We start from the raw sequence: 110,401 nt of genomic DNA, 5'->3' as shown, positions 1-110,401 counted from the left end.
AAAAAGAACCCGCTCCTAGTGGGTTCTTCTTAGGGTGCATACGCGGTGCCATTGGCGCCTTCACATGCACTGATGGCATCCATGCAGTGCAGTGCCATTTGGATGCTGCGCTGCACATACATCATCATAGTGGCCCCTGTGTGGATGGGGGCAAGCCATTATGATGTGGTAGGGCTCGGGAGCATGAGGACGCTCCACTCTTCTGAGCCCTAAAATTGGCCCCAGGCTTTGCGCCTCCAGTCTGTACCAGGCCAAAGTCTTCCAAGTTCTGAAATTATTACATTCAGTACCAGGGCTTATCTCCTTTATTACAGAAAGCAAGTAAGCAAGCAGACAAATTTTCCTATACAGTTCTACGGTTTATATTAAGTCCTAAAATATAGCATCAGAGAGAACTATGCATGTAAGTATGCATGAATGTGCCAGATTTTACTATGTGGCAATTTAAATCATCTTTAGGCCATCAGTTGCAGCATCTTTTAAATGATACCCAACTTAAAGTGTAATTTTATTAACTATTTTAGGCAACATCCTATCCTGGTCTTTCAAAAGTAAGTCCCATTCAACTCAAAGAAGCAGACAGCGTTCATGTGGAAAAGATCTCTCCATGTATATCACATAGGCTGGAATCCTTTTGGCAGTTGTGTGTGTGTATGGTCGTGTCCAATTGTGTTTATGCAGCAAGAAGCACAGTGAAGATTTCAGCCACCCAGGCCTCTGAGAAGATGAGGTAGTCTCTGTGCCTCTGGTTACAGAAACACAACCTAACACTTCCTGGACATAACCCTTCTGTATCCACTAATTTCCTGTTGGGGCACACTCCTGCATATGTTGGTGGGAGGATGGGAAAGGGACAGAAAGGAGTCAGAATATGTGTAGGCAGCGACATCCTAGGGTTAGTGTCACACCAGTGTGGCTCACGATTTCACCCCAATGGCTGCATCTTTTGCCTGCCAGAAAGTTGTGGGGGGCACTGACATGGGAATTGGAGAAGCTATAAGCAAGCATGCAAGGGCACACAACCCCACCACCACCAATGGTAAGCTACTCCATTCAAATGAGTGTGTGTTGGGCTTCAGAGAAGCTCTCCTAAAAAAAAAAAAAAATCCCTTGTCCCAATTTTCGGGTTGCCAGGGTGCCACTCTTCACCAGGTGCTGCCCTTGGGGACGTATGGCTGGCTCAGCCAGAGTGAGGAGGGTGGGTGCATGTTATGCCCTGTTTCCAGGACATGGACATGGACTCAAAGGCTGAAACAGGGGCCCCGCTGCGATGTGCTTCTGAACCACACCAAGAGGAGGCTCCAGAGTCACACGTGTCAAAAACAGAACAGAGTGCAGTACCAGCTATGGCAGAGAATCCTGGTCAATAGAAGACCACTTAGCTTTACTTACCTTCACTGAGCGGAGACAATAAAGGGAGGGCTTTGGGAGGTCTCAGAGGATTGATAGGAAGCAGAAATTAATTAAGCAGCAGTAGTGTTGAGCTGCTGATCTATAAATTCCCAGCCCTGCCTTCCAGGAGTTCTTGGAGGTTTTCTGACCTATCTGGCTGTCTGTTGTGCTCCTGAATTTTGTGCTTAATCTGAACTGTGATTATTGACTCTGGGCTTGAACTGGACTTGAACATTGCTGAACTCTGTTTGGGACTTAAGGCTTGTATTTGCTAAAGTAAACTAAGTGCTGAGCTGTAAGCTACTCTATGACTGTGCTTGCTCATTAGCTGCTGGCTTTCACTGGTTGCCCAGGCTGTGTTTGGGACAACATGTCAGATCCTCCTCCTCTTCTTCCTCCTCTCAAGGAAGAGCAGCAGTGGGGGGACCTGGCAGTACAAAGGAAGTTCCTCAGCACTCACCATCAACCCAGCTGTCACTGCCCCCAATGACCAGGATGAGCTTTCCTGGGGGGAATCGAGTGTGCCACTGACTCCACCTTCCTAGTGGTGTTAATCTGATGGATGTCACCTGAAATGCTGTACAGTTCCTGCATTCCACTAGTGATATCACTGCATGTAGGATCACTGCTGTAAAGTCGTTACTTACATGCTGGCTGAATGTGCAGATGATCAGGGTTGTGGAAGCTGCATGTGTTGGAGTTGTGGCTAACTGCATGATTCCCTCCCTCAAGAAAAAATGTTTCACCATATGGGATCCTCTGAAACCCCTTATAGTCTACAGGCATAAAGCTACCAGAGTTAACCTTTCATATTGCACTGGATACACTTATAAGATCAGCTCTGAAGTAGAAATAACATATTCCTAATTCACCTATTTTACAGAATTGCATCTCTGAAGCCTGGACAATTCCTGTTTGTTATTTTTGCTGTTGTTGTTGTTAAACAAAATGCTCACTTTTTGTAACTTTTTGTGTTGTAGGTACAGCTGGCCATTCTTCTCCCTTTGAAGGAGCCTCTGCACCTCCTTATGAGCTAATGGAAAAAACGCTTGCAGATGAAAAGAAAAGTACAGAAGATTCTGGTATGTAGAAGTTCTGTCTTTCACATCCACTTACCCTCTGATTATTAGGCAGAATGAACCTCAGTGAAAATCATACAAACACTAGTAACTCTTTTCTTTTTTGGTCCAAATTTGAATTTATCCTTTGTTAGATCATTCCCCCCAGCATTTCTACCAGTGACAGCATTTAAAAACCTAGTAATCCCATGTAAGGTTTGCTTTTGGTTTGCTATAAATTGGAAATTACTTGAGGGCTCCCAACAGCAACAAACAACAACTCTATGAGGAAGTGACCTGTACGTGACTATTTACATACAATTTGTGTTAATCACCAATAAAATTTGTGTTAATCTCTAATAAAAACGTGAATTCAGGTGTAGTCTTTCTAGATATGTGGTATAAAATAGGTGATTGGCACAGAGAAAATGAAGAGTATGGCCTGCTGAGTATGTGGCATGGCACAAACAATCTTCCCAGTTTTTCCTGCCACAATGTCTTTGCTTTCAGCACTCCTGAGAGCAAGGCATTAAAAAAAATAGCCAGCTACCAAATGTCTTTTCTTTTGGCAGCATATACAGTTGGCCCTCCTTATCCATGGATTTTTTTATACACGGATTCAAGCATTCACGGCTTTAAAATATTTTTAAAAAGGTATAAATTTCAAGTATCAAATCTTAATTTCCCCATTTTATATAAGGGACACCATTTCGTTATGCCATTGTATTTAATGAGACTTGCACATACACGGATTTTGTTATCCACGGGGGTTCCTGGAACCAAACCACGGTGGATAACAAGGGTCTATTATAAAAGACGCTGAAATTGCCACTGGCAGTACCTTCTTTCCCTCCTCCATCTTCATCCTGTTAGTGAAGATCCAGAGATGGGGCTGAGCAGGAAGCTTGTGGGGAGCTTTGCAGAGGCTGCTTAACAGCATGGATCCTCTAAGAGAGATGCCAATGGGAGAGGGCATTGTGTATTCGCCACCCCTTGAGTTGTGCCACCTGAGACACCTAAGGCAATGCTAGACCTGTTACATATTAAGTTTTAGGTTTAGCATGACCCTTACATGTATTATAGCTTTCTGTGGGTTTTCCAGGCTATGTGGCCATGTTCTGGAATAATTTATTCCTGATGTTCCACCTGCATCTGTGGCTGACATCTTCAGAGGGTGGTAGCATAGAAGTATGTGTGACCCTTTGTTGGGAGGAGTGATTTCCATGTTAATCTCTATGTTGGTCTGTTGTTGAATGGCAAGCCCTCATGGTGGGAGGACATGTGAGAGGGTATGTGTATGTATTTAATTAGCAATCCATTGTCTACAGGGGAAACCCCTGACCCTAGGTGGTATTCATTTGCATGTACTGGGTCTTAATTTTGGTGTTCTTCAAGACTGGTAGCCCAACTTTGTTTACTTTCAATGATTTCTCTTTCCTATTGAAGTTGTCCAGGTGTCTGTGGATTTCAATGGCCTCTCTGTGCATTATGACCTGGTAGTTGCTGGCATGGTCCAGAATGTCAGTGTTTTCAAATAGCATTCTATGCCTAGGTTGGTTTATGACGTGTTCTGCTACTGCTGGTTTTTCTGGCTGACTTAGTCTGCATGTAAATCACTTTCTTCCAACCAAGGGTCACACAAGTATATATAGCCCACATATCTCCATGCACCACCCTCTGAAGATGCTAGACACAGACGCAGGCAAATTACTAAGAATAAATTCTTCTAGAACATAGCCACATAGCCCAAACAAACCCACAGAACACTATGGATATTGGCTGTGAAAGCCTTCGACTTCACCTTACATGCATGATTTAAAATTAGATTACAAGATTATTATTGAACAGTTGCCTGGAAAGAATCTCCATGGACCACTGCTCTCCTGCCTCTAGCTTCCCAGGTCTAATCAGCAGCTTTACTAAGGAGACCAAGCTAGGGTAAATTAAGCACTCACCTCTTCCAGTTCTTGCCTGAGCAGGGCTAAATACAACAAGTATACCTACCAATATTTCACAGATGAATACCACAATGTGTTTTAATCGAACAACATCAGAGTATCATCAAAATGGCAAAATAAATCAATGAGGAAGCACGCACAAGCTAGTAGAGGCTGCAACAGTCTGCTTTTGTTTAAGATTACTGGGAAGAAAAAAAATCTGCCCCCTCTTTTCTTTCCTCCACTGCTTTATTAATTAGGGGCAAACTACTTTTGCACTTGGAACTCAGTTTGCAACAACGGAAGCAAGCTGAACACAAAGGTAGAATGAGAGGAGGAAAGAGAAAAAGGGACATTTTAGAAGATGCTGAAAAAGTGGGATGAAGAAGCAATAATTGAGATTATCTCTGTCAAACTGGGACAGTTGGAGGGTATGAAAGATGTGGTCAGATTGCTTCAGTAAAAGCTTCTCTATTTACCAAGTAGGACATCAGCAGAAGCCCTCTAAGGCATCTGGCAAAGAGAAGAATGAGAAACTCCTTTAAAGGGAGAAAGATCAAAGAGAAAGTCTTCAAATGCCTTGCTGTCCTTCCTCTGTCATTGCATGAGTTGATTCAACCACACTGTCTCCCTTTGCTCCACAAACTTAAAATTGAGATCTTGCCTTTCCTTACCCCTTTGACCTATTCACCATCACATGACCTCCTTCTCCACTGCAGGGGTGTCACTAGGGTAGTGCAGGGGCTGCAGACATACCCAACCCCACTGGGTGACATCCTGAGGTGGGGGGTGACTCCATTGCTCTGCAAACATCTGCCTTTGGCATTCACTTGCATCCCATTAAAATGCTGAACTGATGATGTGAGTGGGATGAGGCTCAGTGGGAGGAGAAAGATGATGCTTGAAGTTTTAAAAAATTACAATTTAAAATGTAGGATTTAAATTTTTGATTTTAAAAAAACTTTTAAACTTATTCTTGTTAATCATGACATCTTACCATATGTTCACTTTAACCACATGAAACTATGTACATGTAAATACATTTAGACTGTGTGTATGATACTGAATTTAAAGGTATAATTTTAATTTTGCTAGTTTTCATGTCACAACTATTTCCATTACATTCAGTTCAATATGGGAATTACAATTTACGAATAACATCAGTACAAAAAACTTTACAAAGTGTTCTGTATGATGCGGTCAATGTGGGGGGAGTGTCACCATGAATTACCACACTGGGTGTTGTCAGCCCTAGTCACACCACCGCTTGACTGTGTTCAGCTATGTCATGGTGTTCATTTCTTACATATTCAGTATGTGAAGACATTTCCTAACTGTATAATATGCAGTGGCCTAAGCTCATCACCTGGAGAAAAGCTACTCATATAAAAGTGTCATACTTTGTTTCTTCTTGCAATGCAGAACATGTATCTTTGCCTGGTTCACATGATCCACTGCCAAGTGAAGAACATGAGGAAATCCCTCCTCATCTAAAAGACTGGAAGTAAGATAGTCCTTTCCTAATTTATTCTGCTTTTTGTACCCAGTTGAACAGGGTAATCATACTTGTCAGAAGTAAACATTGGGTTAAACCTTCAACTGAGATTATCTCCATAGCCCTAATCAGGCATTCTAAGTGGCGATTAACTAAAAACATGAGAAAGAGTGCATGCTAGTTGTCACTTTGCTTAAGTGTTGTTGTTATGTAGCTTCAAGCCAACACTGACTTATGGCAACCCTATCCTAGAACATTTTTGGCAAGATTTATTCAGAAGAGTGGGGTTGTTATTGCCTTCCTCATAGACTGAGAAAGTATGATTTGTCCATTACCAACCAATAGGTTTCCATGGCTGAATGGGGATTTTAACCCTGGACTTCTAGAGTCCTAGTCCAACACTCAGTCCACTACACCAAACTGGTTAGGCTATTTAGCCTGCCTAAATACCCTAAAGGCACCAGATCCTGTCTGATCTTGCATAGTAAGTAGGGTGCATTTGGATAGCAGATGCACTGATGAATGCTGTAGGCTATATTTTAGAGGAAATAATTGGCAAAAGCACCTATGAGTATTCCTTGACTAAGGAAACCCTATGAAATTCATGAGGTCACCATAAATCAACAAGTAACTTGAAAGTGTGTACAGGTGCAAAAAGTAGCTTATATTTATTGTATCCATAATTATTCTCAGCTAACAATTTATATTTCTCAGTCTCTTAATTGTCAGTTAACTCTCATTTTCTATTTTTCTTTATTTGTGATATTGGCTTAGTTTTAACCTCACTTCTTTTTGTACAGCCTCTGACATCTTCCTCAATAGCAAGAGTATCTTCTTGTACATCTTGTACAAGACGTGGTGCTCTGGATGTTGTTGGACTTCAGCTCCCATCAGGCCTAGCCAGCATGATAAATTATCAGGTATGATGGGAGATGCAGTTCAGCAGTATCTGGAAAACAACAGGCTTCCCACCCTTGCTCCTTGAAGACAGTACTATAAAATGCACATGAAGAATTATATGTATTTATGGCACTATTTTTACAAGATGGTTTTCCACAGTTGGTTGAAGCTTCTCATGGTTTAGTGTACATTTTGTGTAGTGAAACAGTTAATCTTGAAGTGTGATATGCTTCTATTTTATTGAAAGTATTTCTATTACATTTATTTAACATACTAATGTATGAGGAGTAAAATTAAAACAGTTAAAAGAATAGTAGCATTTTAAAAGTAAAAAACAAACAAAACAATGGCAGAGTAAAAACAAAACCCAGAAGCAGCAGAACAATACATTAAAAGCTAGGGAGAATAACAGTGTTTTCATCTTCTTTCTTTCTAAAAGTTATCAGGAAAAGGCAAACAGGCAAGGTATTAGGGCATTAAAATGCCTCCTAGCAGTCCTTGGCATGTCCAGATAGGCTGAAAAAGACATCTCTCAGAAAACCCAGAGACTTGTTACCAGTTGGTACCGAGAGTACTGAGCTAGCTCAGCCAATAGTCTCACATGGTATAAAGCATCACTGTATGCTCTAAAGCAGTGGTTCCCAAACTTTGGTCCTCCAGGTATTTTAGACTTCAACTTGCAAAAGTCGCAGCGAGCTTGGCCAGCTGTCAGGAATTCTGGGAAATGAAGTCCAAAACATCGCGAAGACCAAAGCTATCTCAGTTGGGGAAAAGCCTATTCCTTTATTGTTACTTCTGACATTCATTCAGAAGATGAAGTCATTAACATTCCTTCATGACATCCCTCATGTTTAGAAATCACTCTTGCCAGGCTTTGGTAGATTATACCAGAGTGGTTTGAGTGCTGGACTACAACTTTGGAGACCAGGGTTCGATTTCCACTTGGCAATGAAACCCACTGGGTGACCTTGGGCAAGTCACATTCTCTTGGTCCCAGGGGAAGGCAATGGCAAATCTTCTCCGAACAAATCTTGCCAATAAAACCTCATAATAGGTACACTTTAAGGTCACAATAAGCCAGAAATTATTTGAAGGCACACAACACTGGTCAGCAGCCTTGTCTATAGGATAATTTCAAGTTTTTTCTCCCTATAGAGGAAATATTGTGAGGAAAATCAGATACAGGGAATTTAAAGGCTCAAAATAGCAGGGATATAAACTACAATAATTATTGTAGATACTAATGAGCAATGTCTCCATTTCCTTTCCCAGCAGCCTCTCTGCTTCTGAACAAGACATTAAAGAAGCCTTTCGGCGGTATGCATCCAGTAAGTGTTGCTATAGGAGTGCCCCTGCAAAGCATATGAAAGTCCGGAATCTCACTCCTCTCAACACATTCAGAGTATGTACTAAAGTAGCTTTTTAAAATGAACAGATAAATTCCTAATTGGCAGTTGGAGAAGACCAGTGATGGCAAAACTTTTAGAGACAGAGTGCCCAAATTCAAAGGTGTTCCTGCACCGGCTGTCACCTGGTGCCGGGAGTGGGACTTCTGGGGGATGGACATCAGAGGCAGGACATCCACCTTCTGGGAGCAGGACTTCTGTCTTTTGGGGGTGGGACTTCCCCGGAGACAGCTGAAGGCCCAGGACATGCCTGTTTCTCCTCTTTCCCACCCTCCGTGTGCCCTCAAAATGGCTTTGTATGCCATCTCTGACATGCTTGCCATAGGTTTGCCACCACAGGAGTAGACCACAGGGGCCAAATAAACAGTACTCAGTAGTGTTGCCAAGTTTTCAAAACAGCAATAAAGTGTAGTCAAAATTCATGACATGCAGGATTAATCAGCAAATAGCTGTAGCTAAGGGTCTTTATTAACAAATTTGCATTCTACATAAAAAACAGATAATAGAATCAAAGATTGGAAGGGACCCTAAGGATAATCTAGTCTAACCTCTGTGATGGAGGACAAACTACTACCAAGAGATTAAAGATCCTCAGAGAATGAGAATCCACCACCATCCAGAACAGTCTATTGCACTGTGGAACTAGCTCTTAATATCAGGAAGTTCATCCTAATATTTAGGTGGCATCTACTTTCTTCCAATGTGAATCCATTGATTCATGATCAAAAATCTGGAGCAGCTGGAAAATAAACTTTCTCCATCTTCAACATGGCATGACTTTAAATATTTTAAAATAACTACCATATCTCCTCCCAGTCTCTTCTTCTCTAAGCTAAGCATCCCCAGGACCCTAAGCCATTCTTCATCGGACTTTGTTTCCAGAACTCAAGATCTTGGTTGCCAGCCTCTGAACATGTTCCAGCTTGTCAATATTCTCTTTGAACTATAGTGCCCAGAACCAGGCATAATACTCCAGGTGAACTCAGACCAAAGCTGGTTAGAGGTACTTTTACATCCCTTGATATGGACACAATTGCATTGGCTTTTTTTTTTTTTTGGACAACTGTGTCACATGTTGACTCATGTTAAACTTGTGGTGTACCAAGACCTCTATATCATTTGCATATGTACTGTTGTCAAGCCACGTGTCACATTTTATTTTTCCTGCCTAAGTTTAATACCTTACATTTATCCTTGTTTAAATTCATTCTGTTAGTTTTTGTCCAGATCTCCAGCCTATTAAGGTCATTTTGAATTATGTTCCTGTCCTCTAGGGTATTAGCTACCCTCTCCTCATTTGGAAGCTTCTGAAAATTTAATAAGTATGCCCTCTATTCCATTGTCCCAGGCATTCATAAATATATTGAACAACAATTGGCCCATGACTTTGCTCTGGGCCTCACTAGTAACTTTTATCCAGGATGAAGAGGAGCCATTGAGGGGTACTCTTTGAGTTTGGTCATTCAACCAATTACAAATATACCTAACAGCAGCACTGTCTTGCCACATTGGACAAGCTTGTCTGTTAGAGGATCGTGATGAAACTTTGTCAAATGCTTTACTGAAATCTAGATATACAACATCACAGCATTCCTCTGATCAACCAAGCTTGTAACTCTAGCAAAAGGAGATACCATTAGTCTGGCATGACTTGTTTTGGAGAAACCCATGATGATTTTTAGTGATCAGTAAGTGCTCACTGACTGTTTAATTATCTGCTCAATAATCTTTCTCAGTATTGACATCAGGTTGACTGGGTAATAGTTGTTTAAGTCCTCTTCCCTCCCGCTGCCTTTTGAACATGTGGACAACATGTGCCCTCCTCCAGTGTGCTGGGACCTTTCCTGCTGTCCAAGAATTTTCAGTGATTATTTCCAGTGGTTCTGAGATTACATCTTCATGATCCTTAAGTACCTTTGGATGAAATGCATCTGGCCCTGAGGACTTGAATTCAAGCAGAGTAGCTATGATGTATTCCTTTACTACCTCATTACTTATGCTAGGCTGCAGTTCCCTTGCTGCATCATTTACTCTGTTTTTCACTAGGTTGAGCACTGTTGTTGTTTTTTGGCAGGGGGAGAAGACTTGAGAGAAAGATGCTGAGAAATTCTGCTTTTTCGTTGTCTTCTCTATCTTCTCCTTTTTCTGAATTTTTTACATTCTCCCTACACCTACTGGCTACACATTTGTATTCCTCTGATGATTTTCCACTTCTTCCATTTCTTCAATTGTGCCATCAATATCTTGTCTTCAAGATGCTCCTATCCATTTTAGTATTTCTTACCAAGAGATCTCGCACAATACTCCTCTTAGCTTACTGAAGTCAGCTCTCCTAAGGTCTAGAGTGCATGTTTGCCCACCTTTGGTTTCCGCTTTCCTCTGTATAACAAATCCCAGGAGAATGTGGTCACTCTTCTTCCCACTGCACAATTGGTTGGTTAGGATAAAGTCCAAATCAGCTGATATCCTCATTGACTCCTCCAACTTCTGGACAATTAAATTAATTTTCTCTTTGAAATCCCTCCTGATCCGGTTTGCAAGTCTCTTAGCAAATATGTTCTTGCCAACAGCCATGAGATACAGCCCATCTCTTGCCAGAAATCTTTCCTCATGAAAGCACAGACCATGGTCCCAGAATGATTGAATCAAAGAGCTGGAAAAGACCACAAAGACCATACAGTCCAAGCCCCTGCCAAGCGCAATCAAAGCAGGTCCGACAGATGGCCATCCAGCTTCTGTTTAAAACCTCTAAAACATGACTCCATCACACTCCAAGGCAGCATATTCCACACTTTGAGACAGCCAAACCTTTCTCAGTGACACCATCTCAGTCCTCATTGTTCATTTCCAGTATAATTCCCTCTCTTCCTGGTCCATGTAAGGAGTGATGAAATCACAACTTGAACCCCAAAATGAAACCATATATGATGACAACTAATGTTGATCAGAGACCTTAACAACTGGAAGTGACATTAAGATTACTCCATAGCATTGTTCATGATTGGAAACCTATCTTGCCTGTTTTTGGTAAATTTCAGCTAGAGGAAGCAGCAGAGAAACAGCTTGTACCAATTTGAATTAAGAGACAGAAGAGTGAGAAACTCTCTATACCAGCTTTAAATTAAGTGAGGTGGATTGAAGGCAGCCCAGGTGGCTAGGAGAGTCCACCACTGTTTTCTGGAAATTGATGTAGGACTTCTGTTTTTTTCTGTTTTTCTATACTTTTAGTGAAAACATGTCAAAGATGATATAAATCTCCCATGCACTTTCTGCCTCTCATCCAAATGAAATGAAACTAACCATAGTAGTGATGCCCTTGGTCTTTTTTCTACTTAGGGAAGTAGGAAGCACTTACAAATATAAGAAAATGTTGTTATGTTGGATTTAAGCCACTTGTTTCTTTAAAGAAATATTACAGCTAAAACAGTCATTGTTAAAAAGGAGCAGGTAGGCCTACAGAGTTAGGATAAGCATTATCTGCAAGGTCATCCTTTCAACATAATGCTGGCATTATCCATTCAAGACGTCTGAAAGGATATTGGTCTTAATAATGGAGGAAAATAATACAAACTGGTTCACAAATATTATGTCATTGCCTAAATTCACATGATTTAGGACTGAGTTTTGAAACGGGTGAACCAATTCCGTTATGAACAAATTTTGCAACATTTGGTGGTATATAAACTTAGAAAAAAGTGCAAGCAAGAATTGTTTAAAATTATGCATGTTGTGGAGAAACAGCTAGAATCTTATGTCATCCGCTGAAGCTGAAGGGTAAGAAATCCAGGACAAATGAAAATAAGTCTTTCTTCACATAGTACAATATTAAATTGTGGCTTCTGTGACCACAAGATGTGCAGACCAGCAACTCTGAGCATTTGATGAGGTGTTTAGATAATCACATGGAGGATAAGCTTTCTAGTGGTTACTAGTCATGTGCATTAAGTATTCATTCCTTAACAGAGACAAAATCCCTCTCTATACCAGCTATCAGGAACTATGAGCAGGACATTCTTGCTTGCTGGGTTCCCTTCAGCTTTCGGTTGGCCACCATGGGACTCAAGAAGCCTTTGATTTGATGGTTCAAAGAATCACTTCAGTTTTATATCACCTTATGTTATGTTTATATATATTTTATTCCTGCTTTCAGTATCGTCTGGAAACTTTCACTGAAACAAGAGAGACATGTGTGGCCAGTGAGTTTTATAATGGTGAGTTATTTGTGAAAAAGAAGAAAAAAGTGGTTCAAGCCTTCTCATCGCATCTCTATGCCCAACTTTGCAAAGAGTTATGTGGTGCTTTGAGTATTCCAGGTGACTTGGGTTTGAATCCCTGCTCAGCCATGGAACCCAACTGACATTGGGCAAGTTATAGCCTCTCAGCCTCAGAGGAAGGCAATGGAAAACTCATTTTGAACAATTTTTGCCAAGAAAACTCTATGTTAGGGTCATCATAAATCAGAATTGACTTTGAGGAACATAACAACAAAACCTTTCTGTTTACCAAATCAAGTTGTTCTGCATATACTGTCCTAATGTCCTTGAAGGAAGGGTAGGCTAAAATGCATGTAAATTAAGCTAACATAATTATTACAGATCTTCCCATTGAGAAAGGAGTAGAGCCTGTTCCCGGCAGCAGCAACAGGAATGGCTATGAACTTGTGAACAGCTGCTGACAGGAATTGTACTTCCTAATATAGAACTAGCTACAATGAAATTTGTTTACTTGGAGTTCAGAGTGTGAGAGAGTAGGCCATCCTTTCTCTCAGGAACAGGACAAAAAATTATTTATATCCCTCTATGGAAGGGAGTGAATTATTTCATACTGCAGATCATGCATTTTAAAAATTGTTCTGTGTCACACAGTTCGAAGGAAGCTGAAAATTGCAGGCTCTTCATAAAAATTCTTAAGGTACTACAGAACATCTTGTTGCTCTTATTTCAAAAAACTGCACACTTGTGAAAATTCATCTCACTACACAGTTTCCACAGCATGGGAATTATATGCAGGCCTTTCTCTCTCAGGAAGGGCAAAGAAGGGGGGAATGATACTGAACAGAATGGACAAAACCCACCATGCACTTCTGAGAAAAAAGTTGGACCCTGATTTTTTTTTTTTTTTTTTTTGCTGAAGTCACTGTTGTTTGTTGTTCTTATTTTAAGTTATATTTTATATTGTAAATTGTTTAATTGTATTTTAAGGGGGGGGTGGGATTGGGGGATTTGGACTGTATATTTTAATGTTGTAAGCCGCCCTGGTTGCATTGCATAGAAGGTCGGGATATAATAAATATTATTTATTTATTTATTTATTTATTTATTTATTTATTTATTTATTGTTTTAATGTATATCCTGCCTTTCTATGTACAGCAAAAAATAGTTAATAGTAGTGAGGTTAAAATTGTAATAGAATCAGACCAAAAGGTAGTCGGTGTACTCCTACGTAAGATAGGGTAGAGTGAGATGTTCAGGGAAGGGGAGTGAAGTGGTGGGTCAGATGCTGCTTCATTTAAAAAATTTTTTTAAACAATTTAACTAGAATCTATGACTCAGGAGAAACTGATATTGCAATTGAAGAAATCCTGAGACATTTTCCTACTTTGAGGAAGAAAATGTGTAATGGTGGGCAATCTGTAAATGTGTGTTCTCCTGTCATGTAACTTGGAACAGATTCATTTCCTGACTATTATTTTTTTTGTGGGTATTTATTTTTCTAGGTGGATTTGTGGACTCTTCAGCTGTTGCACCACCACCCGCTCCATGGGAAATTATGGTGGATCCCCCTCCTCTGTTTACAGACTGTGAAATGCATCTCCCAATACCACACTCCTATTCAGTAGAGGTAAAACCAAAACCAAACGGGAAACTGCTTGTGCTCTGGTTTGGATTTTAATAGAGGGTTAAAGACATTTGCTCTTCATTTCCCCACCATTCAAGTTTTTCAAGGCCAGAGCTATATATAAATTCATTGTATGGAAAAAGGTCTAATTTTCTTAGTCTATGGATTTTTAGCTGGTGGGTTGGTACGCACTTGTGGATCTTAGCCTGACCCAAGGAGAATTCCAACACTAGCACTACTACTGTGCAGATATAGGGGGAAGAGTGAAGAAGCACTCCTCAACAAAAGCACTCCTGAGAAATTGCCTTCCAACTTTCATTTAAAAACATCCAAACCTTCTATTCTACTGTCAAACAGCTCTGACCAACAGGAAGTTCTTCCTAATGTTTGGGCACCTCTTTTCTTGTAATTTGAATCCACTGGTTCATGTTTTAGTTTCTGGAGCAGCAGAAAACACGTTTGCTTCATTTTGTACATTATGTCTCTTTTGAATATAATATATAGAAACAGTGCTTATTTTACAGCAGGTATTGGGAATCTTTGGCTTTCCAGATGCTTTGGCTTACAACATCCATCTGCCTCAGCAAGCATAGCCGAGGATGAGAGCTTATGAAATGTATAGCCCAAAACATCTAGATCTTCAAAGTTCCTCACCACACCTCTACACAATGACACCTCCATCTTTGCAAGAAAACAGTTTTATAATCAGTTAAGCAGTAGGGATGGAGAATAAATGTGCATTAACAGAATATGTACACATTTATTGAATTTGTGGGCTGCAGAATTATTAATGAAAGGTTATGTGTCTCTTTCACCAACTCATTATTTCAGTAAAAATGGCACCTGTCAGGTTATTCACCTTTTTAGTTTTTAAAAATTATGTTCAGCTAAATGAACAAGACTAAAAAGTCAGCCCACCATACCCATGGATTCTTTAGCAACAGATTCAGCCACCCACAGCTTGAGAATGATAGCATCATAGAGTTGGAAGAGACCACAAGGGTCATCCAGTCCAACCTTCTGCCATGCAAGAAATCGCAACAAAGCATCCCCGACAGATGGCCGACTAGCCTCTGCTTAAAGACCTCCAAAGAAGGAGACTTCACCACTCTCCAAGAGAGTGTGTTCCACTGTCAAACATCCCTTACTGTCCTACAAGAGAGGCCCCCTCCCCACCATCTTTCCCTTCTCCTTTTGTGTCATGTCTTTTTAGATTGTAAGCCCGAGGGCAGGGAACCGTCCAATTAAAAAGATTGTATGTACAGCGCTGTGTAAATTTACAGCGCTTTATAAATAAAGCTTAATAATAATAATAATAATAATAATAATAATAATAATAATAAGGAAGTTCTCCTAATGTTGAGGAAAAAATAGTGTTACACCGGAATGGGATACTCAGAGGAACAGCCCAGGTATTGATCAGAATCTCATTATCTCACTTGCAAATTTTCCATATTATTTGGGATTATTTGGGATGTAATTTTTTGTTTTAAGATGCCTAGTAATGTTAAATATTACTTGTCTCCATGTCAAGGGCTATAAACATGGTATAATGGAGATTAGAATCCTGAGTTTTGTAATTGGTCACTGTTTGCATCCGAATAATTTTCACCCATCTGACTTTGTGACTGTGCTTCATTGTTTGCTTTCATTTCAGAACTGCCCAAACTGCAAAGGACGTGGCGCAATTAGGTGCCAGTCTTGTGAGGGCACTGGCAAGGTTGGTAGAGACATTACATAATTCTTATCCATGTTTCCTTTTCTGCATACTGTCATGTAGAAAACAGACACAGAAAGTCAGCCACCGATGCTGGCAAAATATCAGGAAGAAACTCTGCTAGAACATGGCCACATAGCCCGAAAAATCCACAAAAAACTAGACGCAGAAAGTGTTCTTATAAAAACGTATATGACATAGAGATACCTAGTTCCCAGTGAATAAGAAACAAAACAACAACAAATGTATATTTTAAAGGACAATTTTAAAAACAGACATGGACATTTCAAAACATTGTTGCTGAGCTAACTGTTTCTTTTCAACAGCAATGTTCTCCTTGGATATTCTGTTCTTTTGTGGGTGTGTATGTGCACATCACCAGCCTACTTCTGGCAATCCTATGAATTTCATAGGCTTTTCTTAAACAAGAAATACTCAGAGGTGGTTTTGGCAGTTTCTTCCTTTGAAATACAGCACCTTGTATTTGTTGGTGGTCTCCTATCCAAGTACTAATCAGGGCTAACTCTGCTTAGCTTCTCAGATCAGACGAAATATGGTGCCTTTAGGGTATTTAGGCATTCTCTCCAATGTCTGCCTTCATCCTGTTAATGTAGACATTGAAGCATTCAATTCAATATGAAAAACCTTCAATTTGAAAAACAATTGTTATTATCATGCACCTTCAAGTTGTTTCTAACTTATAGTGACCCTATCCTAGGATTTTCTTGCAAGATCTATCCAGAAGAGCTTGCCATTGCCTTCCATGGCTGAGTGGAAACACAACAATTAGAGGAAACACTGGTGCTTTAGAGGAGAATTAAATTGTTGAATTAGGTCTTATTTCCTTACCAAAATCTCAATCTCATATCTCTCATATCACTCTCATAGCTCAGATTATCTGTTCAGGTACTAAGGAGTGGTTATCTTTTATACCAACTACCTTCTACATTATTAACTAATCTTGGGTCCATTTTAGTCTCTCATATCAATACATATTAATCCAAGAAATACCAAAGCCTTCTGCCACTTTTTGTGTTCAGCTTCCTTCTCTTCTCTTTTCATAGCCTGCTATGATAAACCTTAACTACCGTAATTTATCATAATTTTCCTGTTTCTCCAACCCAAGTTAAGCCTTGGATAGTTTTGAAGCTGGTAAACATATTAATTTCCTAGTTTGGTTGAAACTATGTTTTTAATTCAAACAAGTGCAATTCCAAATCAATTATTTTTTAAATATTAGTTGTCTCCTTACCTGCATTCGTGTTTCCTTGATGAAGAACTCCATATACAGTACTTGCTCTTTTGTTTCTACTAATGCATTTCTCTATTTTTTTAAAAAAATAACCTTTGGCAAGATAAATTTAATGTATGCAATTCTTATAGAAGTTGGAGAATATCCAGAAATGTAAGCATACCAATGTGCCTCTAATTTACTTTGGCAAAATTATCATCAGTACCCTTAAAGAATGTATACTTACAATAATGCCTTTGAAGTGTCAGAATATTATGCTTTGCTATTCTACCCATGGAATAAAGAGACCAGACACAAATGTATGGGTTAAAGCAGGGCCATTTATTGACCTATTTAATGATTTCTTAACGGAACTGCCACTAATATCAAAACCAAACAGATGTGGGAGACAGGGAAAGCTGCATACCGGTGTCTTACTGCAGACTACTTTTGCAGCTTATTAAAGACGATAACACCTGGGCCCTCAACGACAGTCCATAAGTTGGGTTGCCATTGGACAGCCTGCATAAGGAAGCCCAGCAAGAAGTCCCCCTTCTCAATCTGCAAATATTAAAGTCGGGGTATACCTTCAAGCCAGACCCAAGGTCCATTTCTTTCAGCCACCCCCCAGGTCGCAAGGCCTGTAGAAATGTTTCAAGAAATTTTCCTAACACCCAGTAGAGTGTCCAAGGTGCTCGCCGAGATATGGGAATTATGATTTATGTGTAACATAAGTGAAAAAAACATTACTAAGGATTTTGTAGGGTGTGGTATGGGAGGAGAGCAATGGCAGGGTCTTGGTGACACCATGAGTTGCCGCACTGGGTGACACCAACATTAGTGATGCCACTGGCATGGGCTAGTACCAGACAGTGGAACATCCTGCTGCTTGGCTGGAACTCTTGAGAATCCACTGCATCATTTTGTTGCAGATACTACTTGTAAGACTGTAAGAAAAAGGAATTTTTACCACCTTTCTCATTGGAAAGAATGACTTTTAATGACAAGTTTTAAAAAAGCAAAGCAAAACATTTTCTTTAGATTGTATTTTGTTTCTTCGAATATAGAAAAAATGTTCGGCATGTGGTGGTAGTGGAACCAATACAATGGAAGGCGACAACATCTGCTCGTGGTGTTCAGGAACAGGAGACAGTCAGTAAGTGAATATACACTTGGCTAAGTTGCCACCCAAAAATTTGTGGTGTGGTAATACAGCAGAAGGCAAATGTGGAGTTCTGAGTGCCATTTTTTTTTTTTTTTTGCCTCTTGGTTCCAACAGCCTGTCCAGAAAGCTAAAGAATAGCCAGAATTGGACAGGTGTCCACTGCTAGTTTTGAAAAACTGGAACTATGTGTTATTAAACTGTGTAGTTACCTTTGTCAATCTATTTCAATCAAGAATTGCTGCTCCTGGAATCATCCAGTAGTGGTAATTCACCCTTTCTTTGGGCTTGAAAAAGAATGATCAAATCTGGAGGGGCCTGGGGCCATCAGACAGCCCTGGGGGCCACACCGGGACCCTTGGCTGTTTCTTGCCCTACCTTAATGTGGCAGTTTTCAGGACAGGAACTTTCTTTCTAAACATTTCTGGGGTTTTCAGCAATGGCAAATGGTCCTTCAGAAGTTATGAAGAATGAAGTCAGCACTGGACACCCTGTGCCACCTCATCAGACATGTTGGTGGGGGCTAAATCTGGTAAAAGCTGGGTTTGGGGGGGAGTTTGATGTTGCAGAAGGTTGATAGCAAATTCTTACCTTCACAATGACCAAAGAAAGAGAGAGAGCGAGAGAGAGAGAATTACTTAGACAAAAGTTGGATTTATGGGTAGTGGTTCAAGTATTGGATTATGACTCTGGAGACCAGGGTTTGATTCCCTGCATGGCCATGGAAATCAACTGGGTGATTTTGGGTGAGACACATGTTCTCAGCCTCAGAAAACTCTATGATAGGTTGCCTTAGGGTTGCATGTTCCATTGCATTAATGATGTTAAAAATCATGTTTTTTTAAAAAAAAATTGTAAATCTGATTACTTGTACACTAAAGAAAGATGTTGACTCTGCATTCTAGGATTTATATAAATTTATTTGGTATTGTTTCTTTTCATATCCCCCCAGCTGCTTCAGTTGTCGTAGCAATGGGTGGCTGAAGTGTTACCGTTGCAGTGGGAATGGTGCCTTGTTGTTTCATACTGAACTTACAATCACTTGGTAAGTTGAAAAGCAAAGAAAGCTAACTAGAATTCTTTAGTCATTTTCCTTGAAATGTAGCATTTGAGTTCTCTGAGAGAAAATTATTTTATTTAACTACAAATTGCAGGATTACATAGGACAGATTTATGGTGATTAAAGTGATAAACAACCACTTTAACAATGTAATGTGAATGCAACAGAAGATGGTTATAAGCTCTGTGTCCATGTTATTTACATGAAGGGAAACAGTATATTCCAGAGCACTGCAGGACACACTCCTCCTCCTTTTGGCCACATACTCTGTACATATATTTGCCAATACATTTAAGGAAGATCGACTCAGATACTTACAGTCCCAATCACATGGGATTCCAGTAGTATGTGTAGGCCTCATAAATGCATGGATGGCATAAGAGGACAAGTGTGTCATTGGAGGTTAGTCCTGCAACTGCTGGTGTGACCCGGTGTACATAATTCCCCCACTCACCCAGTAATAAGAGTATGCTTTTGGAATAACTGTTGAACACTCTCAACATATGTTTGGACATGCTATTGACAGAGATTACCCCTGAATACTACAGCTATAATATGACATAGTGGCATCCTTGGCATACCTAGGCAATTGTATCAGCCAGGAGAGAATTTCCTTGCAGTTTAGGCCACAGTTCTATAGGAGTCAGTCTCACTGAAATCAGTGTTCCCTTCTTGTCAAGAAACATGTTAAACATTGAAATGGCAATGTATCTTTTTAGTTCTCTCCAAAGGCGGATATGAGTTGTATGATGTTAATATTTGCTCAGTGCTTCAGGCCTCAAGATGCATGTTAAAATGAAAACAACCCTCATTTTTTTCTCCTCATCAGGAAGAACAATATCTTAGAGCACCTGGCAGACAAGGATTCCAATTTTCCAATTTACCTTTTACAGGAAGCAACTGGGGAAGAAATACTTTGTGATGAAAATTTTTCGGTAATGCATTTGCAACCCAATAGCCTGTATTTTGTATTTTGGTTTGTGTGTGTCTTATGGTGCATGTCTGTGGTCTGTGATTGAGTATGCAAAGTTTGTGGAAGGTAGCATATATACCATGCATACTGTCATTTATACATGCTAAGCTTGTATGTAGACATGAGTATAACTACATTTTCTATGCAGTTGGACTTGGAGGCACTTAGTCATTCTCAGGTAATTAGCAGCAACAGTTGGAAACCAACATAGATATGGTCCCTTGCAGAAGTATTCAGCCTCCTATGACTCCTTTTCCATCTTTTCTTTGTTACAACCTGGAACTGAAATTAATTTAGTTGAAATTCTTGTATCTTTATGTACACATGATATGCAACACTGTGAAGGTGCAAAATATTTCCATTGTAAAGTATAATTACCACTTAGGGAAGGCTTTAAAGGGGGTTTATCTGCACACTTTTGCAAAAGTATATGTGGAGTTTCCTATGTTGGTGGACTCATTTATGCTTGCTGCTATGTCACATAAAGACAACTTGGCCTTGGATTTTTAGGAGAGCTACACTTTACCAGAGGGGAGGGAAACTGATTCATGTGCCTAATGTAGCCCATTATTAAGGTCCCTGCATGAAAAAGGCAAGAAGAAAATCTGACTTCCTCAATGAAATGCAAACTAGTAAAGCACCAGCTATGCACCTTGTTGTTGTTGTTGTTGTTGTTGTTGTTGTTGTTGCTGCTGCTGCTGCTGCTGCTGCTGTGTGCCTTCAAGTTGTTTCTGACTTATGGCGACCCTAAGGCAACCCTATCATGGGGTTTTCTTGACAACATTCGTTCAGAGGAGGTTTAGCATTGCTTTCCTCTGAGGTTGAGAGCATGTGATTTGCTCAAGGTCACCCAGTGGAAAAACAACAACAACAACAACAACCCTCTCCCCATGGATCAAGGCAGGGAACAACAACAGATTAGCAAATACACAACATTTGTTAAAAATATTTATCAATTTAAAAGAACTAATAAGACACGTACATATTTTTAAAAATCCATTTAAACATTCACCATAAAAGACAGGTTTTTAATGCTGTTTTATATTTGGACAGTGTAATCAGCTGTTGAAATGTTGGAACACATCCTGATCAGCACCATAGTTGTGTCTCCTGACATCAACCAGCCCATGGGGGATTAGTGGCATTTGAGATCTGGTTCACTATTCCAAACTGGTTTCCCACTCCTGTTCTGATGGACAAGACACCATACCTTTGAGTCCTGTATAGAAAGGAAATTTCAGTACACCCCAAAATGCCTCATTCTTGAAGCAGGAGAAGCAGCATCTGCCAAAATTCCCTCTTCAGCACAAATATTTATGACACAGAAAGCTCATCCTCTGTTCTGTACAGTAATTTATAAACAATTATGCCATCACATCTGGGTGCTTAAGTACTTCTGAATCACAGGTTCAGTCTCCCTTATCTGAACTGCTTGGGACCAGAAGTGGCTTTGATTTTGGATTATTATTGTTATTGTTAGTATTGGCTTTTGGACTACCTGTATTTGCATGTACATACATAATGGGATATCTTGGGGATGGGACCCAAATGGAAACATAAAACTTATTTATACTTTATATACACCTTATACACATAGCTCAAATGTAATTTTATACAATCTTTTAAACAGTTGTGTGCATGAAACAAAGCCTGTGTACATTGAACCATAAAGAAGCAAATGTGTCACTATCTCAACCAACTTGAAAAAAGTTTTGGTTTTTGGAGTATTTCAGATTTCAAAATTCTGGATTAGGGAGACTCAACCTGTCCTTAAAAATATACCTTACAAATGGATTTGTAAGAATGTCCCTGTTTGTACTCCAGGTATTTCCCATTATTGATTTCCCAGAGTCATCCATTGAAGACTATTCACGAGCATGTATTGAACAACATAGAATGCAGTTAGCCTTAGGAAGTGTTCATCATATCCTGAAACAGGTGGGTGGAATGGAGTGAATGATTTTTTAAAATGCTTGTTCTTTGAGCCTTCCATGGAAACTTGTTTCTGATGTGTGTCTGGGTGTGTATGACAACTTCATGAATTTTGTAGGATTTTCTTAGGCAAGAACTACTTGGAATCTTGAACTCTTCGATTGACAGAAAAATATGTACATTTGACAAAGAAGCTTATTAAAGGAAAGAAAATATGCTAACAGTGCCAGTATACATAACTGCAAACTCTGTTTTAGTCCCAACTAGGTGAGATACACTGAATCAATTAAATATTGGTAAATCAATACTTATGTAAGCTCTACCTCATCAGTGAGTCTCTTCCAGTTGGGACTACATGCTGTGTCACTCCCCCCCCCCAACACACACACATTATGAAATGTTAGACCAAATCTCCACATTGCTTTTTTATTCCCTTGAAAGACATGTAAAACAACTTCTAAAAGAGTTTAGAGGCTTTCTGACTTCTCAAAAATATCTTTCTTCTCTAAATTCTCAAAAATCCCTGTATCTTAGCCAAAGACCTTTGATAAGAGATGGAGAAATTTTAGGGTTGTTAAGCGAATAGTGCATGGAGATAGAGAGGGAACTGTTTGTTTTTGGATTTTAAACTTTTGTTTTACTCTCTCTTTATAAAACAAAAATAGAAAGGAAAGGAATGGGCCTGTCAGAATTAACAGGAAGATGTTCTGAAACAAAATGATAGTTTTTCACATACAGTGGACCCTTGTTATACTCTGGGGTTTGGTTTCAAGATACCTCATGTATAACAAAATACATAATCCTAAATATAATGACATAGCAAAATGGTGTCCCTTATAAAAATGGAAAATCAAAGTTTGATATTTGAAATTTATACTTTTTTTGAACATTTTCAAATGGTGTATGCTTGAATCCGTGTATAAAAAATCCATGTATAAGAAGGGCCGACTGTGTGATATATGCCAGGTGATGCGTGTTGCAAAGGTTAAATATTCAAAAGACAATAATGTTAAATTTGTGGATGTTACACCCATTTCCAGATACACAATGGGCTGTTTGGGAATGTAACATCACTCTTCATCACTGCATGAGTTATGGCTGATCTGCATAAGCTGGGGAATGAACAATGAAGAACTGCTTCCTGGTACTTTTACTACTGGAGACCTGCACAAATTGTGATCTACCAAGCTAAATTTAGGCATGGTACAGACCTCCCAAAAAGGGAAGCCTGCTGGCGGTTGGTTTTCCTCCACAGGGAGGCTGCAGCCGCCAAACCATGCGGCTTCCCTGCGGAGGAAAAGGAACCTGTGAAAAGCGGGTTCCTTTTACCCCATGGTGGCGGCATACCGAGTGCGCCACTGGTGCACTCAGTATGTACGTGCCGCACAGTGCCGCGCATGTATATAGGGCACTGCCATTGTTACGCCCTTGTCACATGCGAGGGTTGGGGAGTGTGTGGGTGCTCCGCTCCCAGGCAACCATAGCACATGACGAGGGCATCACAAAAGGCCCATCTGTACTGGGCCTTAGTTTACTATCCATAGCAAATATCTCACCATTCACGTGATAAACTTTCTGGATTTGCTGCCTGTCTCAGATTTCAAACTCATCAGGGATTTGGTTCAGTGGGTTGCATTCAGGTTGCACTACTGGTTGTTGTGCAGACATTAATTGGATTTAGATGAGGCAAAAAAAAATTGTTCTTTCATGTATCAAAGGGGATGGTATAGTTTGTGGGGCACAATGTTCACAAAAGGGTTAAAAACAAGATATCTGAAATGCCCTCACAAAGCCATATACAGAAAGGGACAAGACAAGTTTGAAAAAAGTGTATTACCCAGAAGAAAAGATAAACAAAAGCACTTCTAAATGCACAAGTTGTTAAAGGTTCTCGAAGAGGAAGGTTTTCATGGTCTATCTAAACATTTGTACTGAAAACAAATGCAACAGGAAGAGACTTTCATACTTGGCTACCACCATTGAAAAAGTCCTATTTTACACCTGCCAAACTAGCCAGTCTTAACAACCAGATCATAATATTTAATTTTGATATTTAATTTAATATTAATAGGTTCTGGCCCTAGACTTGTGGGCTTTAAAAATCCCAGAAAACTAGGGAATAAAAATGCTTAAGGATATAAATACAACTGTTCTGTGGGCCAGAAATACAATGCACAATTTAGACTATGTTGTTTCAGCATCTAGACCCAATCTTCCAGGTGGTGGGAACACCAGAGATACAATTGTTTGGTTGCATTCTTGCCTTCTTTGGAAGGATGTCAGTGGAAGCATCTGAAATATTGTGATATAATTAAGCTCAAACCTACAAAGGTTGAGAACAAGACCTCTAGCATGCTAACAAACATGTGTCCCATCGGATGTGTAGGGAAAAATCTGCACAATTCTCCCATACAGCAACTCAGATTTCTCTCTTGCCTTAGGTGTCCCAGAACTGTCCCAAATTACATATGGTTATGGATGAGAAATGATTTCTTGACATGTTGAGATGCTCTGTTCCAGCATTGTCAACTACATTGAAATTTATCACACTTTGGGACTTTTTGTTTGGTAATATGTTCATGAAGATATTTGTGTGTGTTTAAAACATTGCATTTTGTAAAACAAAACAAAAACATTTTTGCAGAAAAAATTGCATCTTGGGCAAAATATATTTTTGTGTGTGCAAAACATTCTGTGTGAAAGTTTTACACAAATTTGACTTGCAAACAAACAAATAGGAAAAAACTTTTATAATCTTGCTCAGTGGTGAGAACCTTTAATTTTTTTTTCATTCTTGCGAACTTCTCTGCCTACCTGAGATGAAAGACAAAAGCATGAATCATCTTTTTGATTTCTTGGTCCATTCATAGATGCAGAAGTTGCTATCCTGTGATCAACAAGAAGCATGCCTAGCAACATTTGGCTAAATTAGCATGCATAGGGAGTGGAGGAGAAGGTGCCCTCTAGGTTTTAATGTTTCTCAAGCATAGAACAACTTTCTGCAACTTTCCCCTCACTCCATTTGTTGGATTACAATTCTGATTGCCCATAGCAATATCATCTAAGGATTGTATTGCTTGTAGTCTGCTAGATCTGGAAGGTGTTGGACTGGTGACATTTGCATTTGGATGCAACTGATTCCCCAATGGTAATTTATATTAATTCCAAATCTGATTATAATATTGTTTTTTTTTTCTTTTTGCAGAAACAAACCATTGAATTGGTGCCACTCACAAAGGTGGAATATGAATGGAAAGGGAAACTCTATTCCTTCTATGTTTTTGGTAAAGAGAATAAGGTGTACACCAAAGACTATCCAGCAAAATGCTGCTGTTCTGTCATGTGACACAGGTCAACCAATAGGACATTCTGCTATCAAGTGACACTGCCAACCACCCTTATTTGTTTTTCACATCATCTTGCAGGATTCCACCATGCTGAGAGTTTTTTTCTCACGATGATACATTATTGACGTATCCCTCCACAGGAGTACATAGCTGAAATTATGTTGGGATGCTCTTCACACAACTGTTTGCTTGGATGCAAACTGAGACACTGCATTATTACATTATTCCACATAATATTCTTAAGTCAACTATTTAGTTTCTTCTATGCAGTACATTAGAGTACGCCTTGGTAACAATACCATAGACATCTTGTTGACAAGCAAGCAGGACATAATGTTGTACAGAACTCTGCAGTAATTTTAATTCCTCTTGTTAAAATGTTTAAATGGCTTCCATCTCAACAACAGTGACAGAAGTACCTTCTTAGGAGCAGGAGTTGAAAGACAGGTCCCCCCCCCATGTTTCACTTACTAGATTTTCCTGACATTTCAGTGCCTTATTTGTAAGACATGCCAATCTTTGAGCAACTTTTGTCAAGATCCTGTTAAGTGCCAACAGAGTACAAAACATATGTACTGGTGATGTTCAACTTACATATTGGTGACCATTCCAGGTCAGGGAAAAAGAGCAGCAAAGCCTTAAGACATCTGTCTGCACTATAGGTTGAAGAGGACCTACTTGTTTGAAGACGTACTAAATACCTTCTTATACAAGTATGTTAAAAGTATAACCTCTAGTACAGTCTGAATTTATGTTAGCATAGTGTCCCAAGAAAATTCTATCCAATAGAATTCAGGGAGCCCTTTTATGAAATATGTGTTTTTCGCAAATAAAACATAATTTAGCAGGGGGAAAGAATGGATTTTACACAAAATGCAATCTCTCTTTATGGAAGCAAATGTTTACAAATAATCCTTAAATGAAAGAACTCTTTGCAAAATGGGTTGAGACATATAAAGGCACTTTACTTTGGGTTGAGGATGAGAAAAAGTGTGAATATTCTTTAAATCTCAGTTTGAGATTTTAGAGGATCTTACTGCATCTGTCATGTTGCCTTGCCTAAGATTATGTAATGGAAGAATTCAAGGAATAGTTGTGCTGAAAATTGAATCTGAAAGTGCAGCCAAAATTGAGGTCCAAACATGGTCAGCTTGTACTAGGGTGGACGCTTTTTCTCCCAGTTTTTCCTCAATAGTACAAGCTCCCCACTTCTTTTGGTAATGAGAAAGGTTCTCTATGCCCCAGGGAAACAGAGGTCCTGTTGAGTTGGTGGATCCAAGAATATTCATGCCTTCTTCACAGAAAGCCTATAGGGCATGTGTGAGGTTCTTATATCAACTACTGCTTACAGGAGCACTGCCAATGATGACAGAAGTCCTGTTGGTAGGTCCCAATTTGAGCAGATTCCATGAATCAATTCTTGAATGATGAGTCCATAAACAAATAAATCGTGTTGATTCATTGGGTTTACTGTAGTCAGGCCACATAATTCAGATGAATATATTTTTGTATGTGGAACTTTCTATAAACAGAGAGGCATGCCCCCTCACTAGAGAAGACCAGTGGAAGGACCTTTGCCTAATTCTAGACACCTCCAACAAAGTGGATCTAGGATTAGGATTATTCTGACAGCTACCTAATTTTGTGATGAGACACCCAAACAATAAAGTCTCAACATACTCCATGTTAACCAAAAGAATTATCTGGACCTGAAGAATTATCTGAAGAATTCAGGCCATTCTGTAGGACAAGTTTATTTCCATGCAGTAAAATAGTGTTCTGCATAACTGCAAAACCTCACCACCACAAAAATGGAAGCCTCTGAAGCCCTTGCTCCTCTAATGTTGGAGTTCCAAGGTTACTAGAGACAAGAAGGGGTAGACTGTGCGGCCTGATGTGGGATTTAAAGTCTTTCAGTCCACTGAATGTCCCCCAAACAGAGGGATTTCCTATGCCAATCCTGGAACTGGTGTGTATGTATTTCTTCCCAGTGGTTGAAAAAAGTAGAGCGGAGAGGAAATCAATGAGTGGTTCACCCAAGGTTCCATGCTTAATGGGTTTTTTAAAGTTATGGTGCCCAAATTGTGCTATAGCTTCTTCAGGGAGACACACCAAACCTTAAAACTGCCTGCCTTCTGGTGAGCAGGGACAATTGCTTTATTTCATGATACTTTCAGAGGAATGCTACTTTTTATTTGAACTGTTGATATTTAAATACTTTTATAGTGTGCTTTCACTCATCATGCAGTGTTAATGTTTAAATTGTAAACTGCTCTGGATACAATTCCTGAATAATATATATATATATATATATATATATATATATAGTTATAAATAAATTAACAAATAAAAATCTCACCTCGTCAATATTTTAATTTTACTGCTATTAATGGCATAGGTTTGAACAACAGCAACAACAACAACAATTTAATTGCTTTGCCAGGTCTGGGGTCCAGTTCCCTTTCAAAGCCTGTTGTGGACTTTGCTGCCCCTGGCATGCCACTGAGATTTACTAGCAAATTTGCCTTTCAATGTTTGGTGACTAAATGGGGGGAGGGGGGCACTTTTTTGAAAGGTTTTGCCCAGTTTGCCACTTAATGATCGAAGTGTGATTTGCTGCTGAATTTTAGTGGGGCTGTTTGGGGATGGATGGGTGCCAAAAGAACCATGGGGGCTAAAAGCAGGCTGAGTTGTACATGCTGCCCCCTTCCCTGCCCTAAGATTTGGTGGTACACTTCAGTGCTGATAAAATGTTTCGGTGTAGCCAAAAGTCTTTCTGGGAGAACTTTATTTAGCTCCATTGATTGAGTCAGCTACAAGGACCCTCAAAACCGTTTCTCTTACCAAGAGAAAAGGGATCAAAGGAATACTGCACAGGCAGAATTCTCTGAATGAAGTGTTTCTTTTATTAAGGGGGGAAAACCACAATCCACACTCACTCACACATACAAGCCAGGACTAACGAAATCAGGAGTTAGCTTTGAATAGCTGGAGGCTGAACTAATGACTATACATACACAAGATGAGGCTTAATTCTGGATCCAATTGTGGGAGGGATAGCATAGGATACGGCCATTCAGGAGAGCAGAAGGAGAACCAGTCAGACTTCAGCATGACAGAGTGTCCCTGTGTCTTCTAACTAGCCCACTGATGAAGGATTTTTTGAGGATAGGCAAAAACCTGAAGGCAAAGGTGTTTGTCCTACATCAAAGGGAAATCAAATCTACATTGTAAAGGATTGCTTGGTCTGGCAATGTCCTGGTTGAGAATTAAGTTGTAAATCAGCTTTATTAGGCTTGTCTGGCAAAACATCCTCCTAGAATCATAGAATCATAAAATCATCCAGTCCAACCCCCTGCCATGCAGGAAATCTAAATCAAAACATCCCCGACAGATGTCAATCCAGCCTCTGTTTAAAGAGCCTCTAAAGAAGGAGACTCCACTGCACTTCAAGGGAGTTTGTCCCATTGTCAAACAGCCCTTACTGTCAGGAAGTTCCTCCTAGTGTTGAGGTGGAATCTCTTTTCCTGTAGCTTGTATCCATTGCTCTGGGTCCTAGTCTCTGGAGCAGCAGTAAACATGTTAGTTCCCTCCTCAACATGATATCATTTCAAGTATTTAAACAGGGCTATCATATCACCTCTTAACCTTTTCTTCTCCAGGCTAAACATTCCCAGCTCCCTAAGTCGTTCCTCATAGGGCATGGTTTCCAGACCCTTCACCATTTTAGTTGCCCTCCTTTGGACATGCTCCAGTTTCTCAACATCTTTTTTAAATTGTGGTGCCCAGAAGTGGACACAATATTCCAGGTGAGGCCTGACCAGAACAGAATATAGTGGCACTATTACTTTCCTTGATCTAGACACTATACTTCTATTGATGCAGCCTAAAATCGCATTGGCCTTTTTAGCTGCCGCATCACATTGTTGACTCATGTTCAATTTGTGGTCTACTTGGACTCCCAGATCCTGCCTCAATTGCCTGTCTTCCTGACTTTGGAGGTGTTAAAGGTTCTCATTTGCAGCTCCCAAACTATTCTGTTTGATGTGCATATGGGGTAGTGTGGATGTACTCCCACACTTTGGGGATCATGGCTGTCCAGAGTACAGCATCTGTTTGGGGTCACAGGGAAAACACACACACCAAAATTCAGAATTTGGTTTAGTGTAGCAGCTATATGTAGGACTCACTACTGTCTTAAAGGGGGGAAAGCATGCATACATGTATGCATGCAATCTGCCCCATAGTGTTTCTTTTACAGTGAGAAAATACAGAGAACTCACAGTACACTTCAGGGGAATGAAAAAAACAGGAGGCACAACAAATTTATGTAAGTCATATATTCTCAAGAGCTGAGTCTTTCAGTTTGTCTGCCATAGTTAATAAAACATTGACTTTGCATGCTTATAACATATTGCCGCTGTTCTGTGCCTTAAGTTGTTTCTGACTTATTGTGACCTTAACAAAGGGATTTATTGGCAAGATTTGTTCAGAGGAGGTTTGCCATTGCCTTCTCCTGAGGCTGAGAGCATGTGACTTGCCCAAGGTTACCCGGGAGGTTTCATGGCTGAGCTGGAAATTGAACCCTGGTTTCCAGAGCTAACATTACTTTGATAGTTAATGAGCAGATGGGAAAAGGAGGAGTTTCAAGGTCAGTTCAATGAGAACAGATGGTACAGGGTGAAAGGAGAAGCCAACATAGGAAATAGGGGGAAATGACCTTGTTTGATTTAATGGCAAAATGGGATGCCAGCCCACTCAAAATTTGAATTATTGTATGCTTTAATTATACTGTGTTAATGCTGGCCTCTCAGTCCTGACAACATGCATCTATAGAGAACATCTGTAGTTTCTCAATAAAGGTTTTCTGTTTTTCACTATTGAAGCCTGGATTTCTGAACAGAAGTGTTCCTGTACATGATATATCTAGTGGTCCAGCAACATGTCTAGCGTGCACATCAATATCTGTCAAGAGTAAGTGGAGGTGGAAATGGGAGAATTCTGAACTAGTGGACAAAATTATATGGTCACACTGGCCATGCTAACAACTGGCTGTATGTATGTAGAACATGACTAAATAAGAATAATGTGCAAGTACATGCTTGTACACTTGTAGGTAGAGACACACATCACAAGGTTAACCACGCTTAACTTAATGTTATGGGAGTTTAGGTGCTATGCCAAATACTGCAAGGAATTTTGCCTAGTCAAAATTACAGAAAATGGACATCTTCTAATACATTTCACTCACATCCCTAACCAATAAGTATGAAATCCTGTGTATTATTTTGAAGTCAGCTTCCTTGAAACACATGTGATAATGGGACTGTGAGAAATCTTTTAACACATGGCTTTCAGTTCTCCTTCCTGTACAAGTAATAGACTGAGAGGTATGATGGACAAATGCCAGTAGTAAAGGTCAGTAGATCTGTAACAAAGATAATTCTACCAAGACATTGTAGTCTGGAGGATTGCCTTATATAATTGGCACAATACAGTTACGAGAGCAAGCAGCAGATGTAAACAACTCCATCCACTATTTGGACTAAAAATAATACTGTCCACTTTTGCTGTAGAGGTAGTGTGTCTTGATTTCAGTAAAAACTTTGACAAGTTTCCCCTGATATCCTTGCAAAAAAGCTAGTAAAATGTGAACTGGACAATAACTGTTAGGTGGATTGGTAGCTGGTTGACTGACTGAACACAAAGGGTGCTCGCCAATAGTTCCTTTTTATCCTAGAGAAAAGTGACTAGTGGAGTGTCACAGGGTACAGTCCTGGCTCTAGTGCTCTCTGAAGATGGACCTCTTTCTATGTCCCTCCTGCAGGAGATGGAGGGAGGGATCCAAAAAAGATATGTGTCTAAGACATCATCCTAGGAGCCATAGGATTTCAGCTCCTGTCTGCTCCAGTATCTTAAGATATTGTGTAGCCTTCATGCCAAAGGTCTTTCTATAACTAGTATTTTTAAAGTACTATAGTAGTCTGGCATTTGTCCCTATTTATTTGTTATCTTTGTTGCAGTACTGTTTTGATAAAAATCTGATTCCAGCATTTCCAAGAAATGTCATTACACTGGTTACTATTATTTAAACTTATTATCTTACTGTACCACTATAGTGGTTCCTTTTGCAAGTATAAAAGCTTGCAAAATGTTATTCCCCTTTAGGAATCAATAACAATGTTATCAGAATGTAACAGCCTATTTTGTTTTGTTCTGTTTATATGGAACTGTTAGTGCATGTTTAAGGGTGCGAGCTGAACTGGATGATCAGACTTTCAAATAAGAGTAAAATTAAAAGAACAGGTAGTACAAAAACTCGTATAAAGAAAGCCTTTGTGAAAAGCCTACTCCACCTTGTATGAAGTGTTTAGTAGCATAGGGCCTGTCTGTCGTTGCTACTGCTGTTGTTAACTGCCCTTGAACTGATCTTGACTCATGGAGTCCCTGTGGATGAGACATCTCCAAGCCCCCCATCCTCTACCTCTCTACCTTTCTGCTCAGGTTCAGTAGGCTCAGGCCCATGACCTCCCTAATTGAGTCTATCCATTGAGCATGCAATCTCTCTCTCTACCTCTACCTTCCACAGCACCACTGACTTTTCTAATGAGTTGTGCCTGCTTATGATGTGGCCAAAGTATGACAGCCTCATGTTGGTTTCCAGGGAGAGTTCAGGCTTGATTTGTTCAAGGACCTATTTGTTTGTCTTTTTGACCACCCACAGTATCCTCAACAGTATCCTTCCCCAGCACCGCATCTCAAATGAGTTGATTTTTCTTTTTATTCGTTTCTTTCACTGTCCAGCTCTCACATCCATACATAGTAATTGGATATACCATGGCTTGGATGATTCTAACTTTAGGGCTTGTCTACATTAAGCTATATACCCTGAATGGTTGCATGTTGTTTACACTACACAGCCCCAAAACTCTGGAAGGCATGTGCCCCTTGTTGCTGTGTTTGGCTGCAGAGTGAGGAATTCAGGGTAATTTGAGGCCAGAATACTCTGGGGGCATTCCGGAGTATTCTGGCAAATGTAGAAGCATCCTTAAATCACTCTCCTAAAGAACTACACATGTAGTGTATGATCTCTCTGTGATTGAATATTTTACAACATTTCTATATGGATGAATCTTTGATAAACATGCAGAGATTTTAAAAAAACCAACAGCACTTAATTTATACATTCTAATATGTGCTAAACAGTACTGGACAAGATACAACAGCTCCAGTGTGGCATTTGTCAACATATGAATATGAAATGTAATGGCTGCATCTGCACTGCAGAAAAACAAACAGTTTGACACCATTTTAACAGCCGTGGTTGAATGCTGTGGAATCTTAAGATTTGTAGTTTGTTGTGGCACCAGAGCTCTCTGATAGAGAAGGCTAACTCTTTCACAAAACTACAAATCCCATTAAAGTGATGTCAAACTGCATTATTTTTGCAGTGTGGATATGATTATTTCAAAACATGTGTACCTTATCTTTTCTGGCAAAAGCTCAGCATGGCAGTAATCCATATTTTACATTATTTCATAACATTCATTTATAAATGTACTAATAAATATTTATTTTAATAATTATCATTTTAACAGATAAATAAATTGTAGAAGAGGGAACCAGGTAAAAAACTGTGCTGCCGTTTCCCCTTCTACACAACCACTACAGGGACAGGAACTATCTTCATTTTTTACTCTGCCAACCCTACTGGAGATGTTAATTTATGCAGTCGTCTCTAACACACGTAAATCATAGATATGGCAAGAGAAGGGAGAGGAGGAATTTATGCAAAAAGGATTTTCATGGGCACATGCCTGATAAACACCAGGATGAATTGTAATATCAAATAACTCCCCTGTAAGCACTGTATTAGTCATGCATATTAACAGTGACAAATAGTTGAGGGTCCACTAATGCAAAGCACAACTGTATCAAGGACCAGGTGCTGTTATTAGCTGCAATACTGGAGGCTGCTGCGATTCTTTTGGTGCAATGAGAAGTCCCTTCTCACTTGCCAGTGAAAATTTACCGACATTACAAACCAGATAGTAATTTCACCTCATTTTACATGTAATTGTGGTGATGTTTAATTTCTTAATTATTTTAATGGTATTTTTTGACCTTATGGATTTTGGTAAAATATGCTTCCAGCAAGCAAGCAAGCAAGCAAGCAAGCAAGCAAAATCGAAGCCCCCCCCCCCCAAAAAAAAAAATCAAAGACAAAACATCCTGGCCAGGATTCCAACATGGAAAAGCTTAAACAGGAATGGATGTAATTCCATGGTCACCCATAGGAGGATAACTGTGATGATAAAGGGTCTGCAAACTAAGTGCTCTGAGGAAGAATTGAGAGAGATGGGTAGATTTAGCCTGAGAGATTACTGAAAGGTGATATATGCTAAGGGATCTTGTAGACACTTAGAGACTAAATGAGTGCTCATCTGCACAATGGGAGGGGAAAAAACTCATCTTGAACCCAGTGCAATCAGTTCAGATAGTGTGTGGCTAGTTCTGCAGCAAACTACTTCCTTTAATCCAATTTAAGGAAACTTGCAGGTAACTTCAGAGCTTCCAAGAAGCTCCAGTGTGACCTTGGTGTTTTTGAAGTGTGCATAGCTGGATCAGGTTGGATTTGGGCAATCCAGTTGTCCACATGTCACAAACACCCACCAGGACAGATTGGTGCTGCCAGGTGTTGCCATTTCCTGCCCCCTCATTGATCAGTGCTGGAAAACCTCTCCAGGGCTGTGGCTGCCTCTGTCCCACTAAGCCAAGCTTCTCCCTGGCAGAGCCTTGCTGGTGATGCTACTTCTGGTGAGGTCAGAATGTGATGCCCAGCCATGTGATCTATGAGAAGAGGGTAGAGCAACCCCCCTTCATGTTGACCACATGGCTGGTTGCCCTATTCTGACATCAACAGAAGCAACATTGCTAGCAAGGTTCTGATAGGGAGATGCCTAACCATTGGGGCAGTGGATGTGGCAGCAATGAGGAGGACAGGGCACCAGTGCTGATGCATTGTCAGCCCAGTCTTTCATGCCAGCACTTGCAGTACTCACATAATGAATCCAGGGCAGCTCCTGTGAATTGCACTTGGATTATTTTGGCTGGTGTAAATGCACCATCAGAGAAAGAAAGTTGGTAGCATACGCTTTCATAGGCCTCATTCACACTACAGTTTAACCCAGTGTGGAAACAGGGTTGAAGGAGGGTTGTTCATACTTGCATCAATTAAACCAATTGCAATTTGGTGGGGAGGGGGGGCAGAGGCTCAAAGCCCATTTAAACTGAGATGAACTCCATTATGAGCTCCTTTATGGCAGAAAGAGGTGAATGAATCAACCTATTAACACTCTATTTCAATTTTGTGTTCATTCTGTTATGTTAGTTCCTTTCCATTTCCATGAGAGTCTGCATTCTTTTTTTTTAAGAATGAAAAATTATTTCTTTCATCTGCTCTCTCCCCTAACTTTGTTTACAAATGTGTATGCACTTTCCCTTAAAATATGCATTTTTTAAAATTTTTTTTTACATTTTTATTACTTAAAAACAAAACAAACAAAACAGAAAAAAGGCAACATCAAATACACATAAATACAAAAACAATAGAAAATAGACAATACATAAACAAAAACGAAAACAAAATGCATATTGATATCCCTACACCTAGTGCCCTACACACTAAACTAAAACTAAATAACAACAAACATTTAAAATCCCTTCCCTTCCTTCAAGTTGAAGACAGCTGATTGTTATGAACTTTCTCTGTTAATCTTTTCCCTTACTTTGTTACATTTGTTCAAACTATACCTTACATGTTACTTCCTGCATTATCAAAGAGTATCCCTTATCATTTCTCAATACATTTGTAAATTAATGCAATACTTAATAACCACCTTATATTCATCATTTTTCCTGTTTGAATCATCTCTTTTTCCATTTTTTTCCATACTTTACACCCCTACATTTCCTTATTGTTACTGTTTCCTTTATGTATCTACAGCTATATCTTCTTGATGTTACTTATGACTCTTATTTCAATATTATTGAACACTATGTTGTATAAAATGAAATAAACTGATTTTTAGTTCCTAACATATTTTCCCTTCTGAGTTCTATTTCGGTGTTTTCTTTATTTGTCCTTTACAATGTTCTATGATAGGTGCCCATATGCCTTCCCACCTAGATTCTTCTCCGTTTCTCAATAAATTTGTAAGCCTATCAGATTCTATCATGTCCAATATTTTCATATACCAATCTTCTATCTGCAGATTATCTTTACTCTTCCATTTTCTTGCTATCATCATTCTTGCGGCGGTTATCATATAGAATATAATTTTCCCATAGTCTTTTTCTAGTTCTTTATTTTCTGTCATACCCAATAAAAAGAATTTTGGTTCGAATTTAATTTTTATATTTAATATATTCTCTATCTCCTTATGAATTTGACTCCAGAAGTTTTTAATTTTCTTACATTCCCACCACATGTGTATATAATTTGCTTTTTTTACATTTACAATTCCAACAATCTTTTTTATTATGTTTGCCCATCTTACCCAATATTTCCGGGGTTAAATACCACCTGTACTGCATTTTTAGATAGTTTTCTTTCACATCCATACTTAACGTATACTTCAGCCTAATTTTCCAATTTCTTTCCCATTCTTCCAATAGTATTGGCGTTTTTAAATCCTGTGCCCATCTTACCATATATTGTTTAACTGTTTCTTCTTCCATCTCTATTTTTAATAGTAGTTTATATAATTTGGCAATAATGTGTTCTGTGTCCTCAGTCATTAAGCGTCCAAATGTTGATTCTTCTTTTTCTATTTGGTGTTCTTTATTGTCCAATTTAAATCTTTCTATTATTTGTCTGTATAAGAACCAGTTAATGCTGAATCCTTCTTCTATCAGTTCTTCCATTGTTTTAATTTTAAAGATTCCTTCTTCTAATTTTAACAAATCTTTATACCTTACCCATTCCGTTTCCTTCATCCTCTCTCTCCTGAAAAAGGCTTCATTTATCGAAGCCCACACGGGGATTTTAGTTATGAAAAAGGGTTTATATTTTTGCCAAATTCTTAAGAGGGATCTCCTTAAAAAGTGATTGTTGAAATTTTTATTTATCCTAATTTGATCATATAATAAATATCCATGCCAACCTACTACATTATCAAATCCTTCCAATTTTAGAATTTTTTCATTTTTAATTTGTACCCAGTCTCTAATCCAGGCCAGACAGCATGTGTGGTAATATAGTTTGTAATTAGGCAATCCTACCCCCCCCCCCACCATTCTCTTTGTTATCCTGTAGTACTTTAAATTTAATTCTTGCTTTCTTTTTGTTCCATATAAATTTGGATAATTCTTTGTCCCACTCTCTAAAAGGTTTATCATTATTTATAATTGGGAGGTTTTGAAATAAAAATAGTAATTTGGGGGTAACACACATTTGAATTGCTGCAATTTTCCCCAACCAAGAAATTTGAAGACCCCCCCCCCCCAGCTCTTTAAATCTTTCTTTATATTGTTCCATAATGGTATGTAATTCTTTTTGAATAGGTCTGAATTTTTTCTTGTAATGTTTATTCCCAAATATTTTACTTTATTTTTGATTTCAAATTTAGAGAGGGTTTTAATCTTTTCACAGTCTTTCTGATTTATATTAAGAGGTAAGATAGTTGACTTTTCCCTATTCAATTTCAAACCTGCATGCTTCCCATATTCCTCTATTGTTTTAAGTAAATATGCTATATCTTCTACTGGTTTGGATAATATAATTGCCAAATCATCCGCATATGCTAATATTTTATATTCAAAATTTCTTATTTTTATACCCGCAATTTTCCTGTCACGTCTAATTTTATTATTTAGTATTTCTAGAGCGGTGATGAAGAGTAGAGGAGATAAGGGGCAGCCCTGCCTCGTGCCTTTACTGACCTTAATATTTTTAGTTGTTTCTCCATTAATCAACAATTTTGAATTTTGCTCTTTATAAATTTCTTTTATCCATTTTATATAATTTTCGCCTAATTCCATTTTCATTAATACAGCAAACATAAATTCCCAGTTTAAATTGTCAAATGCTTTTTGGGCATCTAAGAATATTACAGCAACTTGTTTGTCTGGTCTCTTTTCACAATACTCAATCACATTTATAATAGTTCTTATGTTATCTTTAATTTGTCTTTTCGGTAAAAAGCCACATTGATCCCTATCTATCCAATTACTTAAGATTCCTTTTAGTCTTGATGCTAATATTGTTGTGAAGATTTTATACATTTTATTCACCCTACATTTAGTAGAGTGATTGGTCTATAATTTTTGGGGTCGTCCAATTGCTTGTCTTGTTTGGGGATCAGTGTTATAAATGATGAGTTCCAAGTATCCGGTAATTTTCCATCTAATATCTTATTCATAACTCTTTGTAGGGGGACCGTTAATTTAGAGGTTAATTTTTGATAATATATCGCCGTAAAGCCGTCTGGTAAATATGCATTTTGACAATTATAAAAGTAGCATTTGGGACAACCGTACCTAATACATTCAGTTTTGTATGTAACTCTCCACAACACACACATGTTATCGACACAATCTTTGAGCCAAGAACCACATCACAAAATGTAGAGACGTGCTATTTCAATGATACCTGTGTTATCACCCACATATTAGTTGGAGAAGTATGAACTGAGTTACTGATGTGATTGCTAATGGCAACTATGGATATTTACAAAAAGTTTCTTGCACAATCAAATGTTATTTGGATAGAATGAATAGGAGCAAGTCATAAAGATCACATGCCCAGTCACAGCAGAGATGAGGAAATAATGTCTATGTGGAATCTGAAGTAGAGGCCAGTACAGCCCTTAGTTTGCATAATATACCTTGGTCTCTCTTAGTGACTGATGATGAATTGCTGGACTTCCCATTGTTCTGTGAGTTGGGAGTGGTGGTAGGGGCTGGCCTACAGGGATTTCTAAGTGTTCCTAACATAGAATTCTTTGTAAACAATACATGTGCCAATTGTTGCAGGGAGACTTTTCTTGGACATACTTGCCTCATCCTGCACCATGAGGCTGGATCCAGAGAAGACTGGGGACAAAGACAGTAAGTAAAGCTGAAAGTGACATACAATGTTCACTCAGTGTGCTTGGCAAAGCAGACAGATCTCCAACAGTATGTTTTAGTGAATTAGTTACATGCTGCTTTAGAGTTTGTATGAGACGCTGTGTCTGGCTTTCGGTTTTCTATCATCCGTGCTATATGATGAAATTTAACACCAACATTTTGCTATCAGGAATCAGAGAACAGTTAGAAGAGTACTGAAATGTGACAGAAAGTCCAATGCTGGATTGCTGTGGAAGGCCATATTTGTTGGATCCATTCATTCGGCTTTTACTATCTTTGTCACTCTGAACTTCTGACAGCACAACAATATACTGAGAAAGAGATTAGGGTCTAGCAACCAGGTCTCTAACTGATAAGGAAGCAATGTGGATTTGACACAAGCATCTTAAAAAGCTAAAAGCAGTACATGTTTATAAACATTTTGTAGAACATTATCAGTTACATGGGGCGATCAGGTTTGACACTTCAGTAGAAAGGGAATACAATGGGATTTTATCTCAGGTAAACATATACAGGACTGCAGATTGAATCCTGATACAAGTAAGTTTACATTTTGATTATTTTGATTACAGACAAAAGGACTGGAGCATTTAGTTAACCCAGGAATATCACAACCTTGATAAGAATTGAGTTCAAAAGTTACATTTTCTTTTACAGTCTCGAATCTGTATGAAAGACAAAATAATATTCTGGTTTACTAAAAAAGATATAGCATGTTTTATTTTATTCAGTGTACAACTAATCTTCCTTTGTAAGAAAATTTGTATGTCTTTTTGTGTGATTACACATGTAGGCACACATGAGGGACAATGTCATACATAAAGTATGACATAAAGTCCCTATTTACATGATGTATTATTTTATTTGCTTGTGTACCTTTCCTTAGTAAAAACACTACCTTTGTTTGGAGCTTAGAAAAATTACTTCTTAGACTACTATCCCCAGAACCCCAAGACAACATAGTCAACACTTGCTGCCTTGTGGGTTCTGGGACATGTTGTCCCCAACATCTTTTGCTGCTTTTGAAATGTTTTGCCTCTTGGGAGATGGTAAAAGTTGATCTATATAGAATCATAGAATTAAAGTGCCTGAAGGAGTCCTGAAAGTTCTCCATCCAGCCATCTGGTATGATACAAGATGCAACTTCATCAACTCCATCATAGGTCGGTCCAGCCTCTGCTCAGATACCTCCAAGGATGGAGTTCCACCACCTCCTATCACAGCTTGCACTCTCAGGAAGTTTTTTCTAATGTCAAAATAAGGTTGTTTCCCTCCATTTTCCATCTATTATTACTATTCTGTTTTCTTTATGGATGGACTCTATTAAGGAAGTCATGGGTATGAATTTGCAGGACCTGAGCAGATCAGTGGAGCATAGGGAGTCTTGGAGATGTCTCATTTACAGGGTCACCATGGGTCAGGATTGACATGAGGATGGATAACAACAACAAATTCTCTACATGATAGCTGTTCAGATATTTGAAGTGTATCATGTCACCCATTTGGTTGAAAAAAGAAAAATTAACCTTCCAACACTTTGTAATTTGCTAATACAGTACAGGCTGAGTATTCCTATCCAAAATGTTTGGGAACAGAAGTTTTCTGTATTTTGGATTTTTTGGATTTTGGAATGCTTTTATTTACATAGACATAATGAGGTCAGAGGGAGACTGAGGACCTGTGAAATGGTAGGAGGCATGGATTCCCACCATTTTACAGATCCTCACACCTTTCTCCAGCTGTGAACCTGAATAGGTGAAACGGTTAGTTCCCGCTAGAGTATACACATTGGGTATCTGGGTATACATAGAGTATACTCATTGGTTAGTTCCAGCAGGTGTATATCCATTGAACCAATTGTTGAACTGTGAATCAACACATAGGTATATATCTTATTTGGTTGAGACTAACGATAGAAATTAGTCTTTTCCTCACAGGGTTGTCAATGTGGGGAATACTATGAAGAAAGACCATAATGCCACCCCCTGAATTTGTTGGAGAAAAGGTGGTTTATAAATGTAATGAAGAAATAAAAATATGTTTGAATTGCACTAATGCTTTAGTAAGAGCAAGTAAATCCAATTGTGCCTTTGAGAGTTTTGTATAAAGTATATATTTTTAAATAAAGCATTCTGTTATATTGACAAACAAAGCCTACTTTAAAAGCCTGTGCAGAGCAAGTACAGCACACAAAAGTGTTTCCCTATTTTTATATCTGAACTGTTAGAAATATGAAAAAGGCTTGCAATTTTGGACTGTGATGTATTTGTCAAAGATGATCTATCACAGCCACAGAAAAGCTATTGCAAGATTACAGTTATTATCACAGATGAAATCAATGGTCCTAAGTGGAAAATGGCAAGGTGATTTTCTTGCTGCGTGTGACATGGATGATTGAGGCAATGTATGGACTGTTCTATTTGTGTATTTACCTTATATCCTATGGGGCTGCAAAAAATAAAACCTAGTGACTTTAATCACAGCGGCAGTGGGCAAGATTGCAGGGGATCTCAGATACAGCAGGCACAGTCTTGCTTCTTCATGTTCTGTTTTTCCCATCAGCATAGGGTTGCCATAATTGTCAACTTTTACCAGGGACAAAATGTGGAACAAATTCAAGACCAAACTGTAGGACAACTGCAGGACAAAACTCAGCCCAAAATGTAGGACATTGAAGAAAAATGGTGGACCTTAAATGTCCTACATTTTGAGCTGAGTTTTGTCCTGCAGTTGCCCTACAGTTTGGTCTTGAATTTGTCCTACATTTTGTCCCTGGTAAAAGTGGACAATTATGGCAGCCCTACTGTTCAGCAGCAAGCTGTTTTTAATGAGGTTCTAAGAGTTTAGGGGCAGGGATGGAGATAAGCAGGATGAAAAAGAAAAGTATGCTTGATGTACTTGATGTTTACCAGCAGAAAAGTTTTATTTATGAATTAGTTTTCCATTTATAGTTCTAATTCACCCCATTCCACATAAATTTAAAGAGTTTAAGGGTGGATATGTAGCTCTGTCCCATACAGTTCTTACTTTTTTTGCTATGGATGTTTTAGTGGACACAACACGGGATGAGTCCTTCCTGAATCTTCATTCGCTAAGAAAAGCCAGAGAGAGAGAGATGCTGGCTTGAATCTCAAACTAGGAAAAGGCTAGAATATAAAAAAATATAATGCCCAGAATCCTCTGTCATGGTTTATGTTACATAACTTTATACTTAGCTACATTGTAGAGGTACTAAACAATTCTGTTAGTGAACTGGGAAAATGTGTAATGAAGTGCTGGCAAGAGTGTCCCAATGTGCATCAGCACTCTCTAGCTGGTGTCCCAATGTGCATCAGCACTCTCTAGCTGGTGTCCCAATGTGCATTGGTCCCTACTCCCCTAGGTTGTAATGTAACAGCAGCCATTTACTAGATATGAACATTACAGAATTGTCCAGTTCTAATTCCTGCTAACGCTAAGTCCGTTTATGAAGATGTGAGTCCCCAAGAGATTCTGACTGATAACGACAACAACAGTGACCCTTGACCCTTGAAGCTTTCTGCCACAATCTTCTGTGTTGCAACTGCACATATGTACCAGCCAGCCATAAGTCTTTTGAGTGAGATCTACAGGTATGGCTGCTGTTGTTAATTGCAGTCAAGTCAGTTTCAATATATGGCTATCCTATGAATGAAAGACTTCCTATTCCCTTTGTGTTGTGTCTTTTTAGATTGTAAGCCTGAGGGCAGGGAAACGTCCAATTAAAAAGATTGTATGTACAGCGCTGTGTAAATTTACAGTGCTTTATAAATAAAGGTTAATAATAATAATAATAATAATAATAATAATAATAATAATATTCTCAGCAGTCCTGCTCAGGCATACATTTCTTAAATACCTTGAGTGAAATGTGCTTCCCAGAAGAATTAGCATTTGTATTGAAAACTCCTTGCCATAATCTTTGGCTCTGGTTGTGCAGCAGTAATGACAGCATTGGCTAAATTCATTTCTCATGCGTCTAGAGCAGTGGTGGAGTGGGAAATGTTGAGGTGTACGCCCTCACCAGGATAGTGCCTATAGCAGGGGTATTTAACCTGAGATCTGTGTACTACTTGGGCATCCATGAATTGCCTTTGACTGGGTGCAAAAATTATTTTTCTCATTTATTTCTTTTCTTACATTGGATTTTTCCTGTCACTGTGAATTTTAAGGTAAAAACTAACTCTCTCTGAGAATCTGCTGCATACTTTTTCATTCCTAACTAGATTTCAAATGAAACAATGTGGATTGCAAGCAAATTTTTGTGTGCATATGTTTATATGTATATTTCTGGGGCAAGGATGTTCCCTGACACCCAAAAGGTTAAGAATTATTGGTCTATGGCAACACATCCACTAGTGCAGGTGGCAGTGTTGATATGAAACACAGGCTAGCATTTTTAAAATACAGTTGTCCCTCCATATTCACTAGGGTTAGGGGAACAAGACCCCCGTGAATATGGAAAAACCGCAAATAAAAACACTGTTTTTACCTGAGAGGACACCTCTCTAGGAATCTCTAGGTCTTCCAGTGCAACTCTGTGGTCAATGTCCAACATACACTGACCATAGAATGGCACTGGAGTAGCTACAAATGGTCTTTCAGTGCAACTTTTAGTTAAAGTTGACCACAGAGTTTCACTGGAGGACCTAGACAGTCCTAGAGAGAACATATTAATGAAAACCGTGAATAATCAAATCCGCAAATATCAAAGCCGCAAATATGGAGGGATGACTGTAGTGACCATAAGCCGAGAGTGCAATCTTGTATGATCTTTATGTACATGTAAGCACCATACTTTTGGACCTACACACTGAATTGTGGTGCAAACCCTCAATCTCCACTTACCAAAAAGAAGTCACTGTAATCAATGGGGGTCTGTTCCCATGTCAGTCGGGAAGCAACCTGCTGTATTTCTGCCCCTCCTGTGAAGGATCCCCATTGTAACAGGAAGAAATAGAATCCCTGTCACAATTCTTCCTTATGCTGAAGATTGCTCACACAAAGGGGGATGGGAGTGGAAATGGTAGCCAGTTGCTTCCCAAGTGACAGGAGAACTTTACCCAACTGATCACAGTGGCTGCTGTCCAGTATGTGGAGACTGGAGGACTTTTATGTTCCCTTGTTATATGCCTTCTAAACATTTTTGACATATGAAACTGAGTCAAGGTCTTCTTGGTGGCTGTCCTTAGTCTCTGGAACTCCCTTCACAGGGAGACTAGAATGGCTCCCTACTTATTGGCCTCCCACTGGCAGGCTAAGTCCTACCTGTTTAGACAGGCTTTTAAATCAGAATAGTTGTAAACGGCCTGGAATATTGTTTCATTTTAAAGTATTTTATACAGTTTTATCTTTTAAAAATGCATTTTATTCTTTTAATAGTTATCTATTTTAAGCAATTTTAAGGAATATCAAGGAATGATAAACCAGTTTCAATGGAAATTTATTGAAATTTTCTTGTTAGTTTTATTTGTGAAATGAACACTCTGTAAATAATGACATAGGCCTGGGACAGACCGCCCGAAAAGGGTGGCCTGCTGGCAGCCTACCTTCGTCCGAAGGGAAGCTGCAGCCGCCAAACCACGTGGCTTCCCTCTGGAGGAAAAAGAATCCGGGAAAAGCCGGTTCTTTTTCTGCCGCAGGGCGGCTGTAACGAGTGCACAAATGTTGTGCAATTTAGCCTTCTCTGTCAGAGAGTTTTGGTGCCACAACAAAGTACAATTCCCAGAATCCCAGAGCATTGACCCATGGCAGTTAAAATGGTGTCAAACTGGATTATTTCTGCAGTGTGGGTGCAGCTGTATAGAAGGTTGCTAAATTCAGAGGGGAGAGGAGAATCCAAGGGGATGGCATCACTGCCCCTGCTAATCAAAAGGTCCTGAAGCCTCAGCCCTGGAAGGACTGACTGCACTACACCAATAGATAAGATAGAAATGGGATTGCTAGACAGCTTACATACTTGACGGGACTACAAAAACTGGAACCAATAATGAGTTCACATTTTATTTTATTATGTTATTTTAGAAAATACCAGATTGATTTCAGATTTGGAGACAGATTCAGCCATCAGAAATCTCATGCAGACTATGTGTAGTCTACTTTTGTATTCTTCTTTAGCTGGTGAGATCATGCCTAACCAAGTCATTTAATCTTAGCTTATGTCATGATCAAAGAATTGTTTTTGGCCTCTACATTCCTACCACAAAAATAAAAGCAGCCTCCATGAGAAATGGACTAATGTGTAAGGTTTTCTCCCTCTTAGGTAGAAGAATAGAGCAATTATTTTTGCCTTCATGAAGAATTGTGACTGTTTTCAGCAGAAAGGTCTGCTTTATCAAATTGATGAATGATGGCATCAAGTCCCTTTTACTAATATTAGGATTGTACATTTTTAGACAATGGCATTTCCTGGGGCTTCCACGTGTAGTTATTTTTCTTCTATGGACTTTCAAAAGCACATAAAACACTGTGGTGTGATGGTTCAGAAGAAATGCATTGTTCCTGCATTAACCATCAGGAGTACTTATTGTTGTAGCCCAGCAGGAACATATTTTTAGAAAAGGCGCATAATGAAAGGAACATCTGCTGTCCTAAGATTAGTTTGGGACTACTTTTAAACCACAAGTTATAAAGTTTCACATATATAAGACAATGTTAATTACCACAATGGTTGCAACTAAAAATAAACCCTGAGACTGTATAATTCAAAACTTAAAAGACATATTAGTTTTCAAGTTTATAAATCCACAGCACCATGTTGTACCCTGTGTATAGGGTAAAGTGGCAGCAGAGATGTGGGCACACATTTAAGACTTCTGCTTGAACCTTCCCATACACTGAGCTGTTCCCAGACCTTCATTCATTGAGCATGGCAGTCTATATAGTGTTCTCACTACATTACATTAAATGTGGTTACAGAGCTCCCATGGCTGGGAATGCGGATAAAGTTGGATCTTCAGTCGTGGAAGCTCTGCAACCACAACATGGGCGGGATACATACCGCCATTTAGTACGTATAGAATACGTACTAGGGTTAGGAAGGGGCGGTGCTTCCGCACCCCCCTAACCCTAGTACGTATCCTATACGTACAAGATGGCGGCGCCCCTTCCACATGGGCGCCGCCATCTTTGCGTATCGGATGCTGAGCGTCCGTACGCGTCGCGCCGCTTGTGACGTAGCGAGCGCACCCCTGGCGCCTCGCTACGTCGCAAACGCGACGGTAAAAGAAGCTCCATTTTGGAACTTCTTTTTCGGTCCGCGCGGGAGTCGGGCCGTCTGAAGGCTCCGGCTCACCCGCGGACCTACTGGCGGCGGTGGCAGTGAACATGATTACAGAGTGAACATGATTACAGAGCCTCATATAATCTTCATTCTGCCTGATACATGGCAATGTTCAGAGTCATGTCTTGAGTACTGCCCCCCCCCCCGACCATTCCTACTTTAATTCTTTGTGTGACCAGTGAACATCTCAATAGGGGTACTGTACATTTGCTATAACTAAATGCAGACATTTGCTATAACTAAACATCACAGACTGGTAACAATTATTGAGGAAAGTCAAAGTAGAAAGTACAAAGGCAGGCTTACTGGTGAACATAAAGGAAACAAAATTAATGACCACATGAGATTTACATAAATTCCACTTAGACAATGAGGAAATTGAAATAGTTAAAGAGTTCCCATACCTCGGATCAAACATTGGAGACTGCAGCCAAGAAATCAGAAGAAGACTCGGAATAGGAAGGGCAGCTATGAAAGAACTAGGCAAGATTCTAAGGTGTAAAAATATACAACTGAGCACTAAAGTTAGAATAGATGTGAGAGCAAGACAGTGAAAAAACTGGATAAGAAGAAAAACAACTCATTTGAGATGTGGTGCTGGAGAAGAGAGCCATGGATGGTCAAAAAGACAAACAAATGGGTCCATGAACAGATCAGGCCTGAAATCTCACTGAAAGCCAAGATGATTAAATTGAAGCTGTCATACTTTGTTCACATCATGAGAAGGCATGATTCATTAGAAAAGACAATAATGCACTTCTGGTGGTATGGGGGCGCTTTGATCCTCTCCATGGAGAAGCTCTGGAGAGCGATTGGGGCTTGGTGGTGACGGGGGCAAGAGGGATAAGGTACCTCACACCCAAAAGTATTCCCTTGGCAAAGGGGAGGCAGAGGGGCTTTCTTGAAGGTCCGATGCTCCAGGTTTCAATGCATTTACAGCTCTATTGGCTAGAAAAGAAACTGAGGAGCGTTCAGGACTGAAAGCTTCCACGACCGCGAAGAGCAGGCACGGGCTGCTGCTTGGCGTCAATTGCTCTGCCACCACTTTTTTAAAATTTAAATCAAGATCTTTGGACTATCTTAGTGGATCCTATCAGAAAAAAGGCTTCTGAACTTATAGAACTACCATCTAAAAGCAGACAAAGAGCATTGGGGAGAAGGACAGAGTCACAGCTGAGGAGGAGGGGAGAGAGAAACGGGAGAAACGAGGAGAAGAAGAGAAATTTGGAGTTGCCCCGAAGAGGAACTGAAAGGAAGTGTTTGGGGGGGGGGCCTGGCGGGGTTAGGAGAGGCCCTTGGCAGGATTCGTAAGGGCAGGGGAGACCCATGACAATCTGCTGTCCTGGAAGGGGGAAGAAGAACCGGAGACGGAGTCACATTCTGGAGGAGAGTGGTGGAGACAGAACGGAGGATCTGCATCCCAGAGGTGACCGTTTGCGGGGAGATGACCCTTTCTTCCTGTTTGGGGGAACAACGATAAACCCAATACCCACCTTGTTGACTGGTCAAGTTAACCTTTGTTGTCTTCAACTTATTTGACAGTATTTGTGCTTTTTTATTCCTTTTATTTTACAATTTGAACAGATTTGGGAGTGAATCCACTTGCTTTTTTCCTTCCCCCCCCCTAAGTTTGCAGAACCTAATCATATAAGTGGAGGACAAGGGGGTCTTGGAGATGTCTCATCCACAGGATCACCATGAGTTGGTATCAACTTGAGGGCAGTTAAAAACAACAAATAACAAAATATTTGAAACTTAGGCCCGATACAGACTGGCACAAAGTGCTGGCCTGGGGCCATTTTTAGGGCTCAGGATAGCGGAGCATCCACATGCTCCCAAGCCCTACTGTGACACAATGGTTCACCCCCATCCACACAACATGATGATGTACACGCGGCACCACGTCCAAATGGCACAGTGCTGCATGGACATCATCATTGGGAGCAGGTTCTTTTTAGGGCTCCTAGAGGCCACACTGTTTGGTTGCTGTGGCCTCAGTGTGGGGCAGAAAGGAGCAGCATCTTGGCACTCTTTTCTCCCCATCTGCATCCCCTCTTAGTTTGGAGGACTGTGCTTTATAATAAAACATAAATTGTCTATGGCCCCGACCGGGCATGCATCTTTTGCCTACAGAAACACAGTATAAAATGGAGCATGTCACCTTGGCACTTTCCCCTCATGGCTTTTAGTATATCACCATCACAAATTTTCTTCATTGTTTCACTGATATAATAAACCAATGGCCTGTGAACTAGAAACCGTACATGTATGGTGCATTGGAGGACAATCTGCCATAGACAGGAGGTCTGCTAAAGGCAGCAAGGGTAGGGGCTGAGAGAAGTAGGCAAGTACATGACACAGCAGTCCCCCACACCTGATTCTCAAATCCAGACTGCAGAAATATAAATTGTACTCCTTGGCTGTCGCTGCATCTTCTTCATAAATTATTCTGTTGCCCATAGGTCCCTTTGCCCATTGGTCATTTCACTGGCTCCTCTATGTAGGAATGACATAGTAGACCCTTGCTGAATATGAACACTGGTATTTTTTTAAAAAAAATATTCTTAGTATTTAATGTTTACTGATGATTGTATTTCAGTTAAGGGATGAGGGATGGAATTTTAGTTGTATATATTATGTTTCGTTTAGGTAATTTTGTTAATTGTTTAATGATGGTTGTATTTTAGTTAAAGGATGAGGGATGGGTGAAGGCTTTCATGGCCAGCATCCATAGTTTTTTGTGGGCTTTTTTGGGCTATGTGGCCATGTTCTAGAAGAGTTTCTTCCTGATGTTTCGCCAGCATCTGGCTGGCATCTTCAGAGAACTCTTCTAGAACATGGCCACATAGCCCGAAAAAGCCTACAAAAAACAATGAAGGATGGAATTTTAGTTTGTATACGTTATGTACTGTTTAGTTATTTTATTTGCTTATGTAGATCGTTTATGTATTTTATGTGTTTTTATGTAATTTTGTAAACCACTTTTATCTTTTTGGAAAGGTGGTAAATAAATTTATTATTATTATTATTATTATTGTTGTTGTTATTAACTGCTCAATTCTCTTTCTTGCAGGCAAGAGTCCATTTACTAAGACACACATCCATTACTGAATTCTGGTCATGTATATTTGCAAGCTAAAGATGATGGAAAATTGTTCCCCATGAAAGTTAAAAAGATTCTCCAAAATATTGTTGTTTTAATCTAAGGCCAGGGAGGTTCTCTTTAATTTAAGGGCCAAATTAAATTTCAAGGAATTCTTTAATTTAAGAGCAACATTCCAGTGATAAGGGGCTAACAGCAAGTAGGTGATACCAAAAATATCAGCATATGTTGTTCCTGCCAGTAACTAAGCTTTAGCAGAGATCTTTCAGCCTTTTAGAACTACCCTACACAAAAGCTAGGAAACCACTAAACAATGGCATGGGCATCTAAGGAAACATAGGCCCGATTTAGATGGGCCTTTGGGCTGCCCCCGTCACGTGCTAGGGGTTGGCCGAGGACGCACCATCCATACCAGCCTCACCCCTAGCACGTGACGGGGGCATCAAAATGGCGGCGCCCTGTACACATGGGCGCCCCCATTTTAACGCAACGGACACGTAGCGTCCACACATCCTGTCGTGCTTGCGACGTCATGAGTGCACCATTTGCGCACTCGGGTGTAGCAAGCGCGACGCAAAAGAACCCGCTTTTTGCGGGTTTTTTTCCACTGCCGGGAAGCCTTGCTGTTTGGCAGCTGAGGCTTCCCGCCAGCAGAAATGGAGCCGGCGGCAGACTGCCCTTTTTGGGAGGTCTGTATCCCACCTTAGAGAGGTGGATTGGGAGACTAGGAGGCCTAGATTGATCCCAGTGCTTGAAGTCTATTTCCTCTATTTTAGTAGGTATCTCTATAGCCAGGAAAAGGCTTTCCAAATGAAAAGCATAATTTTTTAAATTGAAAGTTAGGATATTTTATTTATTTCACAGTGCAATACCATACATGGCTACTTGATGAGTTACATTGGGCTGGTACATACCGGCAGGAAGTGGCATGGTGGTGGTGATACTAGGGCTCAGGAGCGTGCAGCAACCGCATGATCCCGAGCCCTATTATGGGCGGACAGCATCATCATGACACCCTCCTGTCCATATGGGGGCCACTTCCTGCCGGTATGTACCAGCCCAATGTGGAATGCCACTTCCAGGAAGTGATGTCATGGCAGCACTGCTTCACCTTTATGATGCCGCAAACAGGAAGCCACTTAGAGTGGCTTATTTTTGGCAGTGTGTCGGTGCTGTGTGGTGAGGCTGCTGTGGCACCAACAAGCGGGAAAGACGGGCGCCATTGATTTCCAAATATGCATTAGGACAGGATGAATTCTGAGGGTGTTTATTAGCAACTCTTCAAGTCACTCCTTTCCACCCAATTACAAGGAAGCTGTTTCTGTCCTAAACCAGTGACTTGCTTCTGTAATGGACTGGATGAGAGCAAACAAATTGAAACTTAATCCAGACAAGATAGAGATTCTTCCCTGGTCAGTCGAAAGACAGATCCGGGAGTAGGGTTTCAGCCTGTGTTAGATGGCATTATACTTCCCCTGAAAACTCAGGTTCATAGTTTGGGGGTATTTCTGAATTCAGTGCTGAGTCTGGAAGCCCAGGTATCAGCGGTGACCAGGTGTTTCTGACAGCTAAAACTTGTGTGCCAACAGCGCCTGTCCCTGGAGAAGTCAAACCTCGCCACGGCGGTACATGCCTTGGTTACATCTTTTCTGGATTTCTGTAATGCGCTCTATGGGAGCGAAAGGACAGGCCCAATGCCATCGGGCCTGAAGAGGAAGAGCCCTCCCCTCCCTCCTTCCAACTGTCATCTTCTGGCTTGGGAGAGAGTGAAAGGACAGGCCCAACGGCCTCGATTAAGAAAAAGAGCCCTCCCTCCAGTCCATCTGCCTTGGTCCAGGACTCAGAGGGAGAGAAGAATGCTGGACCTGATCCCCTCTCCCCCCACCATTCCCTTCTCCTTTTGTGTCGTGTCTTTTTAGATTGTAAGCCTGAGGGCAGGGAACTGTCTATTATCCCCTCTGTTGTAAGCCTCCCGGATTCCCAGTGATTGGGCGGCATATAAATAAATCCTGTTGTTGTTGTTGTTGTTGTTGTTGTTATTATTATTATTACATGGGGCTGCCATTGAAAAGTGCTCCGAAACTTCAACTGGCCCAAAGAGCTGCAGGCAGACTGTTAACTGGAGCTGGCTACAGGGAGCATACAATTCCCTTGTTGCAACAGCTCCATTGGCTGCCAATCTGTTTTTGGGCACAATTCAGAGTGCTGGTTTTGATCTATAAAACCCTATACTACTTGGGTCCAGGCTATTTGAAAGACCATATCTCCCTGTACAAGCCCACCAGAGTATTGAGATCATCAGGAGAGGCTCTTCTCTCTGTCTCACTACCTTCTCAGGCATGTTTAGTAGAAAGAAGAGAGAGGAGCTTCTCAGTGGTTGCTCCCAAGTTTTGGAACTCCCTCCCGATGGAGGCCAGGATGGCTCCATCCCTGCTGTCCTTCTGGCGGCAGATAAAGACATTCTTGTGTTGGCAGGCCTTTGCAAACTGATAAGAGCTAGGAATGTTGTGCAATGTAAATTTTAAGGTTTGTATTATTAATATATTCTTTTAACTCATAACTGTTTTAACTTTTATAATGGTTTAATTGTTTTTTTTTTAACTTTTATATTTATACATTTTAATGTTGTATTGTTTTAAAATTATATTGTTTTAAATCTGCTGTTCACTGCCTTGAGTTCCTATATAGGGAGAGGCAGGATGTAAGAAAATAATAATAATAATAATAATAATAATAATAATAATAATAATTCTTTAGGCATTTGTAGGCCCTCCAGTGCAATTTTATGGACAATTTGTGACAGATGTTGATCAATGAGTTGCATCGGAGAACCTACAAATGTCTAGAGAAGTGTTCTCTCAGGTGAAAAACTTAGAAGTTTATCACACCAGGGTTAAAACGTTCCCCGGTGCGTTCTAACGTGCACACGCGGGAGTGCACACGGAACGTGACGGGAACGCGATGGGGCCCAGAACCCCATTTTACCGCACACAGGAATGCCGCCTTTGCTGGCGGGCATTCCTGTTGCGTTCCCGTTGCGTTCCCGTTGCGTTCCAGAGGGCGCCATTTCTGGGGGCGCTTTGAAACAGTTCCCAGAAATGGTGCCCTCTGGAACTCAATGGGAACGTGATGGGAACGCCCGCCAGCAAAGGCGGTGTTCCTGTGTGCGGTAAAATGGGGTTCTGGGCCCCATTGCGTTCCCATCGCGTTCCCATCACGTTCCGTGCACGCCCCCACGCATGCACGTTAGAACGCACCAGGAAACGTTTTAACCCCGGTGCGATAAACTTCATTGTGTTTTTTTAATTTGTGTTTTTTTTCACTTTCATGGAGGTTTTGTATCCCTAACAACAGTGAATATGGAGGGCCCACTGTACATGATTCAATATTCTGCTTATCTGGTTATGTCTCCAACAGCTAGCCTGGATCTAGAATCAGAGCCTGAAAGTCCTTTCTTACCCTCTGCAGATTTGCTTGAACCACTTGGTCATTATGAGTGGACTTTTCGTGAGCATGGTAAGAGTGCATCTTCATCATGAACCTCACAGTTTTTGAAGGCAGAGAATATTGATCTACTGCTGCCAAAGAAATAATATGATGTAATATGAGCCTACTCAGCTTTGAGATCATCAGGCAAGAGCCTTCTCTCAGTTCTATCAACCTCAGAGGCACACAATTGGGTTATAAGTGTGACAGTATCTATAGGCAGTATCAAGGAGGTGGAGTTTGAAGAAAGATCAGGAACAATGAATGTAGAAAGAGCCATTCATAAGGATGAATCCTGTTGGTTAGTCCCAAATAGAATAGGCCAACTGACTTAATAGTTGAATGGTGAATCAACACGTAGTTAGATCTCATGAAATTTATGGGTGTACTCTGTCTGGGGCCACCAATAGGATTCAGGCTGGCAAGGGTTAGCCAAGTAGAGAATAGTAGGCCCACTCACTCCCGCAAGTAACTCGGGCCCAAACCATGTAGGGCTTCAAAGGTAATAACCAACACCTTGTATTGCACCCAGAAGCTAATTGGCAGCCAGTGAAGAGATTTCAGTATTGGTGTTATATGGTCAAACCTAGATGTTCTGGTGACCAATCTGGCTGCTGCATTTTGAACCAATTGAAGCTTCCAAATTTGGTACAAGGGTAGCCCCAAGTAGAGGGCATTGAAGAAATTTAACTGAGAGATTACCAGTGCAAGTACTACTGCCTCAAGGTCCTTTCGGTCCAGGTAGGGACGCAGTTGGCATATCAACCAAAGCTGATACCAAGCACTCCTGGCCGTCACATCTATTTGGGATGTCAATTGTAAGGACGGATCCAACAGTACTCCCAAACTGTGAACCTCACCACTGCTGAGCATCCCCATCCCGTTCCAGATGTGTTCCCCAGGGGGCGATTTCCGGGAAAGCTTCCCCATGTGGCCTCACGGAGAACTAGTAACAACAAACTGTTAGATGATTTTCTTAGCAAGATTTGTTCAGAGAGAGGGTTGCCATTGCCTTCTGAGGCTGAGAGAATGTGATTTGCCCAAGGTGGGTGTCTATGGCTTTATAGGGAATTGAACTCTGCTCTCCCAGAGAAGTAGTCACAACAAAATGTTCCACAATTTTCTTAGCAAGATTTGTTCATAGGGGGTTGCCACTGCCCAAGGTTACCCGGTGGATTTCTATGGCTTCATGGGGAATTGAACCCTGAACTTTTAGAGAAGTAGTCACAACAAACTGTTACACAATTTTCTTAGCAAGATTTATTCATAGGGGGTTGCCACTAACATCTCCTGAGGCTGAGAGAGTATGACTTGCCCAGAGTCACCCAGTGAGTTTCTTGCCCAAGCAGGGAATCAAACACTGATCTCCTTAGCCACTATACCACACTGGCTCTTGTTCGCCATATAACAAAGTACAGTAACATCTCAAACCCACAACATAGTGATATTCAGCCTTTGGTGTTAGGGCTGCATCTGCACTTTAGATATAATCCAGTTGTCACTGCTTTAACTGCCAGGGCTGAATACTATAGGATCCTGGGATTTGTAGGTTGGTGAGATATTTAGTCAGAGAGCTCTGGTGCCACAATAAACTACAATTCCAGGATTCCCTAGCACTGAGCCAGGGCACTTAAAGTCTTCTCAGATTTGATTATTTCTGCAGGGTGTTTTTCAGATTTCTTACTTCTTCTGTGTTCCCGCCCCTGGAAATGCCACCCCTAAAACCCAGTGACACCTGGTGAGGAAATTCTACTGAGTTTGGGCACTGGGTCTCTAAAAGGTTCACCATCACTGGATATGCTTTTAAAATTGGTTTTAATTCAGCTGTGTTTTAATAACATAATTTGTCTGTGTGTTTTTTTTTAAATTTTTTTAACCATTTTGAGTTTTGGAAGAAAGCTGAGTTATACATTAGTGAAATACTTGAATAAATAATATGAAATATAACATAACATAATGTAATATAATTTATCTACACATCATATTTTTCCTCAAGCCACCATGCTATCATCTATAGGTCTTTTTACAAATCTCAGTTTGAAATGTTTTAGAGAGGAACACAGAATTCAGATGTTATTTCCCTCAATGTGTATTTCCCAGCTTGTATGTTAACAGTGAAATGGTAGACACAGTGTTGTCCAGTTGAGAGACAGAAATGCATTATTAATATAGGTTATTAAAGACAGTTGTTGCGTGGCTGTGTGCCTTCGGGTTTTTTTTTGAGTTATGACAACCTTAAGGAAATGCTGTCATGGGGTTTTCTGGGCTGAGAGTGTGTGACTCGCCCAAGGTCAACCAGTCGTTTCCCATGGCTGAGCAGGGAAATGAGCCCTGATCTTCAGAGTCGTAGTCCAGCAAAGAACTAAGCATACTAAAAAGCATTGTGCAGACAGATTGATCAATGGCTGTTGTGATGATGACTAAATAAATGTGGAATAATTTTCAGACACTGTTCACCTTCAAATTCAAGATATTAATAACTGTGGTTACAGAAATCTATCATGTCCTGCTCATAAATCTTCCATTTACCTGTCAAATGCCGGAAGACAGAATGTATAATGACAACACTTCTTGTTTTGAAACAAGCATCACTATTATAAGACATTTTCCACTAGTTTCCAAGTCTCCTTTGTTATTCTGCTTGCTTGCTGGTATCAGGAAATCCTTGAAAAGCAATACTAATTCTTCTTTAAATGCTCCAATTAGGCAGGAAAAAAATAGTTCCACCTCCAGAGATGACGCAAAAGTTTAGTATACAGAGAAACAACTCAGTGTTTATGGAATGCAGGTAAGACATCTCTGTTTATTTGTAATCCTGAAAATTTGCTTTGAGCATAACCTAGCACTGGCATGAACTGACTCCAAATAAGGTGCTGGTACCCACAAACTAAATCTTAAAAGCTATTGTCTCTGTTCAATAGGACTAGCTCAAGTCAAAAACCCCTTCATTCTTCTTACCTGGAAATATTTTATTTCACTTGATATCAAGAGAACCAAACTGGCTGACACTATGGAATAAAAAGACTTGCTGTAAGATTTTATGACAAAATTATAGATGTATAACTGGCGTTCTGTATTGCAGTTATGGATTTGTAATCTAGTTATAGATCCTTAATTGCTCTGTTTGTAATTATATTCTACACTCATGATCAACATTGCTACGGCTATAAATATCCGCAAATCCCACTTGAAAGTTTTGTGAAATATTCAGCCTTCTCTATCAGAGAGCTCTGGTGCCACACTAAACTACAAAACCCAAAATCCCATAGTATCATGAATATCATGAAATCATGATATTAAGCCAGTTAAAGCAATGTCAAACAGCATTATTTCTGCAGTGCAGAAGCAGCCTCAGTCACACGTTTGTAACAATGATGTCAAAGCAAGGACAGTGCTTGAATTTTCATATTTAAAAATGTTTAATTAAACAGCCACAGGGACACAGGAAGCTGCCTCACAGTGAGTTAGACCTTTGGTCCAGCTGTCCCAACATTTTCATCTCTGGCTGGAAGGGTTTCTCCATGGTTTTGGGCAGTTTCCTTTTCTAGCTATACCTGAAGATTTCTGATATACCAAAGTAGTATCTCATCCAAATATTAACTGAGACCAACCCTGGTTAGCTTCTAAAATCAGATGGGTTGGGTTATGTTCAAGATGATAAGCACCAACACTGCTATTTTTCTGCTGCAATACTTCCTTGATTGGACTATTCACACACTAAGTATACAGAATGTGTGCATTTCCAAGGGAAGGTGCACTTTGTCTTACAACTAGCTCAATGGTATAACATGGATACTTTCACTGAGTTCAGTTCCAGTCAAGTTCTTTTCTGTCCCTATTATGCCCTGAAATATAGACCAAACCTGATTTCTCTAGGGTTTTTTTTAAAGAAAGTGACACAACACCTGTCCAGTTCCAAAAAAGTTGTACAAATGTTAAGCTGATTTTGCAATTTGTTTACTTAGCTTTCATTTTCTTTGAAACTGTGCTTTGAAATTGTATGAGCTTGTTCACTGAAATATGAATTAATTGTGTTTTGAAATGAGTGTGCTTTGAAACTGCAAGTTAATTTAAGCTAGGCCCAGTTGAGATGAGAACCAGAGCTTGGAAAGGTTCTTCACTGCAGTACAGTTATGAGAGTCCATGAGTCAGTATGGCTACTATCTTTCGACACAACCTTCTGTGTTGTCAAGAACTCCTTCAAAAGTAGTACTTAAACTCAAGCACTCAAGAATTCACTCTGAGAGTAGAGTGAAGAGTTTTCAAGTCAAAGGCTGGTTCTTTCTTTCTTTTTAAAGAAGTTAAATATAGTGCTGAATTTCAAGCACAGCCTGGTGTGATAAAAGGTGAATGTAACACTCCAGTCCAGACATATTTAAGCAAGCTTGAATATTAAGGAGCCCTGGTGGTGCAGTAGTTAAATGCTGGCACCGCAGCCACAATGTAGAGAGTTTGATTCTACAGGGCTCCAGGTTGACTCAGCCTTCCATCCTTTAGTAGTTGAGTAATATGAATACCCAGCTTGTTGGGGGCAATTGGCAAACACATTGTAAACCGCTTAGAGAGTGCTTAGTTCACTATGAGGTGGTATAGAAATGTGAAGTGCTATTGCAATTGTAAACTCATCTTTATAGAGGAGAACATCCTAAACAGCTCAGCAGGTAAAAAGGTAGCCCCATTGTAAAGAGAAATCTGGCAAAACTGTGCTGTGTTGAGTCTTTTCCTTTTCAAGTTTTCTAAGGGCCAGGAGCATAATAATAACAATGAATAAAAACAATGTTTCTTCATTAACAGAAAAGGCCAATTCAACTGTGTTTCACATGAACAGACTGAGGGAAACCACGGTAGTTGCAAGAAAAGGACATAAAAGAAAGCCTTTTGGGGAGAGGCAAAAGGAATTATGTGAATTCCACTTGGCTGTGAGCGCTACTTTTCAACAGGCCAGACTATATATAAATTAGGTCTGTTGACTGTTCTGCGAACCTCCAATGTTTCTGGCTATAACACAAATACCATATATTTTGTTTTTGTCATACAAAATGCATATTAGGTTTACTGATTCCATTATTAATGTACAGTATCTACTACAGGTATATGTTTATGTACGCGTGTTTTAGAAATGACTGTGTGTTGTCTCTTTAATCCTCAGGATCCCCCAAATGACAGAAGACATGGCCAGGAATGCACTCCTTAGCTTTGTCAATTCCAAATGTTGCTATGGCAGCAGAGCAGCGGGAGAGTTAGTCATTCAGGAGCTGAAGCGGCAGACATTGTACAGAGTGAGTCTCCCCAGATGGCTTCCCTACAGGTGCAGATTAGACCAAGTTAGCCATGTGAAATCAGTGGCTTTGAAAAGACTTATTCACTTGACTGGTCTCAGTAACACTTTGCAATACTTCAAGGCTCAAAAGGAGTTCTTGAACTCAAACATGTTTGAAAGGTACATACTGTCTTATGAAGCGTCTCCTCTCACATCTTCAGTGTGTGGTGACAGGTCATGGTCACCTAGTACTAGAGGCTACTCAGTCTACGTTCATTCAGAGGCATCCGCTTCACATATCCAAGGACTACATCCCAGTAATAAAAATACTCTACAGTAGCACCATGAACATGTTGAATTCTTGGTTGTTTTCTTTGTGCTCAGACTCAGCAGAAGGATTTAAAAGGGGGCAGTTATGGATAAAAGTATATCAAATACAAATAACAGCAAAATCATGAAAAAGTCCAGCAAGGCTGCATCCACACTGCGGAAATAAGGAGAAGCCCTGGTGGTGCAGTAGTTAAATACTTTTACTGTGGCCATTCACTCACAAACCACAAGGTTTGTGAATTCAATACCAGTCAGGGGCTCAGGGTCGACTCAGTCTAGCATCCTCCCATACGTTGGTGAAATGAGTACCCAGGTTGTTGGGGGCAATTAGCTTACCCATTGTAAACAGTTTAGGGAGTGCTTAAGTGCACAGATAAGCAGTATAGAAATGTACTTGCTATTGCTAAATGAACCAATTTGAAACAATTTTAACTGGCATAGCCCAGTGCTATGGAGTTCTGCGAACTGTAGTTTTGTGACAGGTTAAGGAGCTTATTGCATGAAGAAATAATCCATTTTACCTCTTCTGCCTTCAGTTCAGGACCCGGGATGCCCCGGGATGCCCCAGGATGTTTTCAGACCTAAAATACCACTGATCTAGCTGCGATGCCACCACCCAGATGCATCCCGGGTTGAAGCCTCGCTCAGCTTTCGAAGTCAGAGAATTTTTGACTTCAAAAAATGGCTGGCTGAGCAAGGCTTCGACCATCATTGCTTTTCTTGTATTATTGTATGGTTTTGTTGTACACCGCCCTGATTTCAAGAAGGGCGGTATATAAATAAAGTTTTATTATTATATTATTATAATGCATCCACGTGGAGGCATCGCAGCTAGATCGGTGGTGATTTAGGTTGGATAACATCTGGAAGCATCCTGGATCCAGAACTGAAGACAGAAGAGGTAAAACAGATTATTTCTTCATGTGATAGGTTCCTTAGCTTTCTCTTCAGAGAGCTCTGGTGCCACAACAATTTATGATTTCCAGAATTCCATAGCATTGAGCATGGCAGTTAAACTGGTGTCAGATTGAATTCGTTCGGCAGTGTGGATGCAGCCCTATTGGAAATAATTTTCAAACAAATTGCAGTTTATGTGGATACATTCAGGGTTTTTTGTTGTTGTTGTTGTTTAAAAAACACTACCAGTTTAACATACTATGCCTTAACAAGTCAGGGTTGGAGAAAGTGCATCTCATGAGCTGACTGTGATACTCAGATTCTTCGTGTGTCTCTTAAACTCCTCTTGACCCCCCAAAGACCCCAATCCCATGTAAAATTTCCAAAATATTTTAGGTTAAAAAAAATTAAGCCAAAACATCTGTTTTGCAAATTGTATCCTTCACCCCACTTCAAATGAGGTGGCAAAGCCCTGGGGAAAACCTGAATATACAAACTGACTTCCAAATCAGATTAACAGCTGATTTGGGGGCCAAATTTGGGGCACTGAGGTCTGCCATGTGTGCATGTTGCAAAACCTTTCCCACCCTTACCACAGTTGCTCATTCCTTTAAAGGGGCTTTTACCTATTCACTCAAGCTTAAAAATGCAGCTGTCTACAGGCTCAGTCTTAAGAGATATGTTATTTATACTATATAAATATGGTATATTATCTCTGTTATGGTTAATTCAAGCTTCACCACAGGCTCGGAACTTGATGGCTTTCACTGGCAAAATGGTGGACTTGATTTCCAGATTTGTCTCTTCCCTGGAATAGACACAGAGAGTCTATGCAACTGAAGAATGGTTTGAAAATGTATTTTAAAAAAGAATTAATATAATTACACACTGATCTCATTCATTACTGAGCAGTAATAAGGCATCGTCCTACCACAACTCAGTTATGAATGACTTCATCCTGTCATTATAATAATAATAATTTGTTTTATTTATATACCGCTATTCCAAAGATCATAGCGGTGAACAGCAAGTAAGCTAATTAGCAAGTAAGCTAATTTGCCCCCAACAGTCTGGGTACTCATTTTAGCGACCCCGGAAGGATGCAAGCCTGAGTCGAGCTTGGGCCCTTTTGCTGGTCTTGAACTCGCAACCTTGTGGCTTTGAGTGAATGGCTGCAGTTACAGGCATTTAACCACTGCGCCACCAGGGCTCCTATTCTTTATGTGTATTTTTGAGAGAAATGTCCAAGCTCTGAACTAAGCTATCATGCAGCTAAAGCTACCATTCCACCCTAGCAAATGATCCGCATGAGTATGGTAAAAGGACTGGGTTCTTCTTACCCAGTCACTTTCACAAAATCTGGGATTAGTTTGGATTAGTTTGGTCCCCATATTTGTAACATGCTACCTTTTGAAAACAGCCCCTTGATAAGTGACGTTTAAAATGAAAGAATATATCTTATCTTCATCAATAATATCATGCTCTCAAAATAACATTTGATAATGAGATTTGTTTCTCCACAGTATCGACTTGAGACCTTTAATGAAACAAGATTATGTGAATGGACTTTTGAACCTTATACCAGTAAGTAGGTCAGTGGGTATGAAACTTCGATTGCAGTTGCATCTGCACTGCAGAAAAAAATGCAATTTGAAACCACTTTAACTGCCATGGCTTCATGCTATGGAATTCTGAGATTTATAGCTTTGTGAGATGTTGAGCCTTCTCTGTCAGGCAGCTCTGGTGCCACAACAAGCTACAAATCCCAGGATTCAATATGATGGAGCCATGGCAGCTATAACAGTGTCAAACTGCATTAATTCCATAGTGTGGAAACAACTTTATGATTATTATTATTAACCTTTATTTATAAAGCGCTGTAAATTTACACAGCGCTGTACATAAATTTTTTAGTCAGATGGTTCCCTGCCCTCAGGCTTACAATCTAAAAGACACGACACAAAAGGAGAAGGGAGTGGTGGTGGGGAATAGGAGTTTACACTATGATTAATTTTATATTCATGCAAGCTACAATACAATGATTGTTGGGTGTTTTCTATGGCTGGCACATTTACATATGTGTGGAACTTTTCATCAAATGTCTTACATAGTGACACTTGGTCACTTAGAATTCTAGCTTTTATTTACAGACAACAATTTACCACAGTTATTTATGACAGTGGAGGTACAGCTACACAGAGAATGGATTGTATGTAGCATCAGTCCAAATACATACCTGAATGCTGAACTTTTTAATGACAGGCCAATGCATGTCAGAATAATTTTAACAATTCAATTACAGGAAACTCAGCAAGCTTGGCATCTGCTTTGAACATTAATGTATGCAATTCATGCAATCTAACTTTATTTAACTTGGTGCCTCCTTCAACTCACGTTAGCCTTAGAAAGCATAGTTAATCACAAGGAATTATGGGAGATGTAGTTGAAAATATCTGAGGGGCATCAAGTTGATGAAGGCTTATTGTCTCAAACTGCCAATGTACTGTATTGAAAAAAGTTCTTGACTGTAGTGTAAGCCTTTAACAAATACATGAAAACACCTAAGATATAGGAGCATGCAATCCCACCACCACAGAAAGGTACTGTCATTGGTGGGAGTCTCCATATTACAATTCTATGTATCACTGCATATTTTAGAAGAAAAGGAATAAATTGCTTACATGCCACAACATATGAAATATAGAGGTTTTTTTTTTAAAGGTTGGGAAACAGGCAGGTCTCCAGATGTTGTAGATGACCCAACATTTCTCACCACTGGGCTCCCTGGCTAGGGTCATTGGGAAGTGCAGTTCAAAAACCTCTGCCCGAGTCTAAAATGACATTTATTTATATTCTGCTTTTCTTCCAGTGAGCTCTAGGTGAGGTATATGGCTCTTTTGTCCCCAATTTATCCTAATTAATTGTGAAGCAGGTTAGACTGAGGGAAAGAGAAAAAGAGTGGGAGAGAAGGAGAGAGATTGGCCCAAGATCAGCCAGAGTTTTATGGTTACATGGGAGCTTCAATGTGGCTCTCTCAAGACTCAGACTTTCATTCTGACCAGGTTCCATTTTTGTTCCATTTATGAGTAATATGTTCTTTCAAATGTTCACAGAATTATCAGGCTGGGCTTTGTATTTTGAGCCAAGAAAGAAAAATCCCCAGCTACTTTGGCAAGGGAGAGGCCATTCCTTAAGCTACTCTCAGCATAAACACAAAAGAACCTAAAATATATGAAAGGTGTTGGTTGGATTATCTATTTTGTAGATTTGAAGTGCATTAGTTTCCCCAGATTTGTAATAAACTAATACAGTAATATCAAAGTTGTTGGGATGACCTTATTGTATGACGCAACTGAGAATTCTTGAAGACAGCATCATGGTTGAAACATTCTCTTTTATAGTATGAGGTTCACACTCCCCCTGCCCTGCCATCCTGCAGTTTTGTGAATACTTTTGTGTTGTGTTTTGGTAACTAGAGACAGTCATTATTACTTTTCAAAAAAAAAAAAAAAAAAAAAAAAGCAACCCTCCTCTAGCATAAGAACTTCTTGCACCATGTGAAATACTTCAGTGGCTGTCAGAGATGTCAGACTGACAGCCCTGAAAAGAATGAATTCACCTATTGATCCAAGGAAGAGGAACAGTGTGTGCCAAATAACTCGATAATCTCTGCACAACTTGACATCTTCCTATACGACTTGAATATTATGTCTGAATCTTGATTTCAGTGGTCAGCTATACACATCTAACCACAATGAAAAAAGAAGCATGTTAACTAACAGGATGCATAATTTAATTTAGGGTTCATAAAGGTAAATTAAATAGATTAATGAATGCAACAATCAAGGATCAGAAATGTGGATGCGTCTGCGCACATAGTGCTAAATCTTGTGATACCTTTTTTGGAGGTGCATTAACTGATCACCCCATTGCCCCTTTAGATCACTTTGTCTCTCTCACACAGAATTTATCTTGCTCACTACCTGCTGGCAAAGATCATTCCTTTCTGTCCTCCTTTTCTAACCCAAATCAGTCAGAAATTGATAGTGAATGATACTGTAATATAAAAGTATAATTTTAATTGTGCTAGTTGTTTATGTCACAGCTATTACCATTACATCCAATAGTATATGACTTATGAGTAACATTATTACAAAAACATTAGTAAGGATTCTATTTGGTGTGGTATGGGAGTAAATAAATAATAAATAAAAACTTTAATTTATATCCCGCTTTTTGTTACCACAATCAAAGCAGCGTACAGCCTTTAAAAAAAACAAAACAATATATACAATCCCCCCTTAAAAAAGAATTAAACAATTCTATGCATTAAAATTACAAATGATAAAATCTAAAAAGAGTACGATAATAAAATCATGGTGGGTCGAGTCTGCGCTTATATATGTCTGTGGGGGGAGTGTTACATGGCCAGGTTCTATTCCAAGGAGGAGGTCAGGGGGGTGGGACACTAGTGATGCCACCAGGTGGGAGGCAATGTTCAGACTTCCAGGAAAGCTGGTGCAAGATTCTCTTGGAAGAGAGATGTTATCACTCACATTCTGCTGGTGATAACAAAACATGTGGAAGGGAAGGGCCAGGGGATGTGGAGGGGGGAGGACACTGGAGGTAGATGGGGCAAAGAACCCAGGCTTTGACATCTTTGTCCTACAGTGGCAATAAATTCTTTCTCCCCACACCCCTTGGTGAAGGTACCCAAAATGAAGTCATGTTGAAGGACATAAGAGAGTTTTATTATAGAGGAATTTATGAAAGTGGTTTCTAAGATCATTGAGTGTGATCTACACCTAGTTTGATTTCAGTGGCCTAGCGGGTGTTTCACTCTGAGTCATTTGTTACTCTTTGAAACAAAATATCATATTAATGCTGTTTGCTTCCCTTAGATACTTTGGTAGATGGACCTCAAAATGGTACATCCCCTCAACCATGGGATATTAAAGTCCAAGTACCAAAGATGTTTCAGGAAGACACAAAAAAGTTTCGTGTACCTCATTCTTCTTTAGTCAAGGTAATTCATTTCTTGTTGGTTTGAAATCGAACTATCCTTCATCTTAGTTTTCAGATGGCTTTGAGTAAGGAGCTTATCACTTGGCATTTTAAATTGGCTCCAGCCTCCCAGGATGAAGCGGGGATGTGGGATAGAGGTGGGGATTATTGCACACTAAATCACCACCAAATCACTGGCTTTCATTAGCCCGGTTCCCAGCCAGGTCAAAGTTGTGCTACGCCAGCACTTTTTAGAAGTCGGAAAGCTTTCTGACTTCTAAAAAGTGCTGGCGGCGTATGGCTTGGACCCGAATTGAGGGCAACCAGCGATTCGGCAGTGATTTAGTGTGTGATAATCCTACCTCCATCCCACATCCCGGCTACAGCCCTGGAGGCTGGAGCTGATTTTAAACACCAAGCAATAAGCTCCTTCTGAAAGTTGTTCAGTGATATTGAAATTAGTTACAATTGTGGAGGAAAAGTTATGAATTTCTTTCTATTCTCCATGCCTCCTGTGTACCTGAGATATAAAGTGCTTTCTATGTTTGCCCTCTGTGGCATCAGGGGATTGTTACTACAAACTGTGTGTATGTCACCCGCATGATTCCAAGGGCTTGCACAGTGATTAGTACAGTGGTTAATGCTAGACAGCAAAGCCACTTTTTCTATTTTGTTGGCCTTGCTTCGCACTGGGGATTTACTGATCAGGGGTGATGAGGTGTGGGGAAGTTCCATGAGATCATCTCATTTGGTTTGCTGAAATGAATTATCTTTTACTCAAATATACCTTGAATTATACTGGCCTTTCAGAAATACTGCTCTCTAGACTACTGAACTATTGATATAACATGATCTATCCAGAGTGATATGAGGAGGATGAGAAGTGAAAGTAGTGGACCACAAAGTTTTTATACTTCTATTGCATACATTTCTTAATCTGCTGCATTAAGCCTCTCTGTTGCTGTAAAATCTCATGACTGGCTTTCATACTTTTATTTCATTTGCCTCAACAAACACTTAGCTTGGAATCCTGTGGGTAAAATACACACAGTTTGTAAAAACTCCTTGTACAACACCTCTCTCCTGACTCATAGCCTGCTGCAAATGGCAAGGTGCTCTCATTTCACTATTTCGTTACTGGGGGAGGAAGGAGAGCATCGGAAACCATGCAACTGCCACAAGAAAGAAGAGCAGCCATCTCTCTCTGGGAAGTCCAGTGTTAGCACACCCTTCATATCCTACATTGTATTATGGGGTTCCCCTTATTTTACATCTCACATCTGGAGACAGCGTATTCTGGAGAGATCAATGATCTTTCAGGAACACTAGGTCAGATACCCAGGAGACAAGGAGCAAGACCCTAGGCACGTGCACAACAAGGTAATAATGGTTTTGTTCTAATTGGGACTAAAAATTGGATTTAATTTCTGAGCAGTAAACTGAAGGTCACCTAGTCACATTCTTCCTGTTACAGCAAGATGCATTTGCCTCAGATGTTGCTGTCAAATAACCACAATACAACAGGTTGGAAGTAAGGCCACAACTTTATTTGCAAACAATTGGTAGGGTTGGCACAAAGCATAAGGTCAGGATCTGTGAAATCAAACAACCCGATGTTGTCTGATTATCCAAACCTGGCACCCCCCCAGGTGCTTGGGATGACCTAGGGGCTAAGGAACACAACTTGACCGCAAACATTGTCTTGTGTTCACAAATTCACTAAGCCCCTAGTCACCGGGAGGCGCTCCCGCATTCTGGCCCCCGCAATGGCCAAACGCCTGCCCTATTCGCCCCCGGGTACCTATTGACTCCCAAACCAGAGCTCCATAGCCCTGGTACAATAACGTGCAGATCCTGGCCAAAGTTGTGACGAAAAAACACCCACAAAACAGTGGTGGGCGGGTAAGCGGGAGAAGCTCAAAGTCTTTCTCCCTTCCTCAGCTTGGCTCTGCTCTGCTCGAAGCCAAGCGCCAACTGAGGGCTGGGGCCGGCAACGTGGCCTAAAATAGGCCTAGGCCCCGCCCATATTGCATGCTGTGCAGAGCCCCTCCTCCAAGGCCACCCAACCAATGGGCAGCCCTGGAGGACCGGAAGCTCTTCACCAACGAGCCCGGCTCCCAGAGCATCATGGAGCGATGGGACCGCCCCATCTGCTCCGCACACCAATAGGGAGCCGGAGCAAGCCCTAGTGCACACTGGGGCTTGTAGTTCCAGCTGCTTCTAGCAGCAAAACGGTCTGCCCGCCGAGTCGGGTGACCGTTTTTATATTTTCATTCAAATTATGCCAGTCATTACTAAATTTGCATTTCGGTCTATGCATTTCTTTGGTTCTGTTCTTGCATATGGATTTCCTTTTTAAGCAATACATTGGGACAAGACTATCATTAGCAGCTACATATTCTTTCATAATTAAGGTATTAACATAAATTTATTCTGTTTCAAAATACAACATGCAGTTTTTGAAAATACTGGGAAGGGATTTATAGATGTGCACCTTTTTTATTATTATTTCAGGAATGTCACAAATGCCATGGACGTGGTCGATACAAGTGTAGTGGATGCCACGGTGCAGGCAGAGTGAGTGTTGTTGTTGTTGTTGCTGCTCTTATTGTTATTTCACTTTTCACTTATGTCACCTTTTCACAGAAAGTCTACTGAGGGAGTAAGTTTCAAAGCCTGGGAAGAATCACTGAGAAGGCCTGCCATGTTTGCACTAGATAACCTTGTGAAGGGACTGAGAGAAGAGCTTCCCTGAAAGCTATCAGAAATCAGGCTCACACAGGAAGATACTGTCCTTTAGATAGCCTGATCCCAAGCTGTATTAGCATTAGCTAAGCCTTCTTCAGATCGTTGCCTTCTCTCATTCATGCTGATAGTGGTATCACACGTTCATTGTTCACCAGTATTGTTAAGCAGTTTGGGGGTGGGGAATAGAAAACCTTTGTTTAGGAGAGGGATGGAGAAACTGTGGTCCTCCAACTGTTGTTGGACCAAAGGTCCTGAAGTTTCTCAGAACTGCCTGTAGGCTAATGCAATGGACAATCCAATTATAGTTGGAAGATTATATATTCCTTACCCCTAATCTAAGATTTCTTTCTCATTGATGCATACACTGGAGTCAGGATCAAATTATAGAGAATTGTTTAATCTGGAGAAGAGAAGGTTAAGGGTGACATGACAACTATGCTTAAATATCCTCCCCACAAATCATCAAGAGTTCTATATGTAGAAATTGTTGAAGGAAGAGGCTAACCAAAACCAATCTTCCTGACATTTAGATAAAGGAATGTAACAGTTCAATTTTATTCTGATTTGGTCTGACCTCACCTGGAATGCTGTGTCCAATTCTGGTCACCACAGTTCATGAAGAATGTTGACAAGCTGGAGAATGTCCAGAGGAGGGTGACCAAAATGGTGAATGGTCTGGAAACATGCCGTGTGAGTAGTGGTTATTGAGCTGGGCATGTTTAACCTGGAGAGGAGAAGGTAAAGGGTGACATGACAACTATGCTTAAATATCTGAAGGAAATATATCATAGTGGACCTTATCATACAGGGAAAATTGAGGGTTTAAACAATGATTATCCTGTGAAAATCATGCCATTGTGATTATGATTTTTACACGATGTCGCAATTAAAGAGCCATTATGAATTAAATGGCTTTCAGATCTTTTTCTCCCCTGAATCATTCCAGAAGATCCAAATAGGAATCCTGATGGCATTAAACAAGCTGGGGAAGCTCCCCTTTCCATGAATAGTTTGTCAGCCACATGTGCTTTTGGGGATTCCACAGTTTTTTATAGCATGGGTTTCCCTATAGCACAGGTGAGGAAAGGGTCCAGAAAATCACACAGAAAGCCTACCAAATACATGAAACCCCCCACTTACCCTCTAGAACATGCCATCATCCTCAGTTACCTTTATTTTCATTAGAGTTCTTTTCAAACCGAGGAGTAATATTGACACAATGTCTCACATTTGCCATTTTGAGAGACACTTTGCTGGAAAAAAATATGCATTTTGACATACTGGAGGGTGGGGGTGATGCAGCCTGTAAGGAGAATTGGCTCCCAGCACCCACACACTTGCACATACACACATTGCCCATAGTTCCTCAGGCACCTGGTTCAGCAAGAAGTCTTCTATCAACTATTTGCCTGGAAAGTTTGGTGGGACTGGAATAAATGTGGGTAACTGTGACTTATCTGATGTTTTTGCACGGTATTTCCTATAATCCCTCACTTTTCACCTTGCTGGCTGGGGACATTTGAATAGCCACATTTGCCCACCCTGACCTACAGGATACTCATATCCCAGACAAATATTTCAGGATACTAAGGTCCTCCTTCTCACTGGGATGTGTCTGAACGCTCACCACTCCAACTAGATGGACCAGTGGTTCTTAACCTGTGGGTTGCAACCCCTTTGGGGGTTGAATTACCCTTCCACAGGGGTTGCCCAAGACACAGGAAAAACACATATTTCTGATGGTCTTAGGAACCAAGACACCACAATTTTATAGTTGAGGGTCACAACCCCCGGCCACCCTGAACCCCTTATTAGAGCCAACTATAGCCTGTTGTGATGCGTTTAATGACTTTTTTGCCGATAAAATCTCTCAGATAAGGGCTGATCTTGATGCCAGTCTTTTGACAGAACCTATAGCAGAGGCTTCCAGTGACTCTGGAAACAAGGTTATTCTGGATAGTTTTGAGTTTGCTAATACCGAGGATGTGGACGAGCTCCTTGGTCAGGTGAAAAGGACGACTTGTCCCTTCAACTCTTGCCCTTCTTGGTTGACTGTTCAGGGAGGAGATGCTATTAGAACTGCTTTACGTCTCATAGTAAATGCATCTCTTCAGGAAGGTACATTTCCGTTGCCTTTAAAACAGGCAATAGTAAAACCTCTTTTGAAGAAACCTTCCCTTGATCCCCTGGTAATGAGTAATTATAGAACGGTCTCCCTACTACCATTCTTGGGCAAGGTGATTGAGAGGGCAGTCGCCTTTCAACTCTAAGCAGTCTTGGATGAAACCGATTATCTGGACCCATTTCAAACTTGCTTCAGACTGGGACACGGAGTTGTGATTGCCATGGTCGCCTTAGTTGACGACCTCCGTCTGGCATTGACAGGGGAAATGTGACCCTGTTAGTGCTTTTGGACATCTCAGCGGCCTTCGATACCATTGACCGTAAAAGAGAGTTGACATCTGGCGTTCCTCAGGGTGCCATCCTGTCCCCCATGCTGTTTAACATTTACATGAAGCCGCTGGGAGAGATCATCCGGAAGCATGGAGCACGGTGTTATCAGTACGCTGATGACACCCAGATCTATCTCTCCATGTCTCCGACTGATACAGCGACTAAGGATGGCACCTCTCCTCTGGATGCCTGCCTGGGGTCAGTAATGGGCTGGATGAGGGAAAACAAACTCAAGCTGAATCCAGAGAAAACAGAGATACTTGTGATAGGCACCCCAAGTCCAGACAGGGAAATTTGTCACCCTATCCTTGACGGGATTACGCTTCCCCTAAAGGATAAAGTTCGCTGCTTGGGAGTACTCCTGGACTCATCTCTACAGTTATCATCTCAAGTAGATGCGATGGCCAGGAGTGCTTGGTACCACCTTTGGCTGATACGTCCCTGTCTGGACCGAAAGGACCTTGAAACTGTAGTACATGCACTGGTAACCTCTCGCTTGGATTTCTGTAATGCGCTCTACATGGGGCTATCTTTGTACCAGGTCCGGAAGCTTCAGCTAGTTCAGAATGCTGCAGCCAGATTGGTCACGGGTACTTCAAGATCGGTCCATATAACACCTATATTAAAATTTCTCCACTGGCTGCCTATTAGCTTCCAGGCGCAATACAAAGTGTTGGTCATTACCTATAAAGCCCTATATGACTTGGGCCCGAGTTACTTGAGGGAGCGCCTCTCCCTACATAATCCACCCCGCACCCTCAGAACAACGGGGAAATACTTACTTAAATACCCCAAGGTAAAAATATCAGCACCTCATCATAGAGCCTATATGGTGACAGCCCCTACCCACTGGAATGCATTTCCAGAAAAGATCCAACTCTGCCCCACATTAGAAGCCTTCAAAAAGGCATTGAAAACCTACCTCTTTCAGGTAGCATACCCCCCCCCCCGACTCTCTTTAGATTATGATGTCCAACCACAACCAATAGTTTTAACTGCTTTGTATATGGTTTTTAGGTTTTTATTGAATTGTATGTAATTGTTAATGTAATTACTGAGGTACTATATTGCTTTGTACTGTGACATGTGTCACATAATTGGTATACTGTGAACCGCTTTGAACTGGAGGAAAAGCGGTATACAAATAAAAGTTGTTGTTGTTATTATTATTATTATTATTAACATGAGGATTTGTATTAAGGGGCCACAGCATTAGGAAAGTTAAGAACCACTGATATAGACAAAGATGTCCCTTCACATGGTAAACAAGATGTAGAATCATAGAATCTCAGAGACCACAATGGCCATCCAGTCCCTCTCTCTGCCATGCAGGAATATACAATTAAACACTTCCAACAGGTGGGGCTGTTTCTGCCATTGCACTCTCCATCACACTCCCCCTTAACCCTACCTCCCTTTCCTATGCCATACCCAGAGAGACTTTTGGTTTATTCATGTATTTTTATCATTACTTTTTAATGCAATTCCAGAGTTATGCTAATGTGATTTAAAGAAAAGAAAAGAAATTGATTTAAAATAAAAAAGGAAATCAGCTTGCTTGGGAATAGCGAGAGGGATGGAGGACAGGGGAAGAGGAGACACTGACCCCATGCGGCTGCCAATATTGGATCTGCCATGGCAGTGATATTTTGCACCTGAGGACTAATGGGACTGCAGCATGATTGGGAGATTACTGATGGATTTCCTCCATCAATGAAAAAAGATGCCCTAACTATGCTTCAGAGACAGCAATTATTTGGCAGAGGTGAAGCTGTGTGATAGGTAACCCTAGAGCCTCTATTTTCCAACTGTCATTGCAGTTTAAAGGCCATGTGTAGTAATCGCCCTAGTTTTACTTGTCTAAGGATGCTAGCCAGTCAACAGTTGTGCCCTGGCAGGGCAATGAGTGATCCCGCCTCTGCCTTTAGTGTCACTTCCACCACCTGACACTTTCCAGTATAATTTTCTCCTAAACAAACAATTTTCCTCAGCAAAACCTCCACCATTCCCAATAATAAATGCAAACTCAGACATCTTCTTTGGCTGATTTCCTTACTATTCTAACTGAATCCACATGCATGTGAAAATAAGATAAATGATTTCTATAACAATAGCACCCTAATACTATTGGGAAACAGCATGTTCAGAAAAGGTTTTAAAAACTTTGAAAAAATGGTTGCTTCTCAAAGTAGTCTCTTTATTTTGTGTCCCTCAGATGAGGTGTGTTACATGCAGTGGAGCCAGGCATAAAGCAAAAGCAAAATATCTGCAACATCCGAAGAGGTGCCAGATGTGTTCAGGCACTGGTCGTAAGAGGTATGCTTTTTGATGGATGTTTCTTTACTAGAAAAATATTGAGATCATCTCTGCCAGCACCAAAGGGAATATGTTTATATAGAGAGAGCATGTTACTGTGAAATAATACTGATTTCTTATACATCTCAAATTATAGTCCATATACCACAGGAAAGATATGCACAAATTTATCTGTTTTTTTATATTAAAAATGTATCATAGGTACACTTGGAGCTCTGGACACCATGAGGAATGGCTTAGGGATCTGGATTTGTTTAGTCTGAAGAAGGTGGCATGATAGCCATGTTTGAATATTTTAAGTGGTGTCATATTGAGGATGGAGCAAGCTTGTTTTCTGCTGTTCCAGAGACTAGGACACAGAACAATACACTCAAGTTTTAGGAAAAGAGATTATACTTAAACATTTGGAAGAAATTCCACTGTTAAGAGCTGTTTAACAGAGGAATATACTGCTTCAGAGTGTGGTGGAGTTTCTTTCTTTGGACGTTTTTAAGTAGAGGTTGGATTTCCATCTGTCAGGAGTGTTTTGATTGTGTGTTCCTGCATGGCAGGAGGTTGGACTGGATGGCTTTGGTGGTCTCTTCCAGCTCTATGATTTAATTATTCTATTCTATGAGTTTTTTGTGGGTTTTTCGGGCTATATGGCCATGTTCTAGAAGATTTTCTTCCTGACATTTCATTGCAATGATTATTTCAAAAAAAATTTGTATCACAGGGATTGCTGCCTGTGGGATTTTCTGCTTCATGGTCCAAAATTTAAGTTGGCTGCATTGTTTAACATGCATCTTGATCTAGGAGGGGGGAAGGACCATTTGCTGTTCAGCCTTAGGCAGAAAACTGCTCTAGTGCCCTTTTCCCCATCAGATGCATTGTGAAAAACTAGACATGGTTTATAGTGGAAGGAGTCTTGGCATTTCATGACTCCAGCAAGTCCACTTCTCCCAACGACTACCAGTACAGCCATTTTATGCCACAAACCATTGTGGTTTGAACACCTAGGGAGTAGCAAGATGGCTACTTTGTTGAATGGAAATCATGCACAAACCTATCCTTCCACATAATAGTCATGAACATTGTAGTGCATCTTATAGGTTCTATGGGCAACCAGTGGAGGAAGAGGGGAAATTAATGGCCTTCACTGAGCACTACAGATCATCTTTCTATATTGAGGAACATGAAGAAGGCAAATGGGGGAGAGGTGGGAAAATATACACTCACTTCATTTCTTTCCACCAGATCCCTCTTTTGGGGGCTTTTGCCATTTTGAGCTTTGATCACAACACAACCATTTACCTAGCCCAACACAAAATATTTGGCAGTTAACAAATTAACAAATTTCCCCTTAACATTTCAGACATAAATGGGTTCTGAGCTTCAAAAATCACATTTATAGAGTCATAAAACTGTGGGGTAAGCCCAGGTAAAATGCTGGTAAAATGTTTCGGAAGCATGTGTGTGTGAAAGCCTGACATGCTTCCTAAACATCAGGTAATCGTCCCCTCACCTCCAGTGTCCCTGAATCGTTAGGAGAGCAGACATTTCCTATGAATGCAAAGTTTCAGTTCATAGGAAATTGCTGCTCCCCAAACAATTCAGGGATGCTCGAGGCAAGGGATTCTCTCACACTTAAGAAGCATGTCAGGCTTTCACATGCACGTGTTTCCTAAATGTTTTACCGGTAAAGCTCTGGTAGGAAAATCTTCATAGTCATTATCAGTTTCCTTGTTTAAAAAGTAAACATTGAGTTCTTGTCCATGGCACAGTGCTGCTTCTGAAGGTTTCTCCCTAGACACTATTATTCAGATGAGCACAACAAGAAGCTGTCAACAAGCATCTGGTATATGTGAAGGTGATCCCACTCTCCTCAATGCCAATGGAATGACTTCAGTTTTACCTTTCCTATTTTTTGTATCTAGAGAGTGTTCTTTTCATATGACATTTTTATGCAAGGTTGCGTGCACCTTATAAAATGACTGTCCGATTTCTTAACAAATTGGCTTTGTAATGATGTTTAAGTGACATGAGATTCCTCCCTATTCTAGTAAACCCTTTTATTAGGCTCCATTAAGCTTAAAATAATAGAGATAGCATTATGGGAGAATCATAGCAATAATTTAAAAGTGGGGATCCATTGGGGCTTGCAATGTCCTAAAGTGCTTTAATAAATCAGCAGTTAACTGCTGCTAATCTGTGTCATGTTGATGCTCCTAAATTTGCCAAGAATAAACATCTGCTATCTACATCTGTTGTAGGCACAATTGTACATTCCTTGTAAGGGTCACCTAGCCTTCTATAGCTGTATAGGGAAAATAGCCATTATGTACATATGTGCATTTAATTTCCTTCATTGACATCTTTGTTTCCAAATGATCTTTATGCTGCTGTCACGAATCATGCACTTCAGCTGAGTCAGAGATAATTAAGTTGTAAACACACTTTCACTCCTTTAGTTCCTGAACATTTAGTTTGGTAGCTATGGCAATATGGAAAAGAAATATATCAAAATCTTACTGGTAGTACTCTTTATCCTTTCCATCATTTTGCTTTTGAATAGTTTGCTCTCTCTCTGATTAAGGCCCGATACAGACACCTTTTTGTCCCTTTTTGCCCCACACAGAGCCTGTAGCAACCAAACACTGCAGCCTTCGGGAACCCTAAAAAGAACCCACACCTGGCAGGTTCTTTTTAGGGTGCGCTCATTGTGCTATTGGCACCCTCGTGTACACTGATGATGTCCGTGTGCCATGGCGCCATTTGGACGCTGTGCTGCACATACATCATCATGGCAGCCTCCATGTAGATGGGGGCACACCATTATGGCACGATATGGCTTGGGAGCATGCAGCCCCAGGATGGCACTTATTGCCCGTTTGTGTTGGGCCCAAATGTCCTTGACTTCCAAAGGATATTAAGTTGGCATAGTTGAGATCACTAATCTCAATGAAAGATTCCCAGCCAAAATTCAAGACTCGACACAAGAAATCAGAAGACTGGGACTTGGAAGGGCAGCTATGAAGGAACTAGTCAAGATCCTCAAGTATAAAGACATACTGTATAATTGCATACCAAAGTCAGGACTGTCTGAGTACTATGCTTACCAGGAACTGTCAAAATAAAAGGGTTTGAGAAAAAGTCAAACCTGAACTCTTCCTAGAGGCCAAAATGATTAAACAAGGGCTGCCATACATGGAAGACATCATGAGACAAATCATTGGAAAAGATTATAATGCTTGGTGAAGACAAAAGAGGAAAACTGCAATACAGGTGGATAAACTCGGTCAAGAAAACTACAGTCCCGAGTTTGCAAGAACTGAGTTGGTTAGGGGTCAAACAGACCGGCAACTTGGAGCCGCCTCCAGCTTTGGTCGCTTCCCATTCAGTGCACAACTGTGATGACCAAACGCTGTGGTCTTGACACCAGCTGCTGCAGCAATCCACCATAGACCACTGGCAAGGAACACTGTTTTTGTGCTCCTTTTGCAGCTGAGTTGTGGGTTGCCTAAGGCAGCTGCGGCATGACTTGAGCCTGATCCGGGGGTGTACATCATCTGAAAGCCATGCCCCTGGATTGGCCTGAAACGGTGCTTTTGGCCCATCTGTTTTGGGCCTCAGTTAATAATGATGTTTCTAATTCATAGGATTGACATCAGTTGAAGCCAACTGGATGGCAATTAACAATCATGGGTAACTGAGATAGATTGGAATTGTTTACAGCAAATCTGTGTCCATGGATTTTGCATCTACAGGTTCACTCATCCATGGCTTGAAAATATTTGTAAAAGAAGTTCTAAAAAGCAAACCTTGATTTTGCTATTTTATATAAGGGGACACCATTTTACTATGATGTTGTATACAATTAGATTTGAGGATCCATGGATTTTGCTAACCCCAGTGGCTACCAAGGCCCTACTGTATTAAACATTGAGACTGAAATCCAGTTGATGCAATATGCTTGTGTAATAATACCAGCATAGAGGATGACAATAGGAGGGGAAAGACTTGTGAAAGAACTAATGCACTGGAGAAATAATTTGCTGGGAGTTGAATGAGTTGGTTTGCCTTCTGTCATCATCGTTTGTGCATATGGTAACTCCCTTTGCCAGGATCAGTGCTTTACAGCTTTTTAAAATGGACTCTGTATCACTTTTTATTTTTATTTAAAAAATTGGAGGAGATAAACAGAAATATCCTATATCAGTGATTGTCAGTTTATCTGGTGTGGCAGGTAGACATTTTTTTCTAATGGGACCACACTCATGTCCATTAGCTTTCTTTCCTGGAAACATGCTGTGGACTGGCAACCAATAACTTGTGGGCCAATACTGGTCCAGAGGCCACCACTTTTGGTAGCACTATCCTACACTTTATTCTCCTCAGTTCTTATTCAAATTCTTCTAATTTAATTCAAATTTTATTGGACATTTCACCAAAAGTATAGATGAATTTAGCATTGATTCAAGCTGCAACAATATCTATGTGCTTAAAGAATGAATCCTACATTTTGTTGTTAGCTTTCCAGACCCCCACTCCTAATCTTCCCATTTAGGATGATGTGGGCTGCCTTTAGAACAAATCAATAAATGATGTTTTTAATTTTACACCTGAAAGGTGCAGCACTTGTTCTGGAAGAGGAAATAAGACATGTACAACCTGCCAAGGAGAGAAAAAGTTGCTACACTTCATCCAGCTGATAATAACTTGGTATGTTGTATCACTCTTGCTGTCAATGTCTGAAATAAATTGCCACATGAACAAAAAAAAAAAAAAAAAAGGCATGTAAAAGTAACAGGGAGGTTCAAGAGTGGTTTGTGGATGAAACTGGGGGAGCTTCAAGGATTTCCAACTCGTGTTCAGAAAGTGTGGCAAGATGTCTCTCCACAGCAAGCAATTGGTAGGCATCTTTCTAGAACAAGGATGTGTTACAGACCAGATGAGTTTTAGTTGGCAGTTCCTCACTCTGTGCACATACTACTGAAATGTTTACCTATCAATGCAGAGGGACTATAATCTATAGAGGGTAGAATATAGAGTTTAATGTTCATACCAAAGAAAGCACATCTTTACTATCCATAGCAATTAAAGTAGAATCCTTCCATGTATCTACACTGTAGAAATAATGCAGTTTGACACCACTTTAACTTCCATGGTGTCACCCTACAGAATCCTGGGAATTTTAGTTTTGTGAGGCTCTTTGACATAGAAGGCTAAAGACCATGTAAAACCACATATCCCAGGATTCCATATGATGCAGATACAGCACTTCAAGTGGTGTTAAACTGCATTATTTCTACAGTGTAGAGGCACTCATAGTGTTATAATTGTTTAGTGTGAGGTCTGCAACCTCATTTACTCTTTGATAAATGTTCTGATTTTGTGTTCTGGACTTTTCTCTCTTTACAGGAAAAACAACGTATATGAATTCATTTCTGAACATGAGTTGAACTTTCCAAGGGAACTGCTCAACAAAGCCATGGGAGAGAACATTTTAAAAAATGAAAACACTCTGGTGAGTATCTTGCATCCCCTGTGGACAGGACCTGTGCAGTCCTCCACATGATACTTCCAAGTCCTTACCATCTTTCTTTATCTTTAGTAATAAAATATTTAGTGAGAAAATGTTAAAAGCAGTTTAGCCTTCTTCATTCCTGCTGTCTTAATGAACTTGTACTCAGACATCCCATGAGATGCCAAACTACTTTCACAGACTGGAACAGTAGATAGGATCCAGCGACCTTACTTTATGCTTCCAACTATTATAGTTTTAAATTCCACCTTAACTTCCATGGCAACATCCTATGGAGTTCTGGGATTTGCAGTTTAGTGAAGGGCTTTTAGAATTCTTAGGCAGAGAGGTCTTGGGCCTCACTAAACTATACACCTCAGAATTCCACAGGATGTTGCCATGGCAGTTAAAGTAGAATATAGCACTATAACAGTGTGGTGTGATAAGGATATTAGATGTAGATATATTATTACAGCCAGCCCTCCATATCAATGGATTTTTACATCTATAAAGTCAACCAGTCACAGCTTGAAAATATTTTTAAAAAACCACATATAAATTCCAAAAGCAACCCTTGGTTTTGCCATTTTATATAAGAAACACCATTTTACTATGCCATTGTATTTAATGGGACTTGAGCATCCACAGATTTTGATATCCTCAGGGTGTCCTGCAACCAAACCCCAGTGGATATCAAGAGCCCACTGCATGCAATACCAGGTAAAGAAAAAATGAATGGGCAACAACTTTTCCTATTTATGAAAGCGAAATCTAAAAAGGAAAATTGTATGTTGGGAAGAAGAAATGTTATGGTATCTCTGTGACTAATTGGTTTATTTCAACATGAACTTTCATGGATAATATAGATGTGAAAGTGAATGCTGAAATAAACCAGCTGGTCTCAGAAGTGCCAGAAGATTTCTTCTTCCCACTGTCCTCATTTTTTGTTTTTATGTTATGATTGATCAACACAGCTACTACAAAGGGAAATCTGTATGGCAGAGCATATACTGCTTCTCCAGTTACCTCTCTCTCCTTAATGAATGCTTCTACCAAGTGGAAGAAGGGGAAATGTTTCTTTTCATTTGGCTCATTGAGTGAGCTATCACAGTCAGAAACTTGCCTTAAATCTTTGAAAACCTCTTGACTTAAATCTTTAAGTGCCAAGAATATATGCATCATATTCATCATATGTAAAGGGGATCTCAGGGGCACCCAGAGTGATAGTTCATTTCCTGTTCCCTATAAACATATAGCCCTAGAAAATCAGATATAAAGTAACTTCCTTCCTTCAGCATAAAGATATCCCAGGAAAGCAAAATCTAGAACGTGCCCAAGAAATCCTACACTCTGTTCCACTCTGTTGCCACAGTCCAACCACTTCTGGTTGGACAGGGAGGAAAATTTGTTTTTTTAAGAAGTTTAACAATCTAGGGTGGCAAATTACCCTTCTTGCCTGGAGAAAAGGGCAGTACAGGGAATCTGAAAGGATTGAGGCCCACAAACAAAGCCTTTGGGGAAGCCAAATGCAGACCGAGGGTGGAGTTTTATCCTATGTAGGTGATAAAATACCTTAGTTATAGCCTGCCCTGAAGCACCTTCCAACATTTTGGTGGCAGTATGTGCCCATTTTAAAATGATATGTTTCTATACATTAAAGACTCAGACATCAGAAAAGTAAAGCTCAACCATTATGTGCTCATTTATTATGGTTTCTCTGTCTGGGTTCTGGGAATTGCTGATGTAGTGTTATATTAACTATCTGAATTATATAAAAATGCACCATGCCCAGCAGTTATGCAACCACCATGTTCATATGATTTTGGGTCACATTATGCACATTATAAGAAACTGGAGTATGCAGACTCACTTGGGCTTTGCAGCCCCAGATCTGCTTCTCTCATAACTTTTGTACTTGGAAAAAAACACAAAAAAACAAAACTACATCACATGAACTTAAAGAAGCGAGGGACAGGCCTAGAATGGGAAAGTGAATGTAATAATGGCATGCTAGTTCTGATTCTGTCTTGCTGGACAATGCATTATGCACAATGCCTTGGCAGATTAAGGAAAATAACCATTACTTTAACTCATGTGACAAGTGTGTTAATAAAACCAGGGCTGGATAGATGTGTGGTCATGACTGGAAAGGTGAGGTGGAGAAAGGATGGAAATGACTATGGACCGGAGCTGATTGCCTTTCAAGTTCTTCTTTTTTTAATTTTCAGGTATATCCCCTTGTTGACTTTCCATACGCTCAGATCTCACTGGCCTCACAAAAGGCTATTGCAGAACATAATGCCATATTCTCTGGCACATCTCGCATTCTACAGCAGGTATATCAAACTGCCATTTATTGAATGTATTACTGAAGGCACTTTAACCTAGCAAATACTAGGACTTCTGAAACTGTCATGGGAGATGAGAGAAAAGGATTTTTGGGAAACTGGTAGAAGTGACAGCTGGAAGAGTGGAGTGGTGAATCCACTCTGAGTTTCCATCTGAAGTTTTTGAACTTATTTCAGGGGTAGCTCTTTTAAAGTTCAGAGTGAAAGCTATAGCAGATTCACTGCCCCCCTAACATGGAAGCAACTTAACCCTGGGATGGGGTGGGTCTCAAGAAGATCTATTTTGGGTAAGCAAGCTGTGGAAGTCTGTAGAGAGACTGAAAGCCAAATGAAGTAGCTGGGCTAATAAAGGAAAGTACTGTACTGGGAAAGGGGGACACTTTTCTCTGAGTTTATTTTCAAACAGAAATATTGCTGTCCCTACCGTTAAGCAATGTGATGGAACTGACTTAGCTGGAAGATTTTGAAAGAGCAGCAAATTGTTAGTTATTTTGTTGCTACCATTTTATTTTATTGCTGTGAGAGATAAGTAGAGCTGTTTGGTGGGTATTCTTTCTCTCTTTTTTCTATTTTTTTCTGCCAAAATAACTTGAAAGTCATCATAGTGTACTAGTTCTGAGTCTTGGATTGAGACTTTCAGAGACCTGGATTCAAATCTCCACTCAGCCATGGATGACTTTGGGTCAAGCCACAGCATTATGCTCTAGAACTGGCTCCAGATTGGCCATGATAGAGGCTACATGTACTGGGCCAATCCTGATGTGGTAGTGCTCCATTGTTTGCATTGTCCAGCCTGGCTGAAACCATATTGGAACAAATGGCCTGTCTTCTGTTCCCAGAGCCAGAGACACCTCTTCTTCACCTGCAGGACCTCTGTAGACAGGCTGCTCTGTAAGCTGTCACTTCTCTTGAACGTGGGCTTGTCCATGTAACTCATTGGAATAGTTGGTAGAGGGGCTGGGACTTTACAAATCACATGGCTGGGGTCTCCATGAGATTGATGGGATCCCTCTACCCCCTTATCTGATGGGTTGCATGGGCTCAGCACATGGTATGGAGATCGTGAAGTGCCTGGTGTGCAAACAGTGGGCTGGCCTGATTTTCACTTCATCCAGCTGTTTGCATGCCACAAAACCCTGCATTAACCCCATGACTTTGCCAACTCTAGGGCAAAGTTGGGTTAATGGGGAAAATCATGGTATTTTACTGGAAATTTCCATGCATATTGTGATCAGGTAGCACGTTGGGGTAAGAATGGGGGAGAAGACAAGGCTGTTGTCACATGTCATTATTCTTTCATCCTTAGACTAAGGCAATGGCAACCTCATTTGATTAAATTTTGCTGAGAAAACCATACAATAGAGTTACCACAAATCAGAAGAAACTCTACGTCATATAGCAATAACAATGAGTAAACTCTTAAGCACATAGCAATAAGAATGAAACATTTACAATATTCCAATATTATGTTATAAATGTGATACAATAATTATTTTAATTTCCAAATTAACATTAATTTTAATTAATTTAAAAAACTTTTATATTATATAAGCCTCATTACTGTTATTTATAAGCTAGTGAACTGTGAAATTTCACATTAAGATACCAATGCCTATATACTAGTTTATCTAAGACCAATTATGGCAGGGTTGGATAACTATGGAGGACGGGGTGGGCAGAAGTGTCTGTACAAGCCCCATCTGATTTATCCAAAATCTAGGGCCTCTTCTATCTCTTCCCACTGAGTCTTGCCCCACTCAGACCATCTCTTTGGCATTTCAAAGGTACATAGATGAATGTCACAGTCAATTTCCATCAAAAGGCAGTTGTTTGGGGAAAAGTGGTGTCACCTCTCCTTTGAGGGTCACCTGGTACAGTCCACACTCCCTGCACCCTCTAATGACATCCCTGAGTGTGTGTCTTATTTTAGGCACTATTATGATGGTTGGCCTCTGGGAGCTCCAATAAAGGTGTTGGCAGGTCATCTGTTGCTCATAAGCAATTTCTTCCCACCATTAAGTAGTCCTGCTTTGGTGGATAATTATACTTTGTAATCAAAGTGGCATAATACACACACACGCACACACACGTACATGCTATTCACCACCCTGAGTTCTGCAGTGCTGCTGGCCAGGAAAGGTGCTGCAGCCTGCTAATCCACTGATACTAAAATGATCCACAGAGTCCATGGAGTTTTTACTGGCCTTATAAATCGTCAGGTCCTAGCCTGTCTCCTCAGTTTAAGAAATTTGTTTCTATGTAGAACACTAAGCTGTTGACAAACTAAACCACCAGTTTGCTGGTTGGCCTTGTTTTGTCTCTTCAGGACTACTTTCTTTGATGCTAATAGCTTTTTGTGTAGCACAATGCCATTCCTAGTTGATAGTCATTTATAGGCTAGACTTCTGCTGGAACAGTTGTGCTTTCTGTCAGCGCAACTACTGGGGTCCAACAACCACTGTCAGCAACTCAAACGAGTCCTGGGGTTAAATCAGACCCTTGTAGCAGAGCTGGCAATTTCCAGAAGCCGAAGCGTGGCTCCAAAGTCCAATTGGGATGACAGCAACTGGATGTCTTCCGGAACTGAAGCAGTGCAGGAACCTCCGGGGACACACAGCAAACCGATGCTGTAGCTTCTTCTGATAAACCACCAGAGAAACAAAAGTCCCCAAAGTGCTCTTTATTCACAGTGCTATTATACAAAACTAGATCTCTAAAACTCCAAACCATACCAATCCAACTCCTACTTCACACCCACACCACACTCTTGCAACCCCTGGGCTTATATAGCCTCCAGACCATGTGGTCTCCCAAACCCAGTGAGTTCAGGTGTGTAACCATGTCATGTGTCTCCTGTGCAATCTAGACACATGGTTTCATCATCCATGGCTACGTGCACTTGGGCACTGAAGTGTCCTTGAGCCAATGAGCTTCAGCTGTGCTGATCAGCCTTGCCACTCTGCTGAATGCTCATGGCCAAACACACACACATCAAGCATTTCCCTGTGTGCTGTGTTTTAACCCTTCAAATCCACTTTCTTAGAGGTTGTATAAGTGTGAGCAGTTAAACATTCCACAAGTGTGCACATGCACACACACAACCACACAATGCCCTTCTCACTTTTGACTTGGTGAGTAGGAAGCAAATAGACACTTGTACAGTGTATGAGTTCAAGATCTTGGCACCTGTTAAACAATTAGGGATCTGGTGTACAGCCAAAAGTATGTAAGTTGTTTGCCATTTTATCCTACTCTTCCTCTTCTTCATCCTCTTCCTCTGTCTCCACACTTTTAAAAAAAACTAAGCATGGTTTACTCAGGTTGTTCTCAGGTTTGAAAGGATTTTTGTTTAAATTATAGTGCTATAGTGTAAAAGTGCCATTGCACAGAGGCACTATTAACTCTTATAGTGAAGTGAAGAAGAGTTTTTTCCCCCAACATGCCTTAGAACTAAAAAGAAGCCAATTCAAGTGTGGGAATTATAGAATCCTAAAACTGTAAGGGGGCCCATGGACCACTGAGTCCCACCTCCTGCTCAATGCAAGATCTCCAGCTGGAGCATTCCCAGCAGGTAGCTGTCCAGACTCTTTTTGAAGATGTCCGGAGAAGGAGATGCCACCTAGTCTCAAGGCAAAATTGAACAAAATCTTGTAGTTGGTGCCTGGAATTGCAAGAAAATAATCTGGGAAAACAGAAACATTGGATTAAAAAAAACACCCCAAGAATTACAGCAACAAAAACTGCAGTCTTTTGACAAATTTGCTCCATCTGGAGGAGCCCATAGATCTTTTAGTGGTGCTGACAGAGGCTTTCTGTAAAAAAGGATTGGTGTGTGAAAAAAGATAAAAGTAGTTTGTACTGTAAGAACAAGGGCCTAAATACCCTAAAGGCACCAAATCCCATCTGATCTTGAAAGCTAGTCAGGGTTAGTCCTGTTTAGTACTTAGATGGGAGCCAATGAATACCAGGTGCTGGAGATGATGATGATGATGATGATGATGATGATGATGATGATGATGGTGATGACGACGATAACAAGAACAATAATAATTTCTTACCCTCCTCTCCCCAGGGCTTGAGGTGGGGTACAACATAGTTTAAAACACATACGACCATTTAAACGCATAGGTTAAAACACATAAACATAGGACATATATGACACATTAAAATCATCATATATTTCATGCACACAGACACACACAAATGTATTTCAGAGGAAGGAACTGGCAAACCACCTCTGATTACTCCTTGCCTAAGAAAATCCTATGAAATTCATGGAGTCACCATAAGCCAATAGGCGACTTGAAGGCACACATTATAAAAACATACTGCAACATCTTCGTTTTAACACCAGGTGGCAGAATGTCAATGCATTTTTCATGCAGCTGGTTCACTTCTGTATCCCCCATATACTCTTTGTGTTAAAAGAGTTATACTGTATAGTCAAATATTTAGACTCAACACTTGTTTTTTTAAAATTTCATCTGGCAAATCAATACGTTGTTTCTGACATTCTGCTGTTGCTAAAATACATTCAGTATTCTATATATCAGGGCTTAAATTAACTGTCATTATCATTGCTTATTATATAGTCAAGAACTTGACATCCATTTACTAGTAAACCTTGCCATAACGCTATGATATAGGGCAGCAAGAACACAGGGTTTTAGACACAAATATTTTAGTCATCATGAAAAGGTACATCATCAGTTTGTCAGACTGTGGACAATGCAGATCTAATTTGGACAAGAAGAGTAGGGTTTTGTAGTCTCATAGGATAAGACTGGAATAAATAGATGCCATATTATTTTGATAACATTATAACTGCAAAAGTAACATTGCCATAAAGAAGCTAAAAGGAGTACCACCCCTTCACCCAGATATTTTAATTTTAATTCTAGACTGACAAAATTCTAGCAAGTGAAATTACTGGCAAACTGAGAAAAATAAGATCAAGTGACTCCATAGTATAATACAAAGTCAAAATATAATACAGTTGCAGTACAAAATTGGACTACTGCAACTATAGTACAATAGCACTTCCAGTAGCTTTAGAGTTGCTTGGTGTCCCTTATTATAAGGGATATCCCCTATCTGAGGATTTGAAAGTTTTTCCATTTCTACTTAACAAAATGCCCCAAAGTCCTGTATTTGGAGGTTTGGTATTCATTTAGTATTTAGATGGAACACAAACTTGCTAATCGTTACTTTCTGGTTGTCAATTTATTTCATGAATTTTACTATTTTGAAAACATGGCAACATGATGTACCTTCTACTTTTGCTTCTTCTCCAGGAGTTCTGCCTCTCACACTTGCCATGGTTACTGTATCTCACACTGCATCTCCTCTTTACATGGTCACTCAGAAGTAGGAGTATATGTTGCTGGTCCTGGGTGTTACTGTTGAATCCTTAGGTCTAAGTGGAAATGTTAGTCCAAAACAGAGTGGGCCCACTGAATCAATAGGAATTTGATAAGTTAACTATATGTCCTGAGAGCCAGCATGGTGTAGTGGTTTGTGTCTTGCACTAGGGTTGCATCTGCACTAAGGAGAAAAATTCTGTCCTCCCTGACCAGAGCTCATAAACTTATTTTAGAAATAACTACACTTCTGAGGTGACAAAACAAGCCGATTGACATTATAGTTACAGTTTTCAAAAACAACTTTTTGTACTTTCCCCAGTTCTCATGAAACAACTGAAATAGTGAATTGGTCTGTTACAGACTGCCAAAATAAAGCTGCTTCGGGTCCTAAGAGTCCGGAGGTCGCACCAAAGCCACACTCCATTCTTAAGCACTGGAGTGCAGCTTTGGTGCAGCTTCTGGATTCTTAGGATGCCTGCATCATTTAAACAGCATACCTCCAAAGAGACCCGAAGCAGCTTTATTTTGGCAGTCTGTAACAGGCCTCAGTTACATAAAAAAAAAAAAAAAAAAAACCCTGAATGCCAGTACACGCTGCCTTATAGTTACAAACATGTACACCCACCTTGTATTATCCACCAAGCCAGCGCTTGCCCCTATAACTATGATGGTAACTAAAGGCTTACATTTATACCACAGTGAGAGTAAAATATCCCTCATTAAGTTAAAATAAAAATGAATTGTAGTTATTCCTTCATTATTGGAGGAAAGGAATGCATTATAACTAATTAATAATTTGTAATTAGTTACTCTCAAGCGGTGTTCCTGACCAAAAAAATAAAAAAAAATCAAAAAAAAATCAAGGATTTATTTCAATGATTTGTATACTTCCTTTCTCCCACAATGGGATTCAAGGTGGGTAGATATCCTGAAGAACTTTTCTCGTGTGTATATGTATAAATGGAGCTTGTAGTACAGCATCACAATCCAGGGTATCATGTTCCTGTATGCAAAAACAGCACACTCCAGGGGGTCTCCCTCCCATTCACCTGGAAGGCAAGCAAGGTATTTCTTGTGGGTTTGTACTGAGTTTCTCACTTGCAAGAACAATTTTTGTACAACTGGGCAGCTAAACTACAATAACTACTCCTGGCTTGCTGCAATGATTTTTAACCATTAGTAACATCCAATGGGTTATCTGCAACATTGTGATCAACCAGCTAGTCTCTCTGTGCTTGTGGCATGATTTGCTTCACAAAGGCAAAAAGCATTCGTTTTGCATAGGAACATTTTGTACAAATTGTGGGAACCTCAGTGGGGAAAAAGTGTTCAATGGTATTCTAGGGATTAGAATTTTATAGTGCTCTGGTGTTCTGGCTACATTGTCTGTACTGGGAGCTCCAGTTCTTATCCTACAGCTTTTCACAGAATAAAACCAGATCATGTTTAGCCAAGTGTAGTCCAGATGGCAAAATATATTAATGATGAACACACAAAGCTAGGAGAGGCTAAAGCAGTTGCTTTTGCTTGAGCCTAATGGGAAGGTCAATATTCTGGTTCTCCTGTCCTCCCCCCGAGTTAACTGAGTACAATTATCATTTCCATTTTGAACTCAATTTGTGCTAATGAATGAAAGGAGAAAGTGGGATGAAGAGGGTGAAACATTTTAAAAGCAGTTGAAAAAGTTAAAAAGATTTACAGAGGATTTAGGGATAGTTGGAGCATGTGAGTTCTGGATCTGGATGGATGTACAATTTCTACCCCTGGCCTAAATCCAATTGCTACCGGATCTAGAGCACACTCAGTGAATCCATTGCTAAATGGAAAATTGTTGTTCCATTGATTCAATCAGGGACGTAGCCAAGATACAATGAATGGTGCGTGCTGCTGCACCATCATGCCCAAGCCCCATTATAATTAGTCTGCCCCCCCCCCCCTCCTCAAAATCCTGACTACATCCCTGATTCAATGGGCCCACACTTGAAAGAGTTAGGAATTGGGTTTACGTCATTGTCTTGTCCTTGTCCTGGATTTACTCTCAGCAGTCTGTTTCAACATGTAGAGACAGCCTATGTTCTTGAGAATGAAAAATTTAGAAAAATTGCTTCCCATTCCCATTGCAAGAGCAGCTCACTGTCAAGAGATGTAGCCTCCGTGTGTCCAGTGTTCACCTAATCACTGACATGTACCCAACATGACTTCATCTTGCTAGATCAAAGGAACATACAGCTCAATTCTTCTGCAAGCAGCCCATTTTCAAGTTAATTAAAAGACTGTTACTAATTCTGAAGTGATAGCTTCAGCCCAAGGTCATGCAAGCTGACAGTGTTAGATTGGAAAAGTCTCAACTATTTAGCTGCTGGGTGTTGGGGGGGAAAACTTAATTAGCTTCATCTAGCATGCTGGACTCTGGACTCATACGTAGTCAAATATGCTGTACAGTGGAATAATGCTTCAGCCTTTAATCACGTCAATGTGGCATATATCAGTGATATTATATTTAATGCTTAATAATGCTATTAGGAATGGGATCCAAGTGGACACAGAGATTAAACATTTTATCCTGATCCTCTTGGCTTTAATCCATTCTGTGTCAAACAGTGTGGGCTGGAGGTGGATACTTCAAAACAAGAGAAAGAAATTCAATTCTATTCCTCTTTTTTTAATTTTTTTTGTTTTAATAGAGAACGTACACATCTATGCCTATGCACCTGTCTAGTGCATAAACAAATCACTCACATCTATCATACAGTATAGACAAACAAAACATTATCATACAATACCAACAATACTATACAGACCAATACAAACATTAAATTAACACCTTTACAAACAAACTAAAACCAGCCTCACACTTTCCTAATCAAATACCAAAATATTTCTAAAAATTACACCTGTTTCTTCATTTTTACTTTATTTTCACTTCTGCCAAATTCTTCTTCCTATAAACCGCAATAATACTCCTCTTTAGATCTGCAAAGGCCTAATGATATTTCTTGTTCTCTGATGGGTGAAGTAGAGATGCAGGACTCTTCCTCTCCATCGTATTTATAGGTAAATGGAGGGGACAGATAAGGGTTTCCTGCATATTGTTTAAGAGTCAGCTTGTTGAACTACACTGCCAAACACAGGACTGCAATTGCCACAGATTCCTTGGAGAAAATATCTGGTTATCTTGCAATTAGTCTTAGAATTTTAAAAAGTCATAGCTTAGACTTGAAAACTTGAAGCTTGACATAAATGACTCTCTTCTGCCTGAGGATTAAGATTAGTTGGAGGTGCCCTCCTTTGTCTCCCATCAGTAAAAGAAACATGGAAGAGCGCTTTCCTATTGAGCACTCCCATAGTAGAATTCCTTCTGCTTACATGCCCAACTGGGGCCAACACTTGTGTCTTGCTGGCACCATATAAAAACACAGCTTGGCTCTCCACTAACCATTTGAGGCCTCATTGATTTCTTGCACATCTACACATGTGATTGGTTTTAAGTTGTTTTATAACTATTTTGACTGGCTTTTAAATATCCTCTGTTGAATGCCAAGTGTTTTAACATGGCTTTTGTTTTCTAAAATTATTTTTTATTATTTTAAATGGTTCAAACTGGTTTTACTGTTCATCACTCTCAGATCCTTGGATACAGGGTGGGATAGAAACATTTTAATAAATGAAATAAAATAAATAAAATAGACATGTTTGTGGCATGGAAGGAGACTGAAAATAGAGTTGTGAAGGCTCCAGTCTTAGGCACACTTTCCACTTCAAAATGTGTAGGTGCCAAGTACCACGCACAGGAGATTATCATGTGGAGTACAGGACTTCATTGTCCCATCCCTGGTCCTGTCTGAGTGTGATAATCTCCACATTCTTGCCTTGCCTACAAATTTTGGGATTTGGCTTAAAAGAAGTAGGGTGGAGCACAGGGGTGGGGCAAAATCCCTTAAATTTGTCATAAACTATCTGTAGAACCCCAATAAGAGAAGATGTATAACTGTCTCGAGAGATTACCACACTACACTGTTATAGTGCTGCTATTCCACTTTTACTTCTCCGGCTGCTCCTGTTGCATTCTGGGATTTGGAGTTCAGTGAGGCCTAAGAGCTCTCTGGCTGAGAATTTTAAATGCCCCTCCTTAAACTGCAAATCTCAGAATACAACAGGAGGCAGCCAGAGCAGTTAAAGTGGAATAGCAGCACTATAAGAGTATATGGTTAAAAATAACATAAATATATAATTATTTTATTCGGGATCTATTTGCTTTTGCTCTTTTCTTGGCAAAGCAAATATTTACTGCAGAAAAATGCAGTGGGACTGTGTTTTCAGGTATACATTCATTTCGCACTTAGCACAAAGGCTTTGCCCACATCACAGATGACATGAATAAAGGAAAAGAGCTTTAGAACAACCTCCAATATCAGCCTTTCAAGTGAGGAGAGCACGCTGTGTGTTAACCACATTGCATTTCCCTTGTGTTTATAGGAATATTTTACAAAGTGAAACAAAACCAATATGGATTATTTTATGTAGAGAAAACCAAGCTGAAAGGAATGTGTGGCTTTTGGCTTCCCCATCTAAATACAACAGGGACCAGTTGCTGAACTTAAACAGAAATCTCCTTGCCTTGTAAATGGCAAAGGAAAATTCTTCATTGTGCACCAAGACTCTAGCCTAGTGCCCCAACTTGTTAACTTTTGCTTTAGAGATGAGATATGAACTTTAAAAAACAAAAGGGCTCCATGTTCTTGTTTTTTTTAAAAATACCGTTATTCCAGAACAATAAGGCTATCTTATTTTACCTGTTCTGTTAAAATAGAAACAAGATATTTATGCATTTCTTTGTTTTTAAAAGAGAGTGTTGCCCTATATGGTGCCTTTATACCGAGGTGAAGAAGAGATAGTCCATCAGAAGTTGAACTGTAGCAACCCGCAGGCAAAGCCAATGCAATCAACAGAGAGGGGTGATGGCAGCTGTCATCCAGCAACATCTAGAAGGCCACACATTTCACATTCCTACTTTATACATGAAAATACTGTTATACACATTAAACTGCATGAATGAATAACACATGTAAGAAAAGAGGAACTGCAATGCCCCTTGATGTCCAATATTTCTCCAGTATTGGGAATATCATACTGTCAAATTTGTGAAGGTTCTTATGAGAATTTCTTTATTATGGAAGCCTTACCTGAGAGGCACTGAGATTGAGAAGAATTGCAGCAGGGACTCTCTACATGTGCCTTAAATACTCCTGACATGATTAAAGCTACCCTAGGAGGACACATCCAGCCATAATGCCTTGACTGTGCCAGGCCAAAAGGGAGACTGGATGCTGTTGCATTGGTGGTAATAATAATAATAATAATAATAATAATAATAATAATAATTTATTTTTATACCAATTTTCCAAAAGATCAAAGTGGTGTACACAAAATTTAAAACCAGTTACAAACACATCATAAAATAGATAAAACCAATAACACAATACAATATACAAATCTAAAACAATCATTCAAAAGGGTGAGCCAGGAAGTTGATGGCCACAACTTTAATGCATGTACAGGGGTCATAAATCAATCACAACACAACCATGAATCAATCATAAGCATGATGTCATCCCTCAGTCATAATGCAATCATAAATCACTCATAATATTTTACTAATCAATCATAATGCTGTCTTAAATCATAGAATCATAGAGTTGGAAGAGCCCACAAGGGCCATCCAATCCAACCCCCTGCCATGCAGGAAATCTAAATCAAAGCATACCTGAAAGATGGCCATTCAGCCTCTGTTTAAAGACCTCCAAGGAGGGAGATTCCACTACACTCTGAGGGAGTTTGTTCCACTGTCGAACAGCCCTTACTGTCAGGAAGTTCCTCCTAATGTTGAAGTGGAATCCCTTTTCCTGTAGCTTGCATCCATTGCTCTGGGTCCTGTTCTCTGGAGCAGCAGAAAACAAGCTTGCTCCCTCCTCAATATGACATCCCTTCAAATATTTAAACAGGGCTATCATATCACCTCTTAACCATCTCTTCATCAGGCTGAACATCCCCAGCTCCCTAAGTCATTCTTCATAGGGCATGGTTTCCAGACACTTCACCATTTTAGTCGCTCTCCTTTGGACATGCTCCAGTTTTTCCACATCCTTTTTGAATTGTGGTGCCCAGAACTGGACACAATATTCCAAGTGAGGCCTGGCCAGAGCAGAATATAGTGGCACTATTACTCCCCTTGAGCTAGACACTATACTTCTATTGATGCAGCCTAAAATTGCATTGGCCTTTTTAGCTGCCGCATCACACTGTCGACTCATGTTCAATTTGTGGTCTACTTGGACTACAAGTAGAAGAAGCAAGAGACTTATCTCAAGATACTCAAAAGAATGGTAATTTATTGGTAGAAAGGTACAACATGTTTTACCTTTTGTGTGGCCTTCAGGGCTTCTTAAGGGGGCTGCCTAGAATCAAAATTCAGAAAGTTCTGAACAAAGAATTCCTAAATCATTTACTGGATAAATGAAGTCTGAAGTTTGAATCTAAATAGAAGTATTGGCATGTTCTGCTAAAAAAAACCTACCATGTTGAATCATGTGTAACATGTGGTCTAATAGGACTCTTAGATCACTTTCACATGTACTGTTGTCAAGCCAGGTGTCCTTCATCCTGTATCTGTGCATTTCATTTTTTATGCCTAAATGTAGTGCCTTACATTTATCCCTGTTCACATTCATTTTGTTAGTTCTCGCCCAGCTTTCTAATCTCTTAAGGTCATTTTGAATTTTGATACTGTGCATAAGGCTACAGTCTTACATTATTTTATGTTGCCAGCTTGTACTATTTTGGGCTACAGGTGAGGGAATCACATATTTGTGATGTACCATTAGATATAATAAACAGATGCACAGACACCCAGGATTGCCAAAATGAAAACTGGAGACTGAATCTGTAACTAATGGTTGTGCAGAAGAGGGAACACTTGCTGAAGTAACATCTGCTCCAATTCCATCTTCTATTCAAACATGAAAGATACAGAATCCCTTTCCATTTCCATTCTACATCTGCCTTCACACACCCTTCTCTCTTCTTCCAGCCTTAGTTTTCCAGAAAGATAAGCTTTAACTGGATGTTAAAACTATATCCCCAGTAAAGGCATATTTGGGGACCATTCAGACTACTTTTTGTACTGAATTGTAACCAGGATTAAAAGTGGGAAGTTCCCATTGGCACCGGTTCTAACACATCAGCATCAGGGACTTGCACACCAGATCAAGGGCAAATCCCCCTTAGAGCAGATTTTCTGAAAATGGATTATTTCCTGTTTCTTTTTGGAAAACCCATTTCCTCCCTGCTGCTGGCAAATGTGAACTTGGCCCCAGTCATGATCGGGTCAAGTTCAGGGGAGGGATTTAGGTCAGAGGGTGGGCAGTGGGTGGAACGTTTTTTTGCAAGAGTCTCTCTCTCTCTCTCTCTCTCTCTTTTGTAATTTTAATTTTTGACAGATTATGCACATGCTTGTGCTACAGGATGATACATATTGATAGAATGTGTATGCTTGTGCTACATTTCCCTTTTGTTTGCTTGCTGCCAGCAGGTCACTTTTCATTCTGGGACAGGAAAAGGAGAAAAAGCAGAGGTTGCAAGGAGGAGAGAAGGAGAGATTGCATTCTGGGATAGGAAAAGGAGGAAAAGCAGATGATGCCAAGGGGAGGGAATCTGAAATTACCCAAAGGCACACAACACATGCACATACACACACAGGTTGACAGAATATGCGAACAGTGCTGCCAATTTTTTTTTTTAAAAAAAGGAGGGGGGAAAGCACCCATTCCATTACCCAGTGGTTGTAGGATACTTCACCTCTGATGAAAGCAGAAGTGAATTTGATTGACAACAAAGGAAGCTCCATTTTAAAGCGGTACTGCAAATGTGAACTTCAGAGGGGCAAATTGCATCGATTAAGGTAAAGGGTAGTGGGAACTTTTTTCTAGGGAGATTTGGTACCGGCTCAGTGAATCCGGACCGAATCTACCCAGGGCAAATGAGAGAGTGGGAATGGGGTGTTGATTTCTCTTTCTAAGTACTCTTCTGCTACAAGAAAATGGTGGCAGATAGATAGCATGTTTCTTCTTTGTGGAAAAGAACAGCAGTGTGAAGCCTTCCTCATCTGACTGTGACATTTTGTATTGATCTCTCCCTTTCCCCTCTCCCACAGCGACAGACTGTTGAGTTAATTCCTGTCACTGAAGTCCACTACCTGTATGCCCAGGAGATGCACCTTTATTATATCTATGGAATGGAGAACAAAGTCTATGTCCTGGACTACCCAGAAAGATACTGCTGTGGTTGCAACATCCTCTGACAAATGAATGCTTTGTGAGGCTGTTTCCTGGGCCATAAGCCATTCTTATCGGCTGTGCTATCCAAATGACAAGGGGTGGTGAAGCAGGAGCTGAGTGCAAATGGACTCACTCTTTAGTACTAGGGTGAACAATGTTATCTTACTTGCTCAGAGTAGGCATCCCTTAATTATAGCTCCCCCGATTTGATGACACAGTTTCAACAGTTAATATTAATGTACCTCCTAAAGTTTGAGTTTTTAATATGTATCCTCTAGAAAAAGACATTTTATCTGGGGGTGTAAGTAATGGAGGCAGGAAGAATGTCAGTAAATTCTCCAATAATCTAATATTTTTTCAATAATTTTAGAATTCTCTGCCTTGATTGATGTGTTTTTCTTTAAAATTTAGATTGCTTTACATTTCATTTGAGATCAGTAGCGAGATGACAAAGTCAAGACAGCTGTTTGCTCTTGTTCAGGACATTAAAAATAAAAGTATATAAAAATATATAGCATGTACCTTGTTTTACAAAAGGTTACATACATATAGTGACATGCTAAATTATGAGATGATCTGTAAAGTATTTTATGTCAGTAGAGTATATTATCACATTGGGTACAAAATCCTTTTATTTGACAAAGAGAATAATAACTATCTCTCAGCTTTCCATTTGCTGTGTGTATGACCATTTGATTAAAAATGGGCTGTGATATTAGGCAGAAGGGGTGGGGCATTATGATATCTATCTGCATGCCATTTCAAAGTATTTATATATAAGCTAGGAGAGGCAAAATCGGTGCTGGTTTCCTACTGGATCTCAAGAAATTGTGTGTTCTAATAAGATACAATATGTTTCATTGGCTGAAAAACTGGATTTAGGAGAACCTTGTCTACAATACTAGTTCTGAGGAATAAAACCAGGCATGCATGAAACCAATTTGTAAAAGTTATTGTTTTCGACTATAACTCATCAATGGTCATATCTTGATTGGCCATGTTGACTTGGGGATGCTGGGAGTTGAAGTCCAAAAAGTAACCTTCCTAAACTCTGATAAAAACAGCTTCAGTGTTTCACTACTGTCATGTGTCACAGAACTGCCACAAAATTCCCATTGTTGATAATAAGAATAAGAATAATAAGAATAATTGATTACAGCTTATTTTACTTCTTTATGTCAAGTCCATCTTATGTTGCACAGAAGAAGAATGCCATGTAGGAATCCACAAATAAAGTACCACTGGGAGGTACCCATTTAAACTTTGTCCAGAAACATCCAATAAAGGAGTATCTGGCACTTGCTGAAGTAGTGTCCTGTTATGGTCTCAGCACAAGACCAGGCCTTCAGAAAGGGAGTGAAGGAAGATACTGAGTCTGAGAAAAACACAAGGAGAAGCACGGCTCTCCAGCAAGGAAGTTGTAGTAGTGAAGTCAGTTCAGTCCAAGTCATACACAGCCCAGAAATAAATTTAGACAACAATCCAAAGGGAGATCGCAGAGCGTAGTCAATAAACGAGCTACCAGGCAGCATGAACGGGAGGAGCATGAGGCACAACTGTTGCTTCTACCATGTAGGTCAGTTGTTAGCAACAACTTCCTGAATGAGGTGCAGGGCTATTTATGGTCTGGCAAACTCCCACAGGTACTGCTTGATTGCTGAGCATTTTAGATATAAATACTTGGCATGTCTCCCTATCTCTGTGTCTGAGTAGTCACTGTCTGTGTTAGGGTCTTTCTTGTCATTTGAATCCATTGGTTCAGATGCTGACCTCTAAAGCTGGAAACTCACAGGCTCACTCCATCTTCTCTATGATTACCCTTCAGATATTTATAAATAGCTAGGGGGGGAAATCCCCCAGAAGGACTGATGTTGGAATGGTGGTTGGCAATGGTGTGGATGTACACAAGTGTGTTAAGAGAGGTGAGATAGGAAGAATCTCAAATCAGAAGAATCCATGCTGCAACCATTTGTTACTAGTCCCATTTGTTTCCTCATTATTTATGCTGCTGCTACACTGCAGAATTAATACAGTTTGACACCACTTTAACTGTCATGGCTCCATCCTATGGAAGCCTTAGATTTATAGTTTGTTGTTGTTGCACCAGGACCCTCTGACAGAGAAGGCTAAATAGCTCACAAAACTACAAATCCCATAATTCCATAGCATTGAGTCATAGCAGTGAAAACAGTATCAAACTGCATTAATTCTGCAGTGTAGATGCAACCTGAGCAATATAAAACTTTCCACAGAAAATACACCATTGATGTACTGGATTATTGCTAACAATTATTCTATAAATGGACTAGGGGCATTCAGTTTTGGAGTTTCGCCACTAGAGGGAGGTGATTACAAAAAAAACAACACACACCAACATTTATTTAGATAGAGAATATACCAAAATGTGTTCTACCTGTGCAGATTTGCTGGCTTGTATTTATATTTGAGATCCAGTCTGGCATAGTGGTCTGAATATTGGATTACAACTTTGGAGACCAGGGTTCAATTTCCAGCTTGGCCATGAAACTCACTGGACGAACATGGGCAAGTCACATGCTCTCAGCCTCAGGGAGAAACCTCTTCTGAACAAACCTTGTCAAGAAAACCCCATGACAGGTTCACATTAGGGTTGCCATAAGTTGGAAATGACTTGAAAGCACAGAACAACAATAATTTAGATTTGAAGTCAAGCAACCACACAGGTAAATTATTTTCATACTACTGTATTCTTCATTATACATTTATATGTGTTTGGACTGGGTGTTATCACGTTAAAGATATGCAGAAACAAGTGACCAGAAATAAAGTACAGCATGTTACACAGACAGAATGTTGTTGGCCTAAAGATAAAGTGGGAATCCTCCGATCATAATGGAACAGCAAGATTCTTCTGTGCAAGCCTGCTTCTGTCATTAGGAAGAATGAGGCAATTGCCAGGTGGCAGGTGCTGTGTATATGTGTGGGACAGCAGTGGAAACCACCTGGCTATTTATCCTGATGTTCTTCAACAACCATAATTAAAACTAGACTTGTCACTTCATTGTCTTACCCACAAGTTCTGCATTTCTATGACTATTCATATAGATAGACCAAGAATAAAGGTTCTTCCTGGGCAACACTTCATTCCATGCATTTGCAAAAGTAGACCAAGTCATTGAAAGCTTATGCTACAATCTCTTTCACTCAATTAGACTCAAAGGTGCTACAAGATCCCGTTGCAGAATAACAGATCTATATCTCTGAATTGTGACTCCTGGGATATTTCCTTCATTTTCCTCACACACCATCTCCTAAAGGTGTCAAACTAGCCTGTTGCTCTTAGGTGTGGTAGAAGGCCCAATCCTATTGTGAATATCAAAATAAGATTCAACTGCCAGGCTAGTCAGTTCCTCTAGTCTACACGCTTGTGGAGGGAGATGCACTCTTTCCTAAACTTCATGAAGCAAATTGTCTTAGGCTGTCCATGTTTCTCTGGACCACATTTTGTTAGGTCAGAATTATTAGGCAAAGCTTCTATAAGCCTGTTTGTTTTTATTGTGTGCCTTCAGGTCTTCTGACTTATGTCAACCCTAAAGGGAATCTATTATGAGGTTTTCTGGGCTTTCTTCTAGCATCCCATATTTATTACATATTTGGCAGATTTCTCTTTCCTTTTTCATAAAAAGGCAATATATTGGGCCTTCCACATTCACTGGGCTTAGGGGTGCAGGACCCCTGTAAAAGGGGAACAACTGCAATTAAAAAAAAGCCTCTGAGAGGACATTTCTCTATGAGTCTCTACAACCTCCAGTACAACTCTGTGGTCAACCTCCTGTGCAGATTGGCCATAGAATCACACTGGAGGACATAAAAATGCCTAGAAAAGTGATTTCTCTAGGAATCTCTGTGTCCTCCAATTTAACTATATGGTCAGCTTCTGACACAGCCATGCTCGAGGACCTGAAGTTTCCTAAAGAAAACATATTAATCAAAGCTGAATAATCAAATCTGCAAAAGTCAAAATTGCAAATGTGAAGGGCCGACTGTACTTCTTGGTGACCTTACAGCACAATACTATGCATTACTGCTCAAATATCAGTTCCATGGCATTTAATCCAGGTAAATGGATGCTGTTAATACACTTTATATGTGCCTGCAAGTCATTTCCAACTAATGATGACCCTAAGGCGAATCTATCCTGGGGTTTTCTTGGCAAGATTTGTTCAGGGGGTGGGTGAGTTACCAATGGCCCCATATAGATAGGCCAAAATAAAGCTGCTTCAGGTCACTTTGGAGGTATGCTGTTTAAATGGTGCATGCATCCTAAGAGTCCGGAAGCCGCACCAAAGCCACGATCCAGTCCTAAGGACTGGTGCACAGCTTTGGCACAACTTCCGGACTCTTAGGACACATGCATCATTTAAACAGCATATCTCCAAAGTGTCCCGAAGCAGCTTTATTTTGGCAGTCTGTAATGGGCCTTTGCTTTTTTTTTGAGGCTGAGAGATGTGACTTCCCAAGCTCACCCAGTAGGTTTTCATGGCCAAGCAGGGACTTGAACCCTGGTCTCTAGACTTGTAGTCCAGTGCTCAAACTTCTACACCATGTTGGCTATCAATACACTTTATACTCCTAATCATGTTTACTTGGAGGCTTCTTCCCAAATAGCAATATTTGGGAGAATAATTAGTTGCTAGCTTGTTAATAGATGACATTTTTTTCTAGTATAAAAGATCAGTGTATATATTTGATGTGGTAAAGGCAACATGAGTAAAAATCTGGCTCTACAAAATACCTAAGATTCCAGTACAGAGTGTAGATAGAAAAGGCATACTTCTTTTAGGATGATATGATAAATTGGAATGCAGATACATTCTCATTCCTATAGACAGCATGAAAGTTCTGCAATATATTACTTTTATTTTTGAAATCAGTAAATTTCACTGCTCCCTTAAAGAACACTTCGAGTGAGTTAAAATAAAAAAAATAGATAACATCTTTTTGATGACAATAATTTTGTGTTCATTATAGACTATCCAAAATGTATGTATGACAAAATGTTGCTGGGTGTGTAGAAGTGAAATAAAATATTATTTCCAAAACTTTTATGGCTGTCCCAAGATAACACCACTTTACTATCCACATTCTTTTTTTTCAGCTACATTATAAGCTTTTAAGGTTCAGACGTTTGAGGTGGTAATGAGAACAAAATACAGCCATATCTTTTACTCTGAGAGCAATGGGGTTTTACACAGATAGGAGTGTTTCTCTTTCCATATGCAAAATCTAGGAAGAGATCTTGTATAGATATTACATGTTTTGTGTGAATAGGTAAGAAGAATTCATTGTAGTAAGTTACCATAGAAACATTGTCATTATAGCCCTCTTATGGAAATCATCCATGCAAGCTGAGTCTCTCTTTTCTGGAATTACAATGTTTGAAATACTTTTTTTTAAAAAATGACATTTTTCATGGGTGGCTGAGACAGTGGTACACAAACTTTATTTCATGCACAAAATTATTAAAAATATTATTTAAAATTACCTACAAGCTCTGTGTACAAAGCATATGTGAAGCATTAATAAATTTTCTTTTTAGACTTGGGTGTCCTCTCCAAGAGGTATCATTATGTACGTGTATGCAAATACAGGTGCTTAGAAATATTAATAATAATAATAATAATAATAATAATTCCAAAATCACAAGCATTTCTGGTGCCAAGCATTTTGAATAAGGGAGATTCAAACTGAACTTCCTTTCCTTCACTTCTTTGTAACATTTGAAGCAGGGTGAGTAATCCTGTGACCAAATGCCAGCATAGACAGTGGTGAGGAGTGCTGTGGGCTGGAGACCAACATCATCTGGAGGGCTATGTGATTTCAACCCTGATATGAAATCCCCCCCCCCCCCGGAGTGAGAGTGTTCAAACTATACTCCTTAGTTCTGGGTGGCTTCTGTTTGGTTGGGGTCCCTGAAACAGTGCAAACCTGAACAGCTTTCTTATAGAGATAATGGAAATAAAGTTGATAAAATTACCAGCCTGGTAGATGAAGGGAATGTACTACACATAGCATATCTAGATTTCAGTAAGGCCTTTGACAAGGTCCCCCATGATTTTCTTACAAACAAGCTAGTAAAATGTGGGCTAGACAATACAACTGTTAGGTGGATTTGTAATTGATTGACTGGCTGAAGCCAAACGGTGCTCAGCAATGGCTCCTCTTCATTGTGGAGAAAAGTGACCAGTGGGGTCCCACAGGGTTCTGTCCCAGGCCCAGTGCTATTCAACATCTTTATCAATGATGTGGATGGAGGGCATGCTTATCAAATTTCCAGATGACACTAAATTAGGAGCAATAGCTAATACCCCAGAGAACAGGATCAAAATTCAAAATGACATAAATAGATTAGAAAACTGAGCTAAAGCTTAAAAAATGAATTTCAAAATGGAGAAATGTAAGGTACTGAACTTAGGGCAAAAAAATAAAAAAAAAAAAAATAAAATGAAATGCCTAGATATAGGATGGGGGATATCTGGCTTAAGGAGACTACATGTGAAAAGTAGACCACAAATAGAACATGAGTGAAAAGTGTGATGTGGCAATTAAAAAAGCCAATACGATTGTACACTGCATCAATAGAAATATTATGTCAAGATCAAGGGAAGTAATAATGCCACTCTATTCTGCTTTGGTCAGGCTTCACCTGGAATACTGTGTCCAGTTCTGGGCATCACAGTTCCAAAAGGATGTTGACAAGCTGGAGTGTGTCCAGAGGAGGGAGACTAAAATGGTAAAGGGTCTGAAAACCATGTCCTATGAGGATAGGGATGCCATAACCCGGCGGCCCCCGTGACAATCACGCTTTTGGGGAGCCCCTCCCAGTCCCGGCCTGGTTTGGGGGCCCCCCATGCCTTGTTCCCGGTTCGGGGTCTGCTCCTCCTGCGGCCATAGCTGCTGCCGCTAATGCGGCTGGCTGCGGCGCCAACCCACCTCCTCCTCCTCTTCATGGTGGGCTGGGCAGCGCCAACCCACCTCCTCCTCCGGCTCTGCCTTCCTGCTCCTCCTCGGTGGCAGAAGCGCCGCCGCCACCGCGTCAGGGCTTGCCCACCCACGCGCGCGCGCACGGGGCTCCAAAACAGGAGCTCGTCCCTTGCTTTGGGCAGCCAGCCATTGGCCGGCTGGCCAAAGAGGACGGGCTCCTCGGCGCGTGCCGCCCGGGCCTCAGCAGGGGCCAGCGGCAGCACGCGCACCTGCCCCGCTTCCCTCTGCGCACACGCGCCTGCCCTGCTTCTCTCTGTGCGCGTGCGCCTGCCCCGCTTCCCTCCGCGCGCACTCGCCAGCCATCCTAAGGAGGAGGAGGGGGGAGAGGAGGAGGAAGAGGAGGAATGAGCCGGAGGAAGGGTACCTGAAGGCCAGGGCAGAATTGGGCCAGAGGAGGAGGAGGAGGAGGAGGAGGAAAGCTGAGTCAGTGGCCATTAGGTCTGCCTTGGTATTTTGGGGTTTTTAAATTATTTTTAAAAATATACAATACTTATTTTATTTTATTTTATTTTATTAATTTTTATTATTGCTTTTTATTTTTTTATTTCTTTAATTTTTATTATTGCTTGTTTTTATTTTATTTCATTAATTTTTATTATTGCTTGTTTTTATTTTATTCTATTAATTTTTATTATTGCTTGTTTTTATTTTATTTCATTAATTTTTATTATTGCTTGTTTTTATTTTATTTCATTAATTTTTATTATTGCTTGTTTTTATTTTATTTCATTAATTTTTATTATTGCTTGTTTTTATTTTATTTTATTAATTTTTATTATTGCTTGTTTTTATTTTATTTCATTAATTTTTATTATTGCTTGTTTTTATTTTATTTCATTAATTTTTATTATTGCTTGTTTTTATTTTATTTTATTAATTTTTATTATTGCTTGTTTTTATTTTACTTCATTAATTTTTATTATTGCTTGTTTTTATTTTATTTTATTAATTTTTATTATTGCTTGTTTTATTTTATTACATTAATTTTTATTATGAAATATATACACCCCTGCCTTGTTTTTTATTTTCCCCCCATTATTTTTTATTATTAAATATATGCAAGTGCATTTTCTGTGTATTTATGGCGCTTTGAATGCTAACAAGTCTGCCTTTCTTGGACAATTATAGTGATGATGATGATGATGATGATGGTGATATTGATATCAACAAGCCTCTGAGGCACGGCCAATGTAACTTGCTGTGATTTTTACAAACTCATGCGCAGTGAAGAAAAACCACAGTCCCTTGCCCAAGTACACACTTCTGAGAAGTACAGTTGAACCCGAGGGCAAATACATTTCTGCCATCTGTCTAGGAATAATGCCAAAATGTCCTCCATTTTGATCATGCCTAAAAAACATGCATTTATATTAACATTTTTAAAAAATCCTCAATTTTTTGCATGTCCTCCATTTTTATAAAATGTGTCCTACATTTGAAAATGTTGCCCTACATTTGTCCTACATTTGTCCCGGTTTGGAGCTCCTGACTTATGGCAACCCTATATGAGGAGAGACTTAGGACCTTATCACACTAGCGAAATCCTGTTCAGAAATGGGATTTACATTAGACTTAAATTTTTAAAACCCGCAAAAAAAATGCAGGAAGTTTATTACATGATGTTCCTGCAAACATGAAATAATTCAAAAATAAACCCAAGGTAAAATGGAGAAAAATGTCAGCTTTTTACTTTTGGAAATTCCTGAAAAAAAAAAAAAAGCTACCATTTTTCTCCATTTTACCTTCAGTTTATTTTCGTGTTATTTCACGTGGGCAGGAATATCGTGTGATGAACTTCCCGCATTTGCAGGTTTTTTTAAAAAAATTAAGTCTAGTTTAAATCCTGTTTCTGAACAGGATTTCACTAGTGTGATAAGGTCATGAGGGAGCTGGGTATGTTTAGCCTGGAGAAGAGATGGTTAAGAGGTGAAATGCTCCCTCATGGAAGGAGCAAGCTTGTTTTCTGTTGCTCCAGAAAATAGGACCCAGAACAATGGATGCAAGCTACTGGAAAAGAGATTCCACCTCAACATTAGGAGGAACTTCATGACAGTAAGGGCTGTTCGACAGTGGAACACACTTCTTTGGAGAGTGGCAGAGTGTCCTTCTTTGGATGGCCATCTGTCGGGGATGCTTTCATTGTTAATTACTGTATGGTGGGGGATTGCACTGGATGGCCCTTGGTTCCAGTGCCATGATTCTATGATTCCATAAAATATCAAATGCAAGTATACATCCAATTGGCAGTCTCGACTAGAGGAAGGCCATTACATCAATAGAATTACAGTAGTGTTGTGTTATCAAGTTTCCGTTCATTTAGTCAGCCTACTCTACTTGGGACTAACAATTGAACTAGGGCTGTTCTCACCATTTGAGGCAATACAGGGAGAGGTGGGATACAAATAATAATAATAATAATAATAATAATAATAATAATAATTAATAGGGGAGTTGTAAAAAAATTGCAAAGTATTGGTTCTTTAATTTGTTATTGTTGTACAGTTTTTTTGCCTAGGCTAAGAGAGGTTATTACAGGAACTTGGCTGGTTTTGGGTACAATGAAGCTTTGCTTGACTTGGAATATTCTGCTCCACATAAGCCCCCCCAAAACAACAACAACAACAACAACAACAACAACAACAACAACAAAATGATTCCTGGTTTCCTTTGAGAAGCACTCCTGTCCACTGCAAAAACCCACCATCCAATTCAAAGTTGATTTCAAATGTACAGTACTCCTTAAACTGTAAATCTACATCTTCAGGGTACAATTTAACTCCATCTAAGGCAGGCTGAATCCCTGATCTGCCTTTTGAATTACCAAGATTATGGGTGGATCTGCCCTGTAGAAATGGTGCAGTTTGACACCACTTTATGTGCTGTAGTGCCATCTTATGGATTCCTGGAATGCGTGGTTTTAAAAGGACTTTAGCCTACTCTGCCAAAGAGGGCTGGTGCCCCACAAACTACACATTCTAGGATTATGTAGGGTGAGGACATGATAGTTAGTTGTGTTAAACTGCATTATTTCTACAGTGTAGATGCACCCTACCTTTGTCTTCTTTGGATTAAATTTCAGTTTTTTTGTCCTCCATGAGGTAAGAGGCTATACTGATGGTAGGCTTGCTATTGATAGGGTCTGCCAAGTCAGACTGGCTTTTGCTGAGAAGCCAGATAAAATATGCCAAGTGTCTACTGGGTAGCATCTGGAGTGGGGCATGGCATTAGTTGAGGATCTCTCAAAGACAAGGACAGTGGCAGACTAACCAACTCTTGTTACTACCACATAGAAGGGGGAAATAGTAAACCACACCGTAGTATGAGATTACAGTAGCAGAAATCTTTGAGGATTTAAGTGAGGACAATGAATTTGTAATTGCTGCCTGGAGACATTGTACTCAGTTAGTGACCTAAACTCCAGGCGACATATGGGAGAATTCTAGTTGTATAGATCAGCCAACTCCAATTGTTTCCCATCTTTGACATGGAACAGTATAACAACTATGACCTCTACAGTTCTTTTTCAGGGAAAGGTGCTCAAATGGATGATTGTGGTGGAACTATTGCGATCTCTTTGATGCCACTGGCCATCTGAATTCACGTTAATGATACTTTCCACCTAGTTTTTTGTGAGTTTTTCAGGCTATGAGGCCGTGTTCCAGAAGAGTTTATTCCTGACATTTCACCAGCAGCTGTGGTTGGCATCTTCAAAGAATCCTAGCATGGAGGAGAGTGGGGTACATATACTGGCCTAGTGTTTCGGCCTAGTGTTTGGTGCTACAAAAAATACCTTGCCACAAATACCTTTGTCATTCAGATAGTTTACAGAGGAGGGAAGAAAAGATTGCTATTTCCATTTTTTTCATCCCACCAGAGACTGATATATGCATTTTTGAAAATAAAAAACTCATTAACCATCTCAAGAACTAATGAAATTAGTCACTGGCCATGCTAGCTGTGAGATTCTGGGAACTGTAATAAAAATTATATATATATTTGCCAATTTCTGAGATTAGCTAGGTTTAGCCTCTACAGTTTGTGAGTTGACAAGGCTGAATGTAGGCTTGCTAAATCTCCTAAACTGCTGCCTTCTTAGAGATGCTTGGGATGGGAGAGGTTCCATGATCCAGATTAGTTGAGCCTGAACTATTTAGGACTTCTCTAATTAAAGACTTTCTGTAGCTTGGATCAAACATTGATCAGAATGGAGAATGCAGTCAAGAAATAAGAAAAAGACTAGGATGGGCATCTGTGAAAGAACTACACAAGATCCTAAAGTGTAAAGATATACAACTGAGCACTAAAGGTGGAATTGTCCAATCCATTCGATTCTCCATCACTATGCACAAGAGCTTGACAAGAGAAATAAACTCATTTGAGATGTGGTATGGGAGAAGAGTGCTGAAGATACCGTGGATGGCCAAAAAGACAAATAAATGGGTCCTAGAACAGATCAAAGCTGATCTTTCCCTGGAAGCAAAGATGATAAAACTGAGACTGCTGTCCTTTGGCCATATCACAAGGAGACACAGGCACAGCTCATTAGAAAAGACAATGATGCTCAAAAAGGTAGAGGGAAGTAGAAAGAGAGGAAGTCTGCATGCCAGATGGTTAGGCTCAGAAAGGCCATGGGCTTGAGTCTGCAGGACCTAAGCAGAGCAGTTGAATATAGGGAGGCTTTGAGATGTCTTATCCACAGAGCCCACCATGGGTAGAGACCAACTCATGGACAGTTAACACCAGCAACAAATGCTCAGAGAATGAAATGGTAGCTTTCTGAAGAGAAACCTTCCCCATAGGAAGCATTCTTATACCATTCACTGGAACATTTACCTGCCCACTTCTGTCATCTCAGCTTTTCAGCCTATGTAGCATGTAACTGTATTATAATTTTCCAGTGACACTTACAAACTTCCTTCTTCTCAAACCCATTAATAAGTAACTTAATTTTCATAAGTGCCAAACACACATATTTCTTTAGTCAAATGAGTTCTTCCCTGGGAGCTTATTCCAATATTAATTTTGTCCTCCTAAAACACACTTTAAAAATCTAATATGTGATTTCATTCAATAAGAATGATAAATTAACAGCCATGGCTATATGCTTTTGATGCAGGTTCTTTGTGATGAAAGTGAACTTATGGGTAAAAGGCAGGAAGCCAATAACTTCTTACTGCAGTGTTTTGACTGGTTTGCTAAAGGGGATGCTGCCTCCTGCGTCTCTCTAAGATCATGAGCAGCAGAACATTGTTAAGAATCTATGCTGATTTTTTTTAAAGAAGTAGAGAGTTTCAGGGAAAAGGATAAAAGTTTTTATTTTCTTACCTATCTGTGCATGACTGTAGGCACTTTCCTTCTCAAAACAGGGAATATAAAATTGTCTCATGCTGGTTTACATTTGATGGGTTAGTGAGTGTATGTGTGTGCTTATTTTCTACAATACCATTTCATTTTAGTCCTAAGTAAAAAGGCTGAATAAGTTTGGTGACCTATGGTGACCCTAAGGCAAATGTATCATGGGGTTTGCTATGGCTTAGAGTGTGCGAATTGCCCAAGATCACCCAGTGGGATTCTGTAGCTGAGTAGGGAATCAGACCTTAGTCTATAGAGTTGAAGTCCAACACTTAAATGACTGCACTATGCTGGCAATAGAAATAAAATAAAATAAAATAAAATAATATATATATATATATATATATATATATATGCAGTTGAGTGAAGATTGCAAAATTCCTTATTTTACTGCTGTAAGGATCAATGTTTACCTGGGTAATTAAAAAAAATGATTGTGTAAAATGTCTCCATTTAAGAGGAATCCTGCTTCTGTTTGTGATGAAATACCAAATATAAAGAGAAGCCATACAAAACGTTTCCCAACTATCTATTCCCTGTCTATTTGTCTAGTTCTGAAATTCTTCACATACTGGTTTTCTGACATAGCTCATTTTTGTGGAGAAAATTTCCTTGAATTGCTCTCCCCTCTCCTACTTTCCAAAGTCTAGTGGGTTTCTTCTCACTGCTTAGTGCCCAGTAGTAAATACATTTAAGGGATTTGTACATTTACAGTGTGGTCTATCCTGTCTGAAGATTGTTCCCATTAGCCTCAATGTAAAAATCCCATTTTAGGACACAAGTACAGTCTAGTTTATTGCCATATTTGGTTTTTTTTCCCTTTCAGAGTTGTACATTTTCTTCCTAGTAAAGCAAAATATGGTTACATCATTCACAAAGCAGTTGATTTAAAAACAAAACCCAAAACACTCTACTGTATCCTGGCTAGTTGTTAGAATTGTAAACATCTCATGTCTTGGAGTGATAGGCCCCAAATACACCATTAAATATCAGGTGTCATTTGTCCAACAGTATCACAGAAATGACATGTATGTAGTGCAGAGGGGAATAGATCTTCAAGAACATACACATTGTGTGAAGACCAGTTTCTTAAGTTTTTATTCTATTCAATTGTTAGTTTCTCAATAATTTGAAAATGGTTATAAATGGAACAACAACTGCCATCCAGGACCTGATCATGGGTATATGCATCAACTTGGCTTGCATCACTGAGACATGGTTTGCTCAGATTGGGGCAGGGGGCAGGACCTCTCCTAGATTTATATGCCTGGGGTCCCTGTACAACAGCAAGCAAGAGCTTTGGCCTGGGATACCAAAGCTACAGTGGTCTATTATGATTCCACCCCATGATCAGGGGCCCTTTCATGCTACAGTATTATATCACTATGATTCCTCTTTAAGTGTCATGGCAACATCCTATGGAATCCTGGGATTTGTAGTTTGGTGAAGTACTAGAGTGCTAGAACTGAGAATTTTAAATGCTTGTCTTAGACTGCAAATCTCAGAATTCCATAAGATGTTGCCATCATAGTTAAACTAGAATCATAGCACTATAATTGTGTAATGTAAAAGGAATCCAGGTGCCCCACTCCACAGTTTTCCAGATTTGAATGAATGTCTTCCAGTTTTGAAGGTGGATAGAATCATAGAATCATAGAGTTGGAAGAGGCAGAATTGAGATCCTGCTAGTGTGCCCAGTGTCCCAGAGATTAATAGTCTCCTTTTCTTAGCTAACTAGAATGGTCTTGACAGATGGTGCTGAAGTCCCCTTGGCTTGTCATCTGAGGGACTTTGGTCACTAACTTATCAGGAGTGCCTTAGGACTCTCACCCCATCATTGTGTAGTAGCTCTTCTTCATTAGATCAGTTTGGAAACCTTGTGCTTTCCACAAGGGCTTGCCCATGTCTCTGGGACCCCAACATCTCCCCCATCTTACTACATCCCTCCTGCTTTTGGTTTTCCCTCTTCAGCCCAAGGGCTTCCATTTGCCAGGCTTTGTATGCCCTCATAAGTCATTTGGCACGTGGCCAGCATTTCAGAATGACTTTGCAAAGCAGAGTTAAGTGAAATAATATCAGGACAATATATAAGTAGTGAGGTAGAACCATGAAACAGTGCTGATAAGGGCAAGGCCTCCCTTTTGGATCTTTGCCTGCTTCATATAATAGCTTTTTCATTACAAGGGCAGCACCATAACACCAGATAAAAATCACTCCCTGGCTATTGTGTCTCTTAAGCTGATAAGAACATGGAAGCTTCCAGCAGCAGCTCAAGTAACAGAAAATGCCATGTGTCCTGGGAAACCAAAGAAGGTTGATAGAAGGGGGAGAAAAACCCAACAACAGTAAAGCAAAGAAATTAAACCTGACACATATGGTTTCACATCAGCTAAAGAAAACATCAAAAACTGTGTTTCTCCTGCAAAAGCAAAAAGGGGGAAGGAAAATTTTCAATTCACTCAGTCTGGTCCTTGGTTGAACCAGCAGATGTAAGGAAGGGAATGAAAAAGCTTTTTGATTTCTCACAACTCCCTTGATCCTCTCCATTTCCTTCTTCGACACAGATAAGTCCATCTTTCAGGCACTGAGCAATCTGCTGGAACAGCAGGACTAAGACTAATATTTCCATAGTGGTGCTTGGTCTAGGCAGGTAGAGTTGTAAATGCTGCCACTGTAAATAAATAAGTTTGGGGCATTTTGCTTTCATTGCACTGAACGCATTGCTGAAACATATGGCTGGCAGAGGCAACGGGGGAGTTTGGGGGGATCAGGACATGAATGCAGTAGTGGAGATGACAACCTGCTTATTTTGTACATTTGTTAGATCTTGCCCTTCAGAATGGCTGACAGCACAAAACATTATAATAATGTTTACCATCTAAAAACAATAAACCAGTCATAAAATGTGAAGGGTAACAACAGCAGGCAGCAGGATTCATAAATCATGTGCCTTAGACAAGCTGGACTTTCAAATGCCTTGCGTGACAGCTCTGCCATACATTGCTTATGAAAACCTGAACAGTGAGGCACGCTTCTTTGGCAGAGGGGCCTGTAGTCTTCGAACAGCTGCACAGAAATCCCTGTCTGTCTCTTGCTGCCATTTCTTTCACAGATGGGACTCTGACTTTGGTGGTATTTTGTTGGGAAATGTGTGATATAGTAGTGGGTTTCTTCAGCAGGAGAATCAAATTGGCAAGGTGAAAGATGAGCAACCAGTCCCATGCTTGCCCACCCACACAGGGTCTGGCAGAGAAAGGAAACAAGTTGAGCTTTTTAAAACTTATAAAAGAACTTTACTTATAAATTATTTGCACATAATCTAATGGAGAAGATTGAGAGCGAAGGGGGGGGGGATGGCTGCAGGTTGGAGTGATGTAGAAAAAGACTGGATGTGGAAAAGCGAACAAAGATACACACACACACAGCCCGTGTGTGTGTGTGTGTGTGTGTGTGTTGTGCCCAAGCCCTATAGAGTTATGGGCAAACTAAAAATTAGTGACTATACACATACAAGAATTCAAAGATATAGTCATGTTAGTCTGTAGAATCAGTATTCACATACAAGGTTTGCTGTTTCTTAAGAGTGATGGTTACCAAAACACTTAAAAATGTCAATGTGGAGAATTATCTACACACTGATATCAGTTTCATATCACATTAACTGCCATGGCTCCTTCCTAAGGAATCCTAAAATTTGTAGTTTGCTGAGGCACTTAGAATAATCTGCTAGACAGCTATAGCTTCCTCCTCTCAACTACAGTTCTTAAAATACCTTGTATACATGTCTAGCCTTAAACTTATTTTATTCTGAGACCCTCTCTTGTTAGGTTACCTTGGTGCCTTCCAAGTACCTCACCAGACTACAAATCTCAGGTTTGGGATGAAACGACAGTTAAAATAGTTTCAAATTGATGTAACTATGTAATGCAGATACATCTGAAATCTGACCCAGAGAGCCAGATTGCCTCTTGGAATACCTCTATATGATATAAGGGTGGGTTTTCCCAAGTGCCACACCTTGATGTCATCCTATTTTATTCACTTTTCCTGCATGGTAGAGGAATCTTTTCAGTCAGACAGAATGGTGGACTTTCTCTATGACTTGGACCTAAGAAACGCTATGTTTCCCATGTACCATTTAAGAAATGGTTCAGACCTTGTCTGTATTCTACACTCTGTATGTGCAGCCCTATATATGCATGCACATTATAGCTCTGGTCACCACAGAGCTATCCATACATCTCTGTATGGCTAGTAGGTCATAGCTGAAACTGTAATATGAATCTTCTCTTGTTGTCACAAGGAGATGGATCCTGAAAAGTTCTCACCTATGAAGTTCTTGTATGTGCTTCAAGAAAATAACTAGGCACAACACTAGGGTTCCTAGATCTCATGGTGTGGCTTGATCTCAGAGTCTGGCTTAATTTCTTCAGTTCGCGGGATAAAAGGGAGGAATGTTAGGGCAAGAATACTGTTTGAAAAAGTGGCTGTGTCTGTGCATGCACACGTCTGTGTATTTTTCATTTGTCTGACCTGCTTTTCTTTATTTCAATAATGTACTTGGCAACTGTGGTTGATGCTTCATGAATACTTTCCAATTGCCCTGATTTGTTATGCACAGTCCAACTTACTTCTATGTCATCCCACTTTTTAAACTGCATTTTAAATGTCCCAGTTTCTTTCCTCCTCTCACTTCCCGTCTTTATCCTCAGCTTATTTTAATTGCAGAAAACTAATTTCAAAATACAAAAGTTATTTACACTGAATAGAGAAGAGAGGAGGGGATCGAATCTTGCCCTCCCCAGTGTCCACAGGCAAAATGAAATTGTTGAAGCCTCTCTTAATCTTTACGTTCTTTCTCAATAACTTTTACCATCTTGGCCACACTCTGATGTTGTTGGCTATACATATCATGGTTTTCATCTGTGAAATGCTGAAGGGTATGTTCATTTATCATTCTTAATAACATCACTAGGCAGTGCACTTTCTGACAATGCTCAT

The 110,401-nt window shown here is 40.0% G+C and overlaps 2 protein-coding genes across 2 annotated transcripts; both read left to right on the top strand.

The window, feature by feature from the left end:
- Positions 1–2,388: 2,388 nt before the first annotated feature.
- LOC149321360 (protein SSUH2 homolog) lies at positions 2,389–27,728 on the top strand. Its single transcript, XM_089520250.1, has 11 exons — positions 2,389–2,474; positions 5,810–5,891; positions 8,055–8,184; positions 12,339–12,399; positions 13,906–14,030; positions 15,685–15,747; positions 18,043–18,131; positions 19,090–19,182; positions 20,027–20,132; positions 21,995–22,108; positions 25,308–27,728. The coding sequence occupies exons 1-11, from the start codon at positions 2,429–2,431 to the stop codon at positions 25,446–25,448; spliced, it is 1,050 nt and encodes a 349-aa protein (XP_089376376.1). The 5' UTR covers positions 2,389–2,428; the 3' UTR covers positions 25,449–27,728.
- A 10,767-nt stretch (positions 27,729–38,495) lies between these two features.
- Positions 38,496–93,500, top strand: SSUH2 (ssu-2 homolog). Its single transcript, XM_089496827.1, has 11 exons — positions 38,496–38,559; positions 55,176–55,257; positions 57,619–57,748; positions 60,480–60,540; positions 63,858–63,982; positions 66,475–66,537; positions 71,378–71,478; positions 76,087–76,179; positions 76,879–76,984; positions 79,210–79,317; positions 92,902–93,500. Exons 1-11 carry the CDS (start codon positions 38,523–38,525, stop codon positions 93,046–93,048), a joined length of 1,053 nt encoding a protein of 350 aa, XP_089352953.1. The 5' UTR covers positions 38,496–38,522; the 3' UTR covers positions 93,049–93,500.
- Positions 93,501–110,401: the final 16,901 nt, after the last annotated feature.

Source organism: Sceloporus occidentalis, unplaced genomic scaffold, assembly GCF_023333645.1.
Source record: "Sceloporus occidentalis isolate IW3139 unplaced genomic scaffold, rSceOcc1.0.p SCAF_1, whole genome shotgun sequence".
Classification (NCBI taxonomy): domain Eukaryota; kingdom Metazoa; phylum Chordata; class Lepidosauria; order Squamata; family Phrynosomatidae; genus Sceloporus; species Sceloporus occidentalis.
The sequence above is the reverse complement of the archived record's forward strand: the minus strand, read 5'-3'. Positions and strand labels throughout refer to the sequence as shown.

What these genes read in the sequence shown, in the direction of transcription:
- LOC149321360 (XM_089520250.1), top strand. Translation starts at nt 2,429, where the DNA reads ATGGAAAAAACGCTTGCAGATGAAAAGAAAAGTACAGAAGATTCTG. An exon ending in CTCCTCTCAACACATTCAGA is followed by an intron (nt 8,185 to 12,338) that starts GTATGTACTAAA and finishes TCCTGCTTTCAG; the next exon opens with TATCGTCTGGAAACTTTCAC. An exon ending in GGCCAGTGAGTTTTATAATG is followed by an intron (nt 12,400 to 13,905) that starts GTGAGTTATTTG and finishes TTATTTTTCTAG; the next exon opens with GTGGATTTGTGGACTCTTCA.
- SSUH2 (XM_089496827.1), top strand. Translation starts at nt 38,523, where the DNA reads ATGAGGCTGGATCCAGAGAAGACTGGGGACAAAGACA. An exon ending in CTCATTCTTCTTTAGTCAAG is followed by an intron (nt 63,983 to 66,474) that starts GTAATTCATTTC and finishes TTATTATTTCAG; the next exon opens with GAATGTCACAAATGCCATGG. An exon ending in TAAAAAATGAAAACACTCTG is followed by an intron (nt 76,985 to 79,209) that starts GTGAGTATCTTG and finishes TTTAATTTTCAG; the next exon opens with GTATATCCCCTTGTTGACTT.